The sequence below is a fragment of the Protopterus annectens genome, chromosome 10.part0 (genome assembly GCF_019279795.1).
Source record: "Protopterus annectens isolate FY-2018-M chromosome 10.part0, PAN1.0, whole genome shotgun sequence".
Classification (NCBI taxonomy): Eukaryota; Metazoa; Chordata; order Ceratodontiformes; family Protopteridae; genus Protopterus; species Protopterus annectens.
The window spans coordinates 504,491,802-504,635,980 of NC_056744.1; positions in this window are offsets into that span (position 1 = coordinate 504,491,802).

A 144,179-nucleotide genomic window follows, 5' to 3' on the forward strand; every position below is an offset into this window, starting at 1 on the left:
TCCCTTTTTCTGCTCAAAGTAACCTATCCCATTTGGTTATAGATTGGTTTTACCCATCCCATGGTCAGTAATTATATATTACCCCTAATAATAATAACTGGGATCATACTGTAGATAATTTGAGGGGACCCATGCATGGAATAAAGCATTAAGAAGCTGCCTTTGTCCATTAGTACTACAGGGAGAAGTCCAGGATATGTTTTCTGTTTCTCATCCATAGCTCTTTGTTTCACTTGAAAATGGACAAAGCTGATCTTTGTTTTATATTGATGGGGAGTCTGTTCCACAGCAATGGTATTCTCTATGAAATATACCTGTCCCTCCAAACCATTCTCTTGATTTTTCAGAAGAGATTTAGATCATTAGACCAAGTATTTTTGATGCCATTTTACTTGTTGATTCCAGTAAATGCATCAGCAATGGGTTGGAGAATGTCTTATATGACAGACACAGGTCACCACTTAGCAGTCTGGAAGATACCGAGTATAGTGACAGGGCTTTGACTTTGGTCCATGTAGGATATGTTGTTTAGGCCTTATATCCTCTGTGGACATTCTAGTCGATGCATGTGTCTAGACAGATTTTATATTCAATAAGTGGTCTAGTTAGGGTTCAGTAAAGGGGGACAATGACATCCCTAGATTTAGACACAATCCCTTTGATCATAAGCTGTGCAATATAGAAGGACCTTCTTAGAACAGTCGACACATGTTGGTCAAAGGTTTGGTCACTGCCCACATAAGTTCCCAAATCCAGAATAACTGGGTCACTTCTAGGGGCATATTGTCAATGTGGTAATTCCCTGGTGTAGATGACTTCCTGAAGAATCAATAATGCATTTTTTGGCATTTAGTTTCAGACCATGATTTTGACACCAACTATTTATTTGATACAAACCTTCCTGCAGAATGGTAAAGTCATTTGGGTCGCCTTAGTCTTAGTGCAGGCTTTATCCCTCCACTCCATCAGAGTGGCTAATGCCATTGAAGGAGTTTATTCTGTCTGTACCACTTATTGCAAATGGCATCACCCACACTGAACCAGTGGGGTCCAAATGGAGAGATGATAAAATCAGCAAGCAAAGGAGAGCAATATTGTTGGAACTGAATTCAGCCTGTCTTCTAGAGATGGACCCTGTTTTTTTTTTTTCAAAATCTCACCAAGGAGACATAGATATATAAATTATACTTTATATAGCATATATCATAGACAAAAGTAGGTTAAAAGATAAAAAAGATAGCTGGTTGCACAAGTCCCAGGATAGAAAAGTGCCCAACCCTGGTAGATAAATCTATATTCTCCACTTTTTATACACACCCTCTGACTTTCTTTATATCTACACTTTACAGTACTATCCTATTATGCCTTCTTCCTTCCCTATATATACTCACTCTTTTACCTCAAGTCATTTCAAGTCTTCCTCAAAAATATCATACTGTGCTTTCTAATATATATGGTAGTCTAGATTGTATAATACCATATTCTCTTTGATGTACAAATTGTGTTAAAATTGCTAAGGTGTCACCTCTTTTGGTTATCTATATTTGTAATTTGTACTTTCATTGTTGGCCTGTACTCTGTAATTTTTCTTGTGTTATAATGTTTCTTTGCTTTTCATATTGTTGGAGCTTTTCTCCCCAGGCCTCCGCTGAAAATGGACCGGTGTTCAGTCAGATTTTCCCAGTAATTAAATGTTAAATAAATAAATGCACTGGTGCCAGGACTAGACAAACTGACAGTGCCGAATCATCTGGACACAGAAACATTCCTACAATGGGGTTAGGTCAGGCTCAGGCAGAGGATGGCCCCCCTGTTGTAGAAGGAAGTAGTAGTCCCCAAAAATTACAAAAACTGATAGGCCAAAGAAGAGCCATAAAGATGATAGAGTGTACTATTGAGGATAAGAAAGAAATTATGTATTGTTACTTTTATGCAAGAAGCCCAGAGTTTCTGGACAGAACATATACAAAAAGATTAAGAGAAAAACTAAAGGAAAGAAAAATACTTGCACAAGAAAAACTGTCTAAAGCTTCAAATGCAAATTTATGTTCATTAATACAACGAATTCATGAAAAACATTATATAGACCAAGAACCTTGGACAGTTTGGGAAAAGAAGCAATTGAGGAGGTATGAAAATATAAAGAACAAAATTTAAGAATTTTTGAAAGGTATAAAAATATGTACATGGAGAAGAAAGAGAGATCTGATATGGTGCAATATTTATGCAAAGGAGAAAGACAAATTAATTGATGCGAAAAAGCAGCCCCAAAGATATTCAAAGAGAAATACAAGCAAAGGCACTCAGATAAGGAAAACATCACAATACAAAAAATAAGATCACAAAGTGGGGAACATAGAATAGAAGATTAGTAAAGAAGAAGTTAAAAAATATAAGAAGAATTCATGGAATGCCTGCAAAGTGAAGGATATAGTGTAGAAAGTCTAACACCAGTTATATCACAACATGATGGAATAGTTAGTCCCCCAAGTAAGGAGAAACAGGAGGAGCAGGAGACATCTGAAGAAGAAATTTGGACATGGGAAAGAAAAGAGATTTAATATAGTGCAATATGTATACAAATGAGAAAGACAAATGAATTAATACAAAAAGAGCAGCACTAACGATATTTAATGAGAAATATGGGCAAAAGAATCTGGATATGAAAAATCTTACAATACAAAAAAAAAATAAGAAAACAAAGAGGGAAAGTAGAAAGGAGGATTAGTAATAGTGAAGTTAAAGAATTAGAAATGGAAGTTATAAATATCTGCAAAGTGAAGGATTTAGTGTAGAAAATCTAATTCTGATAACACCACAGCAGGATAAAATAATGAATCCCCTAATTAAGGAGAAATGAGTGGAGCAAAAAACACCTGATCAGTTGCCAGTATAAAAGTTCAGTTGTCATTGCACAGCAAGGGAAGGAACAGAAAACCATGGCAACTCTGAAGCAGTCAATATTGTGGAGTGATAAGCCAGTGAGTTCCCATATGAAAGAGCAACGGATGACACAGGATGAAACTGAAGGGAATATGGCATAGGAAGATGCTCCGGAACTTTCTGTAGAATGGCCGCAGGAAATGGAGAACAAAAAATGTGCCCTCAGTTTAGAAGAAAATGTTCTAAGGGAAGAGTCACTTGATTTAATAGACATATATAGATATATTTAGATCAATTAAAGAAATAGACTACAGAAAGTCAGTAAGACTTAAAATGTTAGAAGTTTGATAAAATAAATGAACACAGTAATTTGGGCTGTTCATAGAACTTGTGATATAACAGAAGTAAATAGGATGTGTTAGTGTGCAGCTAAATTAATAACAGATGAAGTCTTACCACAAGAACACAATGCAGTACAGGAAAGGAAGAGAAGAAATCAAATGCGACCATGGAATTATTGAATAGAGAAAACTATAAAGCAGTTAAGATAAGAAGTGTCATTGTTAGAAGAGTACAGAAGAGGGAACAGATCAACAGAAATACTCACAAAAATGAACATGATAAAAGCAATGCAAAGTATCAGAACTGGTCAGGATCTATTGTCCCCTATCACAAATAATAAACTAAAAAATATCAGCACAGGCAGAAAAACTTAGAAGATGTGAAGATAAATATAAAGGAAAAGTACAAAATAAGCAATTTACTGATAACCCAAAAAAGTTTTATAGTAAATTGGGAAACAAGGCAAAAGGAATTGAAACACCACCAAAAAAAGAAGAAATACATTTTGGAGAAATATCCATGAAGATCCTGTGGAACATAACAAAGATGCTGAATGCAGAGAAGAAGTAAAAGAAAGAATAAGAAGTTCAAATATGCAGAATATGAAATGGGATGAAGTAACGGTCAGAGAGATTAAAACAAAGTTAAGAAAAGCTCCTAATTGGAAAACCCCAGGCAAAGATGCAGTACCTAACTTCTAGCTAAAAGTATTAACTTCTTTACATGAAGATTTAGCCATGAGTAAGAACTATTTATATGTGCATCCCAAACAGACACTAGCCTGGTTAACAGCAGGAAAAACAATCCTCCTACTTAAGAGTGAACCTGCAAGCTACCCTAAAAACCATACACCTATAACTTGCCTTCCGATAATGTATAAACTATACACTGGAATTGATATCGACAGAGTATATAGTCATTTGGAAGGAAACTCAGTTATGGCAATAGTGCAAAAGGGTAACAAAAAAGTCATATGGAACAAAGGATCATTTGTTGTTAAATAAAGCCATAATGGAGAACTGTAAAAAGTGTGAAGACTCTAAGAATGGCATGGGTAGACTACAAATAGCATTTGACAGTATCCCATATTAATGGATAAAAAAGTGCTTAAAAATGTATAAGATAACACCCTACACTGATTGATTACATTACAGTGACCACGAAACAGTGGCAAACCACTTTGCAGTTAAGCCGCGATAAAGGACAAATTATTATTCCAGGGATAAAAATCCAAAGGGGGATATTCCAGGGTGACTCTTTATCACCGCTGCTCTTTTGTCTTGCCCTTAACTCATTAAGCTGTCTACTTAAAAGATTAGGTCATGGCCACAATTTGGCTCATAGAAAACAAACCCGCGGATTTACTAATCTTCCGTGTAAGACTAGATTAGTCTTACACGGAAGCATCAGTGTAAGAGTATGATGGCAGCACGCCATGCATATTAATGAGGGCGCGCTGCCTCAAATCTAAAGCTTACACAGAGTATAGACCAGTGCAGGGGGCATGTCGGACTGCCGAGCAGTCCAAAAATCTATGCCCCTGCAATGAAGAAATGCCGCAATTTCGAGTTACATGAGCGAGTCCGCTCACGTGTAGAATGTAACACTACACTCCCCCATATGTTAAACAACTGACAAAATTAAAAATAAAAAGAATTATATATATTTTTTTCTTTTGATATAGCTGCCCGTATTTGCACGGGTTTGCGTGGGTTTGCCCATTGCTTAGCTACAGTTAGCAGCTTAGACACCAGAAGAGGATAATAAGAAAAATATATGCAAATTAAACAAAATAGCGATAGCGTAGTGGTTAGAACCTTCGTACAAAGAGGAGGCATTCCCATTTTGAGTCCCACTATTGCACGTTCCATTTTCTGTGGGAAATCTGTATACAAAAATATTTCCTGACATTTTTTATGTATAAGTTTTGTAAAAAGCATTGAAATGTTAAATGTAGTAGTGAACGAATTTTATATACATATATATATATATATATATATATATATATATATATATATATATATATATATATGAAGGTAAAATGGTTATGCATTCTGAAACATGAGTACCCTATTTTAAGCAATATAAAGCACTGCTAAGCACATTTTACCACTACTGAGCATATTTAAATACAATTGTGTGAAGCTGCACAGCGCGCTAACCAGCACAACCACAACGTATTTGTACGTAGCTGCGCACCGCACTAACCAGCGAGTCGGGCAACGTCGAGCAATGTTGAGCAACGTTGGGCAAAGTTGGGCAAAGCTGAGCAAAGTCGGTTAAACACACTCACACCTCCTTTACTGTACCTTAACCAGTCAGGTCTGGCCAGCAGGAAAATAAAAAGCAGTGACAGGGCTTGAACTCAGGATACTGTGCACCACAGTTACAGTACTTAACCACTAAGCCATGACAGCATTTCGCAAACATGCACTTTCAACAGACACGTATCTATCAAAGGAATTTTAAACATTGCCAACATCAGCTAAGCAGACGTGCCTACAGCTGAGTTTTTCCAAAACTGGCCAATCACAAATAAGTGTGGGAAATGAGGCATACTTAAGCTCCACAGGTGGGAATACTTGCTATAACTGGCTGTAGCTTCCTTCTGCAGTCAGCATGGCTGATGTTGCTGAAGGCACTTGATTTAGAGTGCAACGCAGGGGCATCCAGGAGTCCAAAGTAATGGTTTGGCTTCTTGTCCACAACCATGAGGAAAGACTCCTGTGGGGCCAGTACCAGGGTACCCAATATAAAACGGAGACCTGGAACAGTCTTGCCCGTGATATCACTAGTGCCACTGGTGTTCCTCGGACTGGTGAGCAGGACAGGCACCATTATTCTGACCTGAAGCGATGTAGGAAGGATCTAATGGACCAGTGGTTCCAGGAATTCTGTACAATGTCTAATGCCCCAGTACTAAGTAGCCATTGTATTAAGTAGTTAAGAATTGGTATGTGTGTCTATACTATGGATAGGTATGTCTCAATATCACTGCATTTACTTCACAGCTGCAAGTGTCTGGGCTATGAACCAGCAAGCCCATGAAGGCTGCAAAGGCTGCGTCATGAGGCAGGTTAGTAAGTATTCTGCATGTACTGTTATATAAAATAAATGAGAGAGCCTTCAAAAAGTCTTTTAACCCAATAAATAAAGGTGTAATAATCCTTTAATAAATGTATGATTCATGGAGTGCGTCTGTGTCACTTTCTTTGATATGTTGTTGTACTGTTGCATTCTACAAATAGTAGTGTTGTATTAAGCAGTGTTAACCCACACTTGGGTAGGCCCATATAACGTGGATGAAGGGAGTGCCAGTAGCTTGTATGCATATGTACAGCCCTCAACTGTCGGTTCATGGCCAGCATGTACAGGTTAATCTGGCACATGAGTAGCTTGATATTGTGTTCCCCAGAAATGTCAGTCTGCTGTCAGAAATGTAGGGAGCTGTTAACATATAACTGATACTTTCACCTGAACATATCTAGATAATTATATGAAAGTAGATCTGTCAGTGTACCATCTTAGCAGTAGTGTGTGTGAGCAACTCTCAAAATATGTTGCAGTAACATCTGCATTTTGGACAGTTTGTATGTAAGATACAGCTTATGTATATAATTATGTAGCAAAATCCAATTGCACAATATAAGGACATTGGGTAGTGTAATAATATATGTAAGGAACATATAACTGCAGGTAATAGGAATGTAGTGAAAACTAGAAGGATATATAAGTTGTTAATTGAGCTATCTTTTCCCATCCTACTGTATGTGCATAAAAATGCAATTCCACACCTCAATCGGTATGTCTAATGTCAAAACATTTGTTGGGACATATGTCCTATTGGTTTATAAATATTTGCATTTATTTCTATGCATGTGCCCTGTTAAAATACCACAATATTGATGGCCTGTTGCCATCAATTCAACCTGCATGCTGTTGTAATGTCCACTAATGTTCTATATATGCATGTGTTATGCTTGCTTTTCAACTTTTGAAAATCTGGTGTGTTGGTTTAATGGGAATACTTCTGCATGCTGTTATAACTAATTGGGAATGCTGTTGACTATTACTAACCCATATCTTTATTAAACTCTCCAAAACATAGTTCGTATGGGAAGGCTGGTCCCAGCAGACCCATCTGTCCTACCTCAGCTGGCCATGGCACCTGGCACCTCCTCCTCCATTGGCCCTGTGCCACCTTCGGGCGGAAGCACTGCAGGGGATGGGGCTCAGTCCCCTGTGCAAGCATGGGCAGAGGGGCACCTATCACCCTTCGAATGGTCTGGTCTGTGGTGGGTAGAGAGATTGAACGTTCTGTTGCAGAACCTCTACGCCAGCTTGAGGTCTGAGTGGCGCAACTCCCGGGTCAGCCTGCCCCACCTACACCCTCTGGGCCATGAAGGTACAGTGGTGACTGCTCATGGATGGGGACCTCAGTCCCACTGTTTCCATCTGGGGGCTCATGGGCTTGCGATTTCCAAACATCCCTCCCCGTCAAAGGTGTTCACCCACCATGTGTCATATCCTGTATGACTCTTGTTTGTCTTGTCTGTTTACCTCTCCAACCTACCTCCCCAAATATACCTACTTCCCCTACCCCACATTCCACTCTCACCTGAAAAAAAAAAGGGCAATCTGCTCCCAAAAAAAAAAAAATTATGCCCCATACATAGCTGCCCATTTTGCACACATGTTCACTGGACACATGAAATGTTATTTAATTGGCATTACAACATACTTTGTTGTCCTCACCCCTCTCTCAGGGGTTGAAGGGTTCATATCTACCTCCAAATTTATTGCATATGCACAGCTGTTGCTGTTGAAGAAATGGGCAGCTATGTACCTTCCCTACACCCATCCTGCACATCCCGAGCTATTTTCCATACTGTCTTTCCCTCTTTGTGCCCCTTTTTCACCACTTTCCTATCTCCCCATTTTTCTTTTCTTTCAAAGAAATTACCGTGGGGGTGAGCAGGAGTTAAGCACTATTAAGCAGTAGTGAGCGGGTTTGCATGGGTTTGCGCTTGTTTGCGCTTGGCTCAGCAATGCGCAGCAATGGGCAAACCCATGCAAACCCACTTACAACTGCTTAAAAGTACCTTAGTCACGCTGTATGTGAAGGCCCTTGTTCTGCTCAGGAGCAAAATAAAACACTTCTGTAAGTCTCGAACCCTGGACCTTGCGCATTCTACACAACATGAAGTACCACTAAGCCACAGTAGATATACATCATGCTGGTGCTTAAATAAATATATCATGCATCAGAATGAGTGAATGTAAAGGAAAATTAGGAATACCATACCACACAACTTGTTCTGTGGATGTTGACCAACAGTTGTTGTGGGATTACATTTCATGGCTGTGATAAGAGCAGCAGCCATTCTAGCAGGAAATAATGTTACACCATCACTTTGCAACCTCACACAGTATCACAGCAGGACAAACACTGGCATATCTGTTTAGGGCAGAGGCCATACCTCCCAACGGTCCCTAATTTTCAGGGGTGTCCCTGATTTTGACACAAATTTTAGCTCTGTCCCTCTGAATCCCTCCTAAAACTACTGACTTTGGGCAGAAATGTGGTGAATTACACTTAATGAATAATGGCAATAATTAAGAGTTAGACACTTCTTTTACTTCAGAAAATGTGTATTAATTCATATGCTCTGATTCTCTCAATGTTTCAACTTAATGGCGCTGATATTTTAAAGGTGTCTCTAATTGTCCCTGACTTTTTCTTGACTTTTCCCTGAGTCTGTTCAAATATGTACCTGATTGGTTGAGAGGTCTGGCAGAGGCAGAAACACAGAGGCATATTAGCCTTTCTGCTGTTACCCACTGTGCAAATAGCTTTGGAAGGAGTTTTGGAAGCATACCCTTATGTAGGAATACAACACTGAAATACAAATGGATTTAGCCATGTACTCGTAGCAACCAACTGTAAGAATGCCATTGCTCTAGTGCTGAAAAGACCTGTGTGGTGCACAGACAAAGAATAACAGGCTATTCTCTGGCTATCATGTGGATAGGTCCACAGTTGGGAGTTATGCAGACAGACTATTTGCCTTGATAAACTAACATGTACAACACAGCAACCCTGTAAGTCCAGCAAGATAAAATCCACACAACACTACTTACGCTCTCTGTACTTCTGCAACACTACCCAAATATAGAATATACCTGTGTGTGCAGGGTCTACCAAGGATGTAGGTAAGCATACTCACAGTACTGAAATGTGTCCAGTTTTTGTCTGAGCAGCTTGTGCTAATGTCAACACTAAAAAAGCACAAACTATTTAGAACTGAGTAAATGAATATTCACAGTATAGCAGTTCACAAACAATTCTTGTGCCAAAGGAATACATCTCTATAACTAGCTTTGTATGGCAGTTAATTGTAACAGTTCAAAAGAAAGTACATCTTTCCATGTTGGGGTAGCATTTTGAGGGGTGAGTACATTTCTACACTGACAAGTGGGTACTGGAAGCAGCAACATTAAGTATGAGTACAAAATGTAAATCTCTGGCTACACCCCTGGCTTCTGATATAAGAACTATACCAACCTTCTGTCTTAAACAATGATGTCCACACCAAACAAGGATGATCTCCATCTTGGAAAGCTGAAAGGGCCACGCCTACATGAGTCAGCAATTTATAGTACTGGGTTGCTATGACAGTGATTACTGCAATTACTATACAGCAGGCTGCATGCAATTAGCAAATGGTGGCCACTAATTGGTGCAGAGGCCATCACATGCTCATGTGCAAATTCCTAAGGCTGTAATCTCTGCCAACAAACTCAATCATTCTATTGCAGAGACTGACACAGAGAGAGAGACAGAGACATAACTACTGCTATGGACAATACTGTGTGTACCTGTGAGCAGTGGGACATACCTGTGAAATGTGTAGCTCAGCATTAAAAGTCAAAGATCTGATCCATGTTATCTGTGTTCTGTACAGTAGTGTGGCCAATGGCTGTTGAGGGGATTAGCGCTGACATTATATAAACATGGGTGTGACAGAACAACACATGCATGATAGTCATATTAAAGTGTAGCTTAGCATTGGCAACTGCTGTAGCAGTCTATTATGCTTATCTAGCATCTGTTGCCATAACCCCTCCCTAATGTTAGTCTGTGTTCATATGTGACACCTGTTTGTGTTTCAGCAAGGCCCAACAGTTCAGCTGTGAGGTCAAGGGACTTACAACAGTGTGGACCATGTGTGTGTATGCCACACACATACGGAGAAATATATATGTGTCATATATATTCACATCTGTATATGTGCATAGAGCAGGGGACATATTGCAACTGTTTGCGAAGGGGGGAGATATATATGTTGATGAAGGTTAGTATGCGCATATTTGTATGTAGGTTTTAGTGTGTGACAAATACGACAGCATACAATGCTGGTATATGACGTGTGGTAGTTAAACACTGTGGGTGGTTTGTTCAGTTTTCAGTGTTGAAGCCAGTAAGGCCTGCTAAAGCTACCTGGGCTGTGAACACCTTCTATGCATTTATCCCAAGACTGTGCAAATTTTATTACATTACTGTACACCTTACATCCTTTGTATAATTGATATCCTCACCATGAAAGGTGAACTGTATATGTGCTTACATATATATGTATATGTAGACAAATTGATGTGTATATGTATATATATATATATATATATATATATATATATATATATATATATATATATATATATATACTCATACACACCTACATCTACTTGTTGCAATAGATTCTCTGTACTGTTGACTGACTGTGATGGTCAATATGTTTGTGAATACGTCAAAGATATGTATCTGTGGGATAGTTTAATGGGAAACTGTTTATGTTATGGTATTATGGGTCCTTGCTTTGATCCTAGCAAAAGCTGTGTATTCTGTTGCTAGGCAGAACAAGTGCTATTGCATACAGTGTGATTAAGTCCCTTGGTTTTCACTAGGGTGTGGCATTGGAGGCTAAATCACGACATCTATGATTATTGATTGGTATCGATGTTGAATGCAAATCCTGTGTGTACTGTAGTACTAATTGAAGCTCTGGGCCTGTACAGCAAAGTATGGTGTATGCCCACAATGCTTGCATCCACTGTTTTGTGTGGTCCCTGTATTCATCACAGATTACATTTCTCAAGATTAAGGTTGTGTAAGTACTGACACACAGTACTGTATAGTACACACTGAAAGCTTATCTGGGTTGTCATACCTTTGTGTCCTGTAATTATGTCTGATGTGTGTGTGCGGGCATGCCTGTAACATGTCCTTTGACATATGTGTGGTAATGGTTTACTATCATAAAATCGAAATTAAAACAAAAAGTGTATTATATTTCGAATTTATAGATCGAAAATCAATGATTCCGATTAACATTATGGCTGTAAAGCAGGGGCAAATGTCGAAAATATCGAATCGCGACATTTCCATTCGATTTACGGCAAATCACCGTAAATAAGTGATCCGTAGTAAAATACCAGTACCCTTGTATACTTTCACAGTAATTCCAAAGCAAACACTTTCACAGTGCCAGAACAGCGATATCCATCAAGATGTCTTGCTTTACAATATTGCAGAAACAGTAAATCCACAGCAAACATATTCCCAGTGCCACAACAGCGATATCCATCAAGATGACTGGCTTTAAAATATTGCATAAATAGTACTTCCATAGCAAACACATTCCTAGTGCCACAACAGTGATATACATCAAGATGACTTGCTTCAAAATGTTCCATAAACAGTACATCCACAGCAAACACATTCCCTGTGTGACAATAGTGGTTTCCATCAAGATGAATTGCTGTCTAATGCTGAGTACACAATAATTCCACAGCAGACACATACCCGTGCTACAATATCATTTTCAACCTAGATGAATTACTCTATAATAGTGAATACAAAGTACATATCCCAATAAAAGTAGTGCAATGTAAGTTTCCAAAAGTGTCCTATAATGCCATATAATTATCACAGACAAAATGTATAATGTTATTGCAGACATATCAGAATGAGCAATGGTGTGCCATTAATTGTACAAATCCTAATGGCGTCATGTCTTCACGTTTAGCAAGCAGACGTTGTATCATATACTCCTTATCACTAAGCCTACATTTCTTTGGAGATGCAGGCACACAACACAGGAACTTCTGTCTTACATCCTCCAAATGGTTTTGCTCTAAAGTAATAGCATGTAGCACATCAGTGATGTAAAGTTCCTTTTTATCTAATAGAGACCTCAGGATATGGTGTCATCTCTCCACTGCGTTCTGGCTCCTAGGGTAGCCCATGGTACATGTTTCAGACTGATTCCAAAAAGGGACTTCAAATAGTGGTGGTTGTCTCTCTGAGGCAGAACCCCTCATTCCGTAATGCCGTGGCCTCCCTAAAATGTAGTTATTTTTAAAGAACTCACATAAAGGAGCACCCCTGTCCCCTAATGCCTCTTCAATCGAACTGAAAGTTTCCAAAATATGTTCCGTGCGTATAAAAGCAAGTGAAGGCACCTGTTTAAGTAACAGTGCAAATTTTGTATCCGTACCATATACCTGTGTCAAGTTAAGCTTCTGGATCTGCCTCCATATAATTTGGCACAAATGAAACCAGCATCCCTTTGCGGTACTATTAGGTAGATGCTTCACAATGCTATTTACAGCCCCCTTTTCAAAGTCACTTAGTACCATCACTGGTTGTAAATTAAGATGGAAGTCCCCACATAAAGTAATCAATGTGTTCCAGAAGTGATCATAGCATTCCTCACATTTGGACGGTAGGATAGCATATACTACGGGTACTACCTTGTTGTTGCTAGAACCATCCAAGCTACAATGAACAGAGTATATTTGCTTACACTCCCTAGTGCTAATTGGAAATGTACCATCAACAAGGATGTATTCCGAATGGCAGAGCAGGCCTAGATTACTCTCTGTAGTAAGAATTACAACATCATTGTTATGGCTCTGGAGTGCACTGTGTTTAATGATGAACTGACCCTGCTTCAATGGTATAATCTCTGGCCTTAAATCCTTCACACTTGCTAACTGTAAGCTGGGATTCGTGCTATTCCTACGCCTTAACCTACGCACACTCTGCTTCAGGGCAGCAGTATTAGTCATGGTGGTCACTACGTCCGTGGACGTGGTTGCCAGAACCTCAGAAACAATTCTGCAGGGATCCTCCAGAGTCTGTTCAGCACACCTTTTAATTCCTGCACGTACCCTACTCTGCGCTACCCAGACCACATCCGGTGCGTGAAAATGACCAATACTTTTCAGTAGCCTCTCATCATCGGCACACTTCTCTGTTATACAACGGCCCTTACATCTCTGTTTTGCCTTCTGAGTGCAACACCAGTACTTCTTCTCAGGGTTACTCTTTTCCAAGTAATACTGATAACCATCAATACAGAGAATTGCTCGACCTTTTTGGGAGGTAATGGTGCCATATAAGAAACCAATAACACCAGGAAAACTCACTGCCGGTTGGTCAGACATAGTACCTTAGCTCACCTAGAAACCAACAACAGTAACTATATTACTACAAATTACTGGCATTCATGCTGTGTAACACAAGCCTGTATCATATCTATGTATACTAATTTATACAGATACAAACCATAACATAGGTTGTACAAGGCATGGCCAAGTAGAGTCATGTCTTACATGTAGAGACATTGTAAAGTGCACTCCATACACTGTTTACTTTTAAAAATAATATTGATAAAACTGTCATACTTGACACCTACAGCAGTATATGTATCCTACAAACTAAAACATGTTAGTATAAGGTACGTTCCATACTATGCCACTATAATGAATTTCTACACAGGTAAGCAGCATCCACCTGTATTCTTTTCAATACTGCATTCTACAATTCTATACCTATAAACGACTACTATATGAAGGATTCAGGCAAGTCATGACTTCATGCTTATAACCAATGGAAGTGTCTTAATACTGTATAAGTACCTTACACATGACTATCCACACTGTTATTACAGCACATTCTATAACAATGTACATGTGTGTTCTGACACTAGAAAATATGACTGCAATAATCAACAACTCCGTATATCATTACCATGTATTTAGAATTGTTCAACACTTTACCGAATAGGGTTTCCCACTGTTTATATCAACAATATATATCACTAGTTGTATAACTTATATTGAAATCATCATGTAACACTTACAGCGATACGTATACATATGCTATTGTTCGATATTAGCTGTACTGACATTATATAAAATACTGTTTTACATATATATATATGTTAGACTACTACGTACTCATATGACAGGTTTACTCACCAGTCCAAACTTGCAACGTAAAGTCCTTGCTGTCGCAAATTATGGATACTTTCCTGTTAGGAAATCCAACTCTGCAGCGATATATTCACTCTCAATTACACTCCGCATTATCGGTGACTCTGTAATCGTGTTGTCTTTTACTTCCACACTATATGTACAACGTTTTCCCTGTGACTAAGACATCACCGTCGCAACATCATTGTCGTCATCGGTGAATGGCGTATTCACATGTGCGACGTTCAGTAGTTCGAATGTTAGTGCATGGCGGTTTTTCTTTTTTGGTATGTTTGGAGTGCAGAATTGTTTCCTTTCGACATTACAACTGACGATCAATGGACTGCCAGGTATGTGACCGTCGGTTATATGATAGTAAACCTGTGGTAATACATATAACTGCGTATCTAGCAACATTCATAGTGTACTACAGCAATATGTGACCTATATTCCCAATTGTGCACATATTTTGGCCACGGATTTGGCATTGACAAGTTGTGTGGTATAATAGTAATACATTTACTGGACCTTACACTGATTGTGATGGATGATATATTTCTTTACACATCAGGTTGATGTATATCTGCTGTGGCTAGGTGGTGCATCGTGTTGCATACAGTGTGCCAGGTACTCTTGTATAGTCTTATATAGTGATTTTATTTTGTTGCTGTGCAGAACATGGTTCATTAGCTAGAGATTGAGCAAGGCACATTCAAGCAGTTTGGGGTGAGCAGTGATAAGTGTCAGTTACAGTGTTTCACTCTCGGTTAGCTTATAGGTTGCTATATATGGCAGTTCAGTGATATCTGTACTGTATAATGTTAAATGTGCCATATGACTTGCTCAGACATATTTTTGTATTTATGTCTTCCAGAGATCATGGCCCACCACAGGAAGCCGAGTTACAGTAGTGCTGAAGATTATATCATTACTAGCAGTATGATTCAGCACTACCATCTCATGTTCTCACGAACCAGCCAGGACCAGCAGGAGCGCACTGCAATGTGGCAAGATGTTGTCTGCAGGGTCAATGAGGTAGGCCTGCATAACCGGACATATAAGCAGGTACACCACCACTGCAGTGATCTTCTCAGACATGTCCGTCAGCATGCCGCTGATGTACGTAGACAACAGCTTGCAACAGGGGGTGGTATTAATATCCATCCCCCCTCACCAGAGTGGAGGAGCTGCTCATGAGCCTGGTGGCACCTGCCCAACAACAACAGCAGCAGACATACACCATGATGGAGGTTGGAGCCACCCACCAAGCATACATGGATCATGCAGGTAACATGGCATATCTGTAGACTACTGTTATCTGTATTGGTCGATCATGCATATGTGAGATGTGCAGTGTGTCGTCCAAAGACATGGAGCCTGTTGTTGTGCAATACTGATAATTTGGAACATAATCTGTAGCCATGTGAATGTAAACTGTTGTTGTACTGTAAGGTTGAAAACACACAGTAGCAATGCCACAGTTGTGGCCACTGACAAACTGTCTCATCTCTATGTAAGTCAGTCTGGGGTGACATCAAGGCAGCAGACAGATGCTGGTGAGTGTGTTCTACATTTATTATTGTAAATAAAAAGTGCATGTCATAGTTAAGATGTAGGCCATGTACACATGTAACACACCTACCCATAATGCATGCTGTGCATGTTTGGTATAAGAGCACGCACATCTCACTAATGTGATTAGCTGCCTCAAACACATGCAATACCTAGATCATCTCAAACAAATGTGGCTAGACTGTAGTGACCGTTGAATAAGCACAGTTGATACTCAACATGCACATAACATACACATCTATGTCATACACAGATCATTTTAACATGCTACACATAAAGGATTCCCCAACCCTCTGTAAAGACACACTCCAGTATTCAAAATCTCATCCACACATTACATATAATATACCTGAGGGGTAGAGGCCTATCCTGGGGCATTTAAACACACTGCAACACACTACACATTCATGTCAGGGACCTTATTGGCCTTCTTACAAACTCATGTAACAACTGGTTGTGAAATGGTGAATATAGCCAAGGTAGTACAGTTCCAGCACAGCTGGTTTGTGAAACATTTGTAGCCTTGAGTGACCACCTGATGCTTCATGATGACGGCCTATGAATCTATACCCCATCCAGTTATTGTAACCACAGTACTACACATAGCTGTCATTGCTGCACAACATAATGATGCCTGTGTGCACACATATGCACCTCTAAACAGTATTCATACCAATCACCATTTGCACAACTGACACATATATGTCTTGTGATGCTATTGAGTGGCTAGGTCATATGACACATATTGGGTATGTGTAGTGTTTAAATATGCAGTTGTGTTTTAGCATGTCATGGATGAGACTGGCATGTCCACAATATGATCTACACTCATCATAAGTACCATACATTGGGTATGTGGCTGAATGGTATTCCATCAATTATCCATGCACCACTGATGATGTGTGAATACTCATCATGCATGTGCTAAAAATGTGCCCACAATTATTTGCTAAAGACACAGAGGCTGTAATCAGCAATGGATATCTATCTGACACACAGATACAAATCCAGAAATGGTATGTACACCTGTGAGTTATGGTGCACAGTACATCACAGGCTTATGAATACCTGCACAGAAATGTTGTGTCCATGTATGCATTTTGTTCACGGGGGGGGTCATCAGCTAATAACAAAACACATGCATCAAAGCCATGTAAACTGTTAGTAACATGGACTGACTACACTTGCACTGCATGCTGTTGAGCAACATATGTCCTGCATGTTGAAGTGTGATATGACTGTTTTGCTTGTGATACTGTATCCCACCATCACCTGCTATTGTGTATGTTCTGTGATTGCTGGTGTTGTGTGTGTCTGCTTTCAGGAGGAGTGTAGTTTTGGGTGTGTGCATGTGTGCATGTGTACATGTGTGCATGTGCGCATGTGCACATGTGTGTATGTGTGCACGTGTGCATGTGTGCATGTGGTCTGAAGTCATGTTCAGGTCTTAAAGTGTGTTTCCTGTTTTCCTCTCACAGGTTCTGAGGTGGGGCTGGTTCAGTACAGCAGGGAACCTGATGTCACTGAGACAGACAGTGATGATGAGGATAGGTGTGTTGAGGCACAGGCAGGTTTGTCAGGGTCTGTTGTTGGGCCACCAATTGACAGTACACAAATCTCCACCCCGTCCATGTACACAGTCATACTGCCTGTACATCCATCATCACCATTGTCCTTAGCTGAGGGACAGTGTACGGTTGGCACTGGCCAGGACAGTGTGGTATCTATGGCACATGTATCAGGACACAGCAGCCATAGCCAGATGTCTGGAACAGAACCACATAGGCAGATGCCCAGGGGTTCTCATCAGAGCACTGCTGGTCATCATGCCCCTGGCAGATGTGCCACACCTCTTTCTACCACACTCATGTTCCAGGCTGTCATGGAGGCACAGACATGAATGTAGCAGTACACCAGACAGGGGCTAAGGGCACAGAGGGCTCATTACACCTCTGTAAATGACAGTATCCGTGACCTAGCAGGTGCCATACGTATCTACACTGAGTTCATTGATAGACATTGGGGTGAGACATTGGATGTCATCCACAATGTCATGTCCATGTGTCAGGACAGTGCGGGATGGTTGAGACGTCAGTGTGGACGTATGCCAGCAACATCACCATCTGGAGGTCACCATGGACGTCCAGCAAGTCACAGCCGCTCCTGTAGTGCCAGTACCAGCCCCAGCAATGTTGGGGGGGCTGTCCATAGATCGTCCTAGCAGACCACGTGCACATGGCTCTGGCCAGTCCCAGCAAGGACCTGGATCTAGTGGACATATGTCAACCTTTTCGGATAGTACCCAATCTGGATTAGTACCTGATACTGTCTGTAGCACCCCTGCCAGGCACAGGTTCCGTATCTGTGGCCAGAGATGGTGATCTGTAAACCCTGCGAGGTACAGTCTGTAGCTGTCTCACAAATCCTCATATATGGCAGCCACTTGGTGGAACTGTGTGCATGCAGACACACACACATAAACCAGAAATCTAGGGCAAACACATACCCGCACACATGACATTAACATTGCCCATTAACAGCACTCATGGCCCTCACACACTCACACACACATGTTGATTGTATGGCTCAGTGTAGGCCCCTGGCAAACCATCAACACACCCTGTGAATATGATGAAACCTGTGCCACCTCCTGTCATCTGTAACATTGATGCAGGAACAGGCTAACATGGTGCTGATGCTCAGGGTGACTTTAATAAAGTATAGCAATGGCTGGATGTGTAGCATGGAGTCAGTAGTAAAGTGTAATGATATCCTTGAAGATGTAGCTGAGCAGGCATGATGCATTAAAGCTGTAATTAGCAATGTTGTATTGTTTTCACCAGTGTTTATTCCAATTGTGTTTTGTTTGCCCATGTGCCACTTGGCTGATGTGTGTAGTTGTGTCAGCATGCATTATACAGTGGACAGTAAGTGTGGGGTGTGTGCAACACATGTTTGCAGGTGTCCATTTGTGAACATGGTGGAGGTGCACTGTCTGCATGTACATGCATATTGGACACATGGGCAGGGTGACATGCCCTGTACTGGCCAGTGTTAACACTCCATAGTTTCTATTGGTGGCCAGTATGCATTGTACTACACACATTTTGGAACTTGAGTACGCATGTGTGTATGACATGGGTTGACATTGTGCTGTGGGTGATGCTGTTGTTGCTATCTGTCATTGGTTTGCATTACTAAGGCTAACACTGTCCCGGCTGCATAATCTTTTAGTAATGCACACTGTTCACCTACAGGGTTGCATGGACTGTGCTATCACAAACACAAGAAATTCTCACTTATATAGTAAAAGTGCATTAGTCTCATGGACCCCTGCCATAAACTAAATATATAATAGAAGGTGTGAAGTTGTACCAAAAAAGAGTTATATACCAAGAAGGGATAATCTCTCTGGTCAGTATCATTGGGAGAATACAAGACCTCATTAAACATACAAGACAATCTTCAAAATACAAAATGGCAAGGATTCCAAAGACAACACTAAAGCTTTCTTTAGTGTTGTTTATAATCTACAGGGGAAATCTCAGATCGGGTCACAGTTAATGTAAATGGTCACAAGGTGCACTTATCTGACTGACATTACCAATTTCTTGTCAGACAGTTTGAATGCGGATTTCACCACCCTGTCGTTACATAAGGGCCACATTTTCAGACCTGAAGAATGTAAAACCTGATGATTCACAGACACTCTAGTTAAAACATATCTTTACCAAAGTCCAAACCACAGTGGCAATGGTATTGGACAGTGTCCCTGGCTGTATCATACACAAGCTGACATATGAAGTCACCACTCACCTAAACACTCTGTCCAGATGCAGCCTCTGTACAGGTTACATACTTGTGTAATGATGCACGGTAATGGTGTTCACAGTCCACAAGGGTTGAGCTACAGCGTCTTCTTCTTCTTCTCCTTTTGGATGCTCCCATTAGGGGTTGGCACAGTAGATCATCTGTTTCTATTTCTTCCTGTCCTCTGTATCTTGCACTGTCACATCATCCACCCACATGTCCTCTCTCACCACAGCTATAAACCTCATCTTAGCCATTCCTCTTTTCCTGTTACCTGGTGGCTTCATCCTTAGTATCTATTTCACAATATACTCTGCATCCCTCCTCAGCACATGTACAAACCAACTTAATCCTGCCTATCTGGCTTGATCTACTAACCTTCAAACCTGGGCTGACCCTCTAATATACTAATTCCTAATCCTGTCCACCCTCGTCACACCCAGTGCAAATGTTAACATAAATTGATTAAGGGTTGAACTACAACAGATCCTGGAAACTCTCACACTATAAGCCAGACAAATGTTATCTGGAAGGCTATGGAGCACAGCATTATGTAACTCATTAACAGAGACATTATGAACCTGCAAACACTGCACCATACCCAATTAGGTTCTCTAAGGGCCAAATCATGGCTCCTACACCTAGTAGACTTCAAGCCAGTTAACAAGGCTATAGGTGAGGGAGGGGAGGTCCACACAGCCAAGCTATAGCTCACCAGCAATTCATACCCATCCCACATGCTGGTATTATACATAACCTCAACAGACTGACCATAAACGATTGTTAGACGATAGATTGACAACTGACACACAGATGTAGGACACACAGTAACATTTGCAGCCTCCATGTACAATTCTATGCCAGTAACAAATGGTATTCACCTGCACTCAGTCCTGGGATCACTCCTGTTTGGTATATAGCTTTTTTAGGTACAAGCAAACACAGTAGGGATATGTCTGCCCACATTTGATGGAAATGCATATTGTGGGCTATACTTTATTCTCCAGATGACACACACATCCTCCAAAAGGGTATCATAGAAACAGATACCTGGTGTCAAACTCATGCTGTAAAGCTATAAGACAAAGAATGCATAGTTATCCACTTTTAGAAAACAAAGTATACCCAGAATACCACATAGGTAGTAGCCCCCAAAATGTGGAACAGGTACTAATGTATACATAGAGCCATGTGTTTAGTTATCTCTCTTTTGATAATCACATTACCAAAAGGTTTTGGAAATCCCTCTGTGGAGCACATAAGCAATAAAGGGTTTGCATGCAGATCCACAGAGGTTGTTGCACACCTATAATGATTAGTCATCTTAGCCAAACTTTGCTTGCTTTGGAACAGGATTCAAATATACCTCAAGTATAAACCCTCACTCACACTCTTCAATAGAAACCATGATAAGTGAATGTGAAACAGAAGACGTAGCCCAGGGATCACTGCAGTGGCTAAGCTTGTCACGAACATACAGAAGTGACCTAAGGTCTGGAAAGCGCCAGCACACTCTGGCAAAGATAACAGTTCCTTTCATGGAGAAAGCAGAGTACCCACCTATGAAATAATTTAGGTCACATGTATGTATATAGCTTTGCCCCACAGCTACCTTACATGTGTAATGCTCATAAAGTTGTCATTGTGATATGTCATACACTAGAAAAATCAAAACCCACCCCACATTGACCAACAGTGTCACACACCTGGAATACACACAGTCAGCAAATGTGAGATTCAAACTCCTTCCTAACTACATTACGATACTATAGCAGCATGCATTTACACGACATGCTACACACATCACTGGGATTTAACCTTTCCACAAGTATATTTGTAGGATGGTGACATCATCAGAGTTGACAAAGATGAGTATATCACTTTTAAGGGGTGTGAGTAGTCTCCAAAAAAGTTGCTCCTCCCAGGGAGACACACACACTTGGTAAGTGTAGGAATCAAATCCCTATCTAACTACATTATGATACTACAGCAGTACGCATTTACACGGCACACTATACACATTATTGGGATTTCAGTTTTCCACAGGTATATTTGTAGGATGGTGACATCATCAGTCATGACAAAGATGAGTATACCACTTTTAAGGGGTGTGAGTAGTCACCAAAAAGGTTGCTCCTCCTGAGGGAGACAGTTGTCAAGTGCAGGAATCAACCCCCTACCTAACTACATTATGATGCTACAGCAGTACGCATTTACACGATGCGCTATACACATTATGGGGATTTTGTTTTTCCACAGGTATGTTTGTAGGATGGTGAAATCATCAGACTTGACAAAGATGAATATACCACTTTGAAAGGGTGTGAGTAGTCTCCAAAAAGGTTGCTCTCTCCCCAGGGAGAAACAGACACACACACACACACACACACACACACACACACACACACACACACACACACACACACACACAGTTGGCAAGTGCAGGGTTCTTAATCCAAGCTAAGTACGTCTTTACACTTCAGCAAGCAATATGGAGTTACAGGGTGCAATACAGACATTACTTGCTGACAGTTTGCCCTAAGGTTTTTTTCACATTTACTAACCTCAGCAGGCTTATCATACTAGGTGTATTCTGAGTGTATTGTATGCATAGGCCATGATTATATCATATATGGGTTGATGCGCCACATGCTGGCACACACAGGGTCAAACTGGTGGCTAAGCTCTGTCAACCCAATACTGGAAAATACAGTCAAGAGGAGTAGGGTCATACAACCACAGCACCAACAGTCTCACATAGACCTACAATATAAGCACCAGCAAAACACACACATAAATACACATTACCCTACTCAGAGAATGCAAATGTTAATCTGAAAAAGAGAGAGTGTCCTCCTAAGCAGACAAGCAAGCAACATGCACCTTCAATCACATGCCAGAAAACATAATACACCAACCAAAGCAGTGTGGCTCACAACATGCCCTAAGGCAAAACAACATACCCAACACACTAGTAATAGGTGACTCCATAGTCAGGCACACAGATGTTATACTCACTCGGCTGGACAAGGAGAAGTTACTGTCAGTTGTCTGTCAGGTGCTATGATCCGCCACATAACACAAGTACTTACATCACTCCAGAACAGGTACATATATAATGTGTTCTTTGTACATGTCAGTGTGAATGATCTGAGATATACCTCCCAGGACAACATGACAAAAGATATATAGTAGTTCTATGATCATGTAGCCCAGGCTGGTATAACCCTAACCATGAGTAGCATCTTACCTTCACCTAAATGATACTGCAATATAACAGAAAGATGATAAACTTCAACAATTGGCTGAGCTTCTGGTGTCATTCAAAGGGGATTCAGTCTCTGTCTGCCTGTGATGACATGTTAGACAAGCCTCGTTGCTTTGCTACAGATGGTTTGCACCTGTCGCCCCTATGCTTCTGAATACTGGCCAAGGCTCTTGCTGTCCCTATATTACCTTTTTTAGGCAAGGCTCAAAGGTTCATAGGTTCATAGGTTCATTGGTAGGTACTAGGCTATCGGCCCTGTGTCCTATACAAGCCCAGCCAAAAAGTACCCTGGCTTTTGCCACCCAAGAAATTTATTTTCCTGTGCCACTGTTGAGCAGAGACACAGAAGTGATCCCTGGGGTGAATTTCCTATTTCCCATCCAATCATCAAGATTTTTCTTGAAGAGTGCTAATGAGGAGCTTTGTTTGATATAGATAGGTCATTTATTCTGGAGTATGGGAAGTCTTTAAGACAGGAATCTATCCCTCTGGCATGTTCTGTTTATTGTGGTGACAAGGTTTAGGTCCCTAGAGTGTGTAGCTCGGAGGGATTGGGATTTCTTTAAGTGGAGCATGTCTAACAGCTCAGGGTTTGACATAGCTTTGTATGTTAGGCAGAGATCACCTCTGACTAGGCGATATGCGACGGAGTAAAGCTGGAGTTTTTTGAGACAGTCTGTGTAGGGTATGTGTTTGAGGCCGGTAATCCTCTTTGTGAGGTATTTCTGCGGCCTTTCCAGTTGTTGTAGATGTCTTGTGAGGTACATACCAAAAGGGGTGTTGTACTCTATAATGGATCTAATGAGTGATGAGTAGAGGGGAACAATGACCTCTTTTTTTTCTGCATGAGAAACCTTTTGTGATGAGGTGTGCCATGTAGAAGGATTTCCAGACTACTGTGGCGATGTAATTATCAAATGAGAGACTACTGCCCACCTGTGTCCCAAGGTCTCTTATCACACTTTCGGTGTTAAGTATACTACCACCTATGTTGTAGTTCATGGGTACAGAGTTTTTACCAAAGGGGATAACAATGCACTTTTTGGCATTGAGCTTGAAGCCATGGCTTTGACACCAGGTATCTGTCTCAGTGAGGGCCTTTTGTTTGATGCCCACATCGTTAGTAGTTTTGATTATGGCTCCTAGTTTGCAGTCATCTGCGAACTTCATTAGCCAAAGACCTTCTGTGTTAGTCTGTACTTCAGGGAAGTAGATACCAAACAGGACAGTACCCAGGACTGAACCCTGTGGTACTCCACTTGTCACTGGTCTGAAGTCGGATTTGGAGTCTGCTACTTTCACAGTGTGGGTTCTGTCAGTGAGCCAGTTGGCAACCCATCTTGTGACATAGGGATTTATACCTAGTTTAGTGAGTTTATCTATAATTCCAGAGTGGGGGGTGGTGTTGAAAGCCTTGGCAAGATCTAGATAGGATGTGTGAACCACCTTACCCTTGTCTACGGCTTTGGTGACTGCTTCAAAGATGTCTATCAGGTTTAGGAGACATGATCTACCTTTTACAAACCCGAACTGGTTGGGGTCCAGAGTTTGGAGATTACCAATATCTTTGTTTATAAGTTCCATGATGATACGTTCCATGGCCTTGCAGACCAGGCTCATCAGGCTAATGGGGCACTAGTTCCCAGGGTCCGTGGTGGCTCCCCCCTTGTGTAGTGGGATAACTGTCACTGTGCACCATTCAGCTGGCACAAAGCCTGAGGGGAGGCTATGATTGAACATGATACTTAAGTGTGGTGCCAGTTTGTTCTGTAATTCATGTAGAACGCAGCCTGGGATGTTGTCTGGTCCCATGGATGCTGTGTTCCTGGCTTTGGAGAGTGTGGTTTTTACCTGTGAAGCCATGATTACAGGAACTTTGCATTCTTCCAGTATAGAGATGGGCTCTTTAATGGATGACAGGGGGGTAAAGTTAGCACTGAACCTATCTGCCAGGATGTTGGCAATACCAGTTGGGTCTGTATATTTAGTGCCATTGTGCTGTAACTCAGAGCAGATCTGAGTGTTGCCATTGAGATTCTTGACATAGCTATAGAATGCTTTGTGGGTGTCTTTAGAATCAGTGGTGATTTTGTTTTCATAACTAGCTTTGGAGGATTTTATCAGGGATCGCAGCTTCTTACTGAGGCTGACCAGGGAGCTCCTCCACTCATGGGAGTTTACTCTCTTTTGCAACAGTTTCTTCCTTCTGTTGTACAGTTTGTTTATGGCAGGGGACCACCAGATTGGCTTCCTTTTTTTGGAGGATAGCATCTTGGTTCTGTTTGCGATAGCACGATCCATGCACTCATGTAAGTGCTTATAAAGTGCAATTGTGTAGGATTCAGTAGTCGTAACTGTATTGTCCATCTGCATGGGTGTCATGAAGTTCACTACTTCTGTCTTAAGAAGCATGAAGTTGGCACTGTAGAAATTTTTTAACATGGTTTCCTTAATGGGGGGTGGGGGCAAAATGTGGATATGTAGGGTAATTAGCTTATGGTCGGATTGGACCAATGAGGCATTGACTTCAGGTGTGGAACACCAGTCACTCAGGACAAACCAAACCCCGTAACCAACACAAATAACCACAAAGTGAGCTAAATGCTACTTATTGCCAGACGTCTCAGCCTCCAAATGCACACACTTGAGGCACTTCTCAGTATGGAGAATATTGATATCTGTGCAGTAACAAAAACCTAGTTCAAGCCTCCAGAGAGCACACCAGCACTACCAGGATACTACTCATTCCATACCTTCCAGCATCAGAACCTGGATCATAGCACGGGTGGGGATGTATCCATATTCATCAAGAATACCTACACCTCTCTCTACATCCTCTCTACAGGATATGTACCCATATAATGTTGCAGAGCAACGACAGGGGTGGGGCCACAAAAAACCCTTGGCATTCACACTCTATGAGACTGACGAGTCTGATCTGCAAGGCAATGGAGCCAATCATAATGGAAGTCAACAATAAAGACATTGGGAACCTTCACACAGTTTAGCACACCCAGTTTGGCTTTGTCAAATGCAGATCACAATGCCTGAACTGGGTGGATATCTTTGAGACAGTTACCCAGGCTACAGATGATTGAAAGGAGCTCCACACAGCCTATCTATATCTTGCTAAGGCCTTTGACACCATTCCCCAGTCAGGTATCATAGATGAACTCACCAACCTGGGCATAAATCCATACATCACAAGATGGATTGCAAACTGGCTCACAGATAGATCCCACAAATTAAGAGTTGCTGGCTACATGTCAGACTCTAAACTGGTAACAACTGGTGTCCCCCAGGGTTCAGTCCTGGGTCCCCTCCTCTTTGGTATAGACTTCTCAAAAGTACATGCCAACACAGGAGGGTTGTGGTTGACTACGTTTGCTGGGAACTGTAAAGTGTTTGCCATAATAGATTCCCAGGATGACACAAATATTCTCCAGAAGGGACTCAATGAGACAGATGTGTGGTGTCAGAATCATGGCCTCAAGCTCAGTGTGCAAGAATGCATAGTAATCCCCTTTGGGGAAAACAAAGTATCCACAAACTACCACATAGGTGTTACCCCCTAAAAACTGACAAATTAATAAGGGATCTGGGGACACAAGTAGATAGTCATCTTTCCTTTGACAAACATGTTGCCAAAGTGATTAGGAAATCCTGTGTGGTCCACCTAATCAACAAAGTGTTTGCATCAGGATCAAAAGAGGTAGTGGTGGCCCTCTACTCTTAAGTCATCAGACCCATCATTGAGTACAATGCACCATTTTGGATGTACTCGACTAAGCATATCCAGCAGCTGGAGAGACTACAGAGGTACCTCACCAAGAAGATTACTGGCCTCAAACAGTTGTGTTATGCAACACAACTGGTAAATCTAAATCTGTTCTCCGTTGTGTACCGCCTACTCAGAGGCACATTCTGCCTAACATACAGAGCCATGTCCAACACATAACTGTTGAACATGCTCCATCTAAGGATAACAAAATTGAGTCACACTACAAACTCCAGGGATATGAACCTCATCACAACAATGAATACAACATGCTGGTGGAATAGAGTACCATCCCAGACACTTACCTTACTGTGGAACAGAGTCCCCATGTACATCAGACAGAGCCCCTTCACTGACACTCTTCAATAGGAACCTTGATGAGTGGATGGAAAACAGACAATTCATTCCAGGCATCACATCAGCAGCCCCACTAGAAAGGGCTTAGGGTACTAACTATTAGAACTAGGGCTTAGGAGACTAACCAATGGGGTGTTGAAAGCTGCACAACTTGCCTAGGCTAATATATGCCTTCGTGAAGATAGTCTACTACATATCTATGAATCTATGTGACAGGTACATGTCTACAGATAGTAGATGTGTACTTCATTGTACAATCATGTTGTACAGCAGGCACATGCACCACATACACTGCAATGCTTACTGATACTGGTGGCTATTATGTGCAGTGGGTGAGATGTGCACCTCATGTCTTTTGTGCCATTGGGATGTGTGCTGGGTGGGACAGTCCTGGATGGCTCCCTGTCATGGTCACCCTCTTACACACATCTCTGCCCATCCATCTTTGGCTTATTATACTGTATTCCCCCTATATATATATATATATATATATATATATATATATATATATATATATATATATGTACATAGGTAGGTAATAGGCTATCTGCCTGAAGGCATATATTAGTATGGCCAGAGTGTGCAGCTATCACCACACATGGGGTTAGTTCCCTATGCCTCTGTGTAGTAGAACTGATGAAGTGATCCATGGTTTGACAGTTCAGTTTCACATACACTCATCAAGGCTCCTCTGGAAGTGTGTCATTGAGGGACTTAGCTTAATGTAGGTTGGGAGCCTGTTCCAAAGCAAGGGAAGTCTGTGAGTTAGTAATGTATCCCTCCAACATGTTCTATTTATTGTTGTGATGTTTATATCCCTACAGCATGTGGCACAGTGAGCTTGGGTTTACTTCAGATAGAGCATGTACATCAGTTCTGCATTGGACATGGACCTGTCTGTTGGGCAGAGATTGCCTGAGTAGACAGATTGCAACAGAGTACAGATTGAGTTACTTCAGTCTTGTTGCATGGGGCAACTGTTTGAGGCCAGTAATCCTCTTGTTGAGGTACTTCAGTGGTCTTTCCAGATGCTGAAGGTGCCAAGTCAGATTCATTGCAAGTGTGCCGTGGTACTCTCTGATGGGTCTGATGACTGATGAGTAGACAGAACCTCCTTTGACCTACATGCAAAGACTTTGGCAATTTGTGGGAACACATAGCATGATTTTCTGACCGCTTTGTGAATGTGTTTCTGAAAGTAGAGATGACTATCCACATGTGTCCATAGATCCCTTATTATTACCTCCATATTTAGGGTGTTGGCACCTATGTGGTATTTGTATGACTGTAGCTCGAGGCCATAATTTTGACACCACATCTGTCTGACTGATACCCTTTTAAAGGATGTCTCTGTTGTCCCAAACATCGATTATGACAACCTTTTTGCAGTTATCCACAAACTTTGCTAACTATAGCCCTCATGTGTTTGACTGTATTTCTGAAAAGTATACACCAGACAGGAGGGGTCCCAGGACTGAGCCATGGGGGACTGCAGTTGTTACCAGCTTACAGTCCAACAGGGAGACCACAATTCTTACCTTGTGGAATCTATCTGTGCCCCAGTTGGCAATCCATCAGATGACATACGTGTTTATGCACAAGTTGTTGATTTTGTGGATACAACATGTGTGTGGGATGTTGGAAAAGAGCTTTTCAAGGTCTATATAGCCTGTGTGGAACTCATTTCATTGATGTATGTCCTGAATAACTGCCTTGCAAACTGTCTAGCAGGTTTAGGGACCATGATCTACCCCTGACCAAACCAAAATGGGTAGAGTTGGGTGTTTGTAGGCTCCCAATAGCTCTGTTTATGAGTTCCATAATGATGGACTCCATGGCCTTGCAGATCAGGCTTATTAGGCTTATAAGACAATAGTTCCCATCGTCTGTTGTGCACCAACACTTGTGGAGTGTGCCAAACGTTGCTGTAACCCATTCAGCAGTTTCATATCCTGTACAGAGGGTGAGTCTCAACAGACTGTTCAGGTGCACGGTCTGTTTGTTTTGGAGTTCACATATGACACAGCTAGGGACACCATGTCATTCCATAGACACTGTGTATTTAGGTTTGGATAGAGCTGATTAACCATTGTATATGTGATGTCTGGCTTTTCACAATCTCCAGGTATGGTAATGGGCCCTTTTGTCAGTGAGAGGGGGGTAAATATGTATGAACCTGTCTGACAAGATGTTGGCAATGCCAGTCATGTACATGTATTCATTTACACTTTGCACTGACTCAGAACATATATGAGTTTACATTGATATTTATGACATAGCTAAAGAAAGCTTCATGGTTCTCTAAGGACTCTTTGGCAATATTTTTGCCAGAACATGGCTTGGATAATGTTAGGAGTGCTCATTGTTTCTTGATGATACTGATCGAAGATTTATTGATCTTCTTTGGATTTTCATTTTCTTTGAACAACTTAAGTACTATTACATAGTTTGATTATGACAGGGGTCCAATATATTATATGGGTCTGTTTTCATATCACTGTGTGCACAGGGCAGGATTGGTGAATAGTGATGTGTCTGAAGTAAGAATTGCAACTGCCAAATATGTGTGGCCCACTGCTGTACTCAGACATGGCCTAAGTGTGTGAGCATGCTCAGTATGACCTTTCAGTATGTTGTTGACTGAAATGTGCTTCGTTTGTTTAAGTGTGTGAGCATGCCCAGTATGACCTTTCAGTATGTTGTTGACTGACATTTGCTAAATTTGTTTAAGTGTGTGAGCATGCCCACTATGGGCATATATATACTATATATGTGTGTGAAAATTCAAGTTGGTTTTTACTTCAGGGCTCACCTTTGTGTTGTACATCAACAGGAAGCACGCTGTGCTTGCAGGGATTCCATGAGTCAATTTGCATAGACTTATCAACATTTCCACATACAGGGGGGACAGCTATTATTTGTACATTTCTACCTGGGGGGGCACACCTGATTGTTACTGTGGGTGTACATAGGATGAGGGGTACACCTGACACCTATACACATTTGCTAGGCCTGCACAGCTATGTTAGGTACTCCATTTCAGTCTGTACTGTTGCCTATCATACTGGCTTGAGGCATACCACTGTACTACAGACCTTAGCTTCCAATTACATGCATATTAGTTTGTGACTTCATATCCTACCCAACTCACATCACACTGCATGGCCTGCTCTTTTCTGTCTGCATAGGCCTGGGAGGTTACTCATATGCCTCTTCAGATGGCATTATACAGCATTTGTTTGTGTTTGCTTTTGTCTACAATTGTCCTGCTGGCTGTGACTGTTAGGTATGTGACCCCCCCCCAACTGGTATGTGTGAGTGACTTAAGTTGTGTCTGTGCCAGTGAAATGCTGTCATGGCTTAGTGATTCAGTACTGTGGCTATAGTGCACAGTATCCTGAGTTTGAGCCCTGTAACTTCTTTTTATTTTCCTGCTGGGCAGACCTAACTGGTTAAGGAACAGTAAAGCAGGTGTCAGCATGTTTACCCGACTTTGCTCAACTTTGCCCGACTTTGCTCAACATTGCCCAACATTGCCCAATGTTGCTCGATGTTGCCCAATGTGCGCAGCTACGCGCAATTGGATTTAAATATTCTCAATACTGGTAAAATGTGCTTAGCAGTGCTTTATATTGCTTAAAATAGGGCACTCATGCCTCAGGTAGTGCTGCAGGGCTGTCTATGTCGGATGCACATAGTACACTCCCTATACATGTTTGAAAACAGGTAGTGTCAAGTTAGGCATCCCTTTTACTGTATGTGTGAGTCAGAGAGAGAGGTGTCATTTCCAGGATTCCTACTGAGTCAGTGTATGTGCTATGCATTGCCTCTTTGCCAAGGCCAGGACATATTGGGCATGTCTCCTTCTGCCTACTGGGGCAGGCTCAAGTTGTTCCTCCTTCGAGTCATGCTGTGCCTGTGCAGGCCTTGGCAATGGTGGGGAGCTGTTTGGCCCTGCCTCATGCTGTTCCTGCTGCAGCTGTTTCCGCAGGATCATATTGTGTAGCATGGCACATACCATAACAATTTGGGTACATGTAGTTGGTGAGTACTGCAAGGCTCCACCAGATGTGTCCAGGCACTGGAACCGTGACTTGAGCATCCCAAACACACGCTCAATTATGTTTCTTGTTTGTGCATGTGCCTCATTATGGAGTTCTTGTTCAGGTGTGTGTGCATTTCTGATGGGTGTCAGCCACGGCTCCAGTGCATATCCAGCATCCCCCACTAGGTGACCATCAGGGATGTCCCCACTGGCAAATTTCTGTACAGCTGCGTCAGATGCCAGATGTGGGAATCGTGATAGCTTCCAGGGCAGCCAGCACACACATTCATTATTATGCCCTGGGCATTGCACATGACCTGGCAGTTGATGGAGGGGAAGCCCTTGCGGTTGATGTAGACCCTAGCCCGCTCACCGGGTGGTGCTTTGATGCATATGTGCGTGCAGTCTATTCCACCCACTACCTCAGGGTATTCTGCTATTTGGTGGAAAAGACGCGTATTGCTGGCCAATGCCTCACGGGAATTGGGGAAATATACGGGGTTACCGACATGTGCTGACATGGCATCCAGAAACTGGGGGAGTACCCTGGATGTTGATGCCTGTGAAATCCCCATCATATCACCAGTTGGTCTTTGGAAGGTACCTGTAGCTAGTATTCTTAGGCCAACACATACCTTGGTATCCACTGGGATGGGTTCCCCTTTGTTGGTTCTGTGTGTGAGGCGTGGCCGGCAGAGCTCAGCAATTTGCTGTAGGAGGTTTCTGCCCACCCTATAGCGCTCCACTATCTCCAGCTCATGTAGGCCCTGGTAGGTTACCCTGGGTCTGTACACTCTTCTCCGTCTCCTCACTCTGGGTTGCTCAGCAGTATTCACAACATCACCACCCTCAGCACCTTGCACATGTTGGTTTATGATAGTAAGAGCAGCCCCTAACATTTTGTCTGACTTAAGCTTTTTTAAGCTTTCCCTCTTTGTATACTGCAGTGTTGCAGAGTTCTTGGGAAAAAACAGGGGGGAATGCTGTTTGCAGAGTTTAAAGTGCTGGGCTGGGCTTGTCTGCTGCCTGTGTAATTGGCTGATTCTGATATATTTCACCTAGCAGCTCTGCTAGTTCTCCTTGGTTAACTTCCTACTAATTCTTTTCCTTCCTTTTGCCTTTCTGTTTCCGCCCGGGGGGAAGCGCTGCGCAAACAAGCGCAAACTCGCACACACGTGTGCACATGCTGTGTGCATGTTTGCAAGGAGCTTCCTATCTTTTAACATTGTGCACCTTTGGTTTGAGGTTTTCAAATAGGACAACTGTAGGCACACCTCTTGCAATCCTGAGCAACTCAAAGCAAACATAAGCCACTGTGCTCCAATTAGCCTACAACCTGTCTGACACACCCCCTCATGATGTTACCTATATTCTACTCTACTACTCACCTACTCCTACTCTTACACTCTTGGGACATGACTCACATGCTGGGGAAAATTGGGATTCGCTATCCTTATCCTCATTTGCATAGGATTGCCTACTAATGCATGGTTACATCTCTCACACTGAGCTTCCCCCCCTTAGCAACCACTACTCAGTGGCCATGTTGTCTTCAGCCTGCCATTCACCTGCATGGCAGAATAAGCTTTTTAGTGAAAATGCCTATCTTGGCTTTTTTTTTTATTATTTTCTTGTTTTTATAAGCGCCACATGTTTGCGCGGTGCTGCGCTATGCTTAAACATAGGAGATCGGGGGAAAAAAAGTTAAATTTTTATATTTTTAAACATTTATAAATGCCAATGGCCTTATATTTGGCCATTGGCATGCTTCCTCAACTGTATGCATCCTTTATTTGGAGCTGTCATAGCTCCGTTTAGCTACTTGCAGAACTGTACTCCGTTACCAACTGAGAACATTTCTGCAGCTAACACCAATCTTCCACGGACAGGTTAGTGTTTCCTGGATCACAAATTTACCTCATTTACATGGCTTTCACCAGCATATGAGGTAATTTACATACCATGATGCTGTCCGTGCAAGAGTAGCTTTAGCAGCTCTCATGCACGCCCCTGCCAGCTGTACCTGGATCACATGGCAGACATATTGCCGGCGTAAGCTCCTGCACTCTTCTTGCACTCCGTGCAAGCTTTCGTAAATCCGGCCCAAAGTATAAAGACTTCTCACCTTCTTTTTATGAATGGTTTAAAACTGTATAGTTCTTCCAATGAGGAACTGAAAGCACAACTACACATAGTCAAAAACCTCTTCAGGCAAAATAAGAATGACATTTGGTCTTGATAAATGTGCAAAAGCAACCTTTAAAGCAGGAAAACTGCAGCACCAGGAAAACATCAGTTTAGGACAGGAATGTGATATAAAAGAACTTGAGCAAGAGGGACTGTATAAATATTTGGAAATTGATGAAGGATCAACAAAACATGAACAAATGTGAATAAAACTTATTAAGAAATATTTTAGAATACTAAAATTAATACTGAAAAGAGTGCTGACATCTAGAAACAAAGTCCAGCCTATAAACCACTTTGCTCTTCCTGTTCAAACTTATAGTTTTGGAGTGATTGACTGGCCCCAAAAGGTATTTGATTAGTTGGACAGGGAGACCAGAAAAATGCTTTATGCTTACCAAATTATTTATAAAAATCAGTGAGTATACCAAGACCATATATTCCCCTTTCTGAAGGAGGTATGGGCCTCTTTGAAATTGATTACATGTATAGATCTGAAATTGCAGGATTGCATACATCTCTGTTGACCTCACAAGACACAAACATAGTGAAAGTTTTAATACATAAGGCGAATAAGTCTAAGATGACTTCCCTGCTTAGTTTAGCAGAAGCATATCGGTGTCAAGCAGCAAAGAAATCAAACCAAAAGTAGATAAAAATCAGGCAGCAAATGAACGTGCCAAAAAAGAAAAGAAAGAATATAAGGTAAAGGATCGTATGAGAAGGCAGGAAATGTAAAAAATGCCTAAATATAATTGCAAGTACAGAAAACTTTTGGAACAACCTCATGTCAATCAGGATTGAATGCAGGAATGGTTAGGGAGAGGTGAATTTAAACTAAAAGATGAAAAGTTAAATTCGGTGGTCCAAGACGGACTAAGTACACGCTGGTTTACAATGTCCATTAAACATGTGGGAGAAGCAGACAAATGCAGGTTTTGTAAAATAGAACTGGAAACAGTTGCACATCTTGTTGCTGGTTGTGACATACTAATGGCAGAAGGATTGTATACTGTAAGGCATAATAATGTGGCAAGACTGTTGCAATGGGGATTGTGCAAACATTATAATATTGAAGTAGCTGAAAAACAGTGGAAAAATGAGCTGCAAAGCATTATAGAAAATGTTGAAGTTTATTTCACATAGGATCACCCATTAGCAACAGTTCAAAACTATATGCTAAAATCCAGATACAGTAGTCCATGAAAATAAGGCAACAGTAGCATTAATCATTGAAATTGGTACGCCCAGTGACTACAGTGTCTTACATACAGAGAGACAGAAAGTCCTAAAATACCAGGATTTGCAGGCAGGAACAATGGCAATGTGGAAGAAGGGGAACCAGACAGTTCCAATAGTAGTAGGAGCAATGGGTCTTATAAAAAAGAATTTACAATCTTATTTAGATATTTTACCGATACATGTAACTAAATATGAATTTCAGAAGGAGTCAATGTTGGGCACATTGTTCTGCAAAGAGCACTTCTGGCTAACATCAAATATTGAAGCAATACTTATTTCATAAACTGTAAACATACTTTGGATTAGGAACAGGTCCATTCCCTTCATGGTATTAGCAACTCAAAAGATTTGGAGAAATTAAAAAGACAGAAACCAGAGTAATTTACCAACCTTTTGGCTGACAGGTTCAGCTCAAATTTCTCCCCCACTCACTCCCCTGACAGTCCAAAGAAAATACTGGATACCACAATCCCCCAAACCATTACTAGGGAACAGGTCATCAGTGCACTTTCCAAAGCCATAGACACTGCATCAATGGGTCCTGATAGCACCCTATGATATTTAATAAATAGCATGCAACATGATGCCCTTGGTCCACTTGAATCACTTTTCAACTGGCGCCTTCAGTCAGGTTTTGTGCCCAAGAAATAGACAATGGATACAGTCATTCCCCTTACAAAAGAGGTCCAACCACTGATTCAGATAACTACAGGCCCATAAGTCTTACCAGCCTCATATGAAAGGCTGTGGAAAGAATCATCATCAACATGGTAAATGAGGACATAACACTGGACCCATCACAGTTCATCTTTGCTAAAGGATGGTCATGCCTATTAAATCTGGATTGGACTTTTTTGAGACAGTCACCAATGCACTAGATGTAGGTAAGATTGTGCACGCAACGTTCCTCAGCCTGGCCAAGGCTTTTGATACAGTACCCCAGTCAGGCATTATAGACAAGCTCACTAATTTAGGTATAAACCCTTTTATCACTCACTGGATAATAAACTGGTTCACTGATAAGACCAGGAGGTCAAAATAGGTAATGGCACCTCCACCAAGAGGCCAGTCAGTAGCGGAGTCTTCCAGGGCTTGGTAATGGGCCTGCTCCTTTTTTGGCATAATTTCCTGCATTGGAAGAAAATGCTGAAGGTTTAAGGCTAACTAAGTTTGCAGATGATTGCAAGCTGGGGGTTATCACTGACTCCCCCACAGACACCAGCATTCTTAAAGAAGGTCTTTCTCTGACTAACAAATGATGCCAAAGCCATGTCTTAAACTCAGTGCTAAGAAGTGCATAATTGTACCATTTGGGAAGTCAATCATCCTGGCTAATTTTCATGTTGATAATATACCCCTAAGAGTCAACTCAGTAGTCAGAGATCTGGGTACGCACATCAACAATAGCCTTTCTTTCAACTACCATGTGACCAAAGTGGTAAGGAAATCCTTTTATGTTGTGCAACTTATAAGTAAGGGCATGACATCTAGGTCCAAAGAGGTCATTATCCCATTGTACTCCACACTTATCAAACCAATCACAGAGTACAATGCTCCATCTGGTATGTACCTGACCAAGCATATGCAGCAGCTAGAGTGCCCTCAGTGGCTCCTTACAAAAAGAATACAAGGTGTAACAAACTGCCTTATGCAGTGCACCTTAAAGCCCTTTCTCTCTACTCAATCTCCTATAGATTGCTGAGGGGTGATCTATGCCTGGCTTACATGGCATCTGCAAACACCACACTTATGAATTTCTTACATATTCATAATCAAAGAGTAAAAAAATACAAGGTCTAGGGAGCTGAATTTTGTCTGTGACTTAAACAGAACATGCTGGAGAGGCAGATATGGCTCCAGAGACTGCCTCTCCTATGGAACAGGCTTCCCATCCATGTGAAGCTGAGTTTATCTGTTACCCAGTTTAACTGCAACCTAGATCAGTGGATGGGGAATAGGAAATGTACACCAGGCCTGGAACCCATGTCCCTTATGGACAGAGGTAGCATATAAATGCCTTGTCCCAAATGTCCTATTTGGATACAGGACATCATTATTCGAAAACCATTCTAAGCTTATGAAGGCCCCCAGGTTATTAGCCTAGTAACAATCTCTGAAGCTATGAATCTATGAATCAATGGCTAATGCTAGTTTACAGTCATCCACAAACTTAGTCAGCCAGATCTCCTTGGTATTGGCTTTTAGTTCAGAAAAGTAGATGCCAAACAGGAGAGGTCCCAGCACAGGATCTTGTGCTGTCTTTGTTTATGTCTGTCTTGTCATTTTATATCTCTTGTCTATGGTTGTATCATCCAGTTTAACCAACATAGAGAAATGCTTGATGCTAAAATAGATTGAGATTCAATTATGTTTTGTCCTCGTCTGTGTAGCTGATAGTTTAACTGTGTGGAATGCATTGAAGCCTTGCACTGCCAGCGTACTTTCTGTGGATTTAAACCATGTCTCGGTAAAGGCACATATGTCTATAATCTCCAGAGTGATGAGAGCTTGTAGGGTGTGGAGTGTCTTGTTTAGGTCCCTAGCACTGAGCAGTAACTTCTTTAGGTTTTTTTGTTTTCATTTGTTATGCTAGTAGTTTTGTCATTTTGACATTGCCTAAAAAACGTTCTAAGGAGGGATAAAGTTTTAGCCAATATGTGGAAGCCTAGGGGATACAGGTGCAGACCATCCTTTGAAAAGCAATGTTGTCTGTCAGCAATGTTGTCCTATGCTGACAAATACTGAATGCCCCCAGAAAGACACTAGAAACTAAGTCAAATATTGAAGTCAATTATCTTTTGTTCATATTGTGGCATCAGCCTTGCTGAGGGTAGAATGCTGCTCAATGCAAGACACATGCTTGTCTGAGACATATTCAGAGAGGTCAACAATGTCTCTCTTCATATAGTTCCGGGAATTAAATTTCTGGTCATCAACAGCCACATGGAATATGAGAAAATCATACTGGCATGTGTGGTGTAGTGAATCAATTGCATGTCTAACTTGGCAGATCCTGACTCAAGATAAGTGACTAACTATTATCATCTGCTTGTTCAGTCTGGTGAGTGGGACATCTGTGCGGTGAACAATGGAGTCCCCTATGACAAGGAAATATGTTAGCTTGCCTTATGGGCTTTGCTCTTAAGGCTCCATAGGTGTGGTGTTTAGTTTTGCTTTCCGCTAAGTACTTTAGATATGCCTGAGGATAGGCATTGCCATTTATAAGCTACAATTGCTACATTGTCTCAGGATACCCATGTCTGCCAAGTTTGCTATGAAGTAATTTGGAAACTGTATATCCATATTGTCTGGGCCTGTAGTTGGATGGGCTACTGTAATTCATGTCCTGGCTTTTACAGAAGTCTCCTTTGGTGGTCTCTGGGGTTTGGTGTGAGACTAGGTAAGAATGTGCAAAGCAGTAGCATAGTTGGGTGGGGCAAGAGTGGCAACTGCCCCAGTCACAAAGTGTTGTGGGGCAGGATCAGCCAATCCTGATTTATCTTCAATACAATACTGGCCTTAAAAGCTGATATTGCATTTGTGTTCAAACCTGAGTGCTGTAGCACTTTGTGTGTGATCTAAACCATAGCAATTGTTTGTAGATTGCTGCAGTTTAAAAGTAGAAAAAGGTATTTTTAACTAAAGTCTGAGCACCGCAGACAGGTTATAAACTGTAGCAATGGTTTGCTGTATTTGTAGTAAACAGTTTTCTACAGTTTAAAAGAAGAAATTATTTTTTTACTAAAATATGATGAAGGAGGGTTAGTGGCAGGGCACAGAAGCAAGACCTGAATGGCTGGGGTAGGAGGGAGTGGGTGGGGCATATGTTGTGCATCTGGCCACCTGGTTGGTGTGCCAGTAGACAGAACATCTGTTTTTTTTTTTGCTCTTCACTTGAAGAGGTGAGGGGGAGTGGGTCAGCAGTTCATAGTACTGTCCAGGGTGCTGGTTGAACCAGCTATGCTTCCAGTGCTAAGATCTGATATTAGTGCTGTTTAATGTGCATACTATCTGCTCTAAGGTTGTCTCTGTGGAATGATTTTTTTAGCTACACTAAGTGATAGGTTTAACATCTAAGGGAAGATTTATAGATGGAATTTGTTTTGTATGTGTGTTCATGTCTGTACAGGGCATTGCTAACCTCTTGATGTAATAACACCAATAAAGTTTGCTTGTGAGTGTAATGCTGCAATGAAACAACTTAAACTAACTACTTTGACAAAGTAATTTAAGTATTAGGGATCTTTAGAATGAATTAAAGGCAAACATCAAAAAATAAAGCAAAAATTAATCAGTAACACTCTATATAGTTAGCTGAAGTGCATAACAATAAAATTAATGTCTTAACCACCAAGGATGGAGCAGGATTAACTCATGACCCTTTCAGAGTGTTATGAGACTGCCAAGCAGATAAGAGTTCTGTGAAAATGAGCAGAAGACAATTTGTAATAAGGGAGGATATATGGAAACAATGGGTGGGGAAGCACTTAAATAGGTTACACAACAGACAATAGCAATTAAAGAGAGGAGGGAAGGTCCTTAGAAGTCAGGTTACAATAAGGGGTGGAAGCCAGAGGCACAACCTTTTAAAACCATAACAAAAGGGTGTGTGGGTGTTTTTTTTCTACTGCCCCCCCCCCCCAACACACACACACACAACCACACAGTGCTATGATTACTGAGGACTAATGTCTTAGTTTGAACATCAGTAACAGCCTTTCACTGATAAAAACAATACCTAGAATTATTTCCTTTCTGGTAAGTCTTCCAGCTTTTCCCGATCCAATCTTTGCCCAAGGCCTTAAATGACTCCTGCTTCTTTTGTACACTTGAGCCTGTAATCTCCAAGTCTGCTCCTGACAGACTCAGCTTCAACATGAGTATTACCATATTTCTCCTCCTTTATTCATTTATTTTCTCCTCAAGTTTTCAACCTCAACCCCTCAAGTTTCTGGGGGATGATTCAGTGCGTCAGTCCACCATCTCCCTTTCTTCAGTCTTAATAACAGGGCTAGTTAACCCAGCTTCTGACCCTGGCAGCTCTTTTACTCCATTACTGACTTGCATTCTTCCTCTTCACCTCACATCTGGGTCTGTATTAGAAAGACAAAACTGCAAAACAGTGAACATGCTTAGATCGACCCAAAATTATCGAACCTGCTAAACCTTGAATGGAGTCAAGGCAGTGTGAGAGAAGGAGAAGTAATACCTGTCCAAGATGATGGGTGTGTACAGTGCAAACAGAGGTAATGGGAAAAGAGGTGAAAAAGATGTGGAAGTAGGAAACAAGAGTCAGTCAGGGTAGAGCAAGGGCAGAGCCAGTGTGATTTGAGGTGGGTCTTTAAATGTTTCTTGAAAAGGGGTATTGAGGTCAAGGTAGTAAGTTCACTAGGGAGCTTGTTCCAGTGTGAACCCACAGAATTTGAGAAAAGGGAGTCACCTGCTTTATTCTGAGATTTACATGTGGCTATTAGAAGTTTATTAGCTGATTGTAGGATAGTGAGATTCTTATAGGGGGAAATAAGAGTATTAAGAATAGGTGCATTAGAAGGGAAGTGGAGTATATTGTGGGTAATAGTCAGTTGTTGAAGTAGAATGAGATTTTGCAGTTCAAGCCAACCTAGCTGTCTGAGATTTAAGCAATGATGAGTCCGATATGGGGCACTTGTAGCAAACCTGATAATGTTGTGGTAGGATGAGGCTAGTTTTGACAGGTTTGTTTTTGATAGGTTAATAAAGGTTGGAGAGGCATACAGTAGTGTAGAGATGAGATGTGTTTGAGCTAAAGATATTCTAGTCACTGATGTGAGAAATTGTTTAAGTCTATAGAGAGCACCTATTTTTTTGTTAACTGTTTTAATAGTTAGATTGATGTGAGCATCAAAGTTTAGTTGATTATCTATTGTGACACCAAGCAGTTTTGTGGTGCTATCGGGTGATTCTAATATGAATCGTTGTTCTAATAGGAACCCTCACACCTACATATAATGCCATCAAAGCATTCATTAGCAGCATACAATTAGAACCTGTAATACAAAAAAATTTGAAGTTTTAATACAAAAAAAAAAAAAAACTGGCACAGCACTTGTTTTTAAGCCACAATTTTATATGATTGATTAACACTTTCATCCTATGTAGCACAGATATTTTGAAAATTAATCATCTTAACAGACCAATATGTAATATGAAACAGATTTCATGATTTGTGACCTCATCTGCATTCACTATGAAAAAAAACAAACCATAAACATTTGTTAAAATTGTGAAATTTATCATTTTTAAAAGTAAGTAATATAGATTAGTAAACAGCAGTTCTAAACAAACATTATCAGATAAAAAATGCAGATATTATGATTTTGTTTCCCTAAGTTTTAGTCCACTGTTTAATGAGATCTGTCCATTTAGACCTGGTAGAATGTTTAGGGTTGCTACCTTTCATCGTGGCTAAAACCGGAGTAAAGCCACACCCCTCATGTCACCAGTAACCCCGCCCATCTCACCCCTTCTCCTGCCAACATTCCGCCAATTGTGTGACATCACAATGGCATCACTCGGTGAGGAACGCCCTCTTTTTCCATTCCTGCTGCCTGCTTTCGGCTGATTTACTATGCTTTTTTGTAAAAAAAAAACATAGTAAATCAGCCAGTTTACAAACTCTGATAGTCTGTTTCCTTTTTTAAACAGAATACCGGAGTTTGTACAGTGTTTTTCAGACTACCGGGGAATTAGTTTGATTTCTGGATAGTCCGGAAAAAAAACGGAGGGGTGACAACCCTAGGAATGTCAACTTTGAAGAGCAATTGTAATGCAAATGCAAAATCACTCAATGTAACAGACTCTGACTCCAAGATGAAGTTATTCTGATCAGTATGTAGAAGAGTAGTTCTTGAATTCTTTCTGTAATGATATTGTTGAATTCTAGTACAGAAAGGCACTTCAGAGCTCCTGTGTGTTAAGCTGTAACAAGCCAATATCAGGTTGTTACAATTAAAAAAAATTAATAAAGTTTTTTTTTTCAGTTGTAAAGTAATGGGAGCGGGCATGTCGGTAGTAAGCCAATTCCTACAAATGTTGCAGTTGGCTTACAACAACATTTATTTATTTATTTATTTGTTTGTTTGTTTGCTTGTTTGTTTGTTTGCCTTAGTTTACCAGGAAAGTCCAACTTGGTAATATCCATTTTTAGTGGAGGCCTAGGGAGAAAAGATCTGTTTACATTGCATTATACTAAGTTCCAGCCAAACACAGAGTAGTTACATTTCTATTTACATTTATACACAAAGAGTAGTTACATTTATTTTATGCATATACATTCTAGGATTTTACAGAGGTGGAAGTTAATGGATTGTACAGGCAGCAGTTATGTATAAAACATATTTTGTCATTTCAGTAAGAGGTTGAGAATATTATGTATAAGGAGAGTATTTGCATGCATTGTACAGTGAAAAAGTTTTAACCCTGTGATGAGTAAAGTTCTTTGTTTCTCTTGAATGGAAGTGGAGGGGGATGATAATGATTTGTCTGCAGCAATCAGCTTGCTAGCATAAAAAAGCTAACGTCCTTTTTTTCCTTAAATGAAAGAGCTGGGATTGATCTGACTAATAAGTTGGTTGGAGAGAGATGGGAGCTTGGATCTGTCTTTAGTAAGCCCATTGCTACCAATGTAGCATCTGGCTTGCTGCAATAAAGTCTTTTTTTCCCTTTTGAATGGAAGAGCTGGAGGGAGGCATGGAGCTAACTCTTGAAAGCTGATTGTTACAAATCAGCTTGATACTGTAAAGGGCATGTCTTTGCTCTTCACACTTAAAGACCTGATAGGGGCGAGGCACCACATTGTTGACTGATACTTAGTGCCACATGAGCTAGCTACAACTCTGACACTAATTATAGTATCCACATTTCCGTGTGCCTTTTCTCTTGTCAAAGACATTACGTGCTTCCACAATGAGTAGATGAATGATAATCCCTTGATCCTCAATTCTCAAAAAGATAACCAGCTGAAAATAACTTTCCCAAAAATATTTTTTTTCAGTGTTAACCTTGTAAATAACATAAACAACTCCTTGGTCACAGTTCAAAGCGGAAGAAAGTAAACACTCAAAAATGTCATGTAGTGTCTGCACATCCCCCCAGCAATGCTGTTCAATGAAAAGGCCAACATTATTGGGGGATCAAGTCTTGGGGAGATAAGGCTCAGGGAATCTCTTTTCTTGTAGACCACTAGTGCAGCTAAGTTCCTTAATTTTGTTTCTTCTACTTCTGTAAATTAAGTTTGGTTTTGTGGCCAATATGTCTATTGTGTTCTCACAACATAAAACATGAAACAGTTCTTCTGCAATATAAATCTAACATTCGAAGTGTCAGTACTGTATGTTAACACTATAACATTATTCGACCCCCTCTGATTTGGTGTTCCCAACCCTTAAATTTTTGTGCTGCAAGTCCTAATAAGGGTATAAAATAAGTTGTTTTTGTTGAGTCATCATGTTGCACATTACTCCTTCTAATAGCACCTGCAGGTATCCTCTTTGGCTAAAAATATGGACTACAAACTTTAGTTCTTCTTCAAATAGGGTACCATCTGATACCATCTTGGCTAATCAGACCATTTGGCCCATGACTAGACTCTTTTTTTTGAATGTAGGGATGACAACTTTTGAAGTGCAGGTATGTATTAGAATCTGTAGCTTTTCATTAAATCATTTTCATTTTTTGAACACAAATAGTTACAAATAAATGCAGCAAAAGAGTATATATGAGTACTAGAAAAATCACTCAGTAGTGTTATTAATATTCTCAAAAAGTTATGATTGGTATGCTTCCGAATTGTTCCATAACATAAGTATGTTATCCAAAAACATGCAGAAAAAACTCTATTTGAATTTTGATTTAAATAAATAATTAATTTCCCAGTATGATACACCTTACAATTTTAATATCATCTGACATAAATATTCTAAAGACATTTATGGCACTAGTATTTAAAAAAGTCAGAGTTTTGAAGGCAATAGCAACGGGGGGCTGCTTGTACCCCATTTTTGCATAGCAATGGGGGGCTGCTTGTACCCCATTTTTGCAAACATTGTCATGCTTTATTGAGAAATGATTATTTACTGAAAGAGCATACTTGCTCATATTATTAAAAAAAATTAATGTGCAAATTCATCACTGAATGAAAACATTTTTTGTGCACCCTTATTAAGGTGTGGGACACAAAATTTAAAGTTTAGGAACACAAAATCAGAGGGATAGAATAATGTTGCAGCATTACCATATATTACTGACACTCAGATTATTAGATCCATATTACTGAAGAACTTGTTCATGTTCTTATGCCTTGAGAACATGACAGACATATTGGGCATGGAAATGAAATGTGTTTACATATAAAGAAACGAAATTAAGGGACTCCTTGAATGAAAATCCTAAAAAAAATAATCTCTTTCATGGTAGCAAAGAAAGACACAAATGTGGGCACTGTAATCACTGTAACTTCATCTCAGAGTCAGAGTCTGTTACAGTGAATGATTTTACATTTAGCTTTCGAGAACATTATTATTGAGGAATAATGGAAATTGTCTCTTTGGTCTTATGTAATACGTGCTCATCCCATTCTGTGAGGAAATCAGAAAGAAGTTTAACAAAATGCTTATATTGTACATTTTATGATATTAGGAAAGGTAATACTAAAAAGGACCTTTGTAAACACATCATATTACTTACATTTTTTTTTAGAAATTCAGTTTTAAACTATAGAAAAAGTTAAAAGAAATCCTAGAGGAGGTTTTTGGAATGACCATTTAGAATTTAAGCATTATGGCAAGTTCAGCTCAAAGCTCATGATCCCCAGGGTCTAAATTGGCAGATCTCATTAAACTGTGCAGTGAAACTCAAGGCAGAAAAACTGTAATGTCTGCTCATTTTTTTTAATCTGAGCATTTGCACAACACAACTCTTTACTAATGCATATCACTTGTTTTTAAATACAATTTCACAATCCTAAAATTTTATTTTTTCCTCAGTGAATGATGATGATGTCACAAATCATGTGATCAAATCTTCTATTACACATTGGTCTGTTAAGCTGATTAGTTCTGAAGAAGTCTCTATTATATAGGACAAAAGCTCTAAACTATCAAATAATATTGTGGCTTAGAGCTGAGTGCTACATTTGATGCCATACTTAATGCAGATCACTAGTCCACCTCTATTTCTGCCCTCTTTGTCATTCATGTGCAATGTTTACCCAGACATCTCCATGACTCATTTACTGTTTGCATTTCCCTCAGTATCAGAAATATCCACTCTCATTTTCTCCATTTCTGTTTACAGCTCCCTATCCTTTACTCTGATGCCTTCTTCTCCCAACCATGGTCTGAGTCACCTGTATTTATTTATCTGTTAAGTTCTATAGCACTTTTTAAGTGCTCTTTATTGTTCAACACCTACTTACTTTTAGGTACATAGGAGGTTATTAGACTTGAGGCCCTAGAGGCTTTACAAGCCTAAAAATGTTAATCCCAAGTATCCTCATTTGTTTTTGTTTTTTTTTGTTTTTTTGTTTTTGTTTTTTGGGTAGTTTGCCAAAGAAATTTATCAACAGACCAGGTCTGTGATCAACATCAGCTATCTCTGTCCATAAAGGACTGTATCACAATCATCATACACTGAGATTAGGAAATTAACTTTTTTTCACTGTAGTATGATCTTGGAGTTGGTATATTAAATTTATGGGGGTGTGGGGGGCTCTGGTGCAGCAAGGCCCCCCCCCCGCAGAAATGTAGTAGAAACTGTGTTTGTTAGTTAGGTGGTGTTGTAGGTGGAGAGGATATTATTTACATATGCATTGTAGTTTTCAATGTTATGAAGCACACTTTCAATGTTCTGAGTTTTCAGTGTTTTGGGTTTTCAATGTTTTGGGATTTAGATGTTTTGCTCACAAATTTCAATGTTATGAAGTAGACCCATCATGACTATTACACTAACTATAAGACGGCTGAACATCGGAGATAGGGAAGTAATCTCTTATCTACACATTAAGCTACTTTGGGTTTGGTATAGCATAGTTCCAAGGGGTATGTTGTGGTGAAGGAGTGCTTGTCAGCCAGCATAGCAAGTTTATCTAAATGTGCTGTTACTGGATATGATGTAAGTGCCCTCATTGTATCTCTATTATCCTATTTATGTGTGTGTGTGTGTGTGTGTGTGTGTGTGTGTGTGTGTGTGTGTGTGTGTGTGTGTGTGTGTGTGTGTGTGTGTGTTCATACATATATGGACATTGTGACTATTATACTCTCTCTATGCAGAACTTTCTGCACCATTGGTTTGTTTTGTTTATATGCAATCGATTATGGACATTGAAATGTGTGAAGGAAACAGCATTAATCAGTTAAAATAACATGACCTGCGTGGTTTCGTGTTACTTGTTTATGACAACTCTCATCCTACTCATACAATCACTTTTCTTTATTACATTTGTGATCATTAATTTTTTCAGAAAAACTTCTGACATACAGCATTCCCTTTCCTAGCAACTGCAAAATTATTGTAGTTAATACACCAAAATGTTACTAGTGGTTAGTATTCTAAATACATCTAAGGCATCCTACATACACATACTGTGTATATGCCATTGGATTTTATACCTTATTTTTCATTATTGCTCATTGTTTTGTAACTATCAGATGCCTAGAATGTTAAAACGAAGCCCTGGATTAATGACTTTTAAGAGAGACGTACTTTCATTGAGAATGACATTGGACACTGCCCTAATCCTACTCCTTTTGACTGTTTCTGTTAATGATTTTACATTAGACTTTGCGGGACCAAGTTCTACTGTATATGCACAAGAACTTATTCTGTGCATGTATGTATGTATATATATGGGTCTACTTCATATGACCTAAATTTCATTTGACTGAAATTCATTTGACTGAGACCAAAACACTTAAAGTTCAAAAGACTGAAAACTCATTTAACTGAAACTCATAACACGCTGACACACTAAACTAAAAAATATATGCCCTTTTCCCCACTGTAGTGCGATCCTGGAGTTAATATATATAGTGAGGGGGGTGTGGGAGCACAGCCCCCCACATACTTTATACATTTTAAACCATACACATGGATATTTATAACTGCAGTGAATAACTCTTTACAGAAAACAATATTTACCTAAACTATGTGGAGGGCTTTGCCTCCCCCCCCCCCCCACTATATTAGTCAAATGAAATGTAGGTCATATGAAGTAGACCCATATATATATATATATATATATATATATATATATGTATATATATATATATATATATATATATATATATATATATATATATGTGTGTGTGTGTGTGTGTGTGTGTGTGTGTGTGTGTGTATGTATATATATATATATATATATATATATATATATATATATATATATATATATATATATATATGGCTTTTTAATGCATGTTCTTTATATTGTAATCACATCTTGCATTTTTTTTTCTTTTTAAAGGTATATTTAAGTATCCTAAGTTATGAGTGTGACTGCAAACATTTGACATTTATGTGTTTTACATTTTTGAAAATGCAAATGCATGCTTTGTTATTACTTTCATGTTTGGCTTGGATAATGGTTAAAAAGAATTATTGGCTAGTGCCTTTACCCAGTTATTCAACAAAGAAACAAACTAACTAATTAAGTAAATACATAAGTAAATAATTAAATAAATCCAGCTTCCTGTTTAGTGGTTTTGTACATTCAGTACTTCATTAGACAATTCACAGTTACTCCCAGATTCATTATAAACCTTATACATTATTAATCTATTTTCCAAATCCAGCTTCCATAGCCTGAGCAAAGTTTTAAGCTTACTGGCTCATTCAATCCAAGCTGATATGTGGTATCTAAATGTAGTTGCCAATATTATTCCCAATAGTCAAGTATCAAATTGTTATATCTGCTGTTTTTCTTTAGAATTTCAAGAATCTGGGTAACAACTAAACAAACCATAAATAACACATGCCCAAAGCATTTTCTGTTTCCTTTCTTTATCGTATATGTACAATCATGTATTGTCTTATACAGCTTCCAGATAGTGCTGGTCACACAGTACATCTCACCAGGTGTGTATGCAGTGAGATAGACAAAGAAGTTGTATTACAATCAGCATGACTGGCAAAAATGAAACTGCCATTGGACACTATTGGGCACTGAAGGTGTGAAACTGTCAGTGCCTATTGCACTTGGAACATATGTAGAAGCCACATAAAAGTTCCCACCCTCAAAAAAAAAAAAAAAAAAAAAATATATATATATATATATATATATATATATATATATATATATATGTATATATATAAAAATATTTAGTAGGTTTATAGACCCTCTTTATTAAAACCTTAATATTAATTTAGTCTTTCAAATCAATACACTAAGTGGAATTGCCTAAAGAGGGAACTAGCTGTTTGCATAATTCACCTGTTTGGAAAATATAGGATTATGATCAGGTCTTTGATTTTCACCACATTGTTATGTTTTTGCAGCAACATGCATGCCATGAATAGTAGAAAGTTTGTGATCGCTCATGCATGCTGTATATATATATATGTAAAAAATACAGAAGGACACGACACGTACACAGAAATGTCACATTAACCAGGGTATAAACAGAATAATGATCTTATAAAAATACTAAGAGCTGTCTAGCTATAGCTGATGTGACATACATATATGCAAAATGAGGCTTATGGTCATGTGACATATACAAATATGCACATAAATCAAGGTACAACTTATGTGTAGTCAGTTCCCTGACAAATGGATTCTGTCTGAATGAATGAAATTATGTATATCACTATGCATAGGACATATTATGTGTATAACAAACATAGATAACCCAGACATGACTTAAGCAAAACAAAATTATATGCCAGCATTATGGTGTCATTACACCAGCTAATGGGAAAAATGTATAAAATATCATTCTACAATTAGTTGAGTATGATACATTCCTGGTACTTTAATTACCATAAATCCTAAATGGTACTAAATGCTTTATCCCATACATGGGTCCTCTCAAATTATCTGTGGAGTTATTCTCATTACAGTAAAATGTAATTATCAACCATGAGATGGGCAAGCCCAATCTATAACTAAATGGGATAAGTTATTTTGAGCACAAAAACAGAAACTGGTGAGGCTTAAAGTGGCCCACAAATGCAGCTAGCCTAGTACCCACCTATGAATCAATGATATAACATGTGTCCTTCCTGCTGCGTTACACCATACATGTTGACATAAAAATGTATCAAATCACACATGTGAAGACAGTATACCATGATATTTGGCCCTGAAGTGAGCCTTGTTAAACACCTTAGTAATACCTGTATGACACTACAGTAATATACATTCCACCTATGTGAAACAGACCTTACCAGATTCAAACTCCTGCTGAGCATGCCCCACACTCTAGAAAACTGTATAGTAGCCATGTTTCCCGAAGAGATAGCAAAATAGAGTGTAACAAAGAACACACTTCAAAGTGTGAAATAAGAAAGGCTTCAGATGTTGCTTTTTCCAATAAAATTTATTCTGAGTGATAAAAAGGATGTAGCAATGTTACTATTCAGCAAGTGTGATTTACCAGTATCAATGTTGGTTGTCTAAGCCATTTTTGTCCTCCCATATTGTTTCATGCATACACATTCACAGATTTGAACCACTTACCTGTCAGGGTGCACATGTGATACGTCAGTGTTAACTGCATGCACATCAGGAGAATTAACACTGCAAACATTAAAGAACACCTATTTGCTTGGGACAAAATTCCCAAAGTGTTGAAAGGGCTTTGTTAGAAATAAAACTGGATAGAAATAAATTGGTGCAATGATGTATGTGTCACCTCAATGCACTCACATTATTTTGTCCTTTACTGGAGTTGAACACCTGTCTATATATGTCCGCAATCTACAGAACTGTGTATTAACTTTACGCACACAAGCAAAGCAGACAGAGCATTTCTGAAGACATGACCTTCTAAAAGTTTGGTCAGAGACCCTGCTCACTGTAAATGTACACATTAAAACTGTTGAGAATGTGATTCATGTATAACACTATAATGATACGCACTTATACTATTCAGTCACTGTAGGTTTCGCATACCCACCTGCCTAACTACACAACCTAAAAGGTATTGGCTTGACTACTTATGCCACAGGAGAAATCCTACTACAAACGTAAGACATGGTGTATTTGAAGCCATTATATCATTTTATTGCTGCAGGGCATAAGTGTGCCTCTAAATTGATTGAAAACATGTTGTGATCTGTCTCTGTCACAAAATCTGGTACGATGATAGATGTACCCATCCACATTTGCTGCATAATTCAGTCATCCCTGTGACTGTAGAAGAACAAGCCATAGATAATGCCAGATTCAAACACATGCCTGACTAAGCCACAAACTACAGAACATTGTATCATTTCCTGACACCACAGGAGAAGGCATACTACAAGGCTGGCATAAGTCACATTTCAGCAAATAGGCTCATCAGTGTTTAGCAAAGCAGTTGTGTAAGTTAAAATAGTGGAACATTTCTTTGTGATTTACGGTTGCCTATTCCTGATTCACAGAGTGGATAACTAATGCTTGCGTATTAAGATAATGCTTATTCAGATGCTTTCTTTAATCAAAAGTAACTTCTTTCATTATCAGTTTCAAAAATGATTGTATTTGTATTGCACTGTATTGCATTATATTCTTAGTAATGTAGTCCTGCTACTTAGTACTTATTGCTTGCTTAGAAACTTGTGCAAATGATGCTAAGATTTCCCCAGTCATTGCTGTGGAAAGTCAATCCTAGCAAACCTTACATACAGGTAACAGGTGTGCCATATGTCTGAGTTGTGGAAACTGCCAGGGTTACCCGCACACACATTATAGATGATCCCTTGTGCATTACAGACCACCTGATAGCTGATAGGGGATATTCTTTTCTGCTGATGCACCTCCTTCCATGTTCCATAAGTGGGGATGTTATTTCAATGTGTGCACAGTCTATTGTCGCAAGAACCTCAGGAAAGTGTGCTTTGGCATAGAAATGTTACATGGTAGTAGCTATCACCTCTGGGGTATGTGGAAACTAGATATGATCCCATGCATGTTACAGCACTGTATTTAGAAACTGATGTAATATTCTTGATGCTGAGGTCTGTGACATCCATAATATATATTCTGTGGATCTTGAAAAGTATCTATAGCTAGTATACATAATTCTGCACAAACCTTGGTTTCCACTGGAATAGGTTCTCCATGATTTTGCCAGGATCTCAGGTCAGGACAGCAGAGGTTGCATATTTTCTATAAGGTATCCATGTCCACCCTGTAGTGCTTTACAATTTCTGTACACAGAAGCCCATAATAAGTCAAACATGGTCTGAAGACTTTTTTTTCTAGGCTGAGGTCTGACAGTAGCAGCACCACCTTTTATTAAAGCCTGCTGCATATAACGGTTAATGATAGCAGCAGCAACCCCTAACCTTTTCTTTTAAGTGTGTTTGTGACTGCATTCCAAAGGGTACTGGAAGTACTCAGTGTGAGGGCAGAAAGGAGCGTGGCATGCAAGCTCACATTTTATATGTTTCTGAATTGCTCCACTATGTCGAATTGCTTAATTAGTATGCATTTCTCCAGCACTTATCCTTGTTTTGAAAGCAGGTGCCACATGCAGAGCTGTTTTAAGAATACCAGTGAGCAAGCTCATTGCTGCACGTCAATCACATGAACATAGTGCAAAGTGTAGGCATTCATGAATGCAGGACTAGTATTGCATTTTACATTTATCTCACCAAATAACATGCAGTTTGAATTTTTAAATAAAATGCTTCCTATGGTGTACCAGTAATACTATTTAATCTCTTGCTGTGTTATTTGGATGAAACACAAATAATGAGGGTAGGGTACTCAGAAACAAATAACCCACAATGGCTCTATGTCATAACATTGAAGCACATAAAACTGAACCAGTATTGCTAAAAACTCATAACAATAAAAACTGATAACACTGAAAACATTCTCCACAAGAAAGATATTCTAAAAACATGTTTTTGGAGGGAGGCAAGCCCACCCTGCACCCACCATGTCGGGAGTCTGCCCCCCCCACCCCTTATTTATATATAATACCTCCATGACAGCCCAGCTATAGAGAAAAGAAATAAAATACCACACACACTGACTCAGTGCTTAAGAACAAACAAGGACACCTACAGATCTGGAGATACAACAGCATGCTAATCATTGCAATTCACACAAATTGTGCTAGACTCACTTCTTTAATAACTCAGATGATAAGCAATGACACTGTCACATGCGTTCTACACAGCTCTTCGGTGTTATGAGTTTTTGGTGTTTTGAGTTTTCAATGAAATGGGCTCAACCTTATGGTTTCAGTGCTATGAGTTTTCAGTGTTATAATAGTGACCCCCACACATAATCCTGTTTCTAGCAATATTTTACACTTTGCTATGAAAGACTTGATTAAAAGACCAGTATACCACTCTAATAAGGCTTTAACAAGCAGAGTTACAGTGGTTTTCCCGTATAGTGTTGCATGCAAATGTGGCAGTCAATGGCAGATGTAAACAAGTAATATAGTCTGCCCCACATATATGCACCATGAAACTAGCACAAAAGAACTAGTCAAAGACAAGCTCTCCAGTGCTGTTATGTGCAGAACAGTGACGACAGAAAGCTGTAGATTGCTGGTCTTGTGTGTGTGTGTGTGTGTGTGTGTGTGTGTGTGTGTGTATGTATGTTTGCTTGTGTGCTCTTCAGTGTGTGTCACTGTATTTTATAGGTGTGTATTTGTAGATGACTATGCTGGTGAAACATTTAACACAGGTCTTCCAGCTGCATTATTGGTCTGATTCAGAAATAAAAATGAGTCACTAATGAGTTTTTGCTCAATGTGATTCCATCTTATCTCTGAACTACTTGCTATAAAAATAGCACAACTGCAGCTCAACAGTAAGATGTAGCAGCATTTTGTCTGTGTTTTACGAACACAAAAATATAAAACTTCTGGCACAATATCACACAAAGTAAACACTTTCAGTTACTAACAAGCTTTAACCTTTTGCCCAAGGTTTGCTTCCCTCAGTGCCAAGTTGTGCACATAAAAGTCATTTATACAATCAAAGGCTAATAAGATACTTCTAAAACTGCATTTGATCCTAGCAAACATACCAATTAGTGAAGTGAAAAACAGTAAAATATAACAAATATTTTAGTTTTTAATGTTGAGTGTATTTCAGTTGCATTTATATAAAAATAATTTGATATTTTGTCTTATAAACTTAAAAAAAAAATTGCCAGTAAATATTAATGAATATCACATTTTCTACCTGTGAAAATCTGTGCTACTCAAAAGACTGATTACCAGGCATATGTGGAAATGTATAAATTAGGATTGAAACAATTCTATCATACAATATATTAAATATCAGTTTGCTTGTTTGTTTGTCACACTTTAAATGTTATGAGATTGTAAATTTAACAGTCTCTCAGGAAAAAGATACCAGTTTAATGTCTGCACACATAAAGTAAGAAACTGTTGATGATAAAAATCCTGAAGAAATATAATAGTTTACATTGTGAAGCAAGAACATGCATTTAGTCATGGCAAGCAAGTATCCCAATAATTTTGTTTCATCTACGCTAGTTTTCTGAAATTTCTTTCATCATATTGCTACTTTAACACTGGAATATGAAGTGAAAAGTCAGTGCAATTTAAGATATCTGAGTGTCTAGATTCAGAATAAATGCAAGAAAAATGTACATAACTTCTCTGTAATCATTTACAAAGAAAGACATTCCAAAATATGTTAGAATTATAATGATGAGTACACATTGCTTACCATTTCAAATATGTTTATTGTGTTTATGTCGTGTATGTGTGTGTGTGTGTGTGTGTGTGTGTGTGTGTGTGTGTGTGTGTGTGTGTGTGTGTGCGTGCGTGCATGCATGCGTGCTTGTGTGTGTGTGTGTGTGTGTGTGTGTGTGTGTGTGTGTGTGTGTGTGTGTGTGTGTGTGTGTGTGTGTGTGTGTGTGTGTGTCTGTGTGTCTGTGTGTGTGTGTGTGTGTGTGTGTGTGTGTGCGTGTGTCTTTGTAAAGATACATGTATGTGAGTTTGTTAACTTGATTTTGACAAAAAAAAGATAATGGACATATCTAAAACACTGAAAGAAAACTGATGTTATCATAACTGTTGAGCTAAAAGCATGAATCCACTCTCAGCTGTGAAAAAAAGATATGAGAAAAAATATATCTGGTAGACAATGCAGAATTCTGAATAACAAACTTTTTCTGTTATCTTCGTTCAGATGATATCCTATACCCTGGTTCTGAGTTGTTCTTTTTCCATTTTATTGATGGACTAGTAAAATGCTGAAGAGTTAGGGTATATTATATGGAAATAAGTTCTGTCTTATTCGTGTTTTGTTTAGTTTATAAGTGATTACAATCCTAATGACCCCAGGGGGACTTTATAAGCTCAGTTAAGCTTCCCACGTTGAGAATTAAAAATCTGTACCACATGTTTGCAAGGTTAATACCTCAACCATTCTGCCAACCCCCAGTATGAAATGAATTAGTTAAACAGTGAATAGTTATGGCGTAATACACTGTAAAAAAATTGTGTTATTTGTGTCATGATCTGAAAGAACGAGTTAAATACTGAATAGTTAAGGTGCATTATACTGCAAAAAGCCAATTGACCTGGAAATCAGATGTGACAACATGGCTACATCACCTGGGATATTTTAATAAGATTGCTAACCCATATTAATAATGAAAGCAAGTGTCAAATTTCACAACTCAGTGATGTCTATCATGTATGCATTGCAGTGGTCAGAGATTCAAATACAATTTTCAGGACTTCTGGTTTTCAATTATAATAAAATGTATATTGGGAGTATAATTACCCTAGTTTTCAATTTCTGCAGTGGTACTGTCATACAGAATAGGTCCCATTAACTAATTTTATAACCATGATTTCAGAAAAATTCTTTTTTAAATGAATACGTTTTTATCACCTCCAGAGGTGATCACTGGCTATGAACATTTCCTGCAAATGGTTGAGCACTTGAATTATTTTAACTGCACTTTAAGTCATTACTGGGATTGCTTTATGTATATACACGATATATTTAAATAAAATAGTTTAAATAACAAAAGCAGATGTGATTTTTTAGCAGCATTTGTTTTAGACGTCATGACACTGGAAAAAATGATAATAGTGAACAGTTAAATGCATAGACTTTGTATGTTAAACTGACAATTGACCTTAGGGAGTAGTCATTTGAAAATGAAAGATGTAAAAGCTATTTCTGACATTCTTTCTGCTGGACTTTGCACAGTTTTGTGGTAGTAATTACTGCTTCATGATTGCCCTCAGGGGAGAAATATATCTCTCTGTGCACTGCATTGCTAATTAAATTGCTATATGTCAGCTGTGTCATTCTGGATTCCTTTTTAAAGCTATGAGCACAGTTTTGATTATATTCAAGGTATTTTGTTCATTATTTCTGCTGTCTGTTAAAGACATCTGTATTTGTCAAAGGTTTTCTTCACAGCTACAGGCATATTATTATTGTTAAAAATCCTTCCATAAAAATATACACCTATACTAAGTGTGCACAGTCTGTATTCATGAACATGCCTACCATATTTTTGGGCTTTTTAGTCACTCAGAAAGATTAAACTAAGTGTACATGTAGTCTTACTTTTTTCTAAACTTTATGAATCCCCCTTGGTATTTAAGGCTGCAAGAAAATCAGCAGGAAAATTTAAATTAGGAAAAAGAAGGTATAAGTTATGCTTGTGTTGTCTGTTCACTCAGATCAGTGTACAGTTAGTGTAGGCATTAATGAACCATGTAAATTAAACTTATTCCATAATAGACATCAACATCATATAGCAGAGCATTGTTTTATTTATTTAGGTATGCATGTATATATTTATTTATTCACTTGCTTATTTATCATCTACCTTCCTCTTAATAAAAGAGCAAATCTAACAGACCACATAGTCATTTTTAGGGGACATCCAGGGATAGACAAAGTAAAGAATAAATAAATAAAATAAAATAAATAAGCATATATATATATATATATATATATATATATATATATATATATATACACGCACACACACACACACACACACACACACACACACACACACACACACACACACACACACACACACACACACACACATATATATATATATATATATTATATATAAATATATATATATATATAGATCTATGTCAGATGATCAAGTTTTCAGAAACTTGAAATTCATATGAATGAGACCATGTGATTGAGTTTCCAAAAACTCGAACATAAAAAAAAAACAAAAAAAAAAAAACAAAGAAACACAAAAATCTACTTTTTTCTGTACATTTATGCAAGAGGAAACCCCACTGCACCCCCCATGTGGGGGGCTGTATACTCCACACACCCAGCAGATTATATATACCAACTCTGTGATCATACTACAGTGAAAAAAAGGGTAAATTTCCTAATCCTCGCTGTACAGTGATCTCCATTTAAAAGCTTTGAGTTTTCAAAAACTCCATCATATGGTGTCAACCATATGAATTTTGAGTTTCTGAAAACTTGATCAAATGACAGGGATCCATATATATATATATACATATAGGTTTGTCACGAACATGTAAAATCGAGGTTCGGTAAAAATGGAAATGTCGAAAGTCATTTGGCCGCTTCTTGTATTGCTGACCTTCAATACTGGGAGTGTTCTATGCAGCAAATGTCACTGTGCGTTTGCACATATGTGGTCGACGTTTTGACTAGAGATCGCGGTACAGTGTGGAATAACAAATGATACTCTTCTCCACTGTAGTGCGATCTTGGAGTTGGAATATATAATTTACGGAGGGGGGGGGTGCAGGGGAAAATGCCCCACTGTAAAAACTTTAAGTCATGTAATTTGCAGTAATGAACTGCACAACTAAATGTCGAAAGTGCAAATGCGACTTTGTCGCTAAATGCACTTTGACATTCTGACCTACTTAATATATAGGAAGTTTTTTCAAAGTCAATATTTTGTCCAGATTATGTTGTGTCATTTGCACATTTGATTTTAAACCCATATATCTATCTAAATATATATCTATCTATATACATATATGTTATGATAATGAGAGAATGACCCAGACATTAGCTTAAACAATGTTGAGCAGAAAATGTCAGCTTTGCACGACAATGTATGCACCAAGTGAGAACCTTGGAGCATGCAAAACTAAAACAAAAAAAATTAAACAACTGTCAATTTTTTGTGGAGGGGGCCGCACTCACTGCTAATTACATATACTAAATTTGAGATCACACAATATTGTGGAAAGGGAGTATTACCCTTCCCCGAATATTGTGTTATTTTAAACAGTTGTTGATCGATTTTGTTAACTAAACAGATGTTGCCCAACTGTACTGTCAACAATAATTAACGCTTATGTGTATAAAAATATATATGTAAATATATGTATGTGTGTGTGTATATATATATATATATATATATATATATATATATATATATATATATATATATATATATGTCTGTGTGTGTGTGTGTGTGTGTGTGTGTGTGTGTGTGTGTGTGTGTGTGTGTGTGTGCATGTGCATATGTAGTCAGTCAGCAGAGAGCAAGGATTATGACTTTATAAATATGCATTAAAGTTAAAAAGTGTAACAGTAAATTATGTCTAGAAAGTATAAGGAAATAGAGGTTGTATGCGAGATTACACAGTACTAACATTGCAGAGGCCTATAGCCTCATGACATTAGCAGAAATGCATTGATAAGTTGCATAGTATGCAACATTTGTGCAGTTCCTAGCAGCATGCAAGATGACTTCACTGGAGAAACCTCAGTTGTACAGGTGCAAAACAGCTTATACAGTGTAGCATGCAATGCACATAAATTAGTGCATAAATCAATGTATATAACACACAAGGAAATGATTGCACAATGACATGCATATGAAGCAAATAAAGAACATTTATATTTGTAGTAATCAATACAGGCATCACATACCTTGACTTGAAAAATGTTATGTAAGGGGAAAAGCATACAGAAAAATATCAGAGCAATATACAGAATTCATGGCCCCAGTTGCCTCGGTTTATGTTGAGTAGTACAGTATTACTCTAACTGCTATCTGTCTTGACTGGATAATGCATCCTATGGCTTGTAAGTATTACAGGAAGTGCATGATATAAAATGTCCCCAGTCAGAAACATAGATTGGATGTAGTAAAGGAGATAGCTGACCTAAGCATGCTGTCGAGAGATGTGACTAAATGATTGTCAGTACCATTGTGAAATACTGCCATTTATCAGTACTGAAATTTGGCACTGATCTGATGCTGGTATTACTTTATTCAATTCATGTAAACACTGTCATATATGCACAGGTATTTAAATGGTTTGGATTAAAAGTTTCCTCCTCAGTTTTGCAGTGGGGCTTTTTTTTTAATCCTGTAATTAAATTTGAGGACACAACAATTTGAGGGACTGCCTAGGTGCATCAGTTAACATAATTACTGCTCTGCCCTCAATGATAACCAGATTGAGGATTGCTGTAAAGTGGACTGGGATATCAAATGGAGCTTACTCAATGTTACTTTGCCCACTAAATGAATCTCAGAGAATGTGTTGTTTTCCTGTACCTGTTGATATAAAGGTATGTGTAGCTTTACTACCCTGGCTAAAGGCACCTTGATTATTTTACAGGCTTCCACCTTAAAGTGTTATGATACTAAACGTTAATGAGTACAGATGGCATCCCAAAATCAACAAGAGTTCCTTCTCTGATAGCTACTGCATGATATAAACCATACTCATGGCTCTAAAGACTCCCCTTTCCTACATTTCCAGAAATACATCAACAGGAAAGGCTATTGTCCTCCTCTACTGCCAGGTATTCTGTGACATGCAGGAGATCACTGCCAGTGTGTGTGTGTGTGTGTGTGTGTGTGTGTGTGTGTGTGTGTGTGCGTGTGTGTCCATGCATTTTGTGTGTGCCTGTGTGTGCATGTGTGCATGTATGTGTGTGCTTGCATGCATGTGTCTACATTCATGCATATGTGTGTGTGTGTGTGTGTGTGTGTGTGTGTGTGTGTGTGTGTGTGTGTGTGTGTGTGTGTGTGTGTGTGTGTGTGTGTGTGTGTCTGTACTTGCTGCATCACTATATTTTACTTACCACTGAAAATGTGTGTCCATTTCCAGCATGGTAACTCTCCACATGATCATCTTATTAAAGAATGCTAGCACATTATTTTACTTATTTATTTGGCATTTGTTGACTGGGATAGTCTAAATGAACTAATCCCCTTTGTCAGCGGAGGCCAAGGGAGAAAAGCACCACAGTACAACTAAGCAAGAAAAAAATAACATGATAGCAGTAAAATACAATAATATATATACAAAGTATAATTAAACAAATAAACATTACAGTAACAAGCAAGACAACTCAGTAAAAAAGGCATTTAAACTAAGTAGTATGCATAGATTTGGGTGATAACAAGAACTGGAAAAAACCCATTGTGATTATCCATAGTAAACAACTATAAGTTCAAAGCAGTTAATTTTGTAAGCTACATGAGGTGATGATAAATAATATAAAAACAAATTGCACTTAGGATGCAAGTAGCATGTTTCTTGAACTACTAAGTGAGGAAGCAAGGAGAGCTGTAGGTGACTAAGTAGGTTAGTAATGATGAGGTAATGAGAGGAAAGGAAGGGAAAGGGAGGAGAAGGACGTGCAGCAGAAAGGAATGAGGAAAACGGAATGAAAGCAGTGACAGGTCCAGGTGCTGTTTAGGTAATGCTTGAGCGTTTTCGTGAATTCATGGGCAAGAGTAACATTTCTGAGGATCTTGGGAAGCTTGTTTCATGAAAGAGCAGGAATGTAGTTGTAGAGATTGTGTCCAACAGATGTATTAGGTTTATGATTGCGTAAGACACATTGATTCAGAGCTTCTGAGGGATCGAGGGGGGATTATAGAGGGAAACTAAAGAGGAGATGTTAGGGCAGAAGGAGGGCTTCAGGATTGAATGAATGATAAGTAGTTGAAATAATAGTTGCTTAGGAAACTCTAGCCAGCTGAGTGTCTGGAGAGTGACACAGTGGTGTGATTTAGAAGGCAAATTAGCTGCAAATCTGGCAACTTTATTGTAGGTAGTTTTGAGTTTGGAAAGCAGTGAGGACTATAAATTAGTTATGATTTGTGAGCTGTAGAAGAGGTTAGGGAGAAGGTAAGCTTAAGCAAGTGGGATCCTGGAGGCAGGTGTAAGAACTTTTTGTTTCTATATAATAGGTGAAGCTTTTGGTGGACTTTCTTGATGCAGTCATGTACATGCAGATCAAATTTAAGTTGGTCATCTATGATAGCCCCAAGGATCTTAGTGTGGATTTCAGGTATAATAGTGGTGTTGTTAAGGGAAGAGATGGTGAATGAGGATTTAAGATGGTAGAGGGATTTTGCAAGGAAGACAAGACATTTAGTTTTTATAGTGTTGACTCTGAGATGGTTGTTAGTAAGTCAAGTTTCATTGAGGCTGAAAGATGTTTGTGTGAGGGTAAGCAAGTCAGAGTTGCTGTCAGCAATGGAGATGAATGTAGAGTCATCTGTGTACTGTATGAGGGAGGATTGAGGACAGCAAGTATGAATTGGTTAGTAAAGATGGTAAAGAGAAGGAGCCCTAGAACTGAGCCCTGTGGGGCACCCATATTGATGGGGAGAAATGGGGATAGAGCAGAGAGCCATTTGATGAATTGCTGTCTGTCTGTCTTTGAGATAGCTGTTAAACCAAGAGATTGTTGCTGAAGAGAGGTTGAGTTGAGAAAGTTTGCAGAGGAAAATGGGGTGAGACACTATGTCAAAAGCTTTAGAAAGATCTAAAAAGAGGCAGGACACATGTTTATTATTGTCTCTGGCTAGAGAGATGGAGTTACTAAAGGAAATAAGTGCAGTAGTGGTGCTGTGTTGGGAGCAGACGCCATGCTGAGTAGGGATGATCAGTTTTTCTTTAGTGAGATAAGCCAAGATTTGATTATAAACAAAGTGCTCAAGAATTATAGAGGGGGGAGAGAGCATGGCAATAGGATGATAATTAGAGAGCGCTACAGAGTTTCCACCCTTTATGTGTAGGTATGCTATGGAAATTTTTTTCCAGAGAGTAGTGACAGTGGATTCCCTGATAGTGCAATCAATGAGGATGGAAACAGGATATGCAATAGAGTTAGCAGCAGCCTTAAGGAAGAGAGATGGCAGATTATCAGCTGAAGGGGAGCATGGTTTAAGTTTGAGATGAAGATTTTTGATGTAGCTGGTAGGAATGGGATTAGGTGAGAATGGGTATTTTTGTAATAGAGGGTTGGTAGGAGGTTTGGAGATAGTAGGGCAGGAAGTCTTCATACGTTTGTTGATGGTATCTATGGAGTATGGATTGAAAATGGATAAAGTTTCTTGTGCTGTGTTATTGGGTAAGAAGTTGGGAGTTGAGGTATTCCCTGGGTAGAGAATTTTGTTAATACTATTCCAGAATTTTGGGGGTTTCTTGGTTCAGTAGAAAGGGATGTGTAGTAGAAGTTCTTTTTATCAATGTTAAGGTGCTTTTTGGTCAAATTTTGTAATTCCCTGTATTGTTGGTAGTATGTAATAGATTTAGTCTTATTCCAGAGTTTCCAGGCAGAATCTCTGTTTAGGATAAGAGGCCAAGTATAGTTTGTGAGCCAAAAGAACACCAAGTTTTGACTCTGACAATTCTGGGAAGGGGTAAGGAGTTCAGTGTATTTAGAAAAAGGGAGTTAAATTGAGTAACAGCTTCATCAATTTGTCAGTGTTTATAATGCAGTGAGAGGAGGTAGGCATGTCGGGATGCAGGTTAAGCTGAGAGTGATAAGAGTTAAGGTTAGGAATAGAAAAAGAAAGGAGGAGAAGAAAGGATGAACATATCTGAGGGAAAAGGAGTAAACGAGAGGGTGGAAAGAATGAAACTAAGGTAAGACAAAGTGGGATAAGTAAGTAAGAGATGTTTGGAGTAGAGTGAATGGGAGGGTGGACTGAAGTATAATGTGTACAGAGGTGGGAGGCTTATCCTTACACATGCCCGCACAATGCATGTACAAAATAATCTGACAAAAAATATTTGTTGCTTTGTGTTTTTCAGGTGATCCTATTCATCCCATTGATCCAAGACCTTAGTAAACAACAGTCAATCTGCAACTGAGATTCATTTCAACACTGTTCATACCCAAATATGGAACATCATAGTACATGTAATGATGCGAGTAAAAGCATGGATTTAATGCCTTCATTCATCATGGGCTTCCTTGCAGTACTTGTATGACACAGCCATCAAAATGTTTGCAGTCCTCACTACACTCCACAATATGATATTATTGGGGCAAGATTGAAATCTTGGTTATTGTGGGTATGTTACAATATCCACCACCATCATTAGTAGCAGCAGTAGCAGGCAAATTCAATGACAGTGATCAGTACCAGTATGGCATATGCTCAGTGAGACTGCCTAGATAGTAATGTGTACAGTACTTGGAAGCAGCAAAAGTAACATTGTAGCAATGGCATGCATGTGATAACGAGTATAAATGCTGCATGCTGTGCTCCTATTAGACTTTGCTTGTCAGTGTAGCTCTGGTTTCACTGTTCATCAGGCTATTAGTTAAGTGCCAAATGGGATACATGGTGGTGTGGATTCATTATTTGCAGAAAACATAAGCCAATGGTGAAAATGAGGTGGAAGATATTGACATAAGGCAACAGATTTACTGACCCCAGGGGACATAGTAGCATACACGTGGCAACAAAAATGAGTACTGGATATGTGTCATTGAGACAGGATGTTAGGGTGGGATTACTGGAAGGATATCTGCTGTTAGCAATTATGTTCTCCTGTGACATGACCAGGAATACCCTATAGGCTCAACTTCTGATGTTTGTTTACTATTGACAGTGGGAAGAGCTCAAAGATTTGCTGGCATGAAAGACATCCTACTTTTTTTATCTCAGCCTCTGCTGGTCAGTGTATGCAGGGTTCATGATCTCCTGTGGCAGGGTTTGTATGTTGCTAAAAAAGGGAAATCTAGATGATGATTCCTAGTGAGGTGTATGAGTTCTGGTAGCAGAAATTTATGGCCCAGCATAAAAGGTGGCATCAGGCATAGCTTCTGAATGTGCTACTTATAATGGGTCATGTTTGTATACTGTACCCATAACTCTGAAAATACTGCCATTCTGGAAGGACATGCTGGTACTGGCAATGCTACCAAGGCTGAACTTCATTGTAGCATTATGCAGCATCACAGCTATCACCATAACATCACTTTATCATGTCTGGTTTCCATGTCTTCACATAAGTAGGCAGCAACATCATAAAGGCTGTTTCACACCTATCAGATCTATTAAGGCGTGCCTGTTTACACGCACTCCATTAAGGAGTCTGCAAGAAGATTGCCCTTGGATCACACTCCTATATATCTGTTAATTAATGTTGTAATGCCCCTGCACTGGCCCAGTAATCAAGGAGCCTCAATCCACACCACTAACACCAGTGGTGGATGTGCACATTGGGAGAATGACAAGTTCACACACAGTAAAGTACAATTTCCCTTATGAACACACAAAGATCAGAGTCAGTCTGGGGCTGTTCTCTCTCTCTCTCTCTCTCTCTAAAGATCCCCATTAAAATTCCCCACTGGCACAGCTATAGGATAAAGGTCTCAGCCGAGTGGTCAAGCCAAAACCTCTAGCACCCTTTCTGTCAAACCAGTGCTTTGTGTCCCTGCCCAAGTAGCTGACACACATACACACTTTGAGATTTGATCTATATACAAACATACAGACTTTCCTGGGGAAGGCTGGCACAGGTTCACTAGCTATGTCCTCTTCTGCCCAAACTATACAGTAGTACTAGCTGCCAACAACCACTACTTATCAGCTACTATAAGGCCCTTACAAAGTGTGACCAATTCTATTGTGTAATGTTACTATTATCTGAATGGTAAGTGTGTCCAAGACAAGGGCTATTTAAGAGTGGCCTGTACAGTGTTACCAAATATATATGCAAACTAAAAAATGACTGAAGCGAAAGATGGAAGGACCACAATGGCAAATAATGAATTAAGCTTTCTTCCACTTTATTGAATCGTGGACTTCTTCAGAAAACCAGGATGCCTCCCTACATCCTGGTTTTATTTACAAAAACAGGAAATGATGTAAAAATCATGTCATTCATACGTATACATAAAAATTGACTCAATTATAAAACATTATAACCCAATAATAAATATTTGTCATCATGTTTAACAATGCATAAAAATACTTGGTTAAAATCCATTTTTGTTTTTTGTTTTTTATGTTTTATATATATAAATAACATACAGTATAATATATAAAACAAAAATCAAGAGAAAGGGACAAAAATATATATATAAAACATAAAAAACAAAAAACAAAAATGGATTTTAACCAAGTATTTTTATGCATTGTTAAACATGATGACACATATTTATTATTGGGTTATAATGTTTTATAATTGAGTCAATTTTTATGTATACATATGAATGACATGATTTTTACATCATTTCCTGTTTTTGTAAATAAAACCAGGATGTAGGGAGGCATCCTGGTTTTCTGAAGAAGTCCACGATTCAATAAAGTGGAAGAAAGCTTAATTCATTATTTGCCATTGTGGTCCTTCCATCTTTCGCTTCAGTCATTTTTTAGTTTGTTCAGTTCAGTTCGGGTTGCCAAATATATATGCAAGTACTTTCAGAGCTTAAATATCTCTACACAAACCAGCCACAGTTAAAAGGTTTAAGTATATTTAATAATAAATAACAGAACAAGACAATACTCGATAACCCAATACAGTGACAACAGAGTCCAGAATCAGAGGAAATACTTTAAAACAACATTGCAGGACAGTTTCACATAAATACAGAAAACATCTAGTATTATCTTACTATTTTCCTGTCTATCACTAAGAGAGACACTATGATCTAAGTCTTACTTACAGAGCAAGGCAAGTACTGTTGAGATGTTTACAGGTCCAGAGACAGATACAAAATGCAATGACTTTCTCTAAGAGATATTTCTTAAGTTACTAACAAACATTTCTGCTGGGTTATCTCAGATTACATCATTCCTGTCACCTCAACAGGAACTTAAAATGTAACGTGTCTGTGAAAAATACTTATCTCTCAGAAGATGACACTTATCGCTTAGAAGTTTGCCTTAAACTGGGAGTCAAAAAACAATTAACACTTTTACATTTTAAACCTAATTATTTCTGTCTTAAGACAATAGAAAGAAACTCTAGCTGTAGACATCTGTATTCTAGATGTGGTAAACACAATCATAAAACTCTTTACTTATTTTCTCAGAGTTTGCAAGTTAATTCTGTATGACACAGTTTCTACTATGAAAACTTACATTTGCACAGGCATATAATCTATATACCAGCAGGGTGCACTGTGGTTACATTTTTGAAGCTCAGCACATAAAATAATGGAGAAGGTAATATTGGATAAGTTATTATCAGAAATGGATAGGTTGGGACTTGAAACCATATATCAACATGCATATGTTGAAAATAGATCTATTACCACCTGTAACATGATGTTCTATAACAATATAATAACAGCTATGAATGAAAAATGGTGCTGTGATGTGATTTATATAGATTTAACTACAGCATTTGACAGGGTCATGCACAAAACATAGAAATAGGACATGGCAAGTATCGCACACCAGCTGGACAGATGAAATCTGTAGTTACAGTCAAGGTGTCCCACAGGGCTCTGTACCAGGTCCTTACTTGTTTAGATTGCATCTCTCAGACCTTACTTTTTCATCTGAGGTGTTCTACAGTCTATATACTGACGACCTGAAATTGGGTAAACTGATTACAAGTGTTACAGATAAGGCATGTCTGCAAAATAATTTGACTAAATTGACGATTTGGGCACAGGAAAATAATATGTTGATAAACACATCAAAAACTAAGCATATGAGATTTGGGAGACATGAACTGAAAGGTAAATATTTAATACAGCATACAGTGATTGAAACTGTAGACTCATTTAAGGACCTGGGTATATGGGTAGATTCAGCTATGAGTTTTTCTAATCATATCAACCAATTGGCTAATGATAGTTATAGAACTATAGGTTGTATAAAAATATTTATAAAGTCTAGGAAATCAAACATAATGAAGTCATTGTTTATTAGTTACATTAGACCCAAACTTGAGTATGGAATAACAATATGGAAACCCTATAGGAAAACAAGCATAAATAAACTGGAAAGAGTACAGCGGAAGTATACTAAGGGCATCTATGGATGTGAAAATCTAAGTTATTATGAAAGACTAAAATATCTGAACTTGTACAGTGTTATCTTACAGATATTCAAAAGGAGATCTTATTCAGGTATATAAGGCATTTAGGGACAACTACCTCTGGGAATGTTTGGGGTTATTAAAAAGTACTAGATAATCTTCAGATAACCTATGTAGAAGATTCTATAGGAATGAGAAGTGTACTAATTGGTTCTCTGACAGAGTAGCTGATGCTTGGAACAGACTACCAAATTACATTAAAGCAAGTACTAGTTTAGATATTTTTAAGAACAGCCTGGACATTTATTATGGGAACAAGTGTTTTGGCATATTGGCAAGCTAAAATGGCTTTAATGCTCATGCTTGAAACATTTGTATGTATGTATATATGTATAACATACAGGTTACTTACATTTGTAGACAAGCCTATGAATCAATTTCCTCTCCCTCCTGTCTATCATAACAAACTTTCACCGCTCTGTCTCACTGATTTTAACTACTTTATCTCAATGCTATTTTTTGGTATACATGCTGTATATAACCTAGCAGAAATTATGAAGGCATTATTCCTTCTATATGACATTGTGCCCTAATGTAATTTTCAGATGATTGTAAATTATATTTTGTTAACTGTTTGTTGTTAAATTTCTAAACTCACTAAGGAGCTTTTCTCCCCTGGTCTCCACTGAAAATGAGCCAAAAGCTCAGTTGGTCTAACCTGGTTAACAAATGTAAAATACATAAATAATAAATAAATATGGATCATATTAATATTTACACTGACATAAAATTATTTACAAAATTCTAGCTAGCTTGGCTGGCAGACTGTAGATTTCTCTGCCCCACGAGAACTCAAGGTAATTTTTCAAGTGACTCTTGGGAAACGTTGCTTGAGAGGGTTGAATCTATCTGGGAATACTTTACCCCATTCCTGTTTTGAGATCCCATCTGCACTGGCACTGCTAACCCTACTCCAGTACTGCACTGACATATCATATGTTTGCAATCCTAGGCTCCACCTTAGTAACTTGGCATTTGCTGGCTGGCTCGATGTAGCCATGTTAAGGGATTGTAGTCTGTAACTACAGTGAATTTCTTCCATACAGATAAGGATGAAGTTTCTGCAGTGCCCACACTATGGCTAGACATTCATTTTCTACAGCTGCATAGCATTGCACCCTGGGTTGGAGCCTACGACTGAGATAAAACACTGGAAGCTCTTCTACCTCTGAAGAAACCTGGCTAAGTACATCCTCCACCCCATGGTTCAAAGCATCCACCTGCACAACAAATTATTTGCTGTAATCAGGACTGGCTAACACAGGGGATCCTCCAAAAGTTTCTTTAAACTTCTGGAGTGCCTTCTGACATAACTGGGTCCACACTACCTTATCTGGCCTGTTTTTCCTTGTCAGGTCTTTGAGGGGAGCAGCTATGGCACTATAATTGGGGACAAACTTTCTGTAGTACCCTGCTGTCTCTAAAAATGCCCGCATCTGCTTTTTGGTAACAGGTGCAGGCCATGCTTGAATGGCTTCCACGTTGGCAGGTTCTAGTCTGATCTTACCACTCCCCACTCTATGTCCCAGGTAGGAGACCTCTGTCATACCCACCTGGCATTTGCTAGGTTTAATGGTCAACCCTGCCCTTTGTAGTCTGCCCAGTACCTCCCTGACATGTTGAAGGTGCTCTTGCCAGGAATGGCTGTAGATGGCAATATCATCTAGGTAAGCAAGGGCAACATCTCCTATTCCTGCTAAGATATTATCTACTAACCTCTGGAAGGTCGCTGGGCATTTTTCATCCCAAAGGGCATCTTTGTGAATTCATACAAGCCAAAAGGATTCACAAAGGCTGACCTCTCTCTAGCACTGGGAGTCAAGGGCACCTGCTAATAACCCTTGGTAAGATCAATGGTGGTAAGATACTTAGCCCCACCCAGTTGCTGTAGGGCTTCATCTGTCCTAGGCATGGGGTAAGCATCTGACTCTGTGTGACTAGTTTCCTGTAGTCCACACAGAACCTGGTGCTGCCATCCTTCTTTGGTACCAGCACCACCAGGGAGGCCCAGGGACTGCTGGACTCCTGAATTAGCCCTAGTTCCAACATTTCCTGTATCTCCTCCCTCAGAGTCTGTTTGACTCTCTCAGGCACCCTATAAGGAGCCTGCCTAATAGGCCTTTGGGGTCATGTGTCCACCTGGTGCTGCACTAGGTGGGTGCACCCTGGTTTCCCAGTGAACATGTCCCCAAACTCCTGTAACACTGCTCAGATTTCTCAAACCTGGGTAGGAGATAGCTGCTGGGATAGTGCTACCCCTTCCACTATGGTGTCAGTCTGAGCATCACTAAGGAGAAAAGTCAACAGATCTCCCTCAGACTCTTCCTGTAATCCACTGCAAATACTCAGCACAAGGGCCTCCTTATCATGGTAAGGTTTCATCATGTTAACATAATACAATTTCTGCCCCTGCCAACTGTCTGGCAGCTCTACCATCTAGTTAACATTATTGACCTTCTTTACCACTTTGAAGGGGCCCTCCCTTGCTGTGTCTGACAGGAATGAGAACCATTATGTGCTGCCCTACAGCATACTCTCCAGCTCGAGCATTCCTGTCATACCAGACCTTTTTCTGCTGTTGGGCTTCTGCCAGGTTCTCCTGGGCCAAGCCCATGAGTTCCCTGAGCCTTGTCCTGAGGTTTAGGACATATGTCACAACAGACTCCTTGTGGGATTCACACTCACCCTGCCACTCATCTCGAATTAAATCTAGAGGTCCCCTCACCCTATGGCCATATAACAACTAAAGGGTGAAAAACTTTTGGATTTCTGGGGAACCTCTCTGTAACCAACAACAGATGGGGCAAATATTTGTCCCAGTCCCTCTTAAACTGATCTGCAAATGCCCGTAGCATGGTCTAGAGTGTAGAGTTTAACCGCTCAACAAGACCATTAGCCTGGGGATGGTAGGGGGTGGTCTTTAGGTGCTTTCCTCACAGTACTTCCACAGACAAGCCAGCAGGTCTGACATGAAACTGGCACATCTGTCAGTCAGTATTTCTTTGGGAAACATACCCTGCTGAAAATCTCTAACAAAGCATTTGCCACCTTTTCTGCCTCAATGGAAGACAAAGCCACTGCCTCAGGGTATCTGGTAGCATGATCTACTACCACTAGGATATACTTTTTCCCTGTGAACTTGGGGTATTCAGAGGCCCCACAATATCCATAGCTACTGTCTGAAATGGCCGCTCAATCACAGGCAAAGGCATCAAAGGTGCTTTCACCTTGTCTCCTGCCTTGCCTAACTTTTGGCACTGCTCACAGGTCCTGCAGTACCGTGTTACATCTCTGGAAATCCAAGGCCAATAAATGTTATGCATAGTACGTCTCTTTGTACATTTTATGCCCATATGACCTGCAAAGGGAATATCATGGGCTAAGGCTAGAAGTGCCAAATGGTAGGCTCTAGGCACTACTGACTTCTGTATTCTCCCATACTCTAGCCCTTCTTCAGAGGTCCACTCTCTATACAGTAACCCTTTGTTCCAGTATGCAGATTCCTCCCTTCCCTTGAGAATCAGGTGCTTCACTAGCTACCTCTCTCAGGCCTTGTAATGTAGGTTCTCAGAGCAAAGCCTGTTTCAACTCTCTCTTTGTAACACTTCTCACCTCCCCTTCCACAAGAAGTCTGGTATCCCCTGACAGTGGTGCCTCACTGTCAGTCTGGGTACTACTACTCACCTCTGCCCTTGCAGTCACTCTGTCTAAGGGAACATCAGTTCTCACAAGCAGCTGTGGCTCACTTTCAGTATCACTGATACAGGGATGCTCCCTCCCTGAAGTAACCACCTCATCAGTCTTGGCTGCAAGTGTGCGGTCTGTCTGGGTCTCCCCCGGGCTACCATACCCACATGGTTGTTTCCAAGCCTGACTGCATGTAAATGCATGAACACATGGTACTGAATTATCAAAATCATTCCCTATCAGGACATCTGCAGGGTGGTAGTTTGGTACCCTTGTTGTCTTAATACAACCTACTGTTGGAATTTTGTCATTCCCACTTACTGGCTCTCCCACCTTTTGACCCCCACCTTGGCTCCATGGACATCTATATGCTATATGGCCCCACTGGTTGCATTTAAAAGATTTAGCCCTAGGTCCTGGACATGTACCTTGGCTAGTGGCTTTCCCTGCCACTGGCAGATTCTGTTGGGGCAGTCTTGGCTGCCCACCATGGGTTCCCTTAGACCCATGAGCAGCACCGGGTATCCCTTTCCTGTACAGTGATGCCCTGATTGCTAGGTATATGTCTCTCATCTTCCCCAACTCATCTACAGTATGGCATTGCCTACCAGCTAACCAGATCCTCATGTCCACAGGCAAAGTGCTAAGGGCTTGTTCCCTCAACAAAAGGTCTGCCAGCCCTTCAAAACTGGTAACCAGACATCTATTCACCCACCTATGAAAATAAGTGCTTAGTTCAGCAACATATTCATACACACTTTCATCTTCCTTGCGTCTGTGCTCACAAAACTTTTTCCTATAAGCTTCAGGTGTTAGCTTAAAAATTTCTAGCAAACAATTCTTTTCAACATTATAATTAAGACAGTCCTTATCAGACAATTTGCACAGAACAGTTACAGCTGTACCATGGAGTAAGGGGGTCAGGAACCGTACCCTGAGCCCTTGGTCAACATTATACTGTTTACGTACGCTCCCAAACTTATGAATGAAATTATCAAAATTATCCCCTCTGTAAATTGTGGAAGAAATTAAATGATCTTTGTTGTTTCTGGGGTTCCGTTATTCCCGTCCCCATTACCTTAATAGTCTGCAAACAGTCAGTATCTCCTTTTATGTTGCCTCTGCCTCTCCTTCTCCTCAGCTTCCAGGCATAGCAAGTTCTCATTTTCCTCAGTCTCTGGACACCTCGGTTTCTTTGCTGCCTCTATTTTCAAATGTGTGGCCCCTAGCTCAATTCTTTTTAACTCCAGATGGAGTTTTAAGTCCTCTGTGGAAAGATTGAACTGTCTACTCTATGAGAGTTGTACATTTCCATGGCCAGTCTGATCATCCTCCTGGTTGCAATTCTCTGATGCAGCTGTGACTAATCTCAGCCAACTGGCTCCTTGTCAACTTGCCATACTCCTCTGCTGACATGCTTGCCAGCTGTCCCTGACTAACTAAGCTATCAAAAGAAATAAAACAATAATGACATGAACTCTGAATGTTCACTGCATGGCTGATTTAGAGTACAAAAGCACCTTCTGTGGTAACTGTACACAAGCTACATGATTTCAATATCCACACCACTACAAGCCATTTAATATGTAATGTGGCTATCTCACCACTATCAACCAATTAATATTTGATGTGGATATCCGACCACTGCCAAACTATTAATATGTGGCAACCCTGCACTGGCCCAGTAATCAAGGAACCTCAATCCTCACCACTAACACCAGTGAGGGACGTGCACAATGGGAGGATGGCAAGTACACACAGCAAAGTGCAATTTCCCTTAAGAGCACACAGAGATCACAGTAAGTCTGGAGCTGTTTTCTCTCTCTCTCTCTCTCTCTCTCTCTCTCTCTCTCTCTCTCACACACACACACACACACACACACACACACACATATATATATATATATATATATATATATAAACCCCAATAAGACTCCATACTGGCACAGCTATAGGGTTAAGATCTTGGCCGAGTGGCCAAGCCAAAACCTCCAGCACCCCATCTGCCCAATCAGTGCTTTGTGTCCCTGTCCAAGTAGCTGACACACACACACACACTTTGTGATTTGATCTATATACAGACAGACACTCCTGGGGAAGGATGGCACAGGTTCATTAGCTATGCCCCTGTCTGCCCAGACTATATGGCAGTACCAGCCGCCACCAACCCCTACTTATCAGCTACTATAAAGCCCTTACAAAGGGTGACCAATTCTACTGTGTAATGTTACTATTATCCGAATGGTAAGTGTGTCCAAGACTAAGGCTATTTAAGAGTGGCTTGTACATTGTTATCAAATACATATGCAAATACGCTAAGAGCTTAAATATCTCTACACAAACAAACCACAGTTAAAAGGTTTACATTCATTTAATAATAAATAATAACAGAACAAGACAATACTCAATAACCCAATAAAGTGACAACAGAGTTCAAAATCACAGGTAATACTTTAAAACAACACTGCAGGACAGTCTCACATAAATACAGAAAACATCTAGACTGATCTTACTATTTTTCTATCTATCTCTAAGAGAGGTACGATGATATAAGTCTTACTTACAGAACAAGGCAAGTGTTGGTGCGATGTTTACAGGTCCAGAGACAGATACAAAATGCACTGACCTTCTGTGAGAGATAGTTCTGAAGTTAATAACAAACATTTCTGCTGGGTTATCTCAGATTACATCATTCTTGTCACCTCAACAGGAACTTAAAATGTAACATGTGTCTGTGAAAAATACTTATCTGTCAGAAGGTGACACATCTCTTAGAAGCTTGCCTGAAACTAGGAGTCATAAAGCAATTAGCACTTTGACATTTTAAACCTAGTAATTTTTTCTGTTTTAAGAGAATAGAAAGAAACTCTAGCTGTAGACGTTGGGCAGGATTCACGAAGCCTCCGTGTAAGAGTTATAACTCATACACGGAGGCTGCAGTTAAACAGAGTGATGTCAGCATGCGCTGCATATTCATGCGAGCATGCTGAATCACACTTAAGGCCAACACGGTCCGTGTAAGACAGTAGGGGGAGTCTCCGTAGGCCGAGCCCTGTAAGCGGACATGCCCCCAGAAGAGGAAAAGTTCCCAAAGTAAACACCCACGAAAGAGTCCACGGAAATGTGAATAAACAGAACACAACACATGCCCCCACAGACTATGAACAGAAAACATATAAATAAACACGTTATATATATTTTTTAAATTGTAAAAATGTTTAACTGTGAGTGCGCTCGTTTGCGCGGGCGTGCCCGTAGCGCAGCTACAGTTAGCAGTCAGTGTGAAAGCATATAAGAACTAAATATGCAAAATAAGCCAGGAAACAATAGCGTAGTGGTAGAGATGTTGGCTGAAGAGCAGGCATTCATGGTTCGAGCCCCCACAACACCATTTTTTTTTTATTAGCAAAATAAGCAGGAAACAAGTCCCTGGCAAATATGTACACATAAAACCACAATTTATGTAAAATGTAATGAAATAGCCCATTTATATTGAAGAAATGTGAGGTAACAAAAGAATAAAAAATGCCAGATGTGCCCATAGCTGAGCTACAGTTTAACAGAGTGAGTGCATCTGCCCGCAGATGAGCAGTGGTTTAACTGGTGCAAAATGAGTGCTCGTAGCTGAGCAGTGGTTTAACACACTAAATCTATGTGCCCCTAACTGAGCTGAGCGTAATATGTGTGCCGATAGCAAAATGAGGCTTAAAGCAGCGTACCCCATTTGCGCGGAGCTGCGCACTGCGCATACAAGCTAACCGCGGGCAACGTTGAGCAAGCCGTATCAAAACTGCCTTTACACAGACACACCCCTCAGCATGTCTAGACAGTCTTGAAAAATAAAAAGCAGTGGCCAGGTTCGAACCCAGGATACTATACACCATAGTCAAGGTACAGAACCACTAAGCCATGACAGCAGTACCTTTAAATGCAATAATAGCTAATATATAGGAATGAATACAGACTGGAGCATGACAATGCAGGTTTACTGAAGTTGATACAATTCCAAAATGGCCAATCACAGATATGTGCGGGGAAAAATGGACTATATAAGTCCCATAGGCGGGAATACACAGCATAAACGATTGTAGAACTGACCTGCAGGCAGAATGACAGGAGTAGGAGAGGGTAGTTGCTCTCGAGCACAGAGGTGGGGAGTTGAGGAGTCCAGGTACATGGTCTGGCTCCTAGTCCATAATCATGAGGCCCAACTCATGCAGGGCCAGGTCCTCTGGGGAGCATACAGGGCCGAGGCGTGGGACCGGTTGGCTCATGATCTCACCAGTGCCACAGGGATTCCAAGCACTGGTGAGCAGGTCCGTCACCACCATGCGGACCTGAAGAGACGCAAGCAGGACCAACTGAACCTTTGGATCCAGGAGGCCCGGCAAACAGCCAACGCCCCACTACTGAGTAAGTTACATTTAATTATGTATGTAAGAAATTAAACTAGCTGATATTATGGAGATGTGTATTCCAATATTACTTCATTTATATTACAGCTGCAGGTGTCCATTCTGCAAACCGCTGAGCCTATGGCGATAGGCTAGTGCGGTTGCGCCACCAGGCAGGTCCGTAATCCACTACCAGTAACTGTAAAGATATATAAAAGTATGACAGTCAGCAAAAGAGTGCAGTGTAGTCAGTAAGGAATAAAATGTGCAAGTAACAGTGTGAAAGTGTCTGCAAGTATTGCTTGATTACAAAAGTGTGTTTCAGCCTGTAAGTTAAACCGAAAAATTAAACTGTCTGACATATATTCTGAAATAAAAATGCCCTACCTGTAAGAAAATAGTACACAACCTGCAGCAGGCTGAAAAGTATAGCTGCAGAAGATGATGAAATCACATGTGTGAAATATATCCCTGTGGAAATACTGAAATATGACAGAAGTGAAACTGCTGGAAAGGATTGTAATAACTACAGGTAAAACATGTCAATAAAGCCTAGAAGTAAGTACCATCCCGAATAGTACAATGAAAGCAAGTGAGAGAGTGTGAGAAAGTGTCATGAATCCAGCAATACAGTAGTAATAACCCCTGAATAAAGTATACTGCAGACAAGACAGAATGAAATGCATGTGAGATTCAAAACCAAACAGCAAAATCTGTTCAAAGTGTTGCTGCATCTGGAATGTGTATCCCAAAATCTGGATATGTTGCTCTCAGTCTGCAATATGCAGATAGGATGATTGTCTGATATACCAAACATCCACACTTGTCTACAGCTATATAAAGCAAATGTAGCAGGATGATGTAGCTGAACAAAGCTAGATATGAATGTGTATGAAGAACAATAAAATGTATATTGATGTTGCAGTAACAGTCCTATCATGAAGTTGAAATAGTTATCAAATAGGAAACTGTAGTTAGAACAGTAGTGTGTATATAACTGTAGCTATTAGAAATGTACAGCATATGTATTGTTATTCGAAGGTGTTAATATTACTTTCTTTACCCCACCCTATAACCACATATAACCCATTCCACGTGAAAATGGTATGTGCAATCACAATTAACACCCCTGGACGTTTGTCCTGTTGGGTCATATATATTTGCATGTCCGTTGATGCATCTTCCCTGTTCATACATCCACACCTGATGGCCTGTTGCCATCAATTAACCCTGCATGTTGTTGGACTGTGTATTTCTGTTCAAATTATGCATGTGTTATGCACGCTGTTCAATGGTGTGAATATCTGGGTGTTTGGTTAATGGGAATACTAATGCATGCTGTTACAACTAATTGTGAATGGTATTATATGTCACTAACCCAAACTGTCAGGACATAATGCAAAACATAGTACGACAGGGAAGGCAGGTTCCAGCGGACCCACCTCTCCCACCTCAGCTGGCGAGTGCACCTGGCACTAGTGCCGAGTCCGGACCCTCCTCTGGTGGCCCTGTGCCACCTGTGGGTGGAAGCGCTGCAGGGGATGGGGCTCGCCCCCCCTCTGCAAGTGTGGCCAGAGGAGAACCACCACTCACCCTCCGTAGCATCCAGACTGTGGTGCGTAGGGAGATTCGGGACTCTGTTCTCGAGCCCCTATGCCAGCTCGAGGCACAGGTGGTGCAACTAACGGGCATGCCTGTTGCCCGGCCTACACAGCCCCCAGCACAGCCTCGTCCTGGGCAGTGAAGGAACAGTGGCAACTGCCTATGGGTGGGGATATCAGTTCCACTGTTGCCATCTGTGGGCTCATGGGCTCTGGATATCCAAACCTCCATCCCTGTCAATTGTGTAATCCCCCCACACATGTCATACACCGCCCCTGTATGCGTCTTGTTTGTCTTGTCTGTTTACCTACCCAACCTACCTCCCCAGCTATGCCAACTTCCTTCACCTGACATACCACTCTCACCTGAAAAAAAAAAAAAAAAAAAAGGCACTCTGTACCCACAAAAAAATTACGCCCCATACATAGCTGCCCATTCCGCACACATGTCTGCTGGACATGGAACCTATCAATTACAATTGGCTGTACAACAAGTATTATTGTTGTCCTGACACCTCTCTCAGGGGTGGAAGGTTTCAAATGTCACACCAAATTACATACATATGCACAGCTGTTGCTGATGAAGAAATGGGCAGCTATGGGTCTTACCTACATCCCTCCTGCACATCCCAAGCTTGTTTCCCTACTGTCTTACCCTCTTTGTGACCCCTTTTTCACCACTTTCCTGTCTCCCCATTTTCTTTTCTTCCAAAGAAAATAGCGCGGGTGTGCGCCAGAGTAAGCACCGTTAAGCGGTTGTAAGCGGGTGTGCGTGGGTGTGCGCGGGTGTGCGCGGGTGTGCGCGTGTGTGCACGGAGCTAACCGCCAGTGCGCATGCGTGAGCTCCGCACAAATCAGCGCTAATCCGGTTACAACTGCTTAAAAGTGCCTTAGTCACTTTGATTGACAGGTCCTGTACTCAGTTCAAAGGCAAAATAAAATCCCACTGTCAGTCCCGAACCCAGGACCTTGGAAACACTAGTCTGCACAACCTACCACTAAGCCATGACTCTTATACAAAAACATTGTGCTAAAATAAATATAACATGTAATAGTAGGGACAAAGCATGTCATTTAAAATTACTGTCAAAACTATTGGATTTCCATAATAGTAGTGTGTGAACAGAAACAGCCATGCTAGTTGGTAGCTTGTAGATAATAAGGTCAGTTAAAGTACATATATAAATGTATGCATATATATATATATATATATATATATATATATATATATATATATATATATATATATATATATATCTATATATAGTTGTAGGAGTCATTGTGCATACACACTTGCTACAGGGAATATGAGAGAGGAATGGAGAAATGTGAATATACAACACAGCCTGAATCACAAGAGAGATACTAACCTTTACACTCACAGAACACTGTCCACAGCATACCAGCATGGTCCCCACCCTCACAATCTGAAAGGGCAACGCCTATCCCACATACCCTTTTATAGCACTGACCTGAAATCACAGTGAGATCTGCAATCAGTACACAACTGGCTGGATGCAATTAGCAAATGCTGGCTTACAATTGGTGCAGAGGCCATCACATGGACCTATGCAGATACCTTCAAAAGCATCCAGTGCTAACACTCCCCACATGCAATACATTCATTGCATTGTCTGTAAGCAGACAGAGGGAGAGCAAGAAGTAAGAGAGAGAGAGAGAGAGAGAGAGAGAGCAAAAAAAAAAAAAATAAATTATACACTGTGACTCTGTCACCCGAAGTTGTCAGCACTGACAGTAGCAGCAGCAAGCAGAAGCAGTGGTAACGCAACCAGCTGCAACAAACACAGGTAATGCAAAGTAGCAAGTTAATAGTGTGCATACTGTGAACCCTCTAAATGTGTCATAGGTCTGTATCCATAGGTATGTCCATGTGATATGTTGTGTGTACGTAGTTCCACCAAAACGGAATGACCATACATTACATGTCAGTCAGTCTTAGGCCATGATCCTGGCAGCAGTTGTCTGTGCGTTGGCCCAGCAATGGCTGTAGTGACTGCTTTGAAAGGTCAGCCAGGTTCAAAAGGCAGGACCAGCCCATCCCAAAGGCACACTGGCTGGGAACAAGTGTCTGCAGGTACCCGATATCACTGCATATGCATCCCATACTGCATAATTCCATAGCTTAGCAGACCAGGCCCGTTATGCATATGATGTGGTAATTCCCAGGGTCAGTCAAGGTGCCCCCTTAGTGGTGTGGGACCACTGTTGCTGTATGCCACTGTCCAGGTACATATCCTGTAGTATGGCCAAGATAAATTATCAGTGTTATATGCAGTTGTATGTCCTCTCAGAGTGCTGGTAGCCCACATCCAGGGATACCACGAGGTCACAGTGATGCTGTGTGTTCTTCTCTGCTAAGGGCGGCCCTCACCTGGACATGTGAGATGATAGGGAGGTTACATCCAGCTGTGATAAATATTTCAACTGGTGGGGGAGAAGGAGGGGGGATACGTGCACCGAACATGTCTGCAAGATTGTTGCCAATATCCATGTGTTTGGTGAATGTTAAGTAGGTGTGTATTAACACAGAGCATATCTGAGGCATGTGGTCCATATGTGTAACATAACTGAAGAAGGCCTTGTGGTCATCCATAGTGTTTGTGTCCATTTCCCTCCCTGAGTAGGCCGTGGCCGTTGTTATGACGGACCGTAGCATAGTACCAGTGCTGACCACAGATGCCTTCCCTTAATGTGAATGTGCTCTGTCCTGCAGTAGCCTCCTGCTATTGTTATACAATCTGCCGCTGTCTGGGGTCCACCGGACAGGATGCCTAACCTTTGTGCATAGGGTCTGGGTTAGAAATGTGTGTGCAAGTTTCATGCAATCTGTGGCATGTCTGTGGTAAGCATTTGCAAAGGGGTCAGCAGTGTGGCTTGTGGCTTCCACTGGCCCAGTGTGCTGCATGGATACCATCTTAGTCCCAGCAAGTGAATAACTGTCTAATCACATACATATCAAAGTAGTCTACTGTGCTGGTGGTGGTGGTGGGATATGTATATCCAGGCCGAGTAACTTCTGTCCACATCACAGTAGTGGACAGTGTCCCACATACAGTACCTTGGGATGAACCCCCAGAGTGAGGTTGTGCATTGCACCTGTCAGTGTGTGCTGACTGATGGGGCATGCTACTATGTTGTGTGGAATGTGGCAGGTATTGTTGCACAGGTGTTGGCTGAGCACTGATATCTGGCCATGTACCTGTGTATCCACCACGACACACACATGCAACATATGGGAGTAGTAGTATATCACTACACATGAGTATCATGTATAGTATGTGTGCCATATATTGCTGACATGGTCTGCTGATATCCTGTTTGTGTTCTCTTCCAGGGAGATGGCGTGACAGCGTAACCCTGCCTACTCTGTGGCAGAAGATGAGGAGATCCACCAGAGCCTGGTGCGGGAGTATGACATCCTGTTTTCCCGCACCAGTCAGAATCAGCAGGAGAGGGCCGCACTGTGGTAAGACCTTGTCCGTAGGGTAAATGATATTGGCACGCATAACAGGACATATGAGCAGGTACGAGATCACTGCAGTGATTTAATCCGAAGTGTCCGGCAGCGTGCATCAGATATCCACAGGCAACAGGTCGCCACAGGAGGAGGTGTGGCCACACATCCCCCCCTCACCAGACTGGAGGGGCTACTCCTAAGTGTTGTGGCTCCAGACCCAGAACACCAACAGCAATACACCTGCATCATGATGGAGGCTGGTTCCACACAGCAGCACGACATGGAGCGTGCAGGTAATATGCCATATGTACACTTGACTGTTCTGTACACTGTATCATATGCAATATCAATGGCACAGTTGTGTCCACTGACATTAATCTCATCATTTCTGCAGGTCCCTCCAGGGTTACAGCAAGGCAGGCCATCCATGCTGGTGAGTGTGTTTAACATAACATATAATAGTCCTGATAATGCTAGTAACAGTAGTGTAACTCAGTAGTGCTCTGTGTGTATACTGCAGGGTGTGCATGTGTGCATGTGTGCAGGTGTGCCTGTGCCCATGTGTGCATGTGTGCATATGTGCATGTGTGCAGGTGTGCCTGGGTCCACGTGTGCATCTGTGCATGTGTGCCTGTGTCGACGTGTGCATGTGTGCATGTGTGCATGTGTGCCTGTGTCCACGTGTGCATGTGTACACGTGACCACATGTGCATGTGTGCATGTGCACATGTGTGCATGTGACCACGTGTGCATGTGTGCATGTGTGCATGTGTCCATGTGTGCATGTGTCCACGCGTGCATGTGTGCATGTGTCCACGTGTGCATGTGTCCACGTGCGCATGTTTGCATATGTGCATGTGTGCATGTGTGCCTGTGTGCATGTGGGCATGTGTGCCTGTGTGCATATGTCCATGTGTGCATGTCTGCATGTGTGCCTGTGTCCATGGGTGCATGCGTGCCTGTGTCCATTTGTGCATGTGTGCATGTGTCCATGTGTGCATGTGTGTATAAGTGCATTACTGGTAACAATGTCTGGAGACTGTAAACTGTGTTTCCTGTCTTCCTCCCACAGGTTCTGGGGCTGCTCTAGTGACCTGCAGCAGGGAACCTGAATCCTGTGCCATGGCTACTGGTAATGATGATAGTTGTGTAATGGTACAGGAAGGTGTGTCAGGGTCTGCCATTGGTCAGCCAATTGATAGTACACAGCTGTCAACCCCATCATTGTGCACAGTCATCCTGCCTGTACATCCTTTGTCACCATTGTCCCTAGGTGATGGACAGGATACAATGGGCATATACCAGGGTAATGTGGTACCTGTGGCACATACGTCCCCACACAGCAGCCATGGGCAGGGTCCTCCAATGGTACCACACAGACAGTTGCCCATGGGTTATCGTGGGAGCATCCGTGGGCGTACTGCCTCTGGCCGACGTGCCCAAAGAGGTCTGTCAACCTCATCTATGTTTCGGACTGTCATGCAGGCACAGTCACATATGGAAAGGTACACCAGACAGGGACATGTACAGTAATGGTGTCAAGTTGCCCACAACGACTATGCCATGTGGATGTTCGCGCATGTAGATATGTGTGCAGTACCAATGTAATCCAAATCATAAATAAGTATGACATAATATCAGTTCTACCATGGGCATTTGCGCTGCGTATTCCTGGGTACATGTTGATAGTGCCTACATATTTGCATTGTTACTTACTGTTATTGTTACCCCTTCTTTGTTGTGTAATACACTACTTCCAGCCCTGTTTACTGTAGCTTTCTTTGCATGCATGTTCACTTGGGGTTCCCTGGAACACTGCTTACACCTGCAATGCAGAGTTACAGTGCTTCTGCAGACTTCTAGTGACATCTGTATAGCGTACGATATGTATGTCAACTTTACACATGACAGAACGTCACTGTCTGTCCTGTACGCATGTACATTGCCTGTGACACATTGCACACATCTTACCTGGCATTTACCCACGTGTGCAGTCATATATGTCAGTGCTATGAAACAGTAGCGGTACACCCACACATACACACCTTCAGTATGTTGTTCCCCATTGGCCCTATGTGTAGGTACTCACCATGGCAATCACACTACTAGGGTAGCATGTGCAAAGGTAACCTGTGAATCGCCTCTATGATCCAGTTGTGGTTTATGTGAGTCATGTGTCAATGTCACAGCTGCCATATGTATGCAGTCAGCCATCACCCTTGGCCAGGAACGTACAACACATGTGTGGGATGCCACCACACAGCCAATCTGGGGACTGGTCTCTCTGAACCCAGTAATGCCATACCCTGTCAGGTGGCATGTCATATATACTACATCCTGGACAAACGTCAACCCCAGTCCCTGCTGCTACTATTGATAATACCCCTGAAGATGTTCCTGATAGTTTTGACCAGTTCTTTATTGAGACATTTCAGGCCCTAGCTAGCCTTTTACCTCCTAGCTCCCCTGGTCCTGAAAGTAGCACCCCTAGAAAACTACTTGCGTTCAGCTGCCAACCAGTCGCCACTTCCCTTCTCCGTACCTTGATTGAAACGGTGAAACCCACTACACTTTCTGCTGATCAACTCCCTGCCGAGTACCTATCAAAACCAGATGATGCTATTGCTTACCCCGTCTCAAAGGTAATCAATGGAACCATGGTAGAATCTAACTTTCCCACCATCTGGAAAATGTCATATGTAATCCCACTTCACAAAGGAGGCAGCTCTACTGAATTCTCCAATTATAGGCCAATAGCTATACTCTCTCCACTTGCAAAGATTATGGAAACTTTCGTCATAGACAATTCATGCACCACCTAATCCAAAATCGCATTATGGCAGACACTCAGCATGGCTTACGTCCTCATCACAGCACTACTTCAGGCCTCCTAGCCTTTACTAACACCATAAACCATACTTGCAACACTAATTATATATCCTCAGCCCTCTTTTGGATCTTTCCAAGGCATACGATATGGTTGATCACCAACTTGTACTCCACACCCTGCAAACACTGTCTAGATACTGGAGCCTTCCAATGGTTTCAATCCTACCTGCATGGTCGACAGCAGGCTGGCCTCTGGCAGAACAAACTCTCTAACCTTCCACCTAACACCCTCAGAGTACCACAAGGCTCTATACTAGGGCCCTTGCTGTTCTCCATCTTCATTAACGACCTTTATACTGTCATCCCAAAAGTCAGCTGTATCCAATATGCTGAAGACTCTACTCTGATCTGCTCAGCCACATCTCCAGTAGAGTTATGGTCAGCTAACCAGACCACCTTTAATACAATAGACAATTGGCTTTCTGAACATCGTCTGATCCTAAATCCCAAATAAACTAAACTGCTGTTATTTCACCAACACGTAGGTCTACCACTTTCACCGTTACCATAACATCAACTGATGGCACAATAATCTCCCCTGACCCATCTCCGAAACTATTAGGTGTCATCATAGACAATAATCACAAATGTGACCTACATGTTAACCAGATTATCAAAGCCATCAATAGAAAACTAGGGTCACTTTACAGAATAAAAGCCTTCCTAACCCCTCCAGCTAAAATTGCCATAGCTCGCTCACACCTTGTTTCAACCCTTCTGTATGCATCCCCTCTACTCTCGAATATGAACAAGACTGTCCTTAACAAACACTCAGTTTGCTACAACCACATTGCCAGGTTTGCCACTGGGCTGCCTTTTAGGACACATCATTGCATCAATCTAAACCAGCTTGGTTGGCTTGCAATACCCAGCCTAATACAGTATAACCAACTGATTATGGCCTATAAAATCCTCTATAATCCAGACAATACTCCTGCACTTCAAATATTATCACCCCCTATAACAATCCTAGACCGCTTCGATCCTCTAACAAATTACTACTTCAGACTAGCAAGTTTAGTAACACAGCCGGTTATTCTCTCTTTGCAAACCCTGTAAGTAGATCCTGGAACTCACTTCCAGCTGATATTACCCTACTGTCCACCTTATGTCAATTTAACAGTAGACTCAAACAACATTTGTCACTTAACTGGCTATGTCAATGTATCAAGTGAACCACTTTACTGTGTAATTTTAATTTAATCCTGACTTGTGCTCAGGACTAACATTAACCTGTGGAACATGTTTGACTTGCTTACTTATGTAATCTCTGTAAATAATCTGTTTGTAATATGTAATGCTAGTATTATGTAATGCTGTATCTGCTACCCTCGTAGCTTGTCTCCATGGGCCTCCCCTGGAAATGGACATGCATCCAGTCGGACTTCCCAGTCAACAAATGTAGGATAAATAAATAAATAAATAAATAAAATATATTACAGTGACTACAATACAAGTCAGACATTGACACGCACTGACAGCATTCTGAACACACTGGGGCATACGTGGGGACTCAGAATAGCAGCCTGCCTGGGCATCACACACCTCCGCAGCTGGCACACAGGCATATGTTCCGTCAGAACAGAGCACATGCCACACATGGCATGCACATCCCCTGTGCCACACACTCACAGCCTGTAGGGCTACACAACACACCTGCTACAGACGTGTCAGGTACCTGTCTTGTGTGCTGCACTGGGGTCCGCTCAACAGGCTGTATATGGTGAAGGTCACAGTGATATGCCTCAGAAGCACTATGGTCCACCACAGCACACATGCATACAGGTCAGTCAGAGGCATGGACAGATATGACTCACTCATTGACCATGCCAGTATGGCTGCCTGAGACATACCTACCTGGACTACATGATAGGGAACATAGAATGGATCTCTCAGCATGTGGCACAGGCCAGTATGAGCCTGATGTTGGTTGCCAACATACCCTCAACAGGTATTCTACCACTATATGTAGGAAGGGTGTCATATGTCTACATTATGCTCAGTCTCCACTGTCATTCCTAGGGTATCCACTGGCTGTCAACGTGTGCTTACATGCTGGAAAAGCCACAATGATGTGCAAGGGTCATCTTGCACGTGACACCCATGGCCCGATGTATAATGGCAAAGCTCCTTGGTACACACATACTGCCTTATGCTGCAGGACATGGTTTACATAGCGACCTCTGTGGGTATCACACAGGTTAGGACACTAACAGTGCTGCTACACAACAACAGCAGTGTACACCGGAAGATGCATGCACCAGACACTGCCCACAGCACGGTGAACTGCAATGTCTGTGCAGTACCAGATTCATGATTCATGGCTCACAGGTGTTACCCATCACTGACAGGTTATGCCCCATACCATGCCTGTTGTCCCCTACACATGTAACACACATGGATAGGGGGGTGGTATCCCAAGGTAACACAGATACACACACCTCCAGGTTGTTGGCACAGCACAAACCATCAGGGCCTACTCATGTGCAGCTAACAGTGTGTTGAACTGCCATCTGGTTCATAGCCTGGCACACACAACCCTCCCATACATAGGAAGACCACCTATCCTCCATAACAACACTGGCAATATGACAGTCTCAAGAACTGTGTTTATATGGCCGGACTGCATCCAGCCAAACATTGTGTGTGAGCATTACTGTAGCTACAACACACTAGTTGAAGGGTTCACAGCATGTGGTCACTGAATTGCAGTGGAATGACATGTTACCACTACCACAACAGGTGGGAACATGCAACACCTGTACATCGACTACATGTACACTATATGGCCCAGACCAGATGTGTATCCCCTGCTGTAGGTCTTTCACCATAGACACCCACACTGTATAGAGACATACCACGTGCGGACCCTGCACAGTAAGACACAGTCATATTGGTATACATTGCAAATACCATTTATCCACTCGAGTCATGTGTCAGACATGGTAACTACTGCAGGTCACAGGTATTTATGTGTATGTATCACACACATACATCATGTGTGCAATGCCATTACTGGTTTAGGCAATGGCATGCATTGTTATGTACAAACACCCACACAAGGTCATACTGTGTGACACAACCCCACGTGACAGTTGTGGGTTACCAAAACATACCTATCTGTACTCTGACAATGGTAATAGACACAGTAGCAAAGCACACTATTGGCATTATTAGCCAACTAGCCCTGGTTTGGCTGTGCTGATAGTGTGGTGACATCCCTTGTGTTTACTGGGGGAGTATGCAGCATCTGGTGTATTGTAGTATTTGCCAAAAGATCTGTTCTCTCACACTTGCATTTACACACACCCTACTACCCCTACACACATGCCATTTGCAGGATTCATTCCCTTACCTAACAAAGTCATGACACGTGAGAGAGACGCATGAGCAAAGCGCACTATTTGGTTTACTAGATAGTGTCTCTTCTCTGGCTATACTTATAGGGTGCTGACAACATCAGTATTTTGAAAGAGTAATGTGCATCAGGTAGTGTGATCTCTTGATTGCCAAAACTAACATGTTCTTCATATGGAAATGCACACACACAAACTCCCCACATCCAAACACACACACATATGCCATTTACAGGTTTCAAACACCTACCTAACTACATTACGATACTTGGGAGAGATGCATTAGCGGAGTGCGCTATTCCCATTACTGGGAGGCTTTCCTTCTCCTGCTGTACTTATAGGGTGCTGACATCATCTGTGTTTAGAAAGGGGAGTGTGCATCCTGTAGTGTGTTCTCCCAGTTGCCAAAAAGGACATTTCTCTCACACAAATTTGCACACACACAATAACACCCCTCATCCAAACACACACACTTCCCATTTGCAGGATTCAAACCACTACTTAACTATGTTATGACACTCGAGATGGATGCATTAGCAGAGTGCGCTATTCGCATTACTGGGAGGCTTCCTTTCTCCTGCTTTACCTATAGGGTGCTGACATCATCTGTGTTTAGAAAGGGGAGTGTGCATCCTGTAGTGTGTTCTCCCAGTTGCCAAAAGGGACATTTCCCTCACATATATTTGCACACACACACTAACCCCCCTCATCCAAACACACACACTTGCCATTTGCAGGATTCAAACCACTACCTAACTATGTTATGACACTTGACATGGACACATTAGCCGAGCGTGCTATTCGCATTATTGGGAGGCTTCACTTCTCCTGCTGTACTTATAGGGTGCTGACATCATCTGTGTTTTCCCAGTTGCCAAAAGGGACATTTCCCTCTCACAGCCTTTCACACACACAAACCCCACTCACCCACACACACTGAGCATTTGGAGGATTCGAACCCCTACCTAACTATATTATGACACTGGAGGGAGATGCATTAGCAGAGCGCGCTATCTGAATTACTGGGCATCTGTTCTGCACCTGTAGTATTTCTAGGGTGCTGACATCTTTATTTCTACAGAGGTATGTAGATGTAGTACTACTGTCAGGTGGGGGATAGCATATATATGCATTTGCAGCCACCTATGTCAGGGTCAGATATGCACATCGCACTGGCAGGTTATGTTCTATACCATGCTTTGGGACCACAGGACCTGTAACACACAACACAACCAGTCTAGAACAGCACACCCACATCCAGGACACACACTTAGCTTCCCTGGGAACAGTGCCAGGATATGCAGGTATTCACATACACCATTCCAGTTGTTAATATCAGGTGCAGGCATATTGTGTGTGAGAACTACTCAGGCCTCTACCACTTTACCCTACAGCCACTACAATTTGTGGGTCCATGTGCTATGGCAGAACCACACACCACAGCCACATGGGTGAATACATATTGCACCTGTCCATCTGCAACGTGGGTACTCACTGTTCCACACCAGAGGTAGACCGCCATTGTTGATATCTGACCATACTCACCTTTTCCTGGACATCCATATCTCATCTCCACCCCCAGGCAAGGTTGTCACTGCACACAAACTGTGTTTAGCACAAGCAGACTCTACACTTGTGTAGACTGGGGTGGATGACTTCAGAGGACCCATGCTGGAGGACTATACTGGCCACTCAGCATAATCCTTGACAATTGCATCCTATGAGCATGTGTACAGTTTGCATTGGTCATGCTATCCCACATATACCCATGACTGCTCCACAACAAGACACCTGTCAGCTGTACACCAGCCATATATGCGCCATTCAACAGACAGAGTGACCTAATACATTGCAGAGCTGTAGCCCACAGAGGGAGGACATCTGTGGACAGTTCCAGCACGGCATTTCATTCACACATACTCATTACAACACAGTGTTGACAGTGGAATTGTCCAGAGAATGCAGATAGGGCTCCCCTCAGTCTGTTATTGACGGACACCTACTGTCAGAGATCCTCAGCAACCCTCTCACAGCACACACCAACAGCATTGCTGTGGCTTAGCACATTCAATCCCTGAGACCTCCACGGTGCCCCTGCTTGACAGAGGCACAGCTCACTAGCCTCACATGTTGCCTTCTGTGACCTACTTTACAGTGGCATGGTAGCCTACTATCCTGGGGATGCAGATGCCAAGCACACTCTGGCTGAGCTGTCATTCCCTGGGGCAAGATGCCTAGTATTGACCTCTACACCCATATGTTCAATTGTCGGATGCACAATATTTATTGTGCTGTTCTACTGTTTGCAGGTCTTTATTGCCATAGCATTCCCTGTTCCTATGACCAACTTGTATATCTGTGGCAGATGTTTGCATATGACAGCGATCCACTATATCACTTATGTCTCTGTGGTCATTTACTGTGTGCACTGGGCTGATTGCTGTGTTGTGGTTGGTTCCTGGACTGACACGTACAAATACCAGATATGTGTGGCCAACTGCTACATGGAGATATGGCCTAAGTGTGTGAGCATGCCCAGTTCAGCCTTTCCATGGCATGTTGTCTAGCATATGCCTCATTTATCAAAGTGTGCGCGCATACCCAGAGTGAGCTTTCTATATGTTGCACTCTGAAGTCCACCACATATTTGGGTGTGTGTGTGACCTTCGACAATATCACACGTTTATGATTGTGTGTTGGGTGTCATGTTGTGTACTAACTGGCCAACTGCTTTGTGTCTGCCACAACAGGGATTATACTGTGCTTGCAGGAATTGCATGGGATACTTTGCAGACAGTTCTCAACATACTTTCATAATGACCTAACACTGTAGTACCGTATAGTGTACTGGTTCGGTACTTTCACTGTGGTGGACAGTATGCTGGGCTTTAGTCCTATGACTGCTTGACATCTTCATAGTGAGCACAACAGACTGTGTAGGGGCCAGTTGTGCACATATGACCATGTTGCAATATGTTCAGATATGGACTACCTACACCAGGCTCGTCCAACATTGCTAGTGTATTCCACAACATGGGTGGACATTGGCAAACACTAGTGATGTTCCGTAGGCCATTTCTGATGCTAGTCACAGGGTGTGTTTGTACTTTGACACACATTGTAACTGGAGTTTGCCATTACATATGTCATGGTTGGTATACTGTGCCTCCGTCTACCTCTGACATAACAGTGATACCCAGGGTAGCCTACCATCTCCCATACACTCATCAGGATGCCTCTTGAGGGGTGTCAATATGTGGTTCTCTGGCTGACCTGTACCAGGAGTTTACTGAAGTGTGGGGGTGCCTTCTGTGTTATGGATCATTCTGTACAGCTTGTCCTATGTATGTCAGTGCTGGGGTTCAGGTCTCTCATGTGCATAGCTCACTGCCATTCAGATTGTACAAGGTGCAACATGTTCATTCATTCCAGGTTGGACATGGCTTCATACATCAGGCACAGCTTTCCTGTAGCTGGGAAGGATGGCGGTGTGTGGGGCTGCAGTTTGTTTACTCAGGCAACACATGGCATCTGTTCATGCTCTTTGCTACCCCTGGTGGGGTACTGTTGTGGACTTTACAGTTGATGGAGGTATCTGCTGCGGTATATCCCACAGGGGCTATTGTAGTCAGTTGTGATGCTGATGGAGGATGGCTGTAGAGCCACTGTGAGTTCCCCTTATCTACATCTGCCAGCCTTCATGTTTGGGTGGGTATATGGTACATGTTTCTGTGAACACTACAGCCACATGTTTGTCCAGTGCAGGATATTTATCACCTTTTGTACCCAGGTCTCACATTACATGTTAGGTACCTCATGGGTTAACACCGGTGTGGTAATTTGTGGGCACTTACTGTATATCCACGGTGGTTGTCTATACACAGTTCTGCAATTAGCTTGCTAAGATGGCTATGGCTACAGTTGTCTGTTTGTAGGTGGCCCTTTTGTGGGTTGCTTGTGTCAGCTGGGGGTCGGATATGGTGGGCTGTTTGTACTCCTCTGCATACAAGCTCAGTCACAGTCCTTCCATGTTGGCCTATACCTATGGGACATGTATACAGAACGGGGGTGGGGAGGCAAAACCAGGCCTTGTGGGATGCCACTCATATCCGCTTTGTAGTCTGACATGGATGCGGCATGTCTGATCATGTCAGTTCTGTCCTTGGTGTGCTTTGCAACCCCTCTACTGACATAGGGGTGTATATTTATGCTGGTGAACATATCCATACTGAACACGTACGGTATTGTCTAGAAGCATGTGCACGGTCCAGCTATGCTGTGTGGACCACATAGCCCTTATCAATGACCTTAATGACTGCTTCAAATGGGTCAGACATGTTTAGGGGCCGGTTCTGCAGTTACAACAGCCACAGTGTGTAGGGTCCAGTATAAGTAGGTCCACATTAGCCTTCTGTCTGCGGTACATACTGATCCTTTCCATAGCTGTGCAGAACAAGCTTGTCAGGATCCTGGGGTGGTAGTTTGGAGTATCCATTCAGGCAACACCTTTGTTGTGATGGAGCACTGGTGTTGTACACTGCTCTTTGGGTACATATCCTGTGGTAAGGCTGACATTGGCCAGTAGTGTGATTTTGCATTCCATTATTCTTGGGGTCCATGTTGGCCTCAGCACAGGACACCATCACATACCTTTGCTGCTGTGTGTTCCGCTTTGCAGATGATGGCTGTTACCTCAGCATCTGCAATGTCAGGAGACCATCTGCTGGGATAGGTATTTTGCACTCGGGGGGGGGGGTTTGCACTGCACCTGACAGGTTGTATGTTAGCAATATGTGTGTGTGTGTTTGGTATGTTGTTTGTAATATCTGTGTGATTTGGAGCATATCTGTGGATGCCCAACATGGTTCCTACCATCAGTTGGGTAAGCCTTGTGATTATCCTTAGTGTCCTGTACGTTTTGTATCTTCATAGGTTCATGGGTTCATAGTAGGCTAGACACCCTAGGCCATTAGTAAGCCTAGCTAGAGTGTGTGTGTCTTTCGCCACCCCTTGCTATGTTCAATTATGGCCATTTATGAGGTTCTTCACTGTGCCTTTGTCTGGTCATGACACAGTGGGGACCCCCAGTATACATGTACGGTCATCCATCCACTTGGAAATATTCCTGTTGAGGGGTGTCAGTGAGGGGGCTCTGCCTACCATGGATCGGGATCCTGTTTCTGGGTGTGGGGAGCCTATGGGTTATGTATCTGTCCCTCCAGCACATCTTATTTCATTATGTGTTGAGGTTGACATCTGTGACTCTCACAGCTCCAATGGCTTTGATTTCCTGTGGTGTAGCATGTCTATTACTCCTGTGTTGGACATGGCCTTGTACAACAGACATACAATGCCTATGTGTAGGCAGTGTGTGACTGCAGTCAGCTGTGGTGTCTACAGCCAGGCAGCATATGACATATATTTCACACCCTTTATCCTGTTGGTGGGGTAACTATGAGGTCTTTCGAACCACTGCAGGTGTCACGTATGGTACATCCCATATGAGTCATTGTACTAGATTATGGGTCTGATAAGGGAACAGTACAGCGGCACAGTGACCTCTGTTGATGTTGATGTGAATCCTTTCATGATACGGTGTCCAGTATCAACAGTCTTCATAGCCACATTGGCATTGTGGCTGTCACATGACAGATTAATGTCGACCTGTGTCCCTAGGTCCCTGATGACTCCTTGCATACGTAATGGTTTGACACCTATGTGGTACTTTGTGTGTACCTTGTCTGGTATTTGGTGGGACATTCATACTGTCCAGTGTCTTCGGATGTCTGGGTGGAGTTCTTGTGTGTGAGAGTGTGGTCTGTCGCATGCTACAGACTGTACAGCAGTTTTGACTACAGTTATGTGCACATGGGTGGTGTCCGCTGCTTTGTGCATTGTCAGTTACCTGGCTATATGGGTGTCTGTGCTGCATATGGATACTCCCCCTCCTTTGATCTCTTGGTGCAGGTGCTGGGGCCATAACACATGATATGTGATATAACCTAGTAGTGCTGGTGTGCTATCACTAGGCTTGCAGCAGGCTTCTGTCACTGGACAGACATCAATGTTCTCCATAATGGGAAGTGCCTCAGGGGCATGCATACTGCAGTTTACACATCTGGCATTGGTTAGCATTACCCATATGTTTCCTACCACTTATGTTTTCTAGGGTGGTGGGTAGTCTTTTTGGCCTTGCCTACATACGGCTCTATGGAGGCAGCAAAGGCCTTATCCAGTATCCAGACGCACACTGGTAACAGCTGACAGCCATCCCTGTAACAGCAGCATGGCTTGTCATGCTTGGCATCTCAAGCAGACACACATTAGACCCTCTTGGACTGACAGCTGTAACTGTGCCAGCTGTTAAACATGAGCATTCTGTGTTTGTACTATGGCATCATTCTTGGTGAGGGTTGGATGCTGCACACAGCCAGTGTCATCCCACCCTGTGGTACATACTCAGAGGGACCATCCATGTCTCATTTGATGTTGACCAGGGAGGTACATCTCAGGTAATTCACACCAGCATGGACATTGAGTGCATCATATTTCTGCTTGCTTTGGGGTGACTTGCGTACTTGTGTTAAGTGGCATTTTGTGGCAGCCTACAAGCAGCTTACTCTACCCTTTCCCTTGTTCAGTCTGGTGAGTGGGACAGCTGTGTGTCTGCCTATACAGACACCTATTACGACTGTATCAGGCATGTTGTTTCTCCTTCGGGCCTGTGACTGTTTGGCACTCCAGCTTTGCGTACTATTCGTTGCATGTGCTATGTTTGAAGGTTGTGGTTGCTTGTAATCTACTTTGGAGGCTTCTGTTGGTGTGGTGTGTTTGTAATTAAGGCCTCCGGGAATATTTGTCTGTGTTTATGTGTTTGGTTTACAGTTGTGGTAGGTCTATGTGGGACTGGGTTTGTGGTGTATGTGGTTACCTTCTCCTCCTGACTAGTGTTGACAGTACTGAGTTGTTGGAGCTCAACCTCTGGTTTGGATACATGGATGCATCTATCACATATGTTTGTATTTATCGGGGGGTGTTGTGGTTGTCTGTGTACTTGTTACTGGCATCACATTGCCTCTGGATTCACAGATTATACTTGTTGTGGCTGGACTTAGTGGATTGTATGTGTGGACGTATGTTGTTGCCATATTACTGGTCAGTGATTACTTCCCTTTTTGTTTGCTCTATCATGTGGTAACTTCCTCATTCTCTTGCATGGTTTGGTAATGGCTGGAGGCCAGCATGCCAGATGCCTGCGTGTATGGCATTGTGTGTTGTTGTTATTTGTGACTGCATACTCCAAGCATTCCTGGCTGTGTTCATGGAATGCCTGTATAACATATTCTGTGGTGTGTCCCATATTCTGCACTTACACAGGGCCTTTTGTGGATTCAGCATTGGGTTTGAGGGCTGCAACCTATACTTTACACATGTTTTTCACTGTGGTATTCTGGCCAGGGACTGGGGTCAGGGTGTGTATATCCAGTGTGATTACTCTATGGTCTGGTCTTACCAGTGAGGGGTACACTTCTCATCTTGCTATCCAGTACACATGTTGCTGATTATCACACCCAGTATGCTTACCCCTCTTGTGGGAGTAGTACATTGTTCCTGGGCATTTTGGTTTATGGAATCTGGGTAATTTTCTCCTACTGTGTTGGTGCTAGTACAATGCTACCGGTGTATGTCTGGGTATTTTCAGTCAAGCAATATAATGTGGTTTGGGGGGCTTGATATATTCATGTATTCCGACATAGGCCAGGTGCTGTTCCTGGTATTAGGACAGTGGTCTGCAGCAGGCTATATACTGCGAGGCAGTTTTAGCCATTGGTATTTGACCATGGCTATTCCATGCTGCTTCTTGTTGTGGTACCAACATGGGAGTGTGGTTATCCTTGCCATTTCTTGCTAGTCACCCTCCTTTTGTAGCTTGTTCCATGTTTTGTGGCTGTACAGCACAGTATGAGGTGTGACCTGGTAGTGTTAGGGTGCTGATGTGAGCCTTGCCCAGTTCTCTATTACAGGACTGGTATCTACATTATCCTTACTGTGTGCGTTTACACTGCACACATCTTGCTGTTTATACATCTGTCATGGGGTAGTATTACATCTAGGTTCCTATCCCTTGTAGAACCTATGAAGGTGGGTTTGTGTTTTGAGACTTACCTATGCAAGGCATGCTGTGGGTACTGACAGCCTTTGCCGGTATCCATGGGGCATGGCATGATAGGTGCACGCCACCCCTAGCAGGTGGTGCATCATGTCAAACTCCGCATATCTTCCCAGCCTGTAACACATTGGTTCCCCTTTGACTGACTGCATTACTTCAGCCAGTTATTGTACTTGATCTTCTTGTCTTCATAGTGTGGCATCATGCTTGGTGAGGGTGAGATGTTAGGCAGGGACTTCATGTTTGCATATACTAGATGGTGTTACATTGCTTAACACATGGTAATCATGCCTCAGGTGGTGCTGCAGGGCTGCTTCTGTCGGATGCACATACTACACTCCCTGTACACGTTTGAGAGCAGGTTGTGTCATGTTAGGCATCCCTGTTACTATATGAGTGAGTCAAAGAGGGGTATCATTCCCAGGGTTCCTACTGAGCCAGTGTATGTGCTATACATTGCCTCTTTGCCAAGGCCAGGGCATACTGGGCACGCCTCCTTCTGCCTACTGGGGCAGGCTCAGGTTGTTCCTCCTCCGAGTCACGCTCTGCCTGTGATGGCCTTGGCAATGGTGGGGGGCTGTTTGGCCCGGCCCTATGCTGGTCCTGCTGCAGCTGTTTTCGTAAGATCATATTATGTAGCATAGCACATACCATGACAATTTGCGTACATGTAGTTGGTGTGTACTGTAAGGCTCCACCAGATGTGTCCAGACACCGGAACTGTGACTTGAGCAGCCCAAACACACGCTCTATTATATTACGTGTTTGTGCGTGTGCCTCATTATGGCGTTCCTGTTCAGGTGTGTGTGTGTTTCTGATGGGTGTCATCAGCCATGGCTCCAGTGCATAACCTGCATCCCCCACTAGATGTCTGTGTGGGATGTCCCCATTGGCAAATGTCTGGTACAGCTGCGTCAAATGGAAGATGTGGGAATCGTGATAACTCTCAAAGCAGCCAGCACACACATTCATTATTATGCCCTGGGCATCACACACGACCTGGCAGTTGATGGAGGGGAAGCCCTTGTGGTTAATGTAGGCCCTACCCCGCTCACCGGCTGGTGCTTTGATGTGTATGTGCTTGCAGTCTATTGCACCCAGTACCTCAGGGTATTCCGCTATTTTCTGGAAGAGATGCATATTGCTGGCCAATACCTCACGGGCATTGGGGAAATATACATGATCACCGACATGTGCTGACATGGCATCCAGGAACTGGTGTAGTACCCTGGAGGCTGATGCCTGTGATATCCCCATCACATTGCCAGTTGGTCTCTGGAAGGTACCTGTTGCTAGTATTCTTAGGCCAACACATACCTTGGTTTCCACTGGGATGGGTTCCCCCCTGTTGGTTCTGTGTGTGAGGCGTGGCCTGCACAGCTCAACAATTTGCTGCAGGAGCTCTCTGTCCACTCTATAGCACTCTACTATCTCCAGCTCATGTAACCCGTGGTAGGTGACCCTGGACCTGTACACTCTTCTCTGACTCCTCAGTGTGGGTTGTCTGGCACCATCTGCATTGTCACCACCCTCAGCAAGTCGCCTATGTCTCATTATGACAGCTATGGCAGCCCCTAACATTTCTGCTCTGAGTGAAGCTTTTTCAGTTTTCAATTCTATTAGCTTGCTCCTGTCTTGCAGTGTCTCTTAATGGAAACATCCTGCACTACTGTTTGCAGAGTTTTAAGTGCTGGGCTGGGCTACTATTCTGCCTGTGTAATTGCCTGCTTCTAATTGTTTTCACCTGCTAGCTTCAGCAGTTATCCCTGCTAGCTTCCTATTAATTCTGTTGCTTCCTTTTTCCTCTCTGTTTCCTCAGGGGGGAGCAATGTGCATACTATCTGAAACATGCTCACAGTGGCTTACACGTGTGCACACGTGCTTACATGGTTCAGAATCTACTTATTCGGGTTAAAACGCACGTACACCGTGCAAACACTGTTACACGTCTGCCAACAGCCTCTAATATACTCAGTCTGCCCTACACGCACGCACACCCACGCAAACAGTGTTAAACATCTCCCAACACGCTCCCAGATGCCCACACTGCCTTACACGTGTGCACACTGTCCTACTCGCGCTTCATGGTGCGCACACGTGCGCATACACGCCCAGCAAGAAACTTTGGTGTAAGTAACAGTGTACATCTTCCATTTCTTGACTTTCCATGACTTATCTAGTGGCACACCTCTTTCCATGATCTGTGCCTGTCATCTGTCATGTTACACTGGCCTCCAATGAACTGCATTTCTTTCTACCATTCCCCCCTGTGATGTCACCTATCTCCTACTCTATTCCTCCCCCTTATGTATCTCTTACACTACTCAGACTGTGCTTATTTGCTATGTGACTGTGAGATTCAGTATCCGAACCCTCATTTACATGAGATTGCCTACTAATGCTTAGTTACATGTCTTAGACTCAGCTTCCCCCATTAGCAACCACTACACGGTGGCCATGTTGGTTTTGGTCTGCTGGTCCCTGTATTGTCATTCCATGTATTGCATGAAACCCACATTTGTGGGTTTATAACCTTCTTTTTTATGGTTTTATACAGCGCAGCCCGTTTGCGCGGGGCTGCGCTGGGTTTAAAAAAAATATATAATTTTATAATTTTTCCATCGGGTTGTATTGCCAATGGCCACATATTTGGCCATTGGCATGCTGCCTGAGTCATATCCAACCTTTTCTTGGAGCTGACATCGCTCCGTTGTGGAATTTGCAGAAATGTACTCAGCTGTCAACTGAATGCATTTCTGCAGCTAAAACGTCTCCTACACGGACTGGTTTCTGCTTCGTGGATCACTAATATACCTCATTTGCATACCTTTCAGATGAAAGTGAGATATTTAGCATGTCCATGCCCAGTCCATGTAAGAGACATTTTAGCTGGTCTCTTACACGGAGCTTAGGGCTGTTCCTGGATCGCGAGGCTTGCATGGAGTGTTGCACGTCTCTTACACTCCGTGCAAGCCTTTGTGAATCCTGCCCATTATGTCTTCTAGCTGTGGTAAACATAATCGTAAAACTCTTTATTTTCTCAGAGTTTGCAAGTTAACTCTGTATGTCCCAATTTCTGCTATGAAAACATACATTTGCACAGCCATATAGTCCATATACATTTCTGCTCTTTTCCAGCAGGGTGCACTGTGGTTATATTTTTGAAACTCAGCACATAACATACAGGTTACTTACATTTGTAGATAAGCCTATGGATCATATTAATGTTTACAATGACAGAATTATTTACAAAATTCTAGCTGGCTGGGCTGGCAGCCTTCACGAATGTACAATAGTCTGTGATGTTTGATGGTGTTAGGTGCCCCTGTCTTGCTGACCTTTGATGGTTATGCCCACTGAGGAAGCAGTGCACATTTCCAAAGCTGGAGTTTTGCCCAGAGCTATAACACTTCTACGACTGGCAGCTACAAGGCACTACTAGTACATCCATGTGGGACACTCTCTCTCTTTCTCTCTCTTCAGTCATACATATATATAACTACTGCAGCGGCCTACTCTTTTCCCTCAGTAGTGTCATACATAAATATAATTACTGTAGAGACCTATCATCTTCCCTCAGGAGGGTCATACTTACATACACATAACTACTGCAGAGGCATTCCCTCTTCCCTCAGAAGTATCATACATTCATAAGACTACTGCAGAGACCTACCATCTTCCCTCAGGAGTGTCATACATACATATAAGTACTGCAGAGGTCTTCCCTTTTCCCTCAGTAGTGTCATCCATTGATAACACTACCACAGAGAATTACCATCTTCCCTCACGTGGGTCATACATGCATACACATAGCTACTCCAGAGGCCTTCCCTCTTCCCTCAATAGTGTCATACATTGATAAGACTACCACAGAGACCTACCATCTTCTTAGGTTCATAGGTTCATAGGTTCATACTAGGCTATCTGCTCTAGGGCATTTATAAGCCTAGCCAGAGTGTGTGTGGCTTTCACCACCCCTTAGGATGAGAATACTATACCCATTAGTTTGCTGTGCCTCTGTCCAGCAGTGATACAGAGATAATTCCCGGGGTAAACCTATGATCTCCCATCCACTCGTCAAGATTTATCTTGAACAGAGTCAGTGAGGGGCTCTGCCTCACATGGACTGGGATTATGTTCCATAGTGTAGGGAGTCTCTGGGTGATGAATCTGTCCCTCCAGCATGTCCGATTTATATCCGTGTTGAGGTTTAAGTCTCTTGCTCCCGTGGCTCTGGTGGATTTGGATGTTTGGAGGTGGAGCATGTCCATTAATTCCGGGTTGGACATGGCCTTGTATGTCAGGCACAGATCACCTCTGAGCAGACGGTATGTGACTGAATAGAGCTGGAGTTTCTTCAGTCGGGCATCATATGACATATGTTTGAGCCCCTTTATCCTTTTGGTGAGGAACTTTTGGGGTCTTACCAACTGCAGCAGGTGTCGGGTAAGGTACATTCCGAATGGGGCGTTGTACTCAATCATTGGTCTGATAACTGAAGAGTACAGGGGTACAATGACCTCTCCTGATCTGGATGTGAATCCCTTCATGATCAGGTGGGCAATGTAGAAGGTCTTCCTAACCACTTTGGCAATGTGAGTGTCAAAAGAGAGGTTACTGTCAACATGGGTCCCCAGGTCCCTGATAACTTTTTCCGTGTTTAATGGATTACCACCTATGTGGTAATTAGGGGTTACCTTGTTTTTCCCAAAGGGTATGACTATACATTTTTTGGCATTTAGCTTAACGCCATGGCTCTGGCACCAGTTATCCATTTCTATGAGACCTCTCTGGAGGATGTCTGTGTCTGATGGAGTGTCAATTATGGTGCCCAGTTTGCAGTCATCTGCAAATTTTGTCAGCCACAATCCCCCTATGTTTGCCTGCACTTCAGAAAAATAAATGCCGAACAAGAGGGGGCCCAGGACTGAGCCCTGTGGGACACCACTCGTGACCGGCTTAGAGTCTGACATGGCACCAGCAACTCTAACCCTGTGTGTTCTGTCCTTGAGCCAGTTTGCAACCCATCTTGTGACATATGGGTTTACATCTAAGCTGGTGAGCTTTTCTATGATGCCCGAGTGGGGTATTGTGTCGAACGCGTTTGCTAGGTCAAGGTAGGCTGTGTGAACTGCCTTACCCTCATCAATGGCCTTAGTGACTGTTTCAAAAAAGTCGACCAAGTTCAAGAGGCAGGATCTGCCCTTGACAAAGCCAAATTGGGTAGGATCCAGTGACTGTAGGTCCCCAATGTCTTTATTTATGAGTTCCATTATGATCCTCTCCATAGCTTTGCAGACAAGGCTCGTCAAGCTTATGGGGCGGTAATTTCCAGGGTCCGTAGAAGCACAGCCTTTGTGGAGTGGGACCACAGTTGCCGTACACCATTCTTTGGGTACGTATCCTGTAGTAAGGCTAAGATTAAACAGCAGCCTTATGTGTGGGTTTAGTTCCTCATTGAGTTCATGTAGCACACAGCTGGGGACACCGTCCGGTCCCATTGATGCTGTGTTTTTTGCTTTAGAGAGAGCAGCTCTCACCTGGGCATCTGAGATGTTTGGGAGGCTAGACTCTGGTGGGATAGATATTTCACCTTTTGGGGGGGAGGGAGGGGAGAAATTTGCACTGAACCTGTCTGCCAGTATGTTGGCAATGTCTGTGGGTTCTGGGAGTTTCCACCCAGGTTTCTAACATAGCTAAAGAAGGCTTTATGATTGTCTTTTGTGTCATTAGCGATCTTTCTCTCAAAGTTGGCCTTGGATGATTTTATGAGTGATCGTAATTTTTTGCTAGTATTGATCAGAGATGCCTTCCCTTTTAGGGATTTTGCTCTGTCATGTAGTAGCTTTCTTCTCTTGTTGTAGAGTTTGTTTATGGCTGGGGTCCACCAGACCGGGCGCCTGCCTTTGGTGGAAAGGGTCTTGATTTTATTAGGGATTGCTTGATCCATACATTCCTGGAGATGCTCGTAGAAGGCATTTGTAAGGGTTTCAGCAGCATGGGTTGTGGTTTCCACTGGCACGGGGGCCTTGAAGGATACCACTCCTGTCTTAAGAAGTGTGAAGTTTGCTTTTGAGAAGTTCTTCACTGTGGTCTTTTTTGCTGGGGGTGGGGGTGGGATGTGGATCTCCAGTGAGATTAATTTATGGTCTTATCTCACCAATGAGGGATATACTTCCGGTGTGGAGCATTTTGTCCCCATGTTTGTGATGATCAGGTCTAGTATATTTTCTCCTCTTGTGGAATGGTGACTAGTTGTTCCATAGCATTTGAGTTTATGAACTCAAAGAACATTTGGGCTAGGGTGTTGGGGCTTGAGTAATGTTCCCAGTCTATGTTTGGGTAGTTGAAGTCACCCAATATGATGGTGTTTGGAGAGACATTCATACTCTCCAGTGTCTTCAGGAAGGCTGTGTGGGTTTCCTGAGTTTGAGAAGGTGGTCTGTAGCATGTTACAAACTGTAGGGCAGTTTTACCTATGGTTAATTGCACCTGGATGGTCTCCGATGCTTCGTGCATTGCCACTAACCTGGAGGTGTGGGTATCCTTTATGAATATGGATACTCCCCCTCCTTTTGTGGTTCGGTCCGGATTTTGGGGCCGGACGCATGATATGAGGTATAACCTGATAGTGCTGGGGTGCTCTCAGGAGCCTTGAACCAGGTTTCAGTCACAGCACAGACATCGATGTTCTCCATACTGAGGACGGCTTCGAGGGCGTGCATCTTGAGGTTTAGACTTCTGGCATTGAGCAGTATTACCCTTAGTTTTTCTCCATTTTTGTTTTCTAGGGTGGTAGGTTTATCATTTGAGCCTTGCCTAAAAAAGGCACTATGGGGGTGGCAAGAGCCTTTGCCAATATCTGGAAGCCCAGGGCTGACAGGTGCAAGCCATCCCTTGCGAAGCAGCATGGCTTGTCAAGCATGTCATCCCAGGCAGACAGACATTGGATCCCCTTAGAATGACACCAGTAATTAAGCCAATTATTAAAGCTGATCATTTTGTCTCTGTATTGTGGCATCATTCTTGGTGAGGGTAGGATACTGCTCAGGGTCAGGGTCATACCGGCCTGGGCTACATAATCTGAGAGCTCCTCTATATCTCTTTTCATGTAGTCCAGGGAGGTACGTCTCAGGTCGTTCACACCGGCATGGACAATGACTGAGTCATACTTGTACTTGCTGTGGAGTGACCTGAGTGCTTGTGTTATGTGGCGGATTCTAGCGCCTGACAGGCAGCTTACTGTGATCTTTTCCTTGTTCAGTCTGGTGAGTGGGACGTCAGTGTGTCTGACTATGGAGTCACCTATAACAAGTGTGTCTGGCATTGTGTTTGGCCTTAAGGGCTGTGACTGTTTAGCACACTGACTTTGAGAACTATGTGTTGTATGTCTTATATCTTGAGGTGGCAGTTGCTTGGGTGTCTGCTTTGGAGGCCTCTGTAGTTTTGGTAGATTTTTGATCAGTGCCTCCGAGTATGTCTTTGTGTGTTTATGTGTTTGTTTTGCAATTGTGATAGTTCTATGTGAAACTGGGTTTGTGGTGTGCGTGGTTTCCTTCTCCTCCTGTCTGGTCTTGCCAGTCCTGAGTTGAGAGAGCTCAGCCTCCAGTTTGGCTATATAGTTGCATCTCTCACATGTATTTGTGTTTTGTGGGAGAAGGAGTGGGTTGTCTGTGTACATGAGGCAATTGTGACATTGCCTCAAGATGCCCAGATTCACCAGCTGAACAGGAGGGGACGCTAGCAACTGACCCTTCGACATGCTAGAAAAAGTGAAAAAGTTTGCTGTGTAACTGAGTCAGAAGGGACCTATAGGGAAATGGGTACTCAAGGGGATTCTAGGCTAATGTAGTACTTTGTTTAGTATACAAGTACTTTACCTATATAAAAATGCTTTAGGAGCAAGTGCTGAGCTTTACCTATATAAAAATGCTTTAGGAGCAAGTGCTGAACTTTTGAGATAGATAATAGACTGTTTAGATTGCAAGTAGAGAAGTTCTAAGGAAAAAATTGAAGAGCAGACTTTACGGAGCCAGAAATAGTTTAACCTTGTTTAACTGGTGCAGCCCGATGGTGCTCTATGGGCAACTCCGCGCTAAATCACGCAAAAGCGCGCTAAAGCGGGCTTTATAGCAGGGGGTTGAAAAGAGCTAGGAATTGACCCAAAATGGCCAATAGACTACAAGTTTCTGGCTGGATCCACTGCTCTAGGGAAAAATAGGCTGCTCAGTGCTCCCCACTCCCACTGGTGAACAAAGAAGCTTCCCTTTATCCAAATAAGGATATGGAATAGCACAGGAACCAAGCCAAAGCCCAGAGATCAGCAAACTCTGAAGACTGGACTATTCTAGTTCAGTAAGGCGGGAAAACAAGATTTTTTTTTTTTTTGCAGAAAACAGAGGAAAAACAGACTCTCAAGATGGTCATACATACATACACATAACTACTGCAGAGGCCTTCCATTTTCCCTCAGTAGTGTCATACATTGATAAGACTACCAAAGAAACCTATAATCATCTCTCAAGACAGTCATACATGCATACATATGACTACTGCAGAGGCCTACCATCTTGACTGAGGAGTGGGACTGATATTGTTGTCACTCTGTCCTCTATCTGAGAGACATTTCCAGGTTATCTGAATACTACTGCTGGTTTTTGCAGAGCTGTGTACATCATCACATTTTCATGCTGCAGCCATTTCTACGTTACCTCTCTCTGCTTATATGTAGATGCATAAAATGGAAATCACCATATGCTGCAGTATCCTTGTGATATGCACATCTTTACCTTCTGTGGTAGCATTAATCTGTTGCCTCCCAATGTGCCTGTGAAAGAAATATGCATCATGTCTGCTTTGTTAGGTGAACCCTCTATTTTAACAACTGTGATGACAGTCTCTTCAGAAAAATACTAACAGGATCTGTCCCTCACTCAGACATGGGTGGAATTGGCCAGCCATGTACTAACATTCATACCTACAATGGCAATAAATCGTATGCCAACCCTCCTCCCAGGGATATAAATAATCATCCATGTTTGTTAGTCTTATTGATCCTGTCAGACTATCACCTGTAGGGGATCTCTTCCTGGCACTCTTTTGATCACTGTGGAGCATGTCAGTCAAGGGCAGGTGAATTGTAGTCATTGCATTGCACTACCTACCCACTATCCTACAGAACAGTCTTCCACACCCTGTTCCATAATGTATAGTCATAGACCTAGAGTACCTGCACCAGAATTTTGTTTTCAGTATTGTTAAAATTCTCCATCCTTTGTGCTCTGCATCCTATGGGCAAGCTGAATTCTGTTTGTACAGGTCAAAAATGAGATAATATACCTGACTGCTGCATACCCCCTCTCCCAAATAATGCATAATGACAGTATGCAGGACTTAGTTATATTTGTTTTACCATATTATGTTTCAACAACTGATACAGCATGTCTAAACCTTCTCACAGAAGTGGCATACTGCTGGTAAGGACTTATGCATTCTGCTATTGTACCTGCTAAGACTACTTGACAGAGGATAACCCAAGTTAATTTATATTGCATAGAAATTCTTCCTACCTGACATGGAGAGTCTTTAACTGCTATTGTTAATACAACATGTAGGCAGACAGGTGTAACATAGACATCTGGAATTGTACACCTAGGACGCATGTCTAGTAGTGTATTATGCCCCTAATATCTGAGCTGTAGTTCGAATGGAAAATACATAGCAAATCAGAAAAAAAAAACACAGACAATAATAATTATGAGGTCAAACAATGGCAATCGCAGAATTGTGCAAGTCATGAAATACTACTAACTAGTAAGACGACAATAAGTTAAATTCCACAAATTGAAACCTGATTTGCAGGCTACAAAGACAAATGAAGTCAGATATCATGAATGTGAATAACTTGCTTTGGTTTACTCTTGTACAGGGGTGCAATAATATTATGAGCAAGTAGTTCCACAAAAGCCACATTATGTTCACAAATTCCCAAGACTGGTGCAGTAGGTAGGTGCAGGAAAGCATGCTGTCAACTGAGCAGCAAATGCTTTAACTGAATGAAAATCTTTCTCGGGCATATTTGTGTAGATTGTTACAATTTTATTATGCAGTTTGATAGATGACATCCTATAAGGCAGAGATGGCTGTCAATACCTAAAGCCTCAAGGATTCTTCTGAATGTGTTAAAGAGATAAGATATGTTTCACTGATGCCAGGCAGCAGTTTCTAGGTTCACACAATGGACTTTTCAGACAAATGAATGCCTGGTATGAATTTGGCCTCATACATACTGAGGCTGTAGGCATCCAGTGGTTTAATGACCAATGTTAGCATAACTGCTGTGACCTGAAGTAATACCCTCCTGAAGGGCAGAAATAATGTGAAACATAAGTGTGAAGAGAATGTGCAGAGATATTTTGTGTGAGCTCATTGTTGTTCTTGCTGTTTAAGCTTCATAATAAATGCATAAACCTCAAGGGGTACTAATATTGGCCACACTTTTGTTTTAACTCATAAAAGATACATTTTAATAAGGTGGGATGTCACAGGAAGATGGAGTGATGGGCTGCAAGAAGATGTCTATATGTATGTATCCTTATTTGTCCTGATATGTTAAATTTATAGAACTTTTCCCAGTTGTGCCTCCACTCTGCAGGTCACCCTGATGCTGATGAGAAAAGGCGCAGCCACCTTCTCCATCATTTTCCTTTATTGCAACTTGTGAAAAGTTCTGAACCTGCAGGTATGTGAGGCTCAGTGGAGAGAGCTGAAGACCACTGTCATCTGGGCCCCTATATCCCACCCCCTGCTGACCAATCAGGGATAGAGTGGAGGATTAAGGCTACAATGGAGTATGCAGTAAAGCAACATGTTAGCCAATGTACTACCCAGCTAGAGGTTCTCATATGGCAAATTGCATATTCACTGAAGTTGCATGCCACGAGACCGCCAGGTCAACATATAATTAGGAATCATCTAGTAATGCCTACATGGGGTCAACAGCAAGTGTTGGTTATGTGTAGGTAGTATCTTCTGGGCCACCATGTTCTCCCCTTTTGCCAACACCTAATCTTTTCTCTGAAATGGTGTGATTCCCCGGGTCTACTTCATTTCACCTAACTTCCAATTCACTGACTCCCATTTGACTGAGACCAAATGACTGAAATTTCATTTGACTGACACTTCATGTCACTGACAGTTCATTTGACTGACAAGTATTATTAGCAAGAAAATGGAATATGCCCCCTTCCCCACTGTAGTGTGACCCTGGAGTTAGAATATATAGTTGGGGGTGTGGGGGCACAGCCCCTAGCGGTGGGTGTGGGCAAGCCCCCACTTACTGTTCTTTTACTAAGCAATATTATAACAAAACTTAACAATATCATATGAAATGAAGTGGGGGGCTGCGCCCCCCACACCCCCCCAACTATATATTCTAACTCCAGGGTTGCACTACAGTGGGGAAGGGGGCATATTCCATTTTCTTGCTAATAATACTTGTCAGTCAAATGAACTGTCAGTGAAATGAAGTGTCAGTCAAATGAAATTTCAGTGAAATGGGGTCAGTGAAATGAAAGTCAGTGAATTGGAAGTTAGGTGAAATGAAGTAGACCCGATTCCCCACCCTTCCTAGTGTCTTCTGGACAAACGCTTGTGGTGTAGTCTAATGCACAAAATCACCATCTGTCACTTTGTCAAACCAACCATAAATGTGTAAAACCACTCCTGCTTGCATTGCTTTGATATTATTTTCCCATTTCACATTCTTTTTAAACTCAATTTTTCCTTGCATAACATACGTTTAATCCCTTTTCTATTCATCTAAGTACAAAAAATGACCCTACTTTTCCTCCCCCTACTGTTGTTTATAACCTTCTGTGTGTTTCAGTTTGATTGCTCTCTCTCTCTCCTTTTTACTGTCCTGCAGACCCTTTTTTCTCCACAGTAACAGTGATGGCACTGTCTCTGTGGTTTATGCCAGCTCTTAAGTAATATTCATATACAGTACATTTCTAGAGCACTGCACCTTATAACAAGGCACAAAACATCAGATAACAGCAAAAGCAATCAGCTGGACTATATATAAGGTAATCTTGCATTATAATAGTGTTTTTGTTGGGAAACATGCAGCTCTACCAGTTAAAAGGAGATTCTGGGGGATCTTTTTACTGTGATGTGCTGGGTACATCAGAATCTATGCAGTTAGCCACACTCCCAATGTTTTGTTGCACCTACTCCTCATGTTATAGCTGAGTAAGGCAGAGATCACCAAAGTGCTATATCTTTGACACCCGTTTGTATTGAGCATTTCTAATGCAGAACAATGGAACCTTCACAGGCTAGATTTGCATGGCTGAGGAGTGCAACTCTGTGGATCCCAGCTATTGTGTCACGAAAAATTAAATGATTATACAAGACAAAAAGAAAAATCTAGCAAGTCTAGACTTTCCACTGTTTGATTCCTTAAATCTCTTATTAGAGGCAACATGGGATATATGCAAATGACCCTTTAAGGTTCATAGGTTCATGGCTGTGTACTAGGCCAATGGCCCTGGAGCCTTTACAAGTCTAGCCCATAGAAGTACCCTGGCATCATGCCACCATTAGTTCATCAGTGCCTCTGTCGAGTAGAGCCACTGGAGTGATCCCTGGAGTGAATTTTCTATTTCTCATCCACACATCAAGATTTCTCTTGAAGAGGCCTGTGAGATGGTCTTCTTGACATGTATGGGAAGTCTATTCCATAGCATAGGCAGTCTCTTGGTTATGAACCTGCCCCTCCAGCATGTTCTGTTGGTTGTGGTAATGAAGTTGAGGTCCCTGGAGCGTGTGGTGAGGAGGGATTGGGATTTCTTTAGGTGTAACATTTCTAACAGGGCTGGGTCAGATATGGCTTTGTAAGTCAAGCAGAGATCGCCTCTTAATAGACAATATGAGACAGAGAAAAGCTGGAGTTTTTTTTAGTCTGTCCACATAGGGCATGTGTTTAAGGTCTAGGATCCTCTTCATTAGGGACTTTTCTGACCTTTCCAGCTGTTGCAGGTGTTTAGTGAGATACATGCCAAATGGTGCATTATACTCAATGATTGGTCTAATGAGGGAAGAGTAGAGAGAGATGATGACATCTTTCTTCCTGGATTCAAAACCCTAGGTAATGAGATGTGCCACATAGAAGGACTTTCTGACCACAGTGGCAATGTGGTGGTCGAATGAGAGGTTGCTGTCAAACTGTGCCCCCAGATCTCTTATAACACCATCAGTGTTCAGTGGGCTACCATCAATGTGGTTATTAGTGGGAACTGAGTTTTTTCCAAAGGGAATGATGACACATTTTTTGGTATTAAGCTTAAGGCCATGATTTCCACACCAGTCGTTGGTCTCAGTGAGGCCTTTCTGTAAGATGCCTACATCACTTGGGGAGTTAATAATGGCTCCCAGCTTGCAATCATCAGTGAACTTAGTCAGCCAGAGTCCCTCCGTGTTGGCCTGGACATCTGAGAAGTAGATGCCAAACAGGAAAGGACTCAGGACCGATCCCTGTGGGACTCCACTCATGACTGGTCAGCAGTCTGACTTGGAGTCTGCTACTTTCAGACTGTGAGTTTTATCTGTGAGCCAATTTGCAACCTACCTAGTGATGCAGGGGTTGATGCCTAGTTTGGTGCGTCTATCAATAATTCCTGAGTGGGGAATGGTATCAAAGGCCTTGCCCAACTTGAGGTAGGCTGTATGAACTGCCTTGCCCTCATCCACAGCTCTGGTGACTGACTCAAAGAAGTCAATCAGGTTGAGCAGGCATGATCTCCCCTTCACAAAAACAAATTGCATGGGATCCAGAGTTTGGAGATTCCCTATATCCTTGTTAATCAGGTCTATAATGATGCGCTCCACAGCCTAACACATCAGACATGTCAGGCTAATGGGGCAATAATTCCCAGGGTCTATAGTTGCTCCCCCTTTATGGAGAGGGATGACTGTAACAGTGTGCCATTCTGTTGGGTCCAAAGCCTGAGGTGAGGCTGTGACTGAACAGGGCACACAGGTGTGGTGCCAGTTCACTTTGTAGTTCATGTAGAACACAGCCAGGGATTTTTTGGGTCCCATGGAAGCTGCATTCTTGGCCTTGGACAATGCAGCTTTAACCTGTGCTGCAGTAATGCTGGGTGCCTGGCATTTTTCCAGTATTGTGATTGGTCCTTTAGGGGGGTAGCAAGGGGTAAAGTTGTCACTGAATCTGTCGGCCAGTATGTTGGCAATATCTCTTGGCTCAGTATAGGAAGTACCATTGTGCAGTAACTCAGAGCAAATCTGGAGATTCTTGATATAACTGTAGAAGGATTTCTGGTTGTTTTTAGTGTCTGCCACAATTCTGCCTTCATAGCTAGCTTTAGAGGTTTTGATGAGGGATCTCTACTTTTTGTTAAGGCTAATAAGGGAGTTTTTACAGTGCATGTATGTACGTGTTCATACAGTGCATTGGTGTATGATTCAGCGGACATGCACCTATTTTCCATTTGCATGGGTGCCGTGAAGTTAGCCACCTCTGTTTTTAGGAGCCCAAAGTCAGCTTTGGAGAAGTTTTCCATGGTGGTTACCTTTGCTGGTGCTGTGAGTGAGATGTGGATTTCCATGGTAGGACTGTCTTAGTACTCAAACTGTGAAATGCTGCATGCAAAGCCAGAACTCTAACCACTACACTGTCTCAGGTGTTTCTGCTATATGGCAATTCTGCATGTTCATGACGTTTCTCCATATTAAGTCTCTTTATGGACAAAATCAGGCCAATATAGCCAAACTGCATTAGCTGTGGACATGCGTGTTTCAGCCTTCTTATGGCATCATCAACACAGCATAAATGGAATGTTTGGCTAACTTTTATAAACACATGTTTATCGTACCCAGCTGATATCCATAACCATTGGGGTGAAACATGCATGATTCAGTTGTCCGAGAACAGAAAAAGAAAAGTTATTGGACTTTCCAGAAAAGTTAGGTCATACTATAGTGGAAGATAAAGAAATAAATTAATTGAAAATAGCTCTGTAGTACTATTACAGCTTCTCATATGAGCTCGAGTAGAGATAGATGAATAAAGAGTGATTCAGAGGCACGTAACAGATCATCAGTGGCTCATTAGCATGCCTATGACTAGCAATTGGCTCAGTTAAAAGTTACCACACTGCTATTCTCTCTATTAACCCCCACACACTTATCCTGACACACATACACACTCATAATACACAATCACACACACAGACACAGAGGCAGGTCCAAGCATCCTCTCTTTCACGTACACACACAAACACACACACACACGCACACACACACACACACACACACACACACACACACACACACACACACACACACACACACACACACACATACACACACAGCTTCACAATATCATCTGCTGTATTAACAGCCTTCTTCTGCCATAGATAACAATAGATGTGTCTTGATAATGCACATTTTTATCACTTTATTCCCCAAATCACAGTGAAAGAGACAAGTAAGCAAACATGGCTAATTTGCATTAGAGATGCCCCTGGACTTTAACATTTGCATGCAGCTTTCTCCAACGAGTTCACGTGAGCACTACTTGCTAGAACCTCCTTAACACTACTGCACTACAGCAGCCTTTGAATTTCCACCTTATAATGGACTAATAGAAACAATACTGTACAGTACTTATGTATTTCTGAAACCTGTCCATAATGTGCTTCATAAAGGAGATGGAACACAAACTGGTACAAGCTTACAAGGGAGGTGATGCAGTATTGAGAGAGGAAGAAGACAGACAGAGGAGAGTTCAGGGTAAATGAGGTGCAGAAATGTGGTGCATCATTATAAAGTAAGGAATTTATCCTAATGCTAGGGCAATTCTGACAGTCAAGGATGAAAAATAAATAAAAGCAAACAAATAAAGCTTGCACCACAAGCAGGATGAGGCAAAAGCTTTTATGGGTGGTCAGTGAAACCAGGTAAAGTAGGAATGAGAATGGAGAGTTTTTGGAAAGGCCAGTGGCCAGTGAATTAATTATTGCTGAATCCCTGAGCTAAGGCATATGGATTATCCATACATTGTATAACCTGTTCTATTTGCTATATATTGAGCAATATTATGTATATATATATATATATATATATATATATATATATATATATATATATATATATATATATATGGGTCTACTTCATTCCACCTAACTTCCAATTCACTGACTCCCATTTGACTGAGACCAAATGACTGAAATTTCATTTGACTGACACTTCATTTCACTGACAGTTCATTTGACTGACAAGTATTATTAGCAAGAAAATGGAATATGCCCCCTTCCCCACTGTAGTATGACCCTGGAGTTAGAATATATAGTTGGGGGGGTGTGGGGGGTGAAGCCCCCCACTTACTTTTCTTTTACTAAGCAATATTATATCAAAACTTAACAATATCATATGAAATGAAGTGGGGGGCTGCACCCCACACACCCCCCCGATGTGGGGGGCTTTGCCCCCACACACCCCCAACTATATATTCTAACTCCAGGGTCGCACTACGGTGGGGAAGGGGGCATATTCCATTTTCTTGCTAATAATACTTGTCAGTCAAATGAACTGTCAGTGAAATGAAGTGTCAGTCAAATGAAATTTCAGTGAAATGGGGTCAGTGAAATGAAAGTCAGTGAACTGGAAGTTAGGTGAAATGAAGTAGACCTATATATATATATATATATATATATATATATATATATATATATATATATATGTATATTGCAAATCTGTAATTAAAGAAGCAACATAAACAGTAACATTATCTGATTAACATCTTCTAATCGATGGCTATTAACTATTCTGTAGAATTGTTATTGACTTTTTCTAATTAACACCAAACAAGCACTTATTATGTACACATATATTCTGGTGCAGCGGTTAGCATTGTCGCCTCATGGCGAGAGGTTCTCCCATTCAATCCTCGGCTGGAACACCTTCTTTGTGGAGTCTGCATGTCCCCCCCACAGTCAATTGATGTTAAAGACATGCAGGTGGTTGCGTGTGTGAATGGGCATGCCTTCTTTGAAGGTTGGCCACTGGGCTGGCAACGGCACAGTAAAAATCGACTGTCAATTATTAGCGGACGGGAGTTCCGCTGTGGCGACCCCCCAACCGGGAAAAGCCTAAAGACATATTCCATCTTGTAAACCAGTTTGGTTGCCTTGCATGTCATCTGTTAAATTTATTTTTTTTAACCCAATGCATGAACATGTTTAAAAGATCATTTTTCATCACACTCTGAACCACAGACAAGACAACAACACATTACTGATTGTCAAGAGAATGATCAAAACAGACCATAGGGCAGTGAACATTAAGATAAATTGATAGTAACAAAAGCAGTTTGCAAGAACAATAAATCTGTACACAGACTGATTGCAGTACATTGAAGATTTTCTAGAAAAATAAAATTATATAGCAATAAGTATTTACACGAAATTAACTTTGGTTTGTTAAAGATTATATATAGACTATTTACAACTAGAGTGCAATATAAATTGCTGATTGCATAATAAATAATTACATTTAAGTGGAAATTAAGACACTGCACTTTAGACATACATGTGGAGCCCCTCTGGTACAAACCTGGGATTTCTAATTGATCATGAAGCAAACACACCTGTAGTGATAAAGGCAGTGACACATGAGCCAGCAATAAGATCCAAAATTTTATTCAAAACATTGAGCACTTACTTTCCTGTAATTTCTGGAACTTCATCAGAACTGAAAGTAACCAATTAAAACCACAATTATATACTACATTCAAAATCACATGAACGGTGCTTCCAAAAAAAACAGTTTATTTGTGAGTTGCATAATGTTTTTGACAAAGCTGACTGTGATGTGATGTGATGTGATTAATGATTAAATATAATACCATCAAACTAGACAAACTATCGCAGAAACTCGATGCTTTGAATAGAAGTATTCAGGATGATCTGAATTTTGATTATTACAAGACAATTATTCTAATATTTTTGCCAGTGTAGAAGAACAGCATCATACCATTTTACAGCAAAAAATTGTGAAGTTAAAGAGGGATGCAGATGAGTATGCTTTAGAAAAGGTGTACCCAAAACTACCTGGTCTCCATAGAAGCACAGTAGAATTCGCCACTCAACTCCATTCAGATGATGTCCATCAGCAAGTGACACCATGTACTTCAAATTTGGAACGAAGAGGAGGGTCAGCCCCTTTGGAACCGACCATGAGGAGATACGAATGGATATGAAATCAACTGCAATGGACCAATCCATGGAGACAACTGGAGTCGAAGTCGAACAGCAATTACATAGAGTAGGTGGCCAGACAGAAAGCAAACTCTTATTACATCAGCCGCTACAGGAGATAGTGGTTAGAGACAGTTGTTTATTTGAATCGGAAGATGAAATAGTTAAAATAATTACCAATGATGATGGTGATTTTAAAATATATAATTTTTCATATAAACATTTTGATGTAGACGCTAATATTTAAACGAAGGGCCTATCATTTGTTCCTGTCATATGTAGTAATATTGACATCCTAATAGAATTTAAATTATTTATACATAAAATGAATTTGTCTATTTTGTTTTCTGGTAACAGACGTGGGGGGAATAACAGCAGATTGTACAGACCCAGTGCATTCAATCCACCAATGAACCATTTAATTTCAGTATACGAGAAATTATATGTTTGATATTGTTGTTTAAATCAACCTTGTCAAGTGAAGCATTTTAATTTGTCTCAAAATGATAGAGCTTTGTTTCCAAATACAGCTGATGATAGAAATATTCATTGTTATGAAGCAAGATAAGGGGGAGGGCGGCTTGATGGTCTTTGATAGCATTGGTTATATTTTATTTGTTTATTTATTTTATTTATTCATTTAACATTTGTTTACTGGGAAAGTCCAACTTAACAAAGTCAATTTTCAGCGGAAGCCCAGGGAGAAATGGTCTAGCTGCATGTCTAAAAAAATGCTATGAATGCTATATTAATGGAGGATTCCTATCAGGAAATATCATGCAATTAAATTTTGTGGCATTTTCAAAAATTGATTTACTTTTGGATGGTATATAGTTTCAAGGGCACATATCTAAGTATGAATATGATTTTATGATCAATGACAAGCCTGCAATTGTGAATAGTTTTAGAATTCTAAAAATACATGAGTCTTACCAATCCCCCTTTACAACCTATTGTGGACAGTACCTATTCAAAACCTTTTTTTATAGCTAAGTTGCTGGACAATATCCTGAAGGGTGGTATTAACCATATCCCACAGATATGTAAAGACTCATGGCACTTTTACAATGTTTGAATGACATTCCTTTCAATTGTAATGCCATTTTTGTTACCAGTGATGTGAACAGTTTATTTTCAGTGATTCCACATGATTTGGAATTGATTTGGTTTGAGGAACAGCTTGGTAAATGTTCCAGTTTTTCAGCTGATAAAATCAATGCAATGGTTGCTTTAATGGAAGTGGTGTTGGTGAACAATTTTTTTGTTTATTGATGGACAATATTTCAAGCAAATGACTACTGTGGCCATGGGGCAGCTTGTTCCCCCATGTTTGAAAATGTTGTAATGGCCAAATGGGAATATTGTTATATTTTAGACAGTGAGTTTAAAGACTGCTGGCTATTATACACCAGATTCCTGGATGATATTTTTATTTTGGGGGTAGATAGTGAGACTAAGCTTAATGAATTTCTGGTATATATAAATTCCACTGTTGAATTTCTAAAGTTTTCACATACCTTAAGCAAAAGTAAGATAGTGTTTTTGGATGTGGAAATAACTAAGGATTTAATCCACCATAGATATTGATCCAATATATACAGGAAAGCAGCCTTATCAAATCTGTCGATCCATTATTCAAGCTGGCACCCTAGATATCATAATAAAGCAGTGGTAAATGGGCAACTAGTCAGGTTGGCCCATATGACAACTGAAAAGGGAGTGTTTGACCAGGAATGTGATGTTCTACTTGATATGTTTCTTTGGAGACATTATCCCCATGACTTCTTAGTTGAAATTAGGAATGAAGTCATGGGTAAAATGGAGAGAGGTGTCTATGTACTCATATTGGGTGGCATCTCAATCACAGATAATGGTGATAGTGATAGAGTTTTGAGGAGCATCAATAATAATAATAAGAAGAAATGTATCACCACTTTTCCATTGTATAGCAGAGCAATTGCTGGTTGCTTTAACAAAAATTGAAAGTTAGTTGTGAGTGATGGTGAGCTGGTGAATAAATTAGTAGATTGGCCACAGATAGTGTTTAGGAGGGATAAAACCTTCAAAAACTATGTAGAATCCCATAAGCAAATACAAAGGGGTTCAGTGGCACATCAATTTGGGACATTTAAATGTGGATGTTATTCACAATGTCCCAGTATATTGGTAGGTGATGATTTTTGTATAATTGGAATGGCTTATAAAATACATGGGCATTTTTCATGTTATTCCAGAGTGGTAGTCTATTTAGCACAGTGCCAGTTGTGTGCCACTTTCCACATGGGAAAAACCTCCAGAAAGCTTAATGAACATATATATGAACACTTGTCGGATATCAGAAAAAAGAATACAAATGCCCTATTTAAGTATATAGTTCATTTTAATTATCAATATTTCAAGCTTTTAGTTATTGAGCAGGTGAAACAAGATCCTCAGAGTTGGATCACTAAGGACCATTTGGAGGTTTGTGAATATAAATGGCAGATTTTGTTAAATGCATCTAACGATCCTGGATTAAATGAATCCTGCTCCATTAGTTTTATTTTAAAATTGAAACATTATACTGTTTGTAATTGTTCTTAATTGATGTGTTTCTTTTATTGGTTACTCAGTGTTCATGTGATTTTGAATGTAGTATGTATTTGTGGTTTAAATGCTTGCTTTTACTTCTGATGAAGTTACAGAAATTACAGGAACAAAAATGCTCAACGTTTTGAATAAAATTTTGGATCTTATTGCCGGCTTGTGTGTCAATACCTTTATAACCACTGGTGTGTTTGGTTCTTGGTCGGTATTTTTCACCATTTGGTTCTCAGTTTCTAACAGATCATAACAAACTGTGATTGTTGGACTGTCTCCCCTAAATTCATCATTTTCTTTAGTGGCATTTTTTCATCCTTTCCATTGTTGACTTGTTTTATGAATGTCGTTTCCAAATTCAGTGCCTTCATCTCCCAAACCTTTTAATACCTGCTTCCCCTTCTTTCCTCTTCCATTTGTATATATATATATATATATATATATATATATATATATATATATATATATATATATATATATATATATATATATATATATATATATATATATATATATATATATATATATTTATGATTGACTAGTCCATCTGAGAGGACCCCTCACTCTCTTACTATCTAGTTAATATCTTATCATTTTCTTTCAATACTGAACCATCTATTCTCTTCCAATCATTATAATCTCCCTTCCATTTCCACATATTGCAGCTAAGAAATCCACTAACTAAAGTTTTTAAGCATATTCTTATCTTTAACATCCTCGGCTTCCATATTATAATGCCAGTTTGTTAACGTCTCCATTTCATGCATTGTAGGGATAGATTTACTGATTGAAGTTTACCATCTTTCTAGATTATTATTAAAAGTTGGTTAAATAGTCTGATATATTTTCCATAACGTTGGTCTTTTAGCCTAAAGGAGCTTAAAAATGCAGATGAATATCTAAAATTCTTTTTATTTCCCTAAATACCTGTAATCACATCCCACAGATCCTTCTTAAACTGACTCAGATTTAGATCATCTCAAATTATAAATTCCCAGGTTCCCAAAGCTCCTGGATTACTGCACCTGCAAAAGTAATTATGTAGAACTTGTTAATGGTTTCCAGTTATTCTGGTATAAAATGGCACTTATGGATACATTCTTACTCAGATATCTGAAATATACTTGACCTGGTCACATATATTGGTGCCAAGCAGATTTTCTTCTAGTCTTCTTCTGATATTTGAACCCTTAGCTCCTCACTCTACTTATTTCTGTCTGAGGATACCATATAGCTCTTCACTTTAAAACCAGTATTAAATATCTGGCTTATCACCTCCTTCACTGATTGAGATCCTTTCCTTGTCCTTCAAAGTTGACACCACTGTGTTACCCAGATTATCTACTCTATCATGCTGTGCCATATTGAAATACATCGATACACACTTTCTGCTTTGCGATCATTACGCTTACATCCTGATATCTTCCCAGAGTCCTTTTGAACATAAAGCAAATTTGTCACATCTGCTTTGGGTTCTGCTAAATGCATTAGTAGACTTACAGCAAAAAAGAACAACTTCAATCCTTGTGTAAGCCACGTGTAGTCCATTGCCGTGCATGCTGAAATTTGCACCACTGGTTCAACATATATAACAGTGGGGAAATAGAACATCCCTGTCATGTTTCTCTGTGCAAAAAAAAAATGGTGCAAAAGTTTGCTTTTTTTTTTTGTTTTAGTTTTGACCATCTATATCTCATGCAGAGTTTTTAAGAGCTAAACAAATAATTATTCTGGTGAACCCAGCTTTCTATGTGCCCAATGCAGGAAGTGTCAATCCACTTAGCTTAAAGCCTCCTCAGTACCTAAACATAAATACTATAACACAGATTTTTCCCTCCGTCTGCAGTATTTTGGATCAGTAACAATATCTGGCAGGTATTCTGAACTGCCGGCCTATCATTTATAATCCCAAAGTGATCTATTTGCCAATAACCCTACTAAGCACTTGTAATAAAAATTCAATACTAGGACAGACCAAGAAGATGCTGGATAAGCTGTACACTTCCTCTCTTTTTGCATAATAATGATGATAACAAGAATGACTGCCTATTTCCAACTTTGGGGGGAAAATTTGTTTGTAATTAAGCATCCCATGAAATCTATGGTCCATGACTTATTTTACTCATAGAATTATTCTGACAATCCTTGTCTGCCTCCTGGAACACGGGGTGATGAACCAGGTAATATGATCCAAGTTTGTTATTCCCTCAGTCAGCCCCTTCAGCTTATTTAATATATTTGACTCACTGTGACTCTGCACCATCCCCATTTACATAAAATATTTCCAGAAAACAACACAATATATCCAGTGTCTCCAGGGTACCCACCTCAATGATAAATTTGTCTCCCTTTGTCTTTCCCAGTGTGGCTGCCAGCAATTATTATGAAGACAGATTGCTCTCAAAAAAATTTAATTGCAAGTTTACTTTTCTAAAGACCTCTTTTACATCTAAAATGTCTCTTATCTCACCCTTAGCATCTTTAATCATACGATCAAATCCCTCATAGTATTTTAGTTCCTTCTCTCACAAATTGCTATTCAGTCTGTCTATATTACCAGTCTTTCCTTCTTCAGTTTATATATAATTTGAGTTATCTGATGTATCATTTCTCTTATAATTCCACTACATGTAGCCCAATTTCCACTAAATTTCTAGCATTACTGACATTTCCTCTGAAGAAGGCATCTCTTGTCTATCCATTCTGGGAACTCCAGGGTCCTTGAACACAAATCATTATGCCTGGGTATGCTCATTAAGCCTGTGCATGCTCATTATGCCTGTCCATGCTCATTACACCTCTGCATCCTCATTAAGCCTGCGCATGCTCATTACACCTGTGCATCCTCAGTACGCCTGTGTGTGCTCGTTATGCTTGTGCATGCTCATTACACCCGTGCATCCTCATTATGCCTGTGCATACTCATTACATGTGTGCATGCTCCTTACACCTGTGCATGCTAATTACATGTGTGCATGCTCATTGCATGTGTGCATGCTAATTATGCGTGTGCATGCTCATTACATGTGTGCATGCTCATTACACCTGTGCAACCTCATTACACCTGTGCATCCTCATTATGCCTTTGCATACTCATTACATGTGTGCATGCTCCTTACACCTGTGCATGCTAATTACACATGCGCGTGCTCATTACATGTGTGCATGCTCATTACACCTCATTCCACCTGTGCATGCTCATTACACCTGTGCTTGCTCATTAAACCTGTGCATGCTCATTACATGTGTGCATCCTCATTATGCCTGTACATGCTCATTACACCTGCGCATTCTCATTAAGCCTGCATATGCTCATTACACCTGTGCATCCTCGTTAAGCCTGGGCATGCTCATTAAGCTTGTGCATGCTCATTACACCTGTGCATCCTGATTATGCCTGCACATGATCATTACACCTGTGCATGCTCATTACGGGTGTGCATGCTCATTACACCTGTGCATGCTCATTACGGGTGTGCATGCTCATTACAACTATGCATCCTTGTCATATTATTTCCTTCCCCTTCCAAAAGGCAGTAATATGCAAATGCTGAGAGATAAGTATTGCCTTATCACTTATTGAAAATCTTTTCTGAGATGGTGAAAAATATGCAAATTTGCAGTTAATCACTACAATAATTAATCACATCTTTGAAATCCACCACCATCATACACTATTCTCAAAGTATTTTTTTCTGAAATATTCCCATTAACCTACTGTCTTCTAGAATCTCTAGTCCCATTCAGACCATATTACTATCTCCTAAATGACTGTTATCATCATCAGTAGCTACGGTATTCTTAATTATCACCCTCGGATCTTCTATTTTACTTCTTTGTGGGGAATATACTTATTCAGCTCTTTTACCACCTGTATGCCCTGTTTCAGTTTAAAAATAACTTGTCTTTCAGCAATGGTCATTTAGTTTTCCATTTAATGTACCTGGGTATGTTTCATTATTAATATGACTGAACACTTCCTCCTTAACCCCTGATAATCAGAAAAAAATGCATCAGTGAATCCCGTCTCAGTCAACTTTTTTATTGTCCTATGAGCTGTATATGTCTCCTGTAAACATATAACATGGGTAAAAGCATGAATACCTTTAATTGGACTGCTTAGTCTATTTATATTACAAAACATTATTCTTATTATATTTTTATTACAAAAGTCACTATCATTGCCCCTCTTGGCTGTTTAATACCAATCAGCCTCTAAACCTCTTCAGATGCATTTCCAAACTTGGCAGTGACAGAGTTCACATTCAAATTAGTTCTACCTCCAAAGTTACACTTGTCTTCAGCTAGCATTTTCTAGCATTGAATTGAATTTTAGCATTGAATAAAAAAAACTGAAGACATATTTTAAACACTTTAGAACTATCTACATTTTCATGTAGATTCTATGGCAGTGAACCAATTACCCATAAAAGCTGTACTCTTGAGGCCTGCATCTGCTGTTCAAAACATGACGTCATAGGTGGACTAACAAAACTATTAAAGCCATTTTGCTGTCTTCAATAGCCTTTTATATTTTCCCCACTTTTATGAAACCTCCAACTTCTACTCTATTTGCCATCTAAAAAGTCCATGTGACTCCTTCATTAATCTCTGTGGTTGATCTTCTCTAGTAGTCCCCAGCTCTCCTCTGCCAAGCTTTCATGTCACTTCTTCTCTAGTGCCTTTTGTTGAATCACCATTAGCACCTCTTCTAATAACAAATATTTTGGTACCCATATAAAACATGATCTGAATGAAAGTAAGATGCACCACTTTGAGTTTCAATTTCTGTGTTTTACACATCCCCATTGCAGGACAAATATTTATTTATTTTATTTTTATTTATTTTATTTTACATTTGTTTACCAGGAAGGTCTGACTTGGCCAATGGCCCATTTTCAGCATTGGCCCAGGGAGAAAAGCTCCACTATAAAAAAAAATTATAAGTGAAATTACAACTGAAATATAACAAAAAGATGTTTTTGCAACTGAAACATTTTAATGAAAGAACATTTGCATTATATTCAATTACAAACACATATATAAGGTGATTAAGCAATGCATATTCGAAACATAAATTGCCAAGATGTAACAGGCAGTGTGGCACCAGGGAACTACTGCGAGTCCACCTATCTGGAATTTTGTAAATAATCATGTCATTTGTGGATATTAATATAACTCATATGCTTGTCTTACAAATGTAAGAGAACTATATGTTATGTGTATATTAAACTGCTGGTGCAGAAGTGTGTGTTGAACAGGGTTTGTACAGTACTGAGCTTCCAGGATGTGACCACAGTGTACCCTACTGGAAAAGAACAGAAATGTATATAAACTATATTCCTGTGCAAATGGATGTTTTAATAGTAGAAGCTGGAACATACAGAGTTAACTTGCAAAACTTCAAGAAAATAAGTTGAAAAGTAAAGTGTTTTATGATTGTGTTATTTCCCAGTAAGCAGACACAATGTCTAGAGATAGAGGTTTTCCTGTTGTCTTGAAATAGAAATAATTGCTAAGTTTCACATGTAAAAATGTTTAATTCTTTTATGACTTCCAGCTCTGAGCAAACATCTGAGAGATATGTATTTTTCACATAGAAATGTGAAATGTTGTTAAGTTTCTGTTAGCCTGGGAACTGAAGCCAGTTGACAAAGAGTAATGTCATTTGAGATAACCCAGCAGTAAAACCCAGCAGTAATGTTGATTATTAATTTAAGAACTCTCTCAGAGAAAGTGTGCATTTTGTATCTTGCCTTGGACCTAGCAAGAACATCCATTCATCTGCATTTGCCGTGATCTGTAAGTTATTTATGGCATAGTATCTTTTAGATATAGATAATAATATAGTAAAGATTAGTTTAGATGTTTTCTGCATTTATTTGAGACTGTCCTGCAATGTTGTTTTAAAATATTTCCTGTGATTCTGAACTCTGTAGTTACTGTGTTGTTTGACTATTGTCTTGTTCTTTTATTATTTATCATTAAATATATTTAAACCTTTTAATTGTGGCTGGCTTGTTTATAGATATTTAAGCTCTTACAGTACTTGCATATGTATTTGGTGACACTGTACAGGCCACTTCTAAATAGCCTTTAAAGTCTTGGTCACACTTACCAGTTGGATAATAGTAACATTACACAGTAAGATTGGGCACCCCTTGATAACAGCCTTAAAAGTAGTTGATAAGTAGTGGCTGGTGGTAGCTGGTACTGCCTTATAATCTGGGCAGAAGGGGGCATAGCTAGTCAACCTGTGCCAGCCTTTCCCAGGTGTGTGTTTGTGTATAAATCAAATCTCAAAGTGTGTGTCAGCTACTTGGCAGGGACACGAACCACTGGTTGGACAGAGAGGGTGCTGGAGGTTTTGGCTTGGCCACTCAGCTAAGATCTCAATCCTATAGCTTTGCTGGTGGGGAGTCTTATTGGGGATCTGGAGAAAGAAAGAAACCAGTTACCAGACTGACTGTGGTCTCTGTGTGCTCTTAAAAGAAATTGTACTTTACTGTGTGTGTACGTGTCATCCTCCCAATATGTACGTCTCTCACTTGTGCTAGTGGTGAGGATTGAGACTCCTTGATTACTGAGCAAGTGCAGGGGCATCACAAGCAGGTTGACAGTATAGTAAGGGGACACCCCAGGAAAAGTATTGACAGAGTTAGAAAATTAGGAGTAGACAAGCATGCATCGGATTACTACACTTATAAAGTGTGATAGGACAAGACCTAATCTTGAAGGAGCACATTGACACTGAGTGCAAAAAAGGAAGAAGGGCTGGATATAGTTAGAAAGATGAAGTATAAGAGAGAGAGGCAGAGTATGAAAGTGTTAGAGGTAGAAATATTTTTTAAGCCATGCTTAGTGCATGAGCAAAGCCAGTTACTGATGAGGTATTCCTTTAGCAGCTGTTTAAATTTGGAAGTGTTGGTATTACTAACTATTGTTTAGGGTGTGGAATTCCAGGATTTAGATATTTGGTTTGAGAACATGGAATCCCCCTAGCTATTGTTGGATTTGGTTATTTTTAGTAGGACTTGATTGGTACATCTTAGGGAGCTACTGCTGGAGTGGGGCTGAACAAGGTGTTTGAGAGCAGGGCAGTTGTATGGGTGGTGAAAGATGATACGAGTGAAGATTAATTGGTTAAAGGTAAGAAGATTAGGGACTTCAAGCCATTTTAGTTGGTGCAGTGCTTAATCTATAAGGGAGGTTTGATGCAAATTTAGCTAACAATCCTCTTTTTCCTGATCTGATCCCTACTCACCAAAAAATCCTATTTTTCTTACAGTAGATTTATTGACAATGTTGCCATAAAGCCTATATTTTTTTTCAGTTGCAAATATCGCAAATCACACAAACACTTGATTAGGAATGTGTTCTTGCTGCTGCTCTAATCACTCTGTCTGCACATTTTGTGTTTATATCCTGCTCTGGTATCAAAATCTGATCTGCAAGTACCTGCTTCTTGAAACAGAGACAGTTCCTACCTTTCACCTTCTCTGGGAGTCCAGAGGGCCTTATGTTTTAATGCTGGGCCCTGTCTTCATGATCAGGTAGATTAATTTTAAAACTCTTATATCCTGTCTTGGTCCATGACTACAAATGATGCACTTCTTTATTTTCACTAGGCAATATCGCAAGATCATTGGACCCTCTCTATTTCAGCTCTTGCATCTTCTGTCATGCCAATAAATCTGTCCATTTTAGCCTCTAACATCATTGTTGAATTAGTGACTGAATTTCACTCTCTAGACTAACTCAGAGGGAGACCTCTCCTTCACTTGCATTGGTCAACACCCCTGCCTTGCTACTGCCAGCCATGTCATTCAAATCAGATGTATCCAAGGTCACCTCCACTATCAACCTCTTAGAGCAGAAAATCTTGACATAGCCTAAAATAATGGGGGTGGGTGTCAAAGGCCCCAAAATAAGGACAGAGTTTAAATATAACTTTTATAAACTTAGAAAGTAGTTAGCATAACATGATTTATTTTTAACACATGTTTTTATGAATGATATGAAATCAAAAACTCAAACATATATCATTGGTATGTACATCTCCAAACACCTGCACCAACAGGAAAGGCCACAGAAGTACCTCACAAAAAGAATCCATGGCCTCCAACACCTGATCTATGTGGACATGCTCAAATCGCTATCACTTTACTCGTATTGTACAGATTGCTCAGATGTGATCTGTGTCTCGCCTACAAGGCCCAGCTAGAGATGCTGCATGTCTGTCAGTTTAACTTCCACTTGAAAGGCCTAAATCTAATATACAACATCAACAAAACCTGCTGGAGAGACAGGTTTGTCTCCCAGAGGTTGCCCCATCTCTGGAATAGACTTCCCATACAAGTCAAACAGAGTACATCGCTGACCCTCTTCAAGCACAATATTGATGAGTGGATGGGAAAACACAAGTTTGTCCCAGGGGTTCCACCTTTGTCCCCCACTGACAGGGGCAACAAGTGCTGAATGAGGTTTCTTTTTTGGGCATAAAATCTTGGCTAGGCTTATAAGGGCCCCAGAGCCATTAGCCTATTAACCTCCTAAGATCCTGTGGTTAATTACTGAATTTGTTCCTCATTGATTTTCCAGAAAACCACTAATATGAGGAACAGATCAAAAATATGAGGCAAACGTTTGGACAGTTGAGAGATTTGAGGGTCACCACTCACTTAATTTCCTCCTTCTTCATATATAATCACAGAACTTGGCCCTGTTAGCTATCATACATAGAAGTTCATCTTGCACCTATCTGATGTCTTTTAGTTTACCAGAGGGCAAAAATTATAAATTTATCAAGCCTTAATTATTCCTGGACTTAGTAAGTGATAGCTTCCCATAATAATTAGTTAACCAACCCAGTAAGGGGCACAGCATTCTAGTCCATGTCTATAATGAAATAACCCTTTACTAACCCCATCCATGGTAAAATATGAGCACAATCTACTGACTTTCTTCTCTAAAGTCTTAGATACACCCCTGTGGACAACACTACCCCATGAACAAAACTAAATATACGGACTTCAAAAAAATAAATGTACTTAAATTCTGTGATGAAATCTCAAAAAAATTACTTGTAATATTACCAGCTTCCAAAGATCATCAGCTGTGACTTAGATCAGCCAGACCTGACTAGAAATAAATATAGTTGGAAATTAAAAAAAAGCAACCTCCCAGTATAAATAAGCTCTATACCAAAACAGTAAAATATATATATTTCTATAACAAATCTAATTCTGCTCAGATTAAATACTCTATCAAAAGGATTAGTATCAAGAAGAACAAAGCCAGGCATGAAGTGGGCCTAACATCTGAAGCCAAATACAATTATAAATCATTCTTTAATTGTATCTAAAGATTAAAAACAACTCTTAGACCTAAAATACATTTATTTATTTGTTTTGTTTTGCATTTGTTTATTGGAAAAGTTCAACTGGACACAAAGACCACTTTTCAGCAGAGGCCTCGGGAGGCAAGCACCAGAACACAAAATAAATGAATAGACCAAAGACTATCACAGCACATACCATGCAAATGTATACATAAAAAGGATGCATTTACAAATTGGCTAAAAATTGAACAGAAGAAGAAAAACTCATCACTCATCACCTGCATAATTATGGGGCGGTCTAAGAAGAACAAGAGATACCAGTGGGTATAGTGCCCATTACAAAAATCATCAACCATAGTTGAAAAGTATTAAAGATACATACAACTGTATCCACTGCACAGTAAATATTTGACATTTACTTGGGGTGATAAGTCGACAGAAAATAACTAGCTGATCTATTTAGACTAATTGCAATATTGTGCTATTATTATTTTGGAAAGTAACAATAACATATCCAAGACTGTAGTAAGAATTGTTAGATTTTAAATTTAAACATTTGTCAGCTGTCTATGAATCTTATAGGAAGGTGGAAGGAGTTCCACTTTAAATTAAAGGGCATCTCCATCTACATTGCTGTATTTCTATATTATAAGGAGATGATTGTTAGCAGATTATAGTACACTTGTAGAATAGTGTTCAGGATAGGGAATTTGTCAAGATAGTAGACTTTTCTTATTTTCAAAGATTTTTTTCATATTTAACACATTAATAGAACATATTACAATTTAAAATAAGAACAATCGCACACACAAAAAAAAATAAAACTATTTACAACAATGTCTATCCCTGGGACTCATGAAGCTTGCGCCATGTGCAGGAGTAGCGTAGGCATTCTAACGGCAAATATGGCTGCTGAGTGATTCAGGTACGAGCCGATTCCACGTGCACTACCAACGTATGCCAGAGCTGCACAGCTCTTGGTGCATGTATGCTAATCACCCCATGCACAGTAGTACAGCATGCCAATGAAAGTATATAGCGATTTATGAATTGGTGCAGGCGTAGCGTAAGCATACAGAAATGTAAACTAAAAAACATGGTTTACATTTTCCCAAACATAACATCGGAGCCATGAAACCAGAGCAAACTTACATATGATAATGTTAATATATACCAATGGCTGGATATATAGCCAATGGCATAAAAATACATGCACAACACATAATAAATAACATTTACTGCCGTGACCACAATAACGCAAAGTAAACTCGCAGTGCTGCGGTGCGCAAATGGGATCATAATGAAAATATATTTAGATGTTATAAAACTGCAATGTAATACAAGTCATGAATTCCCCATAATAGGCAATGGCAGGCATGCTACACCACAACCATGGCGCAAGGGTTGCTATGGATCTGTGATAGTGTTCGGCACGGTAACTAGGAATTAGTAGTCAATGCCATGCAAATTAGGCAAGTAATACTGAATCGCAAATGACTTGCCAGAGTCAGGCTGTACCACACAGCATATCAGTGTAACACCGAGGAGTGGCCTGGAGGTATACATGACATCAGGAGAGGGGTGTGCCACCATAGCTGTAAACACATTGGAGCATTGCTAATCTGGTTGCCCATTGCTAAGCAAAGCCGCAAGATATGGGTGTGGATGTAGCCATAGCTTTGCTTAGCTGAGAGTATGCAAGGTGACCAAAAGCGCATGTGTATGCAGATGACAACGCGCTCAAAACCCGGTAAATGGCTGCGCACGGCGTGCACCACAGCTGAAACAGGAAGGTTACGGGAAGACAATAAGGAAATGCCGCAGTAGGGTAATTGGAGGACAACTGAGTAATTAACACCTAGTAACTCACAGTGGGCCATTGACGGTAGCTAACAAGGCTGCTAGCAGCAACCTGCAGAACAGGAAAGAGGAGGTGCTGGATTGCAAAGAAAAGAGAACTGTCACAGCAGAACAAAGCAAACCCTGCAGTAGATCGGCTACAATACACATTTCACAACACAATCCTGGGTTGGGAAAGTACAAAACAAGAAAGTATGCTGCTGGATGCATGCCTGACAATGGGAGGGGAATCGTTTTGAAAAATAAAGGCAAGGGCAAGAGATGATCCACGGCAGCCAAGTGTAATTCAACACCAAAGGCCCAACAATAGCATTACCTGTGGTAAAACCCATAAGTAAGATACCCTGCAGCTGGGATTGTACATACGCACCCAATGACATCATCAGCTACCAAAGCACAATAGTATAAAGTGTGAAGGCACTTCACACACACTTGTGTATTCCCAAACACTGCACTATTGGTGTAAACAGATGGGGAACTTTTAAAATGTACATGTTGGGAGCTGCCATAGCTTTGATTCATCAGCATGTGTTGGAGACTGAAGGTGGTATGAAGGATGATGCTGGCAACCACCTCAGGCACCGGAGGAGGAGAAGAGTGTTCAGACCAAGGGTAACCTACCAGGGGCTAGATGATCTGGAGATAGTAGAGCATTACAGGGTGGACAGGGACATCACACAGCAAATCATTGAGCTGTGCTGGCCCTGCCTCAGAGCCAGAAACAACAGAGGAACCCATACCAGTGGACACAATGGTATGTGTGAGCCTGAGAATACTAGCCACAGGTACCTTTCAAAGGCCAACTGGGGATATCATGGGGATCTCACAGGCATCAGCATCCAGAGTACTCCACCAGTTCCTGGATGCCATGTTAACACATGCCAATGAGCATATATACTTCCCCTGAATGCAGGAGGAGATGGCCAGCAATATGTGCCTCTTCCACCGTGTGGCAGACTACCCGGAGGTACTGGATGCAATAGACCGCATGCACATACACATCAAGTCACCACCCAGTGAGCATGGTAGGCGCTACATAAACTGCAAGGGATACCACTCCATCAACTGCCAGGTCATGTGCAATGCCCAGGGCATTATCATGGATGTATGTGCTGGCAGCCCTGGAAGCTACCACGACTCTTACATCTGGCATGCCTCACAGCTGTACCAGGTATTTGTCAGGGGGGACATCACATATAGCCACCTTGTGGGGGATGCTGGCTATGCAGTGGAGCCGTGGATGATGACTCCCATCAGAAATGCACACACACACCCATGAAAGAATGCCATAATGAGGCACACGCACAAACCAGAATCATCATAGAGTGTGTGTTTGGGATGCTGAAATCATGGTTCCGTTGCTTGGACATATCTGTTGGTTCCTTGCAGTACTCTCCAGGCATGTGTGCCCACATCTTCATAGTATTTGCCATGCTACATAATATGATCCTGTGGAAACTGCTGCAGCAGGGACATAATGGTGAAGGCCCTCACAGCCTACCACAATTGCCAAAGGCACCACAGGCACAGAGGCATTCAGACCACGAACACCCTGTGCCAGCCCCAGTAGGCAGATGGAGGTGGGCCCAGTATTCCAATGCCTTGGCAAAGAGGGAACGTATAGCACATACACTGACAGTGTAGGCCCCTACAGACTGACACACTTCTCCACCTGCACACACAGTAAACATGGATGGCACACACACACACACGACCACCTGTAAATTGTCATGTATAGGTGGTCTACTGTGTGCATCCTACATAGGCAGCCCTCAACTATTGCACACACAACTGCTATTGGCACAAGGTAAGTCAATACCTGTCACCACTCCATTGATTAACTAACTGTCCCTCTGTGGAGCAGAGCCAATTGCAGGATCCCTGGGTTGTAACCACTGTTCCACACCCACTCTGCAAGAATTCCCTGGTGCGTTAATGAGGGGCTCCATATAATGTAATCATGGATGTAGTTCCAAAGCATGGGGAGTACTCATGACAGGTATCTGTCAACCCAGCATTCTCCAGTTATGGTTGTGGCAAGGTGTAGCTCATTACAGCGTGTGACTCACTGTGACATGGATTCCCATAGCTGGAGCATATCTGTTAAGCCTCACTTGGACATACCATTAACAGGTATCATTCATATGTACACAAACTAAGTTACACATTTGTTTGCAGTATTGAGGAACAGCCATAGTACACTCTACATACTAAACACCATAACACTTGTACATATCCCAGATGCCTCAGTGGTAAAGCCACTGACTGTGTCGTTCATGGTCCCAGTTCCAAGATCTGCAAGGGCTGTTATGTAATTCTGATGTCCCGGATAATGGATGTTGGGTGCAGGTCATTAAAGCATGTTTAAGCACATGTTAGTGGTTTTTTGCGCCGGTAAGTGCTGGTAAGTGGCATTTAAACATGACTACACGGATATGCACAAAACAGGTCTATCCTTTGCTGAATATCGCGCAGATCATGGGCAAAGCTGCCCAGAACCACTGAAATGTGCATTATTTACCCTTGTACTAATAGTGCCTGCTCTGAGAGGTAAAACGACCACTGTCAGGAGTAGAACACGCAACCATGTACACAATCTTCACAATAACCTACCACTAAGCTACCTGAGATGTACCAATGGCAGGTGTGTATCGTGACAAGTTAAAACACAGAAGGGCGGACTTCAGGAAATAGTATACACTGCCATGTACCCAAGGAAAGGTGTATTCTCTCTCTGTCTATCTCTCTCTCTCTCTCTCTCTCTCTCTATATATATATATATATATATATGGATCTACTACTTTTCACCGAAAGCACATTTCAATGTGCACTTTCCACTGAAAGCACAATTCACAGAAAACACATTTCACCGAAACACATTTCAGCGAAAGTGATACATGGCCTTTTCCCCACTGTAGTGCGACCCTGGAGTTAGTATATATAGTAATGGGGGGTGTGGGGGGCCCCACCCCCCATATTTGGGGTGTGTGGGGTGCGTAGCCCCCCCCATATTTTGAATATTTTCAGTTATATACTTGGATATATGTAATTGCAATATATTACTGTTCTCTGTCAATAATATATACATAAAATATGTGGGGTGCTACGCCACCCACACCCCCTCAATGTGGAGGGGCGGTGCCCTCCACACACACCCTTACTATATATACTAAGTCCAGGGTCACACTACAGTGGGGAAAAGGCCATATATCACTTTCGGTGAAATGTGTTTCGGTGAAATGTGTTTTCGGTGAATTGTGCTTTCAGTGAAAATTGCACACTAATTTGGTTTTCAGTGAAATGTGCTTTTGGTGAAAAGTAGTAGATCCATATATATATATATATATATATATATATATATATATATATATATATATATATATATATATATATATATATATTTAAAATATAAAGAGATAAAGGGTGATAGAGAGATATATGTTGATATATATGGATATACATATATATGCAAATATATAGATAGGTTAACAACATCTACACAACCATGGAGGTACATATAAATAGGATACTATCAAATACTGAATGCTTTATATACCAACTCGCGTAATCACGAGGCTTAAAGACCGAAAGACCACAGTACCAAAACACCAGAACTGCGAGTACTATTATCACGATGTTAAGGGACATTTAGGTAGTGCTTCTAGTGCTGTGGTTCAGGTAGGTACTGTGTGTAAGTGTGTTTCTGATTGCTGTAGTGTGTGTAAGTGTGTGTTCTGAGTGTGGTGTGTGTTTCCGGGGGACTGTAATGTGTGTGTGTGGGTTTGCTTCGTGTGTCTGTTTGTGCTATCTCAGAGGTAGATTATTAAAGTAGATGTGGTGTAGGGTGTGCAGCCACCCACCTGGGGGGTGAATGGGGGCATGGCCACCTGCCCATACGTAGTGTAGGATGGTTTGTTTGGATGTGATGGGTAGCAGTGTGTCTGTGTGTGCGTGTGTGTGTTCTGTGTTTGTGTTAGTTCCAGGAGTTTGACTGTCGTGAGTTTGAGTGTTCGGTATTGTGGGGTTTGGGAGTCTGGGAACGGTAATGTGGTTGTTGGAAGTGTGTGCGTTCCTGAATCCATGGGTATGCCGTATATAGTGGATGAAGTCTTCAATTATGTGTATAACATGGACCATAGCAATCACACATTCCGCCACGACCAAACGTTATGAACAAAGGATATGGAGAGTATATGTCTATACACTATTACAAATATGTGCTACGGACATGAGCCAAAGATAGGGTTAACACCTGTCCCACCTTGTGAGGGGCAGTCCCTCTATGTGCAGTAGTGTCCTGACCAAAATGAGTACAAATACTAATGTCCTACAATATCGAGACATTTGGCATGTTCCATATTTAATGTAATTGTTGCATAAAATAGTCATCTGTATCTAAAATACCTACATGTAACAAGAAACAGGATAAGCAAATAAACCGCTACAAGAATAAGCTTTTATATAGGCATATATGTAAAGTTCTATACTTTGTACTGACCGTGGGTATGTGTCAGCCTCTAAAATCTGATGTGTGTCCTGCAAATGTCCCACTATGGCCATTTGAAAAGGTGGCAACCCTAGTCAAAGAGGTTCAGTCACCAACACAACTTCAATGAGTGCAAATGTCTATGACAGAAATACATGAGACAGGTTTCATGTAGCAACATTTCATTACATACCGATGTATTTCCGAAGGGATTGAAGGACCAACATCACCTGCATGCTATACAGGAACCAATTAACAATGGCTTAATGAATCAGCCTGCAATTACCATAGTATTAGTCCACTAAAGGATAGGTTTTCAAATAGGGAAGGAGCCCTCACACACATATTGAATATGTATAAATGCAGTTCCTACACACCTGCATCTGCAATGTACACCCACCTACATCTCCCCCACACCCGAAACAATTGCAATACATACTGTAATAACATCACAAACATCCACTCACTCTATGACATCCACAGAAGCCTTAACATACATTGTCAGAGACACACTATAATGGCCCTATGTGAAATCGTTGCTGTTGTACAATGGAACAGATGCCGATGTTACAGGGTTTGGTTGCAATAATCCCGTATCAGACGGCTGTGCGTACACCAGGAAGTGTTTCCAATTACTGATTAACAGCACAGTATGATACACATGTACACCAATATCAAAGATGTCAGGTGAGCACAGTTCAAAACACATAACGTTCTATGCATAGCCACACAGCCTTGAGCTGCCCAAACATCCTTGCCAGACCTAAACATTTGCAGATGTATCAGGTACAAACCCTGCAGAAGTAGCAATGTTCATAAATATAACAATTAGACTCACATGTAGAACTACATCCTCTAGCCGTTACACACAATCCACGGGGGCCATCAAGTTAATATATCTCTGTGTGTCTCCATATAGCTGTTGCAATTCATCACAAACAACACATCCAGGCCGTCTTCCTCGAAGATAAGGCAAAGGGACAATGCCCAAGTGGAGTATTCAATTATACACCACTGTTGCCATGTCATTGGCTAATGGAGTAGCTGCACAGCTGATGTGCATGCAATCATCTACTCCGGAACACCAATTGGTGGCAGGATACCACATGTTACTGATATCTAAGTACAAAAGAATGACTTGTCATACATTCAAACCATCTGTATATACCAGCAAAATGTTATAACGAGGATTGCAACACAAAACAATTAGGATTTATATTACCATCAATGACAACTTGGGTTACTAATAAGGTATGTAAAACACTCAGTATGTCATTGTATGTAGTACCTGTTCTGTAATAATTAAAGTGTACGAAATGCATATAGAGGGAAAAGGTATTATGTAGTGATGTATTCTTGAGCATAGTAATGCTCATAGAAATTGTGTGTACTGCTGTAGGCCACAAGGCAAACACCTCATACACCACAAGGGATGCTATATAAGGACTTTGAACACAACATTTCCACTCTAGCTGCTGTCAGTGGCAGGGTTGGTCAAACAAGTATGTGCCATAACAGGGGATAGTATATGTTGATATATTGTAACAGTAGGGATATGTATGGGCGTATAACTGAGAATAACATGTCTAATGTGATCCTGCTGTGCAATTATGATTTGCATTGTGGGATATTGTGGCAAAAATGTGTAATGTACAGTATTGTAGGTAGATATGTCTAACATTTTACATAGCACTACTGTTATGTTATGCAAACATCAGGTATGTCTATTGGCATGTACAATACACAATAACAGGATACACATGACTTGTAGCCACCAGACAGTGTATCAGCATGATAGCTAATTGAAATGGAAGAGCTAGTCAATTATCCATGCACAAAGGACATGTAATAGCTTCATAGATTCATAGTTAGATACTATGCTGTCTGGCAAAAGAAATTCATAAGCCTAGCTTCAGTGATTTGACTTGCGGCACCTCCCTAGGTTAGTTTCCTGTGCCTGTGAACAGCAGAGCCATTAGTTTCCTCCGCCTCTGTACAACAGAGCCACTGCAGTGATCCCTGGTGTACATGTCTGTCTCCCATCCACCCATTGAGGTATCTCTTGAAGAGTGCTAGTAAGGGTCCCTGTCTGATGTACATAGGTATCATGTTCCAAAGCATGGGGAGTGTCCGGGTCAGGAATGTATCCCTCCAGCATGTCCTAGTCATCGTTGTGTTTAGGTGCATATCCCAGAGCATGTGGCTCTCAGGGGCTTTTGCTTATGTGGAGCATATCCATCAATACTGTTTTGGACATGGGCCTTGTATTTTCAGCAGAGATCATCTCTGAGTATGCGGTATGCAAACGAGTACAGTTGGAGTTTCTGTAGCTGGGCTGCATACGTCATCCTTCGGAGGTCAGTATTCCTCTTGGTGTGGTATTTCAAGCCGTTGCTGTTGTCTCATAAGGTACATCCCAAATGGGGTGTTGTACCCTTTATTGTGTTTCATAAGTCATGAGTAGAGAGGCACAATGGCTGCCTTTGTTCTGGCTACAAACCCATTAGAGATTAGGGGGGCCAAGTAGAAGGATATCCACACCACCTTGCCAATATGGTTATCAAAGGAGTGAATGATATCTTCTTGGGTTCTAAGATACCTTATTACATCTTATATATGTAGGGGACTACCACCTACGTGATAGTCGACGGGTGATTGGTGTAATCCAAAGGGGATGTCTATGCACCTTGGGGCATGCAGCTTGAGGCCATGTTATTGACACCAGGTATCCATCCCAGTGACACCCTTATGGAGGGTGTCTGTATCAGCTGGGGAATCAATCATGGCCCCTAGTTTGCAGTCATCTGAAAACCTTTTCAGGGTAAGTCCTCCTGTGCTAGCCTGCACCTCAGAGAAGCATATACCGAACATGAGGGGCCCTATGACCGAGCCCTGGGGGATGCCAATTGTAACTGATTTACAGTAGGACCTAGGGTATGCTACCCTCACTGTGTGGGTTCTGCCCGTGAGCCACTTTGCATAACATCTCGTGACGTAGGGGTTAATGTGCAGGTGGATGTGTATGTTTATAATACCAGAATAGGGAATGGTGTTGAAAGCCTTTGAGAGGTCAAGGTAGGCTGTGTGGACCTCCTTATCCTCATCTACTGCCTTGATAACTGTCTGAAAGGACTCCACCAGGTTTAGGAGGCATAGTCTGGCCCTAACAAATCCAAACTGGGTGGGATCAAAGGTTAGGAGGCCACCAATGTCTCTGTGAATGAGATCCATGATGATGTGCTCCATAGCCTTGCACAACAGTCTAGTCAGGTGTATAGGGCAATAGTTCCCCTGGTCCAATGTGGCGCCACCTTTGTGGAGTGTGATACCTGTTGCTGTGCACCATTCAGGGGCCACAATGCCTTATGCAAGGCTATTATTGAATATGGTGCCTAAGTGGGGAGCCAGTTCATTCTGAAGTTTGTGGAAATCGCAGTCTGGGATGTTGTACGGACACATGGATGCTGTGTTCCCGGCTTTAGAGAGTGCAGCTTTGAACTGTGTAGTTGTGATCACAGGGACTCTGCATCATTCCTGTATAGATATGGGCCCTTTAGGGTGTGAGAGGGGTGTAAAGTTAGCACTGAACATATCTGCCAGGATGTTGCCAATATCAGTCGTTCTGTAATGTTCGTGCCTTACTGCTGTATGTCAGAGCAGGTGTGGGTATCACCATCGAGAGTAGTGACATACCTCTAGAACACTTTGTGGTAGTCCTTGGAATTAGTCATGGTTATGTTTACATAGCTAGCTTTGGAGGATGTGATAAGGGATCTCAGATTCTTACTGAGGCTGACCAGGGAGCTCCTCCACTCATGGGATTGTACTCTACTTTGCAACAGTCTCCTCCTTCTGTTGTACATTATGTCCATGGCAGTGGACCACCAGAGTGGCCTCCATTTTCTGGTGGGTACCATCATGGTTCTGTTTGGGATAGCATGATCCATGCAGTTGTGTAAGTGCTAATTAAGTGCAGTTGTGTATGATTCAGCGGTTACAACTGTATTGTCCATCTGCACGGGTGTCATGACATTTACTACTGCTGTCATAAGAAGCCTGAAGTTGGCTTGGTAGAAATATTGTACTGTGTTTTCCATAAAGGGTGTGGTGCCGGGATGTGGATAATAAGGGTGATTAGCGTACGTTTAGATCTGACCAACAAGGAGATAACCCCAGGTGTGGAACACCAGTCACACATGTCGGTAATGACCAGGTCTAGGATATTGTTGCCCCTGGTGGTGGTGTGGATAGGTTGATCCAGGCAATTGGAGGTTATGAATCCCAGAAAGTGTTGGCCTAATGTGTCGGTACATGATTAGGTATCCCAGTTAATGGTGGGGTAGTGTCAGTCGCACATCAGTAGTGTGTCTGTTTGAACCCTAATTTCCAGTACACCAAGAAGAGAGGACCGTTAACCATGGGGTATGGTGGGGGATCTGTAGCAATCTACAATTTGTATAGCAGTTATGGCCAGAGTTAGTTTCACTTGGATAACCTCTGATGCATTGTGCTAAGCAACTAGCCTGGAGGTGTGGATATCCTTAGGAAATATGGACACACCTCCACCATGGGTGTTCCAGTCCTGGCTACATGACTGAAAGGTGTGGTATGAGTAATAGCCTGGTAGTGCAGGGATGCTCTCAGGACCCTAGAAGCAGGTCCCAGCCACTGCACAGATATCAAAGTGGTCCATTACAAGGAGTGCCTCGGGTGAGTGCATTTGAGATGAAGAAGTCAAGCGTTGAGTAGCATTACCCTCAGGATTTGCTTGCCTGTTCCTGTTATGGTGGTGAATACATTATTTGAACCATGCCTAAAACAGGCACTATAGGAGCAGCAAGCCTTAGCCATTATCCGGAATCCCAGGGCCACCAGGTGCAGGCCATCTGTGCCAAAGCATTGTGTTCTGTCAACCATGTCATTCAAAGAAGACAGATACTGGCTACTCTTGGAATGACAGTAGAAGTATAGCCAGTTGTTGAAGTAAATAATTTTGTCCTTGTACTGCGTTATCAGTCTGGACAATGGCAGAATGCTACTCAGGGCTAGGGCGATACCTGCCTGGTCTACAAGATCGGTGAGCTATTCCATGTCCCTTTACATGTAGTCCAGGAAAGTACATCTCAGGGTATTCACACTAACATGGACAATGACACAGTCATATTGTACCTGTTGAGGAGTGACCTGAGTGCATAGGTTATGTTGCAGATCCTGTTACCCGACAGGCAGCTGACAGTAACTATCTCCTTGGGTACAACCAAACAAAACGAAGCCTGGTGAGTGGGACATCAGTGTGACCGCCTATAGAGTCACCTATGACTAGTGTGCTGGGTATGTTATTTCACCCTATTGGCTGTGGTTGATGGACACACTAAGTCTGTGGGCAATAAGTCATTGGTGTTGTGTTGGGGGATGGGGGCTGCCTGCATTTCTGCTTTGGAGTGCTCTGTTGCCTAGACAGAGTAGTATTGAGAGGCTCCGCAAATGTTGTTGTCTTACTATGTGTGGCTTGTGGTGGTGGAGATTTAGTGAGACTATGTGATGAGTGTGGTGTGGTGCAAATGTTTAACTTCCCCACATGATTGTCAGGTTGGAGAGAGCTTTACCTCCAGCATGGCTAGATATGTGCATCTCCCACAGGTTGTAGTGTTGGATGTTAGGAGGGGAGTATTGACTGTGTACACGAGACAATTTCTGTATTGCCTCATGATGTCCATATTCATCATATAGACAGGCAAGAACACTGGGAATTGACAGTTGGACATGCCTGAATATATAACTTTTTCCAACTAGATAAGTGAGGAAAGTGTGTAAAAGAGCTGTTTTACTCTAAGCAAGTGGGAAATGTAAGTACAAACAGTATTTACCTGTAGATAATGAGGAGGACTGAGTGCTATAGGAATTAGTAGCTCATGTAGTGCTTACATGTTTTGAACAAATGCTGAGCATGAATAAGCAATACAGATAGGGTGTTGGATAACATAAACACACTGTCCCCCCAACAGGTACACAATCATATATCCATGTACACTACAGAGCCCCTGTAACCATAACTATGATGGTACAAGGTGCACTCAGGCTGCATGGGACCTGTCCACATCCCTGGTTGTATCATATACATATGGCAAAACAGTTTGCTCTACACATACACATCATGTAAAACATAGCTTCATGTCAGTCAGTGAAAACACTGAATGGTGCACACCAACAGTTATCACAACCCACAAAGTGGAGACACCACTCATAATGGGAGGCACTGCACTACTACCCTGCTGAGTCTGGTCTGAAAGGCCATGAACCTTAATCAATGTATATGTTGTTAGCAGTACAGATGTAGATGACAGTACGGATGATTTCACACTGCATATCATACCTGTAACAGGTCATAGGACATCATCACCCATACTGTGCTCCACCTACACTCAGTATACTAGATGTACATCCATATGTCACAGGAGTGCTCTGCCAGTGGACTGTTGACAGAACCAACACTACAGAAGGTGTCTGATTAATATGTGCATATCACACCAGTGCCAGCTACAGTAAAACAGTGTTAATTTGTTGTACTCCCTCTCACTGTAGCCCATACCACACAGACAAATGGGAGGCATCTGCCTATGTAAGTATGTGAATGACTATGACCTAGGAGCAATAGCTGACTCAGTGTTGTGGACAACATACAGAAGGGGCTTTGCAGGTGAGGTGTTTGACATATGTACACAATCTGACAGCTGCATATTGCATTGTCACCGCTAGGTTAATAACCCTGTACCCATGAACTACCACCTAAGCAGTGGTCAACATAATGGATACTGTGTTTAAGGGATGCTGCTGTGAAGTTTACCTCCCTGAGCTAGTGACGTCACCAAGCCTATTAGGTAGTCATAAGTGGCAACCCTAGTCATGCAGTGTGCCCTCCATGAATATAGAGATCATTGTTCAGCCATACTCATCACTCAAGTGACCTATATCGGATCACATATCACCTTTAAGGGGTATTGGCCATGTTTAGATGGCCGGCACCAGCCTTCACAATCCTCATATCCACTATGTAGCATGATGCCTACCCTGCATAAAGCCATGTCTAATGCTGTGATGATGGACATGCTATACGTACATGTCCTGATCTCAAATACATACGTCATGGACATCCACCTTCCTAGTACAAGGATCGCCACATGCTGGACAGATCTTTGTGCCATACACGTTACATACTCCTGTTGTACTATACAACCCTGTCCAGCAAAGCTGCACATTTCACCTCTGTCAGACATGGTGTGATGACCGCATGGTAGATGTATCGTTAACCGTGTGGATCAGTTATGTGGCACTGCTTCACCTGGAGCCGGAAACACAGCTGTCGGCTACAGCTAGGTAACCTTACATCCTAGGCTCATACATAGCCCAGGGCATACAAACTACTAGATGACCTTGGCCATACATGCCATAGTTGATAACCATCCCTGCAAATACCATCAGGCTAGCCAGTGTCCCATGTGTATCACATGAGCAACACAGGCGATACATAGCAGGATGTTGAACTGCTGTACAGTGCCGTGTAGATGTATATGGTAAAACACATGCATGTAAAGCCTTCCATGTACATGTCTCCAGTGTCACAGGTCATGTCCATTAAGGCAGTGTATGTGTTTATATGTGACATATACACAGCATCAAGGTCGACAGCATTAATGTGGAAACATCCAGGCATGTGCCGATAAGTAAGAATGCCAGTACAGGCAAATAGACTTGCCCACATCAAGACAGCATCCACATGGAGTATGAGCAATGTAATCAGGTGACACACATATATGGTGATAATATCCAATCCCCATTGAATGTCACATGTGTGTGACACAAACATGTCAGTGGTGTCAGTGTCATGAAGATTTGCAAAGACAGCTATTTATATGTAATAAATGTGATACACATGTATGTGCAGCTGTATCTCTATGCATCTCTGAGATACTGTGACCTGTCTTCAACATTATGTCTTCCAGGTATGCCACGAGCAAGGCTACCAGCCTATACATGCTTGGAGGATGAGGCCCTTATACCTTACCTCCAAGACAAATATGATGTCCTGTTTAGCCATGTGCCACAGGATGCACAGCAGTGGGATGACCTGTGGCAGGAGCTTCGTAGGATGGTTAATGATGTGGGTGGCCATAACTGCACATACCAGTAGGTGTGCAGACGCTGCAAGGACCTAATCAGACAGGTGAAACAACGTGCTAATGCAATCGCCAGGGAACAAGGTGCAACAGGTGGTGGGCCACCAACCCAGCCCCCACTCACATGTACCGAGGGGCTAATGGCCAACCTGGGGACACCAACAGAACAGCATCCACAAGCCTTAGCTGACATCATTGAGGTGGGTGTCTCTCAACCACCGAGCCTGGAGTTGCCTGTTAAGTCACTACTGCACATATAACTATTATATCCCATATAGTTGCATGTGTCACTGTACAATATGTAATGTAACATCATATGCAAGGCATGTATACACACATGCCGCATACTATAGTATGCTACTCTGTGTATTCACACACTTGCATATGCCATAGTATATCCTATTGTATTGGTGAATGTGTTAACATGCACATTGCACCCTGTAGCTGTCATACAGGCATGGTTAATGATCATACTGCTGTGTCACCCCTATATAGGTACCGCTGGCGTTCCGCTAAGACAGCAGGCCATTGCAGGTGAGACAGTTATAAGTATCAGGCATGTTAATTCACAGATCTATTCGCCATGTAGCCATTTAACACATGTACACATAATGTATGGTCCGGTCACAATATACAGGTCACATCTGCAATCCATCACAATGGCTACCCATGTGCAATACTTACAAACTATGTGAAACACCAACATGAAACCTCAGAAACTGTCATTGCTAGATGTGTGGACAGCTGTGCATACAACAGTGGAGGTGTTGTTCAATGTTGGAACATGTACTACACATCAGAACTACACATGTGGGGTACACAAATAGTACTACACAGTGAGCTGGAGTATGGGCAGCCCACAGGATTCACCATTGTGGATTATGCCCCTGCTATGAGTGCACAAATTGTGATGTGCCATCTGACATGTCCATGGCATGTAGTGGGCCGGCTGCAACATTGTCTCACTATCCCATAAAACATACCCCACATACCAAACATACAACCCTTTGTCTGCATAACCCTGTGGACAGTGAAGTATATGACATCTATGGGTGTATGTCATATGGGACAAAACAGACATGTGAGATAGATGGCCATCACAACCATTTGGCCAACACATGTTCAAACATGGCCATGGAGGATGGCCAGAGACATGTAGGAACACACAGTAGATGCAATGTGTTTCTGTGTACACCCTGTTGTACATTGGCTACACATGGTCCAACTATAGCCTTTGTTGAATGGTTATATTGCAGACGTGGAACACTGGACATCCTACAGGCCTGTGCACAGCTTGTGGAGGCGTAACATCATTTGACCACATAGGATGTGTTGAACATCATGACTGTGTTACAGCATGACAGTAGTCACCTGCACAGCATCCACATACATACACAGACAACCACATCAGGCCACAGATACAGTACATTTCCCTTGCTGCTGTTGGACATCACTGTCAGCCATGCACCTCGTGTGTGTGGTATACAAATGTCATGTGGGACATGGTGTATTGACAAGTCTGCCATATGTGGACATGGCTTCCAGGCAACTAAACTATGTTTGCAGATGTGCAGGGGTGTCATCCATATGGCCTTTGGTGACCTGTGTCACACATTCCACATCATGGTTTAGTGTGTATACACCTCAGCGACGTGAGTCACAATCCAAGTATATATGTATTGTGTATGCACACAGTCATGGCTATGTACTGTGTCTGTAATTCACACTGTATAGCAATAGAGACATCTCATGATTCCGTGCAATGGCACTGTGTCTGTACTTCACACTGTATAGCAATATAGACGCCTCATAATACCCTTAAATAGTCATGCACATCTGCTAAATGTGCATTTTATCTGTAGGGCGGACAGACAACACTGCAATGTGACACCATTACCCCACTGTATATGTGACAGGACACCATTGTGTTAAACATGTATGCATGTCAATGCACACATCAGCAGATTACATGTCATACTACATGTTAATGTCAAGGTCATATGCCACACATCAGCCATGTGTACTGTTACCCTGTGCTGGTCAACATGGTGTAACACAGGGATGCATGCTTACTACCATGATTGTGTGAAATGCATGGCCTCTGCTATGACACATGCATGCTGTTGTCTGCAACCCAGGGATGTATGATAACTGCCACTATTATTGTCTGAGCTGCATGCCGTCTGCTTATCACATGCATCTTGCATGCCTTCTGTCAAATCACATGCATAGTGTGTGTCTGTGTGTGTCTATGTATATCTATGTGTGTCTGTATTGTAATGTAGAGTCTTTGTCTGCCCTAACAGGTGATGTAGGTGCGTTACCCTCCTGCGGTCCATCTGATGTTAGTGTCCCCACAGACTCTAGCAGTGATAATGAACATATGCTTGAGGCACAGGCAGGGCTGTCAGAGGCTGAATCTGTGCTATTGGTTGCCATTCCACCTATATCCCCCTCATCCCCACACACAGATCTCATGCCAACACATACCCCATCACCAGTGGCCATAGAGGAAGGACAGTTGATGTGTGGTAGCTTAGAACAGGAAAGTGTGGTGGCTATGGAAGGTGTGTATTCACACCATGGTGTCAGGCAAATGACTGGAGATGGGCCACACAGGCATGTGGCCAGTGCTGCTCATAGGAGGACCTCTGGCCGACATGCCCCTGCAGGACAGAATGCAGCAACTGGTGCCACTGGACTCATGTTTCAGGCTGTAATGGTGGCACAGGCATGTGCTGAATGGCAGAACAGAGAAGGGCAGAGGCTTCAGAGGTCTGCTATCCATTCTTTAAACAACAATATCCAGGCAATGGCAAATGCTCAACAGCAGATTGCTGAGGTTTTGGGCAGACGATTGGGTGACATGGTTGGAATCCTTGACCACGGCATGACATTCCATGAGCGTGAGCTGTCTGTGCTGGAACATCTGGTAGGAGTGAGGCGTAGGGCTTGTGGACATAGGCCAGCTATGTCACCTGGTGTAGGTCTACATGAATGAGCTACCTCACATGCCTGCTTCCATAGTGGCAGTAGCAGCAGCAGTGCAGCTGGTGCTGCGCTGTCCACACCAGGACACAGCAGGCCACATGCACGTGGCCCTGGACGGTCCCAATAGGGACACAGTTCCAGTGGACATGTGTCATTGGACAGTACCCAATCTACACCTCTGCCTGGAAGTGCCCATGCAACCCCTGGCAGGCACAGGTCACATGGCCATGGCCAGACACCATGAGCTGTAAAACCTGGTCTGTACAGTCTGGAGCTGTCAATAATACCACTGTGTAGGCCAGACACATGGCAGAACTGTGTGCACACATACATGCACACACCAGAAACATCTGTAGGGCACCGCAACACACACACATGCATAACAATCACACATGGCCAATTAGATCACAGGCCCTAACCCACACACATGATGTCATCCACTGGTGCAGCCTAGGCCCCTGGCAAACATTATCACCCTGTGCATAGGATGATGCCTGTGCCGCATCGCTGTCATCCACACCATCAGTGCAGGGACATGCTCATATGGTCTGATGCACAGGGTGAACAGAATAGGGAGATAAGTGTAGATTACAATTGTTGTGTACTGTTGACATGCAGCAGACATACCATGTAGTACAGGTTTAGAATGCATTGTTTTCTGTTCACAGTATGTGTCTTGGTAACAACAGTAACAGCGTGTTGGTCATGATGTCCTGCTTCAGTCCTTCAGGTCTAAGTGAACAGACAGAGAAGACTGTATAGACCCAGGGTAACCTACCAGGGGCTACATGAACTGGAGATAATGGAGTGCTATGGGGTGGACAGAGACCTCCTATAGCAGATTGTTGAGCTGTGCCGGCCACACCTGACACATCGAACAGGCAGAGAGGAACCCATCCCAGTGTATACCAAGGTATGTGCAGGCCTAGGTATACTAGTCACAGGTACCTCCCAAAGCACAACTGGGGATATCATGGGGATCTCACAGGCATCTGCATCCAGAGTATTCCACCATTTCCTTAATGCCACGTCACCACATGCCAGTGAGCACGTACATTTCCTCAACACACGTGAGGTGTTGACCAGCAATATGCATTTCTTCCACCAAATGGCAGACTACCCTGGGGTAGTGGGTGCTATAGCCTGCATGAACATATGCATCAAAGCACCACCCAGTGAGTAGGGTAGGGTCTACATTAACCACAGGGACATCCCCTTCATCAACTGCCAGGTCATATGCGATGCCCAGGGAATTATACTGAATGTGTGTACTGGCTGCCCTGGAAGCTATGACGATTCCAATATATGGCATTTGACGCAGCTGTACCACAGCTTTGCCAATATGGACATCCCCTACGGTCACCTAGTGGGGGATGCTGGATACCCACTGGAGCTGTGGCTGATGACACCCATCAGAAATGCACACACACTTGAACAACGATGTCATAATGAGGCACACAAACAGGCCAGACATATAAGAGAGCATGTGTTTGGAATGCTAAGGTCACGGTTCTGGTGTCTGGACACATCCGGTGGAGCCTTGCATTATTCACCAGCTACATTCACCCAAATTGCTATGGTATGTGCTATGCCACACAATATGATCCTGCGGAAACAGCTGCAGCAGGAACAGCATGGGGCAGGGCCACACAGCCCCCCACCAATGCCAAGCCCTGTACAGGCATAGAACGACTCGGAGGAGGAACAACCTGAGCCAGACCCAGTGGGCGGAAGGAGGTGTCCCCAGTATGACCTGGCCTTGGCAAAGAGGCAATGCATAGCATATGTACAGTAGGGACCCAGGGAATGTCACCCTCTCTGACTCGCACAGACAGTAAAAGGGATGCCAAACATGACACTACCTGTGCTCAGCCATGTATAGGAAGTGCACTATGTGCATCTGACATAGGCAGCCCTCCAGCACCATCCTCAGGTCTGGCACACCCTCAAGGTAAATCAATCAACCAACCAATTGGCAGTTGTATTAGAATGTGTTGGTACCTGTAGCTATGGTATGGATGTGAGCATGTAAGGGAATTTGGTGGCCGAATGTTAAGGCAGCAGGCAGTAGATGTCCATAGTGGCACCATGACATCTGTAGCACATATGGGGGTCACCATAGTAGCCAGTAGTACAAAGGGTTTCATAACCCACTGCGGGTAATGGGCTGAGCACCATGTGTGTCCATACAGCCCATACAAGTCTCAACCAGCTGGACAGGTGGTAGACCAACACAAACAAATGCTGTACTATGGCCTCTGAATATGCCCTATGGATGACCCCCCCCCTGCACAGATCCACACAGACAGACTACAGCAGGCCAGGCAGTTGTATGTAGGTTGTGAAGGCTAGGACATCTGAAACAAATATGTTGGTAATTAAAGCTAAGATCTGGAGTACACTGGTATGCCTCTAGCCAGCACAATATATAGGTCTACACACTGAAATGGAGTACCTGACATACCAGTACAGCTGTAGCAAAAGTGTACAAGTGTCAGGTGTGCCCCCTTCCAACATACACATATAGCAACAGTCAGTTGCACCCCCCCCCCAGTGCTGTGTAGGAATGTGGATACAGTCGGATGTCCCCCCA